Source organism: Strix aluco, chromosome 3, assembly GCF_031877795.1.
Source record: "Strix aluco isolate bStrAlu1 chromosome 3, bStrAlu1.hap1, whole genome shotgun sequence".
Lineage (NCBI taxonomy): Eukaryota > Metazoa > Chordata > Aves > Strigiformes > Strigidae > Strix > Strix aluco.
In genome coordinates, this window is record NC_133933.1 from 21,425,078 (window position 1) to 21,569,256 (window position 144,179).

At 40.3% G+C, this 144,179-nt stretch overlaps 2 protein-coding genes and 1 long non-coding RNA gene across 6 annotated transcripts; 1 reads left to right on the forward strand and 2 right to left on the reverse strand.

Annotated features, from left to right (window-relative positions):
* Window positions 1-5,582: 5,582 nt before the first annotated feature.
* LOC141920622 (uncharacterized) lies at window positions 5,583-10,014 on the reverse strand. Its single transcript, XR_012622406.1, has 2 exons — window positions 9,576-10,014; window positions 5,583-9,490 (listed from the first exon to the last, which is right to left on the reverse strand). It is a non-coding gene; the product is annotated as an uncharacterized LOC141920622 (long non-coding RNA).
* Window positions 10,015-10,400: 386 nt separating this feature from the next.
* Window positions 10,401-89,112, forward strand: FBXO11 (F-box protein 11). 3 transcript variants are annotated; one of them, XM_074817692.1, is made up of 23 exons: window positions 10,401-10,892; window positions 49,032-49,159; window positions 49,279-49,360; window positions 55,867-56,026; window positions 57,363-57,492; window positions 58,567-58,650; window positions 58,730-58,862; window positions 63,919-64,025; window positions 64,124-64,235; window positions 69,331-69,437; window positions 69,524-69,661; window positions 80,569-80,786; window positions 81,094-81,179; window positions 81,261-81,355; window positions 82,429-82,551; window positions 82,658-82,743; window positions 83,103-83,179; window positions 83,291-83,434; window positions 84,367-84,477; window positions 85,626-85,733; window positions 87,090-87,198; window positions 87,603-87,701; window positions 87,780-89,112. In XM_074817692.1, the coding sequence occupies exons 1-23, from the start codon at window positions 10,784-10,786 to the stop codon at window positions 87,907-87,909; spliced, it is 2,676 nt and encodes an 891-aa protein (XP_074673793.1). In that variant the 5' UTR covers window positions 10,401-10,783; the 3' UTR covers window positions 87,910-89,112. The 3 variants fall into 3 exon arrangements, with proteins under 3 accessions (XP_074673793.1, XP_074673795.1, XP_074673794.1); XM_074817694.1 differs by having other exon boundaries at window positions 55,885-56,026; XM_074817693.1 differs by having other exon boundaries at window positions 10,402-10,892; window positions 55,882-56,026.
* On the reverse strand, window positions 89,079-104,123 carry MSH6 (mutS homolog 6). Of its 2 annotated transcripts, none has more exons than XM_074817691.1 (10): window positions 103,810-104,123; window positions 102,395-102,597; window positions 99,491-99,666; window positions 95,421-97,962; window positions 93,788-94,053; window positions 93,065-93,182; window positions 90,817-90,906; window positions 90,064-90,218; window positions 89,728-89,927; window positions 89,079-89,248 (listed from the first exon to the last, which is right to left on the reverse strand). In XM_074817691.1, the coding sequence occupies exons 1-10, from the start codon at window positions 104,097-104,099 to the stop codon at window positions 89,167-89,169; spliced, it is 4,122 nt and encodes a 1,373-aa protein (XP_074673792.1). In that variant the 5' UTR covers window positions 104,100-104,123; the 3' UTR covers window positions 89,079-89,166. The 2 variants fall into 2 exon arrangements, with proteins under 2 accessions (XP_074673792.1, XP_074673791.1); XM_074817690.1 differs by having other exon boundaries at window positions 95,421-97,965.
* Between the last annotated feature and the right edge of the window lie 40,056 nt (window positions 104,124-144,179).

A 144,179-nucleotide genomic window follows, 5' to 3' on the forward strand; every position in this document is an offset into this window, starting at 1 on the left:
GTCATGTCACAGCACCACACCTAAGAGAAGATGAGCAGAGAAGTTCAATGGCTGGTTTCTCCTTGGCGAGAACAAAGTCCCCCCAAAACCAGAAGAACCTTCAGCTCTGAGCTCTCAAAGTCATCGATCAACTTCCTTCTCTGGTTTACAATAGTTGCTCTTCCAGGCCACAACATGAGTGCCATTTTTTTTTTACCTCTTTAAGGGGAGAGGCACAAGAAGGCTTGTGTTCGAGAGAAAGGTTTATTGACTGGGCTTTATTAACTTTTTGGCTGACAGAAATAATTACTAAGTTTAATAATAGTATGAATTTTAGGCAAAAGTCATTAGATTGCAGACGGATTAGTGATAAATATAATGCCAGCTGTATAACTTTCATACACTACAATAAGGGAAATATTGTTGGAATGAGGTCTGTATTTCAATTCAATTATATTTGGCAGGCCAATTACAACTGCTCCCTAACCATAATACAAATATTTCCTCTTTGAGTGTGCTATAGTAAAGGATATTTTCCCCCTTTTATCTCACAATACAAGTGATGAACAGGATGATTCCAATTAAAACCAACGCCAAACATTCCATTCCACAATCTTCATCTTTTTATGTTCCTTCACTGATGACTCTTCCACACCTCCAAAAAATTTGACTCATAAATCAGACTGCTACCTTCTTTCTCCCACACCTCACAGTTTGAGTATGGAAATATTATGTATACATAGTCCAACACAGTGTCTTGCAACAGAACATAGCTAGTTGTCAAGACACTCATGCAGGCTGTGGAAACTCTATGATTGTGATAGCTGAACCTCCCCTATCCACCCAAACATGTTCAGAGCTATGCAAAATCCCAGCACTGGCCTGCCACAGCCCAGCACTGCCCAACATTGACTACTGCAACTAATGTCATGTTGAAACAGAGTTCATATAAAGAAAATTTCGTTTGATCATTTTCCTTCTTCTCAGTTGTTTTCTGCATCACGTATCACTGAAAAAAAATGAAGTAAAATGCCCAACTCCATTTTTTGTTAATATGATGCTAGTCCACAATGAAAGTGGTTCACAGAAGTAACGGTGTCTACACAGATGCAAATATAAAAAAACCCAACTTGCATCAAAATGTGCCTGGTTTTGCCAAGCAATGTTACAAAACAAAGTAATCCATTTAATCACACAGAGTAATAAGATCACCAGTTTGATAAAAAAGGAAGACAAAGATCAGCTGTTAAGAAACGAAAATTACAAAACAAACAATAAAGGTGGAACATTTATAAACTTCTAGAGCGACAGCTAGTCTACCTATCTCAAACATGTACTTGTGGTGACTGTCAACAACCTGTACACATAAAACAGCATAGACACATCTCTTCCTTTTAGCCCATTCCTAATAGGAAAATTCTCTAAAATATTAGACTAGTCTTGTCTTCCTCAAGTTTTCCTTCTCATCTTAGCTGAGACTTGAAAATACATGATAATCTTGATTTTTCCATTTTCCTCTTCTGCTTTGCTGTAAAGAAAACCATAAAAACTTAAGCTGAGGAACAAGAAGGTGTAAGACTTCCAGTGACTCAGTAAATCCAAGTTTGTAGTACTGGACACAGACAAGTGGAGGAAAAACAGGCATTGATTAACATATTTAAACCAGTTGTTTTGTAAGCTGTCCTTACAGTGAATATGCATTTACCTACACTATATAAATTTCTTCAAGGCCTAGATCACACTGATGCTCATCACTTCTCAGTGGAGAGGATTTTACAGTGCTATTGATCTCATTTACGCACCCATTCTTCTGAATGGATGATCTCTTCTCCATCTCTGCTTGTCAGCATAAAACTGATGAGATCCCTAAGAGATAACTAAGACATTAGTTATAGGCAACTGAGAGAGAGAAGAGCTTTTTCCATATACAGCACAGTTATTTTTTATCAGTTAATTTGGGTGAATTCCTGTTTTTATGACCTTTGCATAATGAAAAGGTCACTTATCTTTTGGTATTTATGTTCACATGCTGGGTGACATATAGTCAAGACTAGAGAATACACACCTATAGGGCATATACCACAGACTCTGCTAAGAAAGCAACACAAGCACTCAGTTCCCTTCAACTGCAAAATCCTTGAGTCTTCCAGGGACGCAACCTACCACCCCACCACCCACCTTGGCAAGCATAAACACCCATCGTGTCCAGATTAGCTAGCTAGTGGCAAATAAACATGCAAGACTCATTACAAAGTTTGTCATCCTGAAAGTGAAATGGATCAATACTCCACACAAAACAGCCCTTGCTCAAGTCCTGGAGTCTCAAGACAGACAGAGATTAAAAGGCTGTGCTTCAACCAGCACTGCCATAGCGAAAGGCATCGAGAATGGTATGTCCAGAAAAGGTGACCTATTGAAGACAGAGACGACAGAGTTCAGATCTCACCAAAGAAAGAGGGTTACTGGGGAGACAAAAAGATCACAACCAAGCCTTTGACTGATGTGATAAAGATGGGAGAGGAAAACCTTCTAGATCTAGAATAATTTAGGATGACAGCTGAGCAAAGATTCAAAAGGAGATACCTGCAGCATGCTACCCTGAAAATCTATTATATTTTCTCAGTTATCCTTGGCAAAATACTTTCTGTTGTTGATTAGCTGATGCTGCTCAGGTGTAGGAATGTTTACATGTAAAATAGAGTACAAATAGAAGCAAAAATGCCCCCACCATGTGGAGAACTGGAAAAACCATGCAGCACTGGAGAAAGTAATCTGTAGGTATTGACCTGTAAGACACTCCTCGTCAACTTATCTGCCACTTACCCTCAGCAGTGGAAGTCCAAAGCTCCTTGAAGGCAACCACCACCATCACCACCATGTGGCAATGAAGAGAAATTAACTGCTTAAAGTCATTACATAGCTTAAAGTCTATACTCACTGTGTGATCCCAAGTTGGTCATCTTTTAAGTACATGCTGCCACCTGCTTAAATGGATAGCTCAATCAAGAAACATAATGTGATGCTTCAGCAGCAGCCCAAACAGATCCGACAGCAGAGCAGCTATGTCTGAGAGCATTTCAGTAAAACATCTAATTAAAGATGACTTTCACTCGAAGGCCCAGGAAAATGCTAAAGGCATGCTTCCAGGACCACAGTAAGCCAATCTGTATGCTTCCTTCACCCCATAGGGACCATCCTTTTCCATCACTTCTCTGCACCAACACTTGCACATGTGCCTGAAAAATAGCTGCGCTTTCAGCTGGATTAGTTTTCAGTCGGATTACCTCCTTGATCTTCCTAACTGTGCTGCTGCATAAACGTGAGTTGACAGAACACGGGACAGGGTAGGGGCAGCAAAAAGATGCCTGTGAAGAGCAGGATTGCTTCTTAATAGCAACAACAGTTTAGACCCCAACTGCAAAACACTCTTCAGGACATTCAAAAACTCCTGGGGAAATATCTTTCAGTCACAAGGATAACTAGATCTTTTCCCCCACTCATCAGATAAGCCACGATTGACAGATCCAACTGAGACTGCAAGATGGAGAAAAAGGACCTAGACTTTTCTCTTCTGGCTACCCAACCTAGAGAAGAAGCAAACTGGCAAGACAGACATGTATGACGTGCTACACCTTTTTTTTTTTTTCTGGTTGGGTTCATGGGAATTAATTTCACAACCTTTCTCTATTTGAAGAACTCCTCTGTAGAAAAGGATACGGTTTTGAAGAAGGACATTTAAAATAGCATTGGTCTACCAGGCAGCAAAGTGGAAAACTGTAATATTTCTCATATTCTCCTTTTTTGGCATGAAGAACTTGTTCCCACCAGTAAACAAAATCAGTTGTTGGTAGGGTAAAATTGTCAGATAATAGCAATAGCACCCACACCCACCTGCTCTCAAGATTTGAAGTGAAGGCAATTGTACCACATGTACCACGTGCAGCTGGTAAGACCACAGATCTTTTCAGTTTCTTGTCTCCAGGACTGATAGAACTATCACTTCTCACTGCTGATGCTCCTCTGTATGGAGATATCGAATCCCATATAAGCAGCACCCTTTGGATGCTCTATAATGCCGCCAACAGTTTGACACATTGAAACTGAAGACTGAGATTTCTGGTGCTCATTTCAGATTTAGCTGCTCACAATGAAGATGAAGCAGAGTATCTTTAACTGCTCCTGCCACTCTAGGCCTGTCCTGGATAAGCATCAGGGAGCATGAGTGCTTTTTGCTCAGAATCCCACTGAGAGATTTTTAGGGAAGAACTATCCCCCAAACCAACAACTTCCCTAAAGAAGCCATTTTTTTCTTTGGTAGGTCTAAACCTGGAAGCAGGCCTTCATACAACTCCAGCCTCTTGATATTAAATGATTGATATTCCCAGTTAGTGGTACTGGAGGTACTTCTTGTAAACCTTTCTTTTTTGGGGCCTGACTCAATTATATTGAAAGATTTGTACAGGCTGTATCCTCTCTGAGGCAATATAAATGACATTCTGGCCATTTTGGGGGCAGGAAACCCCAGCTCTAAAGCCAAAACTCATCATATGGACATATTGCTGATGCAACAAGCAAAACAAAAGTAGACTCCAAGAAATAAAAATTGAGTCCAAGACAAATTTGAAACCAGAAGCTAACAGCAAGGTCTGGGGAAATTTCTTAAATCTGAGCCACAGACTTGAGAGGAACTACAAGTATAAGGTGCAGCCCATGCTTTTTTATCTCTGTACATGCATGTTTGAAAAGGAGCAATGAGAAGCAAACGTTGAATGAATGACAACCACCAAATTAAATTATCTATCTCAGTGTTATATTGTGTCTAGAGAGATCATTCAGGAAAATCATGCTATTTTGACAGGTCACCCATAAAAATTATGTGATTTATACCCAATGTATTTTAATTAATTTTAGCAATGAAGCTTTGTATCAGTTCACACTATCTGAAACACCTAAATTCAGTACAACCCAGAGGACCAAGCTTGTTGACTTCAGTGGATTGCAGTGGCTGTCACAGGGAAAACAAGGCTGAAAATGTAGAGTGGATGCTTGAGACAGTTCCACCTTCACATGCAACAGATGTCATCCACTCTACCTCCACAACATAAACTCCTGTCATTGACTGTAGGCTCATCTGCACAGCAACATCTCTGCCCTCCTGACTTACAGCTGGGATTAAATGTATCATTTTCTCAAAATTTCATTGACACAAAGGTAGCTATTGACCCCATTTCTCACATGCTCCCATACACAGCCTGCATGAGCAAGCATGGTACCGAGCCCCACTGCAAGCCTGCTTCTGACTCTCAGGGGCCAATGGGTTAGGTCCTGTGTGACAGCCCCGCCAGAGGTCTGCACCAAAGCTCTGTGGTAGCAGCCCACAGGACCACCTCACGCCTCCCTCCTTGCTGTGACCCAACAATACAAAACTGGGTGCTTTTCCCATCAGCTGACATCCCTCAGATGGAAAGAGCTTCATACCCACTCTCCCTCCCCTGAAAATACTCCCAGAAAATACAGAAGGCAGGTCATGTGTATGTATCTATCTGGTTATGAAGTTTCTACCAGGACAGCCGATAAATGCTTTAAAACTCAGACACCATCCCTCCATGACTTTTTTCAGCAGTTACTTTTATTAAAAAAATTAATGAGAACTGAAGTACCATAAAGGCTTCCAGAGAACTTTTGTTAGGGCAGAATCAAAATTAACGTTAGATAAACACATTCCAAGTGTCAAGTGAGCTTATAGGAAACAACACACATTTTCCCACCCCAAGGTCTTTACTTTTTCTGCAGAAACCAGGTTGGTACAGCAACAGAAAACATCCCAGCCACAGATATTCACCCAGGAGGTAACCCACTAAGGTCAGCTAACATCAAGCTAGATTTTAGGAGACAGATTCCAGGTAAACAGAGGGGAGATTTAAGAGTCCTTTTCTGTAAGAGTGGGAAGATTTAGCTGCATTAGATGGGATGTAAAACACAAGTAAGAGGAACTGAGGGCCAGAGAAATTGCAATAAAATGGCATTAATATTTCTGAGCTGCAGAGCAAGCAGGTTCAACCAGTTCTAGGTACAGCTATTTCTGAAAGGCTCACTTCTTCCAAGCTTATGAGAAACAACCCTCTAGGTTTAAAGATTTTACAGTCAGTAGTCCACATTGGGTCAGTCCCAAATCTTCAATGCAGTATTTTTAGTCCAGGGATATATTAACAGCTTATGAGATGGTTAGAAATAATAGACAAAAGTCGTATGCTTCTGAAAGCAGTAATATGACACTGTGGAGAAAGCCTTAGATAAGGACTCCTGTACGCTGGGTTCTATTCCTGGCCCCGTTAATAGCCTGTAAATGCTCTTGGGCAAGTCATTTCAGCCCTTTTTGCTTCACTTTCATCTGAGAGGAGAGGGATACACATGTGGCTCCTTTGCAAAGCCACTTGAACCGATTAAAAAGCATGATAAAAACTGACTTCTTGTATTTCTTATTCAAATCCATGAGCTGTAGCTAAAGGCTCTGCAGTGGGCTTTGTATAACAAACTGCAGTAGTGCTCAAAATATTTCTTGTTCTCTCACAAATATTAGGGAAGCCAAAAGCTAGTGAGAATACTGTGCATTTTCCACTTAATTGCAAGCCAGTGATTCAGTGGTTTTTTTCTATGTGCAGTTTCTGAACAATTTTTAAATAGAGCTTTAGGCCATCATATACAAATTGAAGTTGTTCTTACTTATCTTTGGTGAACCCCTTAGAAGTAATCCACAGATCACCATTCATTGAAAACTATTATCCTAGACTTGTTTTGATCAGCTGTTAAAGCAATACTCACATCCTCAGGGCAAGTAAGGATCGTAACAACTTACATGAATCTGCCCCACATTCAAAGTATTTCTAACAGTCTCTGAAGAAAGGCTTTTCAGGTTGCTAGTGGACGTGTACATTAAAGAGAATAAAATAGTGGCGATTCCTGCAGATCATCCTGGCCTGAATCAGCCTTGCTGACTCAACAGTTTACACTGCCCCACACCCATTTCCCAATCCTGCTTATTCTGTGGCCCCACAATCTCTAGCCTCTCATCTATTCTCTGCTGAGATTCCAGAAAAGGAATACTTAACCATTTCATTACCCTGATCAGATCTTCAAGTTGTTTCAACTGTCTTCTTCACTTTAGAGCAAGACAGCCGAATCAAAGTCACCCTCACAAACAAATAGGAAGCCCTGTATCAGTGTTTCCTTCACTACAACTTGCACTACTTCTCTCTATGAAGCTGCCTCCTTAGCTACAAAGCTCTACCTATTCTAAGTTAACACATAATTAACAAGTTACTGTTATTATCACTAAGCACTCTGTGCCATCCCTTCCTCCATGCAGGAAGGCGATGTCTTCAAAGCAGCAGCCAGCTCTTCATGTACATACAGAGAACCAAGTATCATTAACGTTTAAATACATATACATTTGAAATTCAGTGCAGCTTAGAAGATAGTCTCATATGATGAGCTAGCACTTGACAACTCTGCCCAAATTGCTTATGCTGTAAATGCTTCAAGTAAACTCTTCACCCAGGTCTTATGCCTTTCTGTTCATAATGTGAAGGTGTTCATGGGTCACCAAAAGGTGATTTGCGGCCAACACAACCAGTCTAGCAAGCATTTATATTGTAGACAATTATGCAAAAAAATCACAGTATAGTTTAGTTCCACTTTCCATTCTCTCTCTTCCCAATTTAAATAAAGAAAAAGCTGTCTTGACAAAGGCAAAATTATCTTGCCAGTATAAACTGCACCCACATTCAGGAATGTTTTATTAGCACATCATACAGGATGGCTTAAAGCATCACCACAGTGGTCAATACAATGAAGACTGAATATAAGTTTGGGCTTTCAGAGTCATTTTCATCCCAGAACAGCGTTTATCCTCTCAGAGGCTATACAGCAGCAACGGAGGCACAGGATAGCCAAGTATAACGTTTTAAATATTGACTTACAAAGCCGAAATTATGATGATCAAGTCCCAGTTGTCACAAATCAGATAGGATATACGTAATTTTGTTATGAGAAGAGATACAGAGTTCTCCTCAAAGCTGTTTTGATGAGTTTTCCACCTTTCTAATGTCTGGCTTTCTAAAACGTCGCCAAAAATATAGACAAGAGCACTGTAACTATTTCACTACTCCATGCCTTGTAAGCTATCCACGAATGCTTACAGGTATCCCCCTTTTTTGCACCAGTAATTTATTTAGTAACTTCAAGTTTGTCTTACTCGGCATATGAGGTTCTCATCGTATCAGCTCCTGAGCATTTTTCACGAACTTCTGCACAACCTTCCAGGTTGCCCTCACTGCATTTTGGCCAAGTCAGTGAGACTACATCTTGGACCTGCTTACACAGACTCACATTTTTCCCATTTACGGTAAGTTTTGCCAGACTCCCACCATGTTCCTAACACAAGTTACCACGTTAAGAAGCTTAGTTACAAAAAGTGTTTTTTAGGCCAAGAAATCATTTACTTTCAAACTAGTGGGAGTTCAAGTCCTTTTAAGAAATACTAAAGCCTGCTGATTCAAGTTTTCAATAAAATTTTATTCTATTATCAGAAGCTTTAGATTCTTACATGCTTTAGGTGAAAATTAGTTTGTCATCCATCTTGACCCTTGAACAGGTTTTCAAAGATTTAGACAGGTTACTAAAAGTTTGGAATACACCAATACCGAGCAGTTTCAGGTAACCTTGCGACACTAATAATTCATTTGTTAGATCCTGGTGAAGAGAGCACAACTAGAACAGTTGCACAGAAATTCAATTAAAACATTATTTTAAAGATCATAGGTTTTTAATGATACGCTCAGCACAGTTCTTGGGTGTGGTCTTCCCATTCAAGAGTTAAAGCACAGTTTCACCGTGCTGTTATCAGAATAAAAAATATTTTTATGATATGTACATGCAATTACATAGCTCTACAGAATGTTTAGTACACTGGTAATTGTCATGATAAAAACTGGCCCCAAACAGTGAAGTTTATTCTCTTTCCCTGTGAAGGTCTTTTCACAAGAACTTTATTACTTCTTCCCCTACTATTAGAGAAGGTGTTAAAAATTATTTTCTTGGGTATGGAAAACAATCCTCTGCTGTTTCTCCTGTCATTCCTCAAGGCAACAAAATGCTAAGTCTATGAAATGCTCCTGTAAGACTTCTCATACATTTATTTCTGGTCTGATATGAACTTAAAAGTACAATTTTACTGTCATTTACTTTAGAAGCACAAGTATAAATGTTTTTAAAGCTTTTTTTTAAAGCTGTCATTTCCTAAAGTTATACTTTTATTTGCCTGCTTTGAACAAGCTCCTGCCTAAAGTGTTTTTAATGACAATTATTTATTTACATTTTATACCAGGTAACATACTTCTGCTTTTCAGGCGCAGACACAGGCCCTGGTTCTCGCAGACTCCAAGAGCTTAGTTTAAGTAGGACTACACAGAAACCCACCTTTGAAGCATTAGAAGCAGACTCCTGAGCGACCCTGCAAAGAGAAGATATCTTACTGCTTGGATTTTGCTACCCATTTTATTAAGTGATTTCTGAAAAGGAAAAAAACCACAACTAACTTCAATCATTTTTTTTCTGCTCTCAGGCCACCAGCCGCGCACCAACGTGACAACTGCAATAAAGCAGGAGAAGCCTCATACACTGCCTGAACTGCCAGCCCAAGAGAAAGAGCATACTGTTGTATTACCAAGAGGCAACGCAGACGCGAGTGTGCACACTGACCAAGGAATAACAGGCTTCCTGAGCGAAAAAGTTGTTAGCCACCAGTCAGGAAGTAAGCAGCCAGGACGTGGAACCGACCGAGACGGCAGCGCCGGCCGAGCCCACGCCCAGGGCAGGGTTACCGCGGCACGCCGTACACACAACAAGGCGCTCTCGCCTCCCTCGCTCCCCTGTCACACACGGCCTCAGCGCGGAGCTGCGGGGCTCGGCCCCCCCCGCGCTCCCCCTCCTGCTGGCCGCCCGCGGGCAGGCTCCGCCGAGGCCCGGCGGCACCCGCGCTGCCCTCACAGAGCCCGCTCCCGCCGCCCGCCCCCTCCCCGGCCCACCGGCCGATCCGCGGGGACGGGGCGGCGCGGCCCTACCAGGCCCAGACCCCGCGCCTGCGGCCGCCCCTCCTCACGCCGCCGCCGGGCCTGGGCCTCAGCGTCGGGCCCCAGCCCCGCCATGGCCGCTCGCAGCGCCCCGCGCGGCCGCCCCCCCACGCCCGCCGCCCCGACCCTTTATATCGCGCTCGCCACCCCACCCCGCGCCGCGCCGCTCGCCCGCCCGCCCCTCCCCACCCCGCACCCCATAGAAGCGGCGCGGGGATTGGCCGCCCGGCCGCCGGCCGGCTGTGTGGGAGGCGGCGATTGGCGGAGCGCGGCCGCCAGCGCCTGCCTCCCCGCGAGTGTGTGTCTCTGGCAGTGTCAATGGCTCCTCCTGCCACGGAGCAGCGACGGGCTTGAGACGGGCAGGACCGCGGGGCTCCTTTAAGAGAGGGATTTTCGGGGGGGCCGGGGAGGGGGGCCGCGGCGCGAACGTCCCCCACAGCCAGCGCTCGGGAGAGCCAGCGGCCGGCGGCTCCTCTGCCTCTCGAGCGAGCCGGCGAGGAGGCGGCAGCGGCGGCGGGACCCCCGCCTGGAGACCCCCCCCCCTCCTTCCCTGCTGCCCGCTGCTGCGAGGCGGCCGCCCCGGGGCTCCCTCCCTCCTTCCCCCCCTCCCCGACGAGGCACCGGTTGCCGGAGGATTCCCCCCCTCCCCTCCCGCCACCCACACGAGTCGGCAAATGAACTCGGTCCGAGCCGCCAACAGGAGACCCAGGCGAGTGTCCAGGCCGCGCCCGGTGCAGCAGCAGCAGGAGAGGAACAACGCCGCCGCCGCCGCCGGGGATCGGGGTAAGCCAGGCGCCGCCGCGCCGAGCGGGGCCCTGCGCGGGGTTGGCCGGCGGCGCCGGGCCCCGCCGCGCCCGGCCGGGCACCGGCAGGAAAAGCCCAGGCTGCTTCACCCCTGGCTCCCGCTCAGGCCGCGCTTTGTTTGGCTTGGGCTCTGCCCCGACTCGGGGCCGCTGGGCCCAGACGCCGAGCGGGAGGGAGGCGGGGGCTCGGCCCCTTCCCCGGCCGCGCTCCCACGCCCGGTGGGGAGGGGGGGGCCGATCGCCGCCGGCCCTTCGGGACGGAACGCGGAGAATCGCCCCCCCCCACCCCTTTCCCCTCCCGAGCCCCCCCGCCCCGTCCCCGGGGGCTGCGGGAGGGCGAGCCGCCTTCGCCCGGGGGAGCCGGTGCCTCCCCGCGGGTAGCGGCGGGCTGGGCCCCCGGGCCGGCGGAGGGGAGAGGTGACGCGGGGAGCCGCGGGGCGAGCGGCGCCCGGGGGGGCTGTGGGGTACGGGGGGGGCGGGGGGGGGGCGCCGGTGCCGGGCAACTCGCGCCGACACCTTCCCCGCCGCCGTCGGCGAAATGGTGTCCGGGGGCGGCGGCCCGGGTCTCGCCGAGCCTCCGCGGCCCGCCGCGCCGCGCAATGTTTGCTGCGCAGTTCGGTGCCCGGGCTTCGGTTACAGCGCCCGGCGGGGGGGCGCGGGCCGCGGCCGATCGGCCATTTATTTACCTCAGCCACACCGCCCCCCTCACCCCCCGCCCGCCCCCGCCGCGGCACCCGCGGCCCCGAGCCGGCCGGAACGGAACGGGGGCTCCGGCCCCCCGCGCCTCGGCCCGGCCCGGCGGGTCCGCCCGCGCCGGGGGGGCCGGGGCCTAGCGTAAAAATGTTGACAATTTGGAGCTAATGGGGGAGAGCACCATTGTCTGAGGGGATGAGGAAGCGGCGAGGTGGGATTCCTCCCCTCATGGAGCCCGGAGCGGGGTCGCTAGTGCTGGGGTACGGGGGGGGCGGCGCGGGCGAGGGGGTGGCGGTCCCTCAGCCCTGGGCACTGTCGCCCCCGTGGTGGCTCTTGGGGGTGCGAGTGTGCGTGTGCTCCGTATGTGCAGGGTTGGTGGTTTTTTTTTTTTTTGAAGGCGAGATGGGGGTGGGATTGGAGGAGACATTTTGCATGTCTTATCTGGTGGATTGGATTTTAATTTTTTATGCATTGGCTGTCACAACTCTGGCATGATAAAGGAGACTGATCTGTGGTGCAGTTTTAGATGTACAAATGTCTTTTTAAAATAAAAAAAAGCCTTCATTGTCATCTGAATGTCTTTTGTTTGAGTATCTAGGATATCACATGGAGAACAAGGTATTTAACTACGGAGATGCATCGTGATAAATATTTTAGTGCGTTTTATGCAATCAAAACATTTTAAGCAAATGAAGTAAAGAAAATTTAATCTGAGGAAGTATTTTTAATTCTCCATTCCTCCCCCCTCCCCTCCCTCCCCTTCCTTCCCCCGCCCCCCCTCGCACACATTGGTCAGAGCAAAGAATGTTACCCAGACCAGATTGCTGTGTATATAACCAGAGGATGTGATGTCTTATGCCCAATTATGGGTCTTGTGTAAACCTTCCAAAATCTTAAGTAATTATATAATTAAAATGACTTCTCTGGTATACTGACATTTAAAAAAAACAACAAAAAGAACTTCCTGCTCTCAATGACATGCGCTGAGGATTTTCATCATCGATGTTCCATATGCAGAATATAGAATTCTTTCAACCCCCCAGTTTACTTTTTCTTTTAAACAGATGAAAATATAACTTCTAAAAGGCATCCTGAAAGGTGTGCTTATAGATTAAATGCTGTGATTATACAATTTTACCTTGGACTGCCTGTCTCAAACTGTTCATATGTTATTAATTTGCTAAAGATACAGGCAGCAACTTTTTCTGTTAAAATATGAGGCTGAAATTTATTTGTATTACTCTCACTTTCATGGAACTCTACATTCACCTAATTTTATTTTTTTTTTCCATTGTTCATTGCTGTTCACCACTCAGTGGTGATAAAATAGTAAAAAAAAATCAAGTTCCACTGTTAGCTGAAATTACTGTTCCATCTGGATCATTGCTAGCTTTTTCCTTGCATTTTTGAAGGTCAGTTGCACTAGGTCTGACTTGCCCAAAAATGGATCAATAGCGTTAGGGTGTTTTGCTATTAGTGTTATATCTACATTTGGGGTGTCCCTAGTGCTGTTCCCATTCCTATCTCAGAACTTGCAAGGTCTGGTCCATTATCTCTGGAAGCTAATGCCAGTTTTACCTGTGACTTTGATCACTTTGTGCAGGGCTGTTACTGTAAAGGATGATGAATAATGCTACTAAATTATGAGCCAATATACTAGGGTTAGACTATACCACACAAGTCAGTGGTGACTTTTTTCACCTTTATTCCCAAGCAATGTAGGTCATCTTTAAAAGGCTGTACAAAAGCAGCAGTGTAAGTTATTAGGAAAGTGTTTCTATTAAAGTCAGATTTAAATTTGCTTTAAAAAACCTGTTATTAGATAATGTGAGTGCAGCTGTGATTAAATGAAAATTATTCTTTGTTGTTATTAATTTCTTTCCTCCATATTACAGCACAGTACTTATGAGTACAAATATCATGGAACAGAGTTGATAATGTAGCACATAGTTAATCTTTGGAACTTCTTGTTGTTTCGTATCATTAAAGTAGATTGCTTAGTAAAATGTGTACTAGGTCTTGAGCTTTATTTATTATTTAATGCTCCGTAAGTAGACAGTGTTTTGCAACTGTGTAACAGCTGTTACATTTTCACCACTGGGTAAAAATCGAGTTATGACTCCTGTTATTAATAAATAGATCACTAGGGAAAAAAAAATGGTTTTCTAAAAATCCTCCATCAAAGATTCCTTATAACAGTTTAAAAATCACGCAAAGCTGTGTTTTATACTGTGAAGCAATTCTTACTTTAATGTATGTTATACATGTAGTATGAGTAGATCTAATGAATGCATGATCATGCTATCTGTATTATACATTGATAAACAATGGTTGTGTACCTGTATTCTGATTAGTGGGGAAGGGAGATCATAAATGATTGCAGATAAAAGAATTTTTCTCCCCCAAACTCACTGTGTTGTACAGCCAAGATAAGATGTCATCAGGATATACTTCCCAAGATGTTTTGCCTTATGTTCTGCTGTTCACACCTCCCTCCATCTAAATTAGCCACTCTGGCTACACTATGCTACTTCTGTTTCACCTTCTCCCTCCTGATCACCAGTGGGGTTGCCAGTGGTTTATTCTTTTGTTTTGGAATTCTGCATGAAATTTACAGAATAGATGGGTCCTTTCATTTTCTTTAGGACAATGGTCTACCCAAAAGGAAATCTGGACTGGGTGATGTCTGTGTTTAAATATTCCTGTGTTTGCTTATAGTGCTTTTTTTTTTTTTTCCCTCAAGGGTATAGGTTTGGCTACAGTTTTACAAAGAAGACAAGGTTAGACAGTTCAAGAAAAAAAATAATCTTGTCCAGAATGCAGCTAAAACTGTCAACCTCAAAGCTATCATTTCTTGTTTCTGTTCTTCTCAAAATAATAACTACATTAGTGCATATGTGCTTCTTTATACCATCAGCACATTACTGGATGTGGTACTAATGAGGTTCTGAGCTTTATGTCCAGTATTAAGTGCTTTTAGGACTGGATCCTGTGTACTGTTAAGTACCAAATGTGTGTAGCACCATGGCAGCTGCGTCTGCCACAATCCTGCGCGTTCCTTTTACGTGGTAGCAGTGTCCATGTGACAAGGCAGTGAGCTGGCTCCGGAGCTGCCTGCGCCAAACGCTAACTGCTTTTTTTTTTTTTTTTTTTTCTCCCCAGGTTGATTTTTGGCACAAGTGCTGGTATGAGGGAAGGGATAACACTGAATGCCTGTAGGTGTGGTGGGACTGTGGCAGCTCTGGTTTAGATTGAGTTAAGCTGGGTCAATACTTTTGGAGTTGGGGCATATTTAAAACATGCAGCCTGTAAACTAACCTTGCGGGTTTGCTTCCTCCCCTCCCCCCAATTTATTTTCCAAAGAAAACAAGACTTATACACTCATACAGTCTCTCTGTGTGTCACTCTGCAACTTCTGAACTTGTTAGCTCATTTCAACCAGATTTGACAAAGGGGTGCGAAGTTCTTAAGTTTTGTGGAAATTATTGGCTGGGCAGAGGAAGAAGACAATGAGGGAAAGACATTTATAACTTATCCTCTCTACCCATGCCAAGAAGCAGCAACCAGCTGGCCTGTCAGCACACAAGGTAATTGAATTAGTCATTTGTCTGTATAGGGGACATTAGGGCTTGACGTACTGGGAGAGAGAGGTTAGGCTGTGTAAGACACAAACATGTAGAAACTAAGCTCCAGTAGATCTCTTGCTCACAAAGCCTATGTTTTGTAATGTTGAGATAAATATCTCAGGAAAGGTAGGGAGTCTTTGGCCCTGTTTCAAGTGCATGTGTGTAAGCATGTGCATGATTTTTTTTTTTTAAATATATCCACCAAAAGGCTTACATTGGAGTGTGCTGGGCTACTGTAACAGTAACTGAATTAAATGACTCTTATTCTGAAGCAAATGCCCAGACTTGCATCAAAATAACTAAATTGGTTTCAGTTTTTGTAGGATCATCCCTTATGGCAAGAAGTCAAGAAGTCAGGCATCAGTTGCTCCAGGTGGAAAGAAATGTAGTTCAGGCTTTTCCATATTCCTTAAAAGAGAGTCCTAGACTGGGAAGAGATACATTTACATATGGATATGTAATCCTTGTTTCTGCAATGAAGAGTTTCCAAAGTCTACCTTACAGATAAAAGTTTGGTACTTCAAGTACAACTTCTGTTTCCCAAAGCCTGATTCTGCATCACGACTACAAAGGAGTGTCTGGGTACCTCTGTTGTCCTTCATGTAGGACAAGGACCTAAATTTATGCTAGATTTCTGTCTGATTTGTAGAGATCAAAATCAAGTGTATTTATCCTTAGTATACACAAATGTTCGTTGCCCATAGTTTTGGTATATTTTGGTCATTCATAAGACTATTAATATCTGTTCTAGTTTCCCAGAAATACCAAAACTTTTTTTATTTAATTTCTGTGTTACAAAAACTTTGAGCCCAATGGTTTAAGTAAAGATGTGGTGAAGTGTCCTACATTGGTCTGATATCTTTCTGCTTTGGGGGAAGATTGTGCTCAGTGCCTCCCTCTTGCTCTGGTGCTTTCTGGGAGAATCACAGTTATGGAATAGACCAAAGCTGACCAACATGTGTCAGGCTTTTACTGCAGGTGTGCAGGGCATTAAGCATAATAAACATTACGTGCACTGGATGTGGAGGATTTAATGTATATGCATAGAATTGGAGCACTGTGAATGCTTTGTCAGCCCAGCAGCTGCCTGGGTATGTGAGGCTTGCAGCTTGCTTTACATAGGCAGTTTCCTCACCAGCATGGTAAATCTGGTGTGCCTAGCAAGTGCTGAATTTGCAGTGCCTGTGCAGAGTGACTGCGGTGCGCGTGTGTTTTTTCGGCACATTAAGCACACTTACTCTGCACATGCACAGTGGCATCATCGGGGAGGCCAGGTGGCAGCCGGCGGGGGCTGCTACTGCAGTGAGGAGGACAACTCGTTTGGCTCCCCCTCCCTCCGGTCTGGGCCGCTTCTGTAAGCGGGGTGAGTAGGCACCAGGTGTATTGTAATGTGGGTCACCTGTGGCAGCCCTTGAACTTCCTCTTACAGCTTGTGGCTGTGAACTGCGGTCTGTTAGGAAGAGGAGGTAGCATGCTTCTCTAAGATAGATAAATTGTGCTGATTAAGTATCTTTAGTCTTACATATTATAACACATGGTATAGGAAAAGAAAATCAGAACTGCGCTATGTGTGGACAGTAAAAGCAAAGGGGAGAGAAAAACATGACTGAGCTAACAAGAATTGAGAAAATGAAAGGTTTGTTCAGTTGACTTTGTCATTACCTAATCCTCTCATGTTTTCTGGTTGTTAAGTACTTCTGTTTGTTTCTTGCTTATGTGGTGTTTCTCTGTTCAGGGCTTGAATAGGAGGGGAAACATACGTGGTGATTTTTGTTATTGTTCATGGTACTAAGCTATAGTATCTGAATGTAGCCTAGGATTTTAGTCTGAGTCCTTCCGTTCTTGATGAAATGAGTAGTGGTGGGGAGGAGGGGGGGAAGAAAGCAAACTAAAATGTACAATGAAATTACAGAACACCTATCAAAATTCTGCTTTTATAATATATTGCTACTTTTAAAAAAGACCCTTAAATTCTTGTAAAAGAGGAGAGCAAGATCTAGGTGTGGGTTCTAAAATAAAGACGACATTCTAGAGGAATCTCCTATCAGTTAAATTGTACTTCCTATCAGAAAGTTTAGTGGACTTTTTTTGAGAATCTCTGAATCTGGAATACTTCTTAAAATGTAACTTGCACAGTAGTTATTGTGGTTCTTCTCAATAACTAAGTTTTGCTGGTTATTCTGCTGCCTGTTCTTAAAACGTTGTTCTTCATCCACATGTAGAAGCTTGGAGGACACAGACAAGCAACAAATGAACACTTGTAAAACACACAGTTCTTTCAGCAGGCTTTTAGGGACTATTTTTTGTGCTCTCCTCTGAGTTATTTCCTTTAGTTGCATTCTGACAAGATAATGAAGTAATTTTAGAGCCTGGTTGCTAGAGGAAGAGGTCATCCCATTATTCCTGCTTCTAGCCCCACGTTCTTAGCCCCTGCCTTGCATTGGTACTTGTAGCTCCCTGAACCAGATCACCACGGAAACTTTAAAACACCCTGAATAATTAGTTACCTGCGGGTTTGGCTCTTTGAGCTAACGAACTGCAGAATTTGAGTGTGTAAGAGAAACGGTTGTCAGGTACGCAGTTGGGAGGGGAAGGAAGTGGGGCAGCCCCTCGTCCTCACAGGTAACTGTCAGATCAGTTTAGCTGCCATGTGAGACTGGAGTCTCGCAGAGTGACTGACGATGGTCCTGTCTGTTTGAGAGGAGCTGTTGAAATGCTGCTGTGGCTCTGTTCTAAGATATGTGCTATGATACATACAATGAAGCCTACTGTTTGTTGTAACAGAAAACGGCAGTTTCCACTCCTCTGCCAGGTTCGTCAGGTCCCTCCTGATATCTTAAATGTGAGAGTTCAGGCACTGTTTTGTTCTAGGAGCTTGAACTGCTGCATAGTTGCTTTCTGCCTAGAAATGTTGTTGCTGAGGCTCCTACATTTGTTTCTGATAAGCAGCTCTATTTTCTTGATTCTACTTAGTTTATTCAGAAGAAGTGCTTAGAAGTGTCGTTCCAATACATACCGGATATTACTGGTATTTCAATATCAAAATAATAGTTATGTTTATCGTCTTGTGCAACTGGTTCTGTGTTCCAAAAAACTGATTCAGCTGTATAGCCCTTCCATGTGAGTGCCAGTCTAGTGTTGATAAAACATGCAAAGTTTTTCCTCAGTTTTTCTGTCCTGCTTGATGTCATTGAGCTTGGTAGGTATCTGGATTAGAGTTGTTGGTTTGATGATGGTTTTTGCAATTATTAGTGAAAGCTGATTTTTAAAATGAACTAAACCTCTTATCAGATATTGGTCTTGTGTTGGGAAAATACTGAGGGTGAACAGTAAGAGTACATGGGGGTTATTCTAGCTGTAGGCCACTGGAAGAATAGTCCTCCTTATGTTCCAGAGAGATCTTTATTTCCTAGCTCCTGAACTATGCACAGAGAAACAGGTACTCCTGGGAATGAGGTTGGGAAGCAAAAGCTTGAGTTTTGACCTACTGTGAATTGCCATTACAAGGCAAAATTAACAACTGTACTTGGAATTACTACACTTGTTTGAAATAACCACTGTCCAGACCAGCAGAAGAGCTGAATTTGCAGTCTCATGGTCATCATGCTGTGTGCATGCTTTTATACCAAAGGACTGGTTAGCATGAATAGGTCATGTTACAGTAACTATTTCCTTTTGGTAATCCCAGTTTGTAGTGTTTGGAAACAGCCTGTTTGCCTTAAGGGTTCTGATTTGTGGGTTCTCTTCTTTTGGCTTTTTTCAGCTTGCACATCTAGAAGGGAAGGTTCGAGGGTTTAGCCTGTTGCTTTCTGAATAGGGGTGAGTTGTAGCTCTACAGCCAGTCTAAATTTCAAGCTATCTTTGTATTTGGACAGGTTATTGTAGGATGACAGGTTACCATATGTCAGCTGATCTGTGGTATCTGATTCACAGTAATTGTTCATGTGCATGCTCTTAGCCTGTGGCAAATGGAAGGTAATTTGAGTTAGCTTGACCCTCTTTCATTACACTCTTTCAAGGCACTCCCTTCTCCACATGGATTGTTAGACCTGCTGGAGTGCCTTGGCTAAAACAATAATGCAGTTTCTGTCCCCAAGCTAGTTTGGGTGTATCTATACAACAGTAAGATGAGGACTTTGACACCATTTCCTGTATTGTTGCTGTTTTGAGACAATACGTTGCTGAAGGAGTGAATACTACAAAGATGCTACCCTGAAAATTAGTTGGATGTTATAATTACCAGGTGCATTTTTCTTTAGCAAAACTTACAAAAGCTTTATTAGTGCATTTTAAAACACCATAAATAAGTCATTAATTTCATAGTATCTTGGTATACTTCTTTCATGTTTTTAAAGAAGTAGGTTTTACCTTGAGATCTTTCAGAAGATGCTTCATAATTCAAATCATTCTAACACTGCAGTAATGCTTTTGGATGTTCTGATTCAAAGCCCACTGAAATCCTGGCCAGCTGAAAGATTCCCATTGACCACAAAAGGCACTTGAATTTGATCTGAGATGACATGAAAGGTAAAACAATTTGTTTTCTTTTTAGTGCTTAGTTCTTAATTGAAGTTTGATTTTGCAACAGTAACTACATAGCTATCCAGACTGGTTCATCAATAATTATTAAAAATCTAAAATACTACTTAAATGCATATGGAAAAAGACTTTTCAGTAGTCTGATATGCCACCCTGTCTTGCTGTCTTACTGAATTTCTAAGGCTTCCAAAGAGAAACTCAGAACTGCCTCTTGAATGTACCTCATTTCCCTTTCTCCCACAGATGAATCTGGTTAGTTAATTACTGCACAACTGATCTTATGTGTATGCGGCAAAAAAAGCTTCTGCCCCATTTTTCGTTCTTATTTGACCAATGAGAGTGTTTTAGGATGTATTGGATAAGGTTTACAGTTCCCAGGCTGCTTGTACTTGGGAAAGTGAGTGTAAAAGCGTGATGGTTTTCTTTACTTGGAATTCAGTCTTCTTAAGGCATAGGCCTTGGTGCAGACTTGCTGGAGTCCTCTGAGAAACAAATAGTTGTGAAAGTTTGTCAACGTACCTTTAGAGAAAACTTTATGCTGCAGAAGCATAGGAAAACTTCTGATTTTAATCATTTTTCTAAGAGCTGAGGACAAAATGGATGCTTTTTGTCTAAATAAGCGTTTCCTGACTATTGGGAAAGCAAGAGACCAGAAAGATGACCCAAATACTGTTGGGTCATCAGTTTAAATTGCATGTAGTAGCTGTTCAAATTAATGTTTGCTATTTCCTTAAGTTGTTGCTGTCTTGAAGGAGGAAGGACAGCAACTTTTAGACAGTTGTTACATTAGTCTTTGGCAAAATGTGACACTTCACCTTTCTCTGAAGATGGTAAGATCTGTGACACTTTTTTTGGCAGAAAGGTTCTGCCCCTTCACTTTCTTCAACAGTCATTGAAGCTCAGTTGTTCAAAATAAACCTGAGTTTATGCTGGAATTTCACTTGCTCCCTTTTTACCTGTATTGACTGCAGCTGTTGAAGATGTGATTGTGGATAGTGTCAGGAGATAGCTGAGCTCCACCTTTTATGACCTTGAAAGCTGCAAGACTGAAGGTCTAGGGTGGTTGCAGTATATGAAAATAAGCAGCGGGTTTTCCATCACAGAAGAACCATTTCATTCAGATCCATTTGGAGCTTCCTCTCTGGCTCTCTTTGCAAAATTATATAGTAATCGAGCCTCTAAGGCATGTGCTTCAGATCATTGTTGAGAGAACCTCCTTCAACACAAGTTGTGAAGTTGTTTGGCTAGCTAAGCATCAGTGGGAAAGCAAGGAGATAAATGCTTTGGGCTGCTGTTGCTGTCTGGATGATTACAAGAAGAATGGATGTGATCATGATAATGGGTAATAAATATCTGAATGACTTCAGGTGGTGTTTGGTAAAGAGTTTAGACCCTTTCATATCTTGCCAAATTTCTTAGCAGCAGCTGCTCATTGATCAGCACCTTGTGATCAATAATCTGCTGATACACTTGACAGTATCGGTATGGATGCTTGCCATTGTCAGATTTTAGCTTGATTTAAAAGGTTTAAGTAACTGAAAAAGGCATACCTGAGTAGGTTCAGTGGGTGTCTAATGAAGCTCTGGTCTGAAAATAAAGTCGCCATAGAACATGTTGATGTGATGCTGGATTTCCCATTCTGTCTAAGTAACATTTGAACATCTGAGCTTGTTAACGTTAAAAGTGTTAACAGGAAATAATGTCTTCTGACAGCTCTGTCTTATCTAAACCTATTTTTTAAATGCCAGAGAAGAAAAGGTGAAATTATTCTGATTTTCAGTTATAGACAAAATAACCTTAATATGTAATTGTAAAGGAAAATAGATTGGTCGTGCTAATGTTGAAATAAGCACTTTATCTTTTAGGGGCTTCTTGCTTTAGTATAGCCGTTAGCTATAGTTTACATAATTGAGCCGAAAATAAAAAGTGAATATAAAGGAAGTGTTAACTTATTTGTAAAAATGTGGATAATGTGGGAAGAAGAATGGAGAATTAATTTTAAAATTTTATTTGAAATTTTCAATATTGAGATTATGTGGTAGTCGAAGATCAGTTTTCACATTCACTTCATGAATTTTTTCAGCCTATGTTTTTCTGGGTAACTTTTTTAAGAAACTGAAGATTTGAGTGTATACGCTGCTGTGGGTTGCTCTCATGCTGATTAATACAGTGGAAGTTAAAAATAGGTAGTATATGGAAAAAATAATGATTTTTAATTCTCTGTTTGAAAGGCTTACCAAGCAATACCTGCCTTCCACTGATGCTGTAAGAGTAGATTTGTTACCATGTTCTTGGGTAAATCCCAACAGACTGACTGCATAGTTTTTCGTTTTTATTTCAGTCGTCTTAATGACCAAGATCACCAAGAGCGCTGTGAGCTGCCAATGTATTTTTTTCTGTGTAAGATTTAGAAGTGTTATACAATAGTGTGAAATTAAGAACAGTAGCTGAAACACTGAGCGTGCTGAAATCCTAGCGAGTTGGGCACGGTGATTTTCAGACTAAATATAATTTGGGTGCCACCCCAGTGTTTCTTCCTTAGCAGCAAGGTTGCATCTCCAGCATTCCTCTGGACCACTACTATTAGCAAACGGATAGAGTCTGTTGAAGTAGTACTGTAATGGTCGGGGAAGGCAGAAATCTTCAATTGTTTCTGTCACTTGAGTGGTGGAAATAATTACCACTTTAATAATGAGCAAGTTTTAAATAGTAAGAAAAACTAAGTGGTCTGTTTTAGTATCTTTGTGATGTTTTGATGCAGATCTAGTCACTAAAATTATGTGTATGTACTGTGTGTTAAACATTCACTGTGATTTTTTTTTTTTTTAATTATTTGTGTGTAGGGTCCTGTTGGCAGAAAGGTTCTATTTTTCAGTAATATAAATACTGTGTGTGCATTATGGTGGCTGGGGGAACTGCTTGAGCCTGGTTAAGTCGTCTTTTGTAAGATTTCTGGGGTATATATTTTGTCTTTCCCCAGAATTCTGTAGTACTGCAGAAGTGGCCGAATATATTACAGAAAATTAATTTTAATTCCTCCAGTTTGTGAAATCGAAATATAGTTTGAGGAAGGGGCAAAGAGTGGTAGATCAGAATATCAAGATTTGAGACTTGGTATCCACAAATCCTGCTTGTGTTGGTTTTGTTGATCAGTTAAAAAAACCCACCAATATGCTTCTTTTTTATTAATACAGGTAAGTGATACATTTCCTCCCAAGGCATGTCTCTTCCTTCCCTCCATCATGTATGTGGAGGCAAAATTCTTAAGTATCCCTTTCTGCAAACCCAGCTGGCAAACTCTCCCCACGTAGATAAAATTTCTGTTAGTGAGAGTCTCTGTAAAAAAACTTCATGATCTTAGGGGTTTAAATTAAATAAGAAATTACTTCTTGTAGTGACATTTTTTCTTTCAAGAATAGACTCATATGTATGTGTGCATATTTTTTTTTTTTTAAAGTGAAAGGAGTAATTCAGTGGTTCCTTGTTTCCTCTTTCAGTATTTCTAGTAACAGTGATGCAGTGGGTGGAGTGAGGCTAAGGAGCAGTTTCTGGTCAAGAAGGTTCCTGACTTACTGATCTCTTCACGGAAATCCTTATTTTTGTATATGCAAAGAGTTTACGTGGTAAAGAGTTGTTCAAGCATTGACTGATGTAAAAAAATATTAATCAGGGCACTCAACTTTAAACCTTCCATTCTGCCTGATTGTTTTGTGTTGGGGTTGCAGTAAATCTGGGGAAATGTCTCTTATCCCACCGCTTCTTAGAGATTCTAGTGATGGCCTAGAATAATTTCAGGTACTGCTAAAGGATCCCTTTTGTTTACTAGTTTGGATATTTGTATTGCAATACTCTTGTGTCTTGTAGGCTTTCAGTTGTGTCTGTAGATGTCTCATTGCACACTTGAGATGTGGTGAAGTACCATTGTTCGGGCTTAAGCACTGGGAAATGAAAGTGTAAAGAAATGACATAACTTGCCTGAAGTCACCAGGCAAGTCTGTAGATACAGTTTCACCATTGGTTTAAGCAATGTAATTGCAGATGGCCACCAAAAGGGGTTATCTTGGTGGTGCTTTGCTTCTTCCTTCCTTTGCTTTTTGTGACAGTGCACCTGTACAATTACTGGCCATTGTGTGAGGGAGCTGGTGGAAAAAGGTCTGTACTCTCTGGCAGTATTATATTCTTAAATTGGTTTAACTTTATCGTGGAACCACATCTGTGACAAAGCACAGAATTGGACATGATGCCCTTGGTTTCCTGTGGTTGGTAGTCTAGTTTTGAACTATACAGTCTCTCTTGGTACAATACCTGTCTTCTTCCTGGACTTATCCTGGGACTAGCTGAGCACTAAAATAAAAACTGGGTGGTTGAACTGGGAGTTGTTGCTCTCGGTTGTCATTTGTCCTGTGATCCCAGCTGATTCCTGTTCAAGGCAAAGATCACTGAATGGCTCAAAATATGGTTGTGGTGGTGCTTTAATCTTTCAGGGCAGCATATTAAGGTAAATGGGAATTGCAGTTGGCTGGCTTAATTATGCTAGGCTGAAAACTGGAGCTGCTCTTGAATTGCCACGTGAGCTGCCCGGCCATCTGTCATTGGGGCAACAACTTGTATTCTAAGGGGCAGCTGGCAGGGTTGAGGCTTACTTCAGCTGGCAGACTTTTTTTTTTTTTTAATTTGCCACTGCGTGTCAGTCAGAGCTCTTATTTGTGGGTAAGGAGAAGAGTAGGGGTTGCCTTAATTGTTTGTGCAATTAACTTAAAAAATCCCAAGAGGAACAGTGGGCATTTCTGTGAGAATAAATTACATTTGTGTAACTTGTGTTCTGTGTCCTTACAGACTATTTCTTGTGGTTTTGAGATACAACAATAATGTGACAGTTGTGAAGCCATAGGTGTGCCTGTGGGTATACTGAACCATACATATGGCACAAGAAAATTATACATTCTTACTAAAATGCAGTGTTATGTTGTGAAATCACAAATACTGAAGGAAATAGGTTGAGAGACAACTTACAGAAAGGATCGTGTGGAAGATTCAAACGTTTAGATTTTGGACTAGTTCCTTGGAAACTTTATCTTACAGGCTTATGAGTAAGGACATGGGAACTCTTAATGGTATTGATACGGACACATTGCTGTGAGCAGAGAAAAAAACACTAATAACATCAATTTATCTGAGGAAGACTACGTGGATTTATGAGAAGTAATTGTTGGAGAAAACACTGCAGTTGGCAGTCAAACAATATATGGCTTTTAATTTGAAATGCTTTGGATATTTTTGTCGGATGAGGGGGTACTGTTCCCTCTCTTCTTGTTTGGTTGGAGTTTTTGTTTTTTCAAGACCAGGAATGAGTTGATAGTTTACTGATTTTGGGAAGTCTCAGGGAGCCCAGGATAGTATTTTACATTGGCTCTTGCAGAAGTCTAACTGCTATTGCTTGTTCATCCCATACAGCCAGCTGATATGCTGGGGGTAGAGGGTAGGAAACAGCATAACTTTAATAATGGATTCTTAGTCCTCAATCATAATCTGGACTGGTGCAGATGACACTCTGCTCTAATTTAAACCAGATGCTGGCTGCTCTAAAAGGATCTTTATAAAAAGATGATGATAGCTGGCATACGGGTACTCGGTCTACTTCTCCCCACTTTTCTAGGATGTCCAGTAGACCAGAGACTGTTAAAGGGAATATATGCAACATGCATTTATTGACTTTGTGCTGGCAAGAGACATTAGTTTGGCCTCAGAATCTGTCTGTGTTGATTGTGCCTTTCCAATGTTTAGAAAGAATTGATAGGGGCCCCAGGCTGTTAAGGTTGGAGTCTTATGAACATGCAGTAGGACATGCCTGAAGCATCTCCTCATTGCTATATGTAGCTCAGAGAACTGTCTGGAATTAAAATTTTCTGTAGAGCTGTCCTACTAAATTATGTCACTTGCTAGGTGAAAGCAAATTTTTGATGGGAAACTTTTTATTGCTTTCAGGTGTGGTGGAGGCATTTGTCTTTAATTGCTTCAAATTTCCAGGAAATAATATTTAGTTCTCTGTACTTTTCAATCTGAAAAATGTAGTTGATATTAAAAAATAAAATTAATAATGACTTGGAATAAAAAGTTATAATTGTAAGTAGCAGGAAGGGCACTGACAGACTATTGTACTTGTTTATACTGGCAAAACAAAGTTCAGTGGCACTTTCAAAACTACTTCCAGTGCAATTATTTCTGATAAAGGATTTGCCTAATATTGTCTGTATTTTGAGATACTCAAGTCCATAACTTAGTTGCTTTGATTTTGATATTTACTCTGGCACCATGTGTCATAATAGGTGCATTAGAGACACTTTGTGTTGGCAACCATGGTGTCTGTCTTGTCTGAGGCTGTTCCACTGTGGGGGTGGGGGAGGCGGAGAGGTGGGGGAGTCCTGGTGTTGTTTTTTTGGTGGTTTTTAACTCGTGTTTTGATAGACATTGGTCTCCTGTCTCCAGTGACATTTGTGGGGAGAATGTGGTGGTGGTGGTATGACTTTTTCCTCTCCTTCCTTTTATCTCAAGTCTCTTCTTGGGAATCCAGAACTCTTCTGTATTTACAGTGGGCAATTAGTTCACAGTAAGGTTTGGCTTTATAGAAGATGAAAATTCATTTTGAACTGCTCTTCACACGAGGTGTCTGCAGCTCTGCATTTGTCCACTATGGGCACCAAACCAGATCTTTCTTGGCACTGGGGGCCATTGGCAATTGTTTTGCTGTGTTGGTTCTAGAAGTTTTCCCTTTGTATTATTTTCTTTCCTTCCCAACACTGTCATAGCTGAAGGTTTGCAGATCTTCAGCCACAACCCATTACTTTTCATTAAAGGAAAGCTGCTCTCCTTTCCCATTTGTCTTCTAAAGAACACAAAAGATATTTTTAACAGGCTTTTTTTCTTTTGCCTAAAAATCTAAGCTGAAGTAGCCAAACTGGATTTTGTTTTTGAACTGCAGGTGACTTTTATTTTACTCTTTAAGTTTGAGGGCACTAGCTCTCAAATGTGAAATGTGATATATTTTTCAAAACCTGTTACATTATCTCACAGCTCTTTACTTTGTCGCAGGAATGCTGACATTTTCTGACTAATAGATGGCACCACGTATAGTGTAAATGGTTCTCACCCTTGGAATATAGAAGAGTTTGCTTCAGTGAAAGATGGTTTTAGTCTTTTACCTAACTGCTGCTCTTAAAGTCTTGTTAGCATAATACTGTTTTGTGTATGCTTAATTATATGTATTCAACAGTTTACTGCCTAGCAGTAAATTTAGTCTTCTAAATATGACTTTTAATCTCCCAGTCTAGGTTGTTATAAATGTTTAATGTGTCATTTTTTTCATTCTGGTAACTGCATTTGACTAGTGCACTTGATCCAGAAAGTATCTAACATGTTATTGCTGTATGCTTTACTTACTACCAGATGGGAGCCCCAATATATGTGAATTGCTTCTCTATGTTTAAATTAAAGTAATAGGTGTATATTGCTTAAAGGAGTTGTCAGCCTTTGGCCTGTATGGAAAGCCTAGAGTTGCTTGTGGACTGTTTCCCATACATGGTGCCTATGTATGTACTTTTCTGTTGAGTACTATGGACTGCTATATTGCTTACATCTCAATAAAAATACCGGTATGACATACAGCTGTTACCTAGCACCAGCAGAGCTCCTTCTTTGTGGGCGGGAGGGTTGATGTTAGGAAAAAAATATGAAGAGTGGTTTCTTCAGCTGAAACTACAGGAGAAGATACTAGAAAATAGAAATTTATAAGTTTGTGTTGAGTAATTCCTCTCCTTCCATCCCCCTTTCAGGAGCATTTGAGGGTGTACTGAACAAAGAAACAAAGAGAAGTGATTTTTTTTTTTTCTTCTTTACAATTGCAATAGGTGTATAGGTCCAGTATAATTTTTTTTTTACTATAACCTAAAGTCTGAATTGTTACTGTTTGGGTTTTTTATTGTTTTTTTCTTTTTTGTTTTCAACTTCATCTGCTATTAGTCTTGCACAAAAATTTAGATCTCGCTTGTTCCTCAGTAGGAGAGGAAATGTCACAGCACTCATATTTGATGATGGATTCCCTTGACTGCTGGGTTGCTTACTTGGTTGGTGTTCCTCCTGTTTCATATTCCCCTCATGCTATTGTATTTGGGTTTGTGGTCTTTATTGTTACAGCTGTCTTCTTTTTCATGTACCGTACATGCACACTCAGGTAATAAGTGGTGGATGAGGGTATGTGGAAACTCAAAACTTTGAATACTCCATGCAAGTGAGGCAGGTGATTTCCACCCCCCCCACCTTGAGTTACGGTCTCTTCCCAGCTGTGTCTACAGAGACTAGTCAGCAACTGAAAGGAGGGAGAGTTTTATAATTTTGCAATTAAGGATGGTAGGAGTAGAGGAGAATCAAGTGCAGGTAAGTGTCCTGACTCAGGTCAGATGTCTTGTCCTGCAGCCTCTTTTAGTCCTTAAAACTGAACGACCAAATGTAGGAATCCCAACCTCACTTGGAGAAGTCTGCTTTGTGGTAAAAAAGTGGAAGTAACTCAGTGGTTGGGTGCATCCTAGTAGGGGACAAATACAATTTGATGAAGATGAAAAGGCAAAAGAGATCTTAGTGGTTTATGTTGTTGTTACTGGTGGGTGGGTGAAGGCTAAATGTGTCAATGTTCTGCAAGAAGGAGTCAGAGGGAGAAAATCTTAAAAATGGGTGGATGTGTTAATTTCTTTGCCTAAATGATTATAAAAGCAAATCATATTTAAAGAGGTAGCATGTACTGGACAATTGTGCTGTGAAGGCTTCACTATCTTATTTGTGCTTTATGCCCTAAATTTTTTGAAATATTTGGGAACCAGCCACAGCTGCTGTGGCTGGTCACTTTGTGTACATATTTGTACATTTGGAATGCTCCTTTACTGCCTTCTGTGGTGCTTCTGCAGCTGAAATTTGTAGCCTAAAACACTGAAACTTTAAATTTTACCGACACTTTGCATCATCTAATCTTATCTGTATTAATAAATTTGTACTGGTATATTATTTAAAGATTGGATGGAAAAAATACTTCAGATTTCTAAAACAAAGGACAAGTTGCTTCTGATAGCTTTCTGTTAGGGTATGTGAGGAGAAAGTAAGCAAAAGATGAAGAAAACATGGAAGAGGCAAGATGGTGGTAAAACTTTTTGGTTTTCATGTTGCAAAAAAATGAAGAGCCTTCTGGAAAGGGATTTATGGTTATTGGTAAATTAATACCAGCCATCCCTCCTTAACAGAAGTAGAAAGTTCTTAGAAGAGATATTTGTTCCTACTAATATATTAGTTTTTGAAGTTGGAAACAAAAACCCCAGTAATCAACTAAACCCCAGCAAGCGAACCCACACAGCATATTTATAGCATCTGGATATAGGATGGATATTGATATTTGTGGAGGAAAAAGAGTAAAGATTGCTGTGGAAAACTTCTGGACTATCTTCAGAATAGTGAGACATCATGCTTCCTGAAAGTTAATATTTTAAAGAATTATTCTTAAAATCTGTATTCTGTGTAAAATAGTAATAAAAATTATGTGTGAACAAATTAATTCAATAAATATACTGGCATTTTTAATATAAAATGTTTATTTGTTCAATCTATAGAATACAAACACTTTGGTTTTTAAATTAGTCATAGTTCGAGAATAAACATTTCAAGAATTCAATCTGACAGTTGTTTAGAATACATCTTAAGACAATTTTTGTGGCTATGTTGAGAGTGAATATAACAAAGATGGCTAGTATTCCGTGTGCTCAACCAAAGTACAGGGAGAAAAATGGCAAAGCTCAATGTACTTGTAAAAATAAAAATGTATTAGAACACTTAGAATATCCCGGTTTTGCTAATGGAGAAACAAACAATGAACAGAGATCTAAGGATGATGTTCTGGATGGGGTATAATTAATGGTTGGCAAATATTGTATATTTTAGCTCAGTGGAGGAAAACATCCATTTATTTAGTAGACTGGATTTAACTGTGTGTTTGTGACCCTTGTGGCATACTTTGAGTGCACAAAATGTATTTTATTTGCTAAAAATGCTTTGAATACTCGTGATTTAAGAACAACTCATGAAGGATTCTTTTCTTTTGAATATTTAGCGATACTGAATCTGCTTGTGGCTATGCTTGCACTTCAAATACAACATAACGGACTAGATGAATGTAATTGTGTAATGGGGGCATTTTAATGCTTCCAAATGGACGGTGTCCTGTACATTCTGCATGCGTGGGATTTGAAACTGTCTGTGATCTGTTGTACTGAGGTTGCACTCTATCGTAGGATAGTGAGAGCATAGGCATTGGTCTGCCGAGAAGGTGGGTGTGGCATGTGGAATGGCTGTGTAAAAGACAGTATCATCAGTCTGTAGATGGCTTTGCATGCAGGGCTTTCCTCTGGGAAGAGTTAGACACTGTAGAGAGGCTGTCATTGAGCTAAACATGGGCAATAAAAACCTCTGGTCTCTAGAAGCGATGGTTAGTGCTGGATTGGGGCTGAATTGTTGGCATTGACCAGTGTTCCCTGAAGCATTGCAGTTCTCCAGGATCAAATTATGCAGGAAAGGTAAAAGGACAGGAGCAGAATGAAGCAGGCTCTGACTCTTCCTAGTATTTAATATTTTTTTTTTCTTTTTTATTATCTGGTATCTGTACACATATGGATAGCTCTTACTTTGTGACAGACATCTTGAACTTTCCTCCACCAAAGACAGAACCCCTGAAAGTCCCTTGAGAGTCCGAGATACGAAGTGTAATACTTTTCTTCTGGAAATGTTTCTGGAAATATATTTTTTTATACTTTGAAAACATATCTGAGAGGTGTCTGTTAATGGAAATAAATCTCTTTTGTTTACTTGTTCACTTCTGGTTATAACTGGACACTTCAAACTACTGTAATACTTTCCCAGAATAGCCGCTGTAGACAGTGCAGTGCATCTGTCTGCTACTAGTGTCCGTGGTGCCTATCAACTGGAAATAAAGATTCATTCCATCATAGTTCAGGCTCTGACCTGTTTCTCATCTTGTGCCAGTATTAGAAATCCTCACAGCACTGACATGAAATAATTCACTGACTGTTAAGTATTACACTTCAAAGATAGCAGCCTGATTTGATGTCAGGCTTCATAGTTTTTCAATCATGGTTTGACTGATGCACCAAAATTTCTTTGTGCTCCTTACTTGTTAGTCGTCAATGGTGGCATATGCTCTGACATCTGGGGGGGGAATATTGTCAGCCAGCTACTGTACAGTGTCAGGGTTCTTCAAGGTGTAATCTGTACTTCAGAGTAGCCTGCCTTCTAGCCTTGCTGGCTAGAAGCCTTAGGTTTCATGGGGTATGAATAAAGCCCGCTTGTCCAGCCCTTGTTTGGGAGCATAGAGAAGCCTAGGGCTGTGTATTTTCTTCACAAGTTTAACTGCTGCCCAAAGACCTTTTGGGGGTGGTATGTTTCTGAAAGGCATGCTTGTATGGCATCAGGATGCTGCTGTTATCTTTGAGGTGGAGGGAAAAAGTGGCCATTCTATCAAAATTTCAGTTGCACAGTAACGAGCATGACTGTATACTTTGCAAGTTCAGTAAAGAAAAATGTGAGATAAATGTGGTTAATGACATTAAGGTCTTTTGGTACTGAATTGATCTCCTAAGCCTTAGAACAGGGTAAAGTAATTCCAATCAAACATTAGAAACTGTAGTTCACTAGATACTCCTTTATTGTCACCAGCAGTTTTCAATGGTGTTTAAATTCAAAGAAGTTCACAGAAATTACTAATGCTACCCCTGCTGTATAGCAGTGATGTCTGAAAGAAGCAGCAGTTGAAAGAATATAAGCAGCAATGTCTTTTAAACCCTTCCTGCCTACTTTTGGAAGACATTAATCATTTATGTGCTCATGAATCAGGTAGAGTATCTTGAGATAGCAGCAACTAGTTCTAGATTGGCTCCATCAGTTTCAAACAAGTCTGAGGGCAGCATTCTTAAACTATGTGGCCTTCATCTGAGATGATCAACCAGGAGAAAAGATGTCCGTAAAGAAGCCAGCAGGGACAGAGATGTGAACGTTGTTCACATAACCCCAGAACACTGCACAGTAGATATGCAGGTATAAGCCTGTGTGAAAACAAACTCAACATGATTACTTTTTGTGTCTTACTTTCTCCTGTTCTAGTCTTGCTTGCAACCATGTCCACGAACTCTTCAGGGTAAGTTTGGGTTTTTCCCCCTGCTTTAAGTGTTTGAAGTGACTAACTTGGCTGTGTCTCCAGGTGCTGCTGCAAATTAATAACAGTGGAACAACTGAGTAGTTTACAGGTGTGTCAGATTGATAGGTTCAGAACAGGTGAAGCTGTGACAGGATGACTTGATGAAGGAAACTGAAACTAAGATGATGATTACAAAGACTGACAGAAAATAGGGCCAGGAAAATAAATTCAATTTGCTGATGTTATATAACCATCTGAGTGCTGCCTGTAGATTCATTAGTTTGAGAACATACTTTGTAAGGGAGAGTGATTGTGTGTGGCTTCACTTCTAGCAAATTGACTGTAATTTAGAGTGAAGGTGTAGGAGTTTGAATATATTATTACTCTAGTTTTCTAGCTGGTGTGATCTTGTCTAGCAGGTGAGTTTTTCAGTGTGTTCAGCCAGCATGTATTCTAGTATACTTCAGTTACAGTTGCACAGATCCTTGAAACCATGAATTGGCACAGTAGCACTTCTTGATTTTTTTTTTTTAATTTTTTTTTAAACACTGAGAGCCTGAAACAATAACATGGAAGAAGAATGAATGATCTCTTTTTGTACCAGGAGGATACTTAGAGTTGTACAAAGATGGTGTACAATAGTAGTGTATGTATTTAATTCCAGATGAGAGATACGAGGTGCCGGGGGTGGAGGGGAAGAAGACATTATTTTGAAGATCACCTCTGAGTACGTGGTACTTACAAGTCAGGTACATCATCTATCCCAGCACAAACAGAAATGACTGGAAGAGCCACAAGATAGGGACAGGAAGAGAGCGAAGGGAGCAGAGCTTGTACTTCAGCATGCACAGCCCAGGGGTATGTGGCTGGTGGGCCTGTGAGCCTCTGCTCAGGTCGCTGTGCCCAAGAGGGCTTCAGTTCTGAACAGACATGGGAGGTTATCACAGCTCTGTTCCCACCCTAGCATTTAATTTTGAAATCTTAGTTCTCTTAAGATCTGTTGGATGTCTTGGCTTTTGTCTTGCTTTCTTTCTCAACTCTAGCAGTAAGAGATAAATCTTTTCCTATACCTCTGTAATCAAAGCTTTTATTTTTGTTACAACCAAGTTTGAGCAGTGCAGATGAGATCAGAGTCAGGCAGCAGTTTCTTTATTTCTGCATGGCTATCCTTATGCCCGCCTTCTAGGGTAAACACAAATATCTCTTTACTTTTTGGAAAAGTCTTTAATGTGGAAAGGTGAGGAGGAGAGTGGCTTGAGTCCTCCTGCTTAAAACTTCTGCAGATCACCTTTCAGATTGACCTCTTCTCTATCTTTTTCTGTAGATATAATTGAAAGTAATGTTTTGATCAGTTACTCATCAGCATGCAACTTTGTAGAATGGTTGCTACTACCCTAAAATGGCTTTGTTACAAATACCTCATCAGTTGCTAGCCTTTTAGCTGTTTGTTAGTAAATAAACATAGTGTGTTTGTAAAGGCTTGGTGATGTCTCAATTGCCTGATCAAGTATGTAGAAGTACCCTATGATATCTTACAATCAAACTTCTGCTCAAAATGCTTGGTAATGGTGTTTTTTCCCCTCAAACCTCTGGACCAGGAAGATCATGAAACATAGCTGAGTCTAACAGTTGGAAAGAAATGAGGTAATGCATATGTTATGGAAATCTAAGAGAAGGGGGGAGTTTCTGTAACAGCAGAACACTAGCGTGTTATATTTTAGTACTTTTAATCAAATCTTTAAATTACTGTGCTGAGGATATTTTAATTTAACCTAAAATATTCTTCTTATTCCTTCATAATAGGTTTCTTGCTGACAAAATACATTTTGATGCAGATTCTTCGATTGCTTAACATAGTAACACTTGCTAGTGTAGAAAATATCCGTGTTTATGTAGCAGTGTAAGCTATGTAAAGCTGTGTAGTTTTACATGTGTATGGTTGAAAATACTATGGTCTGTCTTCCTATCCTAGTGTCACAATGTCTGGGATTTTTGGATGTGTGGAGTACTCAGCAGAGTGAAAATGGGCTGAGATTTTAGAGATGCTAATGTACTACAAATTTATGTTTTATAACAAAGCATTCCTTGGGTAAAAGCAGTTGGATTGGGAGCTTCAGTGGACTGGTGAGGCCATGTAATAGGAAATGTAGAGGCTATGTTCAGCATGAGTGGGAGAGCTGTTACTTAATGAGAGTCAAGCAATTATTCTCTGATGGCACCTTCTGCCTTTGCTGATTACTTGGGGAGTCTGGGCTCCTAACTTAGGTCGTCCTTCAAAAATGGATGGAACAGCCGTTTGAGCTGATCTTTTATTTATTGTCTTGTTTTAGCTCAAGCCATATTAGCAAAGCCATGGCTGCCCTGGAAAGGGCCCACAGAGTTTGGAGACTCCACAAACAGGCAACCTGTGCCAGTGCTCAGTCACCCTCACAGTTTAAAAAAAACCCCAGAAAACAACAAAACAAGCAAACAAAAAACCAAACAAAACCCCCAAACTATTCCGCCCCCCAAAACCCGACCAACCAAAAAAAAAATCTCAACAAAAAACCTCTCCTTATGTTCAGACAATTTTTTTTTTATAATGTCCTTCAAGCATTCAAATGCTTTCTCAACTTATTTGTGTAGATCTGTAAGCTAAATGAACTTTGGCAGTGCTTTGGGCCAAAGAAATCTTTGTTTTTATTTTAAACAATATTTGAGCAGTTTGTCCTCCAGAAGAGATAATTATCTATAAGATTATTTGTCGCATAGAACTTATCTGAAGGTTTGTTAGGCATCTGTCTTGTTTGTAATATGATGTTCCTTCTTAATGTTAATACTCTTTATTCCTGCAGCCTTTTAAGGATATAGTCAGATGACCTAAAAACCACAATAAATTAATACTGTGAAGTGGGAGCCCTCCTCGACCAAAATATTGCAACTGACCTAGTCTGTTGTATTAAGCAAAATTAGTTTAGCCAAATGAGCAGCGTTTATCTTTTCTGGTGGATCTGTGTGTTTGCAACTGTTCCAGGGCTGCAGACCTGTGGCTCTTCTCTTACAATGTATTTTTGTGTGTGTATGTGTATCTATATATATCTATATCTATCAAAATTGTCTGTGGAAGAGTGCCTCAACAGCTATGCCTATGCACACAGCTCTATTTCTGTTCTGGATGTATTTGTTTAACTTTTCAACACTAAGAAGTACTAAAAGGAACAGGATCAAACTGTGTAGGCTTGTTGGGAATATGGGGCTAGAGGGGGAAGTCAGCACTAGTCATGGGATGGAGGGGAACCTCCCCATGGGGCAGCTGCCATGGGAAATCTTGACATCTTCTAATACTCTCAGTCTTTTTCCATTATTTCTTTTTTATTATTCCTTCTCTGGAAAAAAATAATTGGGAAATGTAGGTAAAATAATCGGAAAGGAAGTTTAATGATTCAGGTTTTTTCTGCATGTGTTTTGTCCACTTCTCCAGAGTGTCTTGGTTTCTAAGTACCCTGCTTTGTGTATATGCCTGAGAGAAAATAGATGAGGCAGACGGATAGTGATGGAACTATTCAGACATGAAAGGAAAGGTTGCATATTAAGACAGTCAGTTTTCTAGATAATCTTTAATTTTTTGGCATGGTGATTAAGAACACTTTTTCCTCTTCAAGCTTCTTTAGGTCCCCATGGTCTTCTAGCATAAGAGTTATTTTTGATGGCTGTTTCACTCTGTATTTTAATGGCTTACAAGGCAGGATTACTGTGTATAGTGAAGGGCTTTGAGAGTCTAGAAGGGGCTGGGTTATTGGATTCTTTCTCCAACCATACCATTTCCCCATGGCTTTTTGTTGCCTATGTTCAAATGGCTTTTACAGTTAATACACAGTATTTTAAAATAGGTTTTTTTAATAGTAACTTACCATACTGAGGCGTGACAAATTATAGGGAGTTTATAGGAAGTGTGTTGGGTCAGGACTTCAAAAAGGATGTGAAATAAATGACAAAGAGCCATTCTATCTGGTCCTAAAATGGGTGAATATCCAGGACTATGGAAACTAAACAAAATGGGAGTTAGGGTGCATGAGAAGGAGGACCTGTTTAAGAAAAGGAAAACTTCAGGATACTGCTGTAGGAATACAGAAAGACTGGGTGTAAAAGGCAGTGGAGGGAGGAAAAACAATCCTGTTGAAAACTTTCAGCACTCACTTCTGTGTATTTTAGACACTATGTAAAATTAGTAGTTCCTCCCTGTTTTGTGGCTTAATGCTTGCTCTCAGGTAACCAAGCCTGATCACTGCTTGATTGAACGTTATTGTCTCTTAATGTTGTTAAGAATAAACTTGAAATGGAAATAGCAAGCATCTCCTTTATTTGGGGGAAAAACAAAAAAATCTAAGAGGCTTGTGTTTTTAGATGGTGTTTCCATATTGTTTCGTATAACAGAGCTTTAGCCAATTTGGGACCATGAGAAAAACAGTTGAGAGATGCTGAGAAAAGAAGTGAGATTTTTATTTTAAATTAAATTGTCAGTAGTTGAAAATAGTTCATCAAGATACAGGGCATCATCTGCAGAGTTTTAAACTTGAGAGCATTCACTGCAAACATGTCTCAATTTGGAAACTCTTAAATTAAGCTGCCATTATGTTTTACTTCAGAATTTCTCAGGAAAAAATGTATCTGCAATTAGTGTAATTAGTTGCCAAAAGACATAATTAACAGCCAAATACACTGATTTTTGCCCTCTACCCACCCACCCACACCTTGGCAGTTGCAGATGCTGGTGTTTTAGTCCCTGAAGTTTTATCAAAAACTGAGTTCCTGTGTCAAAATCAGTTGTATTATGTATTAAAAATGTATTTTTTTCTGAAGTTCAAATACACTTAAATATATATATATAAACCCATGTGTAAGAGCTACTCACAATGTGAGATGACTGTGTTAATAGAAAATACTAATGAAAATTTAATAGCTACTTAGAAAAAGCTTTTAGAAGTTTATTGATGCAGCATTTCATGCATGATACTGTTTTTAATGGTAAAAATGTGTGATCAGTCTGCATCTGACAGCGTGTTTCCATTGCAGCAGCTGAAAACAGGGGAAAGTTAAAACTAGATGAGTGTTGTAGAGTGGTTGGTTATGAAGTGGGCTACATAACTAATGTGTATAGAATTTACACAGAGTGTTTAGTTTTAAAAGAAGTGTGTGTCTTTAAAAATAAACATGGTTTTAAAAAAGTTCTGCTTAGGAGAGAAAACAAACAACAAAGGTAGAAATGTGGATTAATATACCAAAACCATGCCATTCGGTTTTTTAATAAAAAATCAGGATGTGATTTTTTTTTATTTATTTTTTTTTTTTTTCCCCCTCCAGATGTCCAAGAGCAGTAACTGCTGGATTGGGGTGCTTAGGAGATCCTTACTCTACAGGGCAAGGAAGAACAGAGTGTTCTCCCTGTGCTGCAATTTCCTTGAACATACAATAAAAAAACCTTGTTTCCAGCTTTCCTGATGTTTGTTTTGCAATACATGTTGGCAATGGAAAACAGACAGCCATGTTATTCCAATTTGTATTTATATAATAATATTGTAAAACTTGATAGAAACCCCATTTCATCTTGTCTTCCAGAGTAGAAAGTTTGAATATGGATAGTTGTTCTCCATATAAGGTTTATTTTTCTTTCTCAAAGGAGCTTGGGTTTAGGTAGGCTGTTGGCCCTTAGTACTACAGTATTTGGTGTCGATAGAAATTTTTTTATTTTTACTGTAGCTCTTAACAAATTTAGATTTGAATCAGAAGTTGCCTACTGCACTGGTGTTTTATAGTTTGATGACAGTTTTCTTAACTCATCTTAATAACATGTATGATGGCAAATAAGTAATGAGTAACAAAGCATTTTCTTCCCGCGCCCTGATGATGGTTTTACTGTAGTTCCACGCACTGTTTTCTCACAGTCACTTCCCTGAAGCTAAACAGAGCCATGCTTTCCTGCTCATCAGGCACTTCGGAGTTTGTAATTCAAGTAATAGAATAATAAGAACAGTCATTTAGAAAAGTCAGAGTAAGTAATGATTAGAAAAGTCTGACTTGGTGCATGCAAACCTTGCCACAGTTAGTCTTGTAAAATTCAGCCTTATTACAAAGTATATTAGATACAACATAATTTTGAATGATCCAAGGGTAGTAAGTGCTTGCTTTCTTTTTTTTTTGTGTGTGTGTTTCTGGCATGATTACCATTGAATAGCCTTGCTGAAAGTTAAGTTAAAAATAGCTATATACTGTAATATGAAGTCTGTCTTTTTGGTGAATAATAGAACAATAATTTGGGGGGATTTAATAATTTATTATTTTAATCTCCAGACTGTAGTGTATTTAAGTTTTCAGTATACTGTTGCTGGTCATGTTGTTCATATGAGTATCATTTCATGTTTGTGCGGGTGGGGGTGCTTTTTGGTAATTTTTTTTTTATTATTTTAGCTGTAATATTTGAAATACTTGTGTAAGTGTGGATTGTAATATTTGGGCAGGAGGATAAAGTAGCATGTATGTTTAATCTCATTGTAATAGTAAATTAGGGGAAATAGCCAAAAGATGTAGCGGAATTCATATTTTACCTTTCTCAGTTCACACAGTTATCTTTTTGTAGGGACATACTCTTGGATATCCAAAACTGAGATTATTATTAGCTCAGGGTGTTTTTTCCTCCTAGCTATCTGTCAAAATTAAAGGTCCAGCTTTTTGCCTCTGGACTGTCTGGTGTTGCTCTGCTGCTTGTTAGACTAATGGTTGGTGTAAATTGCCACCACAGCTGAACATCACTTGGAAACTTTGCCTGGTATGGTATGTACTTGCCCATCTATACGAGTAGGGATTTCTCCAGAAAGCTGTGCTTTGTAGTCCGTGGCTCATATTATCCTGAAGGCTATGTCAAGGTGTTATCTGGGATCTGTAAAAAGTCAAGAATCAAACTAAGATTTTTCTTGGTCTACCTCTTGTTTTCCTAGCTACATTAAATCATATAAAGTGCTTAAGTTGATGGTTCCTGGTTCTTCAGTATTATTTTTTTTCTTCCTCAGATGTAACATAATAGTAGGATACTGAAAGGGAAGAATGACAGCCAAACCCAGTAAACATTAAAGTACTATTAATGTACTTTTTCCTCCTCTTGCTCCTTTCTTGGAGGAAATAATACTGACTGTACCCCCCTCAGCCCCCAGCACATGAAAGAACTGTCTCATCTTTCATCTTGGTTGCCTTTTTTTCCTTAGTTTTTTTTTTTTTTGCCACTGCAAGAAAGATCCATGACTGCCTTTCCTTGTCATGGTAGGCATTTCAGAAACTTTTAATTCTGAAGAACCTTAGGAAATTCCTAGTTTAGTATATCAAAGCTGCTCCTTGACATAACTAGGTTCCAGCTGGGCCAATGTATTGATAGATGTCAGTCACTTCTCATGTAGAGTCCATATAAGGCAGATGGCTTTGCATGGCAAGTATTTCCAAATCTGCTGCTACTCTTAGTAGCAGGAGATATATATATATTAATTTTTTTTCTGCCTGTGTTACAACAGTGCTCTGCAGATGTGGTTTATGGCAGAGATCTGTGGGAGGCTTTCATTTCCTGGAAATTTGGTGAAATGATTGTGCCCTGAGATTATGTTTTACAGGAGTTATACTTGAATAGTTGTAATAGTGTTTAGTCATAATGAGACTTGTACTGATGTGGATTGTTTTATTACACATAAACTTTCCTGTCCTTTCAAAGGGAGCCATGTTTCTCTGAGCAAGGTTTCTCTTGGCTTCCCATGCATCACAGAAAATCTCTGCAAATGGATCAGTTATGGGCTGTAGAAAATGTGAAATGTAAATTGTAGATGCATTAAGTATAATATCTGCATTCTCACAGAATTACTCATTCCTATACTGTGGGTTTCCCCCCCTTTTTTTCAAAGATACCAGAAACTCAAATGGAGGAAAAATTAATAGTGTCATCCTCATTCTTTAGTTACAGCAGTGCTAAAGGCAGTTACTCATGCAATGTGATTAGGCTGGAAATAATTGCCACCGGAAGTAGTAAAACCAGGAATTTACAAACTTCTAATTCATTCTTTTTGGAGTTCATGGGTATCAAGAATATCCAGACTTACTCTTAATTAAAGAACGTAAGCTTTCTGCTTCATAGTTCAGCTACTTTCTGCTTATTAGAAATAATCTATCCTCACAAATATATTTATTTTACATATATTAGCTATGACATTTTTCTCAGAAAAATGTTATCTAGCCTGAGCCAGGCTGTCAGACAAGATGGAAATACTGGTTTGCCTTAATGGCCATTTCATAAAACTAATTTACTTAGTTGTCCCAGCTGACCCCAGCCAGCGTCTGCCCTCTTCCCAATACATAAATTTTGGAGGATAGTTTTCATCCTATCAGTGTCCAGCTGTTTTACTAACAGCATAGTTCAGGGAAGCAAGTTCTCAGTTGGGTTTGGTTTTGCTTTTTAAGTGCTGGTGACTTCTTGGGTCAATAATTCCTCTGTGCCACCAAACTGCACATGTTCTGGTCACTTTGATGTTGCTGTTGGAGAATCTATCATCTGTCTGAGATACCATTTCTTAGTAAGGTGAGATTTTTGTAGAGAGGAAGAGGAAGAAGGGGGTTGTGTTTGGTTTTTCATTTGGTGTTATTTTCTGTCACAGTAGCTCCAAGGGTGTGGTCACAGCGTTTCATTCTCACCTCTGTTCAGGCACCTTGAAGTACTGCCTGAAATTAAAGTCAGTGGTTGATCAGAAACCTCTGTCTGGTCAGTCATGATGCAGAATAAAATGGGAATACTTGAACCTGTTTCAGTGTGTTTTTTACTATTATCACTGGCTATGCTTTTTCAATGAGGTGAAAGTTGCTGTATTTCAGTTGAAGAGGGAGATGACCTTTGAGACTGGTAACTTGACTGCTCTAACAAATGAAGCGCTATGACTAGGTAGAAATTTTAATGAAATTGGTCCTAGTTGGAAACTCAAGTCAGTAGTCAGAATGGGAAAAAAAAAAACCCACAAACCAAGTTGTAATACTAAAGTCTATTTTCTTTAGTCTCACTGAGAAATGTAATGAGGAAAGGTTCTTAAGCACTACATAGGAAAGGCTCTTAAACACTGTGTATTATTCCTGAAGCTTTAAAATCTACTTGGTCAGCTTTTTCACTGTAGCATCAAGGAACCATGCAGCAAGCTTTGAAAGTATTGCTTTATTAATGAGGAATGCACCCAAAAAGGGATCCTTGTCCCTTCTCAATGAAAGCTTGTCAGAGCAGGAGTCAAGCTGCCTATTAAGCAGGAAGGGAAGTTCTTTTAATAAAATACTTGCAAAGCAGCCACCTGGAGATTTGTTTATTAGTTTGCTAAATGTTATAGATGATGCTGTAATAGTTATCAGTTTGGGAAAACAGTATCATTTAAAAAAAAAAATCTATCCTAGTTTGTTGGTACTATTGATTTGAAACATGCTAGTGCTGATTATTAGAGTTGCTTGTTCTAAGAAAAATACTTTCTTTCCTCTATAAAGTGAGTTACCTAACAGGTACCTCAAGTATGCAGGTACTTGCACAGTTACTCTGTATGTCTCATAAACATGTGCATGTTAATGTATTTTTTTTAGAAATGCAGTCTTTAACCTGGTGTTAAATATCTCTTTTGGGGGAGTTAGTTGTGGAAAGAAACGAGAATTTTTCATCAAATACTAGTTATCACTTTCTGCTTCTGGCAAGGAAAATATTCTTCATAGTACCTGGAGAGGTTTTTAACTAGTGTTCACACGTAGTTTTTGTGCTAGATGGTTTTAGACTATGAACTCCCTAGCGAAAAAGGTTGAGACATGAGTAACTGTGATGGTTGATGATTTTTAAAGAAATATAGCTGGGGACAAGTTTTGGGCTTGCAGCCAGTTTATCTTTCCCAGTTGTCTCCTTTTGCTTTTTCTCCTTTGTACCAGCTCTAAGAACTTAAGTTTTTGCTTTGTGTATATAAGCTGTATTTTAGTATGCAGCATTTTGAAGGTGCTAGTTGACCTAACAGACGTTTTCTCTCCCATCTGATTTGAATGACCTATGTAAGGATTGCTGTAGTGGGCTTCACAATGTGCTGAGGAGGAGAAAAGATCAGATTCTTAGATAAAAGTTAGGTTCCATTAGATCCTAATAACACAAAAAAATAATCTAGGCCTTAAACTCTCTATGTAGATGAAATAGTTACTTTTCTCCTTGTAGAAAATACATTTAAATGTGTTGTAAAACTAACGCGAGCTTTTGAGCAAATACAGATAGAGTTGAGCGTCTGATCTATTCTTATTCTTTTTAGGCCATCATGACTGCATGACCTATTTCCAAAGAGTAATAGTCTATCTCATTTGGGTATTGATGTTTAAAAGCTTAAAATGTAAATTTCAAAAAGGTGTTGTTTGATTCTTGGGGTGGAGAGTGGGGTGGTGTGTGTTTTTATTTTGCTCTAAACAAGTACTGAGACTTTTAGCCTGAAGTATAATTTTTTTTTTCCCCCCCTCTCAATTTAAGAAATAATTTCCACACAGGACAAATTTTAGTTATTCCACATACTTTTTGTTTATCAAACTGTTACAAAATTACAATAAGCTTGCATATTGTTATATGTCTCTAGTTTATTATCAGTAAGAAATTGTATGTATATTTAAAATATTCTAGTAGTCAGCAATGGTTATTGTGTCTAGTTGTTGCTTCCCAGAAGGCAGAATCTCTTTATTCCATATGGTGTTCAGTAAGTCTGATCTTTCTGTAGTCTTTAAGAAAGTGTACATTTTTAATGTTAGGTCTGTCCCCTTTCCAACCTGAAAGCCTGCTACTCTGAGTAGAGATCTGTCTCTGAATCTTTTTCTTGTTGGGTCTCTTCCAGTTCCAGACAGCACTGACTCCTGTCAGAGATTAATCTTTCTTGTTGACCAGTGCCATCAGAATCTTATAAAAATACCACCTTTTAGATTTTATCTTTATGTGAGTCAGGCTGCTTTGGATATTGCTTGGAAATTTCTTTCCATAATGGTAATTAAAATATATTACATTGTTTATTAAAGTATCTTTTGTGTTAGTAGCAGATGAGTTTGCAGCTACTTAATATCAGTTTTTTTAACATTAAACATAAAATGAAGTTGCTGTATACACACCTCCTGTTTCTTTTGTAGGGTTTTTTGAGGGTTTGTTTTTTGTTGGTGTTTTTTTTTTAAGTCAACTTTGGAGAAGTGGAAGTTGACAGTGAAAGACCAACAAAATGCTCTTGCCTTTAGGACATGTAGGATCTGGGCTCAGTGAACTTTGCATGTCATCTTTTTGAGTTGTTTAGTTTTGTTTGTTTTGATTTTGTTTGGGTGGGGTTTTTTGTGGTGGTATTTCTAGCCAGTGGCTCTTTCTTTGGAGAGATATTGATATAACTCTCAAAAGAAAATGGTCTCCATTTCAAAAGCAAACCTGCCATCCATAATTTAAACTAACCCTTAAATGCTGCCCTGAATCAATGGGGAAGCTTCTACTGGTGTGAAAAACTTTTGCTCTGAGATACGGAGTAGAATCTACAATGGTAGAGATACAGCACCAAAACGTGAAAGATACTGAGAGTATCTGCTTTTAAGTGTCAGCCACTTGTTGGGAGTGTTTGCAAGGACACAGGATGAGTGTCAGTCACACTGATACATACATTTATTTAACAGCTCACTCCCAGAGATTTGGTGCTTAAAGAAAAATGGTGGGTGGGTGTGTTCTTGTGGTTTTTTGGGTTGACAATTTGTTACGGAGATGTTAATGTTTTTGCAGTTATTGTATGTGCAAATACAGAATTCCTGCCTTGTATTTCTGTTCTGTAAGTTATTTTGCCTTTATTGCGCTCTCTTTTGTGTGTACCTTCCTTTTCTACTCCTTTAAACTTGTCATCTTCTCTGTTGCAATTTTAACCTAATCTAGCAGTGAGGTAATTGGAGCTGTCATCTCACAGGTTGGCAGTATGCCTTACCCATGTTTTGCCAAATATATGGCAAGATTTGCTCTCCCTAAAGCAACTGAGATGTATCAGTTCACAGTTGCATTTCTCAGATTTTCTTCTGAGGATGGACAGTGTTGAGATTTTTTTTTTTGTCTTAGTTTATTATTTCATTCCAGAATTGCACCAGTTCTACTTAAGACATTGTATAATGAACTCTTGTTAGTGTTGAAATCTGTTTGATAGGCAAGATGAGTCATTGCTTCATTCAAATAGGTTCAGTATGGGTTCACTTTATTTTTCAGAGGTGTTCTTCTAGGACCTACTCGCGATTTGATATGGATTCCTCTATTTTAAAACTGGTTGGTTATGTTTCTCACCATTTTCATCCCCCAGTCTGCAGGAACAATTTTATTGCTGTTCTTTTTGGGAATACCTGCCACCCCCAGCATTTTGCCTCTTGACTACAAATACTTTGTTTTGCTTTGTTCCCCCCACCCCGTTTTGGGAAGATACAGAAAAATGGCACAAAAAAGTGAAATTGCAGTGTTACATTAATCTGCAGGATTTAATCACTTAGTTTTATGAACTTCCTCCCTTGAAACACCTACCCTTTTTTCTTTTTTTGCTGGTAAGAGTCTATTCTGGGGGATTAAATACTTCTTTAAAGCTTTTATCAGCTTTATTGTCTTCATAACAGTTCTTAAATTATTTAAGATGACTCTTGGAAATACTATCTGCACACATGTAAGGTAGAAGTGAAACCACATGCACATCTTTTTGTAAAGATGATGATGCAGGCATGATAAACCTTCTCTAGAAGTGTATCTGTAGTGTTGGGTTTTTTTCTAAAATAAACTATTTTGTCAGTCCTTTGTTTCATTATGGCGTTGTAAGTTACAGAAAAGTGACAAAGTTAACTGTGTACTCTTAATGCACACACTTCCCTAGTATTCATGGAAATGCAAAACAGTCTTGATTGATTATAGCAGTTGACAGAGTGGCAGATGAATTTTATTTTTCATTCTCTCATGGAAGTATTTGTGCTTACTGATCTTTTGTAGGTGTTAAAGCTTGTAGTGTTATGGTTCGGGTTTCATGGGCTGTTTTGAACAATCAGATAAGATACTTCTTAATTTAAATTTAGATTTTGACCTGTCAGTGTCACTAAGCTTTTAATTTTTAATAAACGATTTTATTTGAAATGATTTTATCTTGCTATACAATATAATTGGTGTAAAATATTCAGGTAAATGTATCTCTGAAAAACTGCGGATATATTGACTTGGTTAAAACTGTGACAGCAACTGGCAGTCATTTCAGCAGGTGTTTGTATGAGGATATTAACATTACACACACAGTCCCCACATCTGTTTATTGACTTTTATACTTCTACCATCAACAAATTCAATTATAATGCCTGTTATCTTATGTTATTAGATGCAGTAGCTGATACTGTTAGGCTTTAAAATAGGGTTTTTCAAAATATTTTGAAGACACTGAGGTTCTGTATTTTAAAACTTTTATTTCTCTGCTTTAAAGCAGGCATGTGTCACGTGAGTGTGTTTCAGGGGAAGATTTGCAAAATGCAGTTCTTGGAGTTCTCAGTCTGGATTGTGAGTGGTGTCATGTTGCTTGCTCAAGGAAGGGTAATGTGCAGTCTTCAGGAAATACTAGTTTGAGAAGTATTTATCTGAAAGGTACCACTGTAGCTGGTTTAGTCTATTCAAGGTTACAGTGGAGCATTTGGAAGGCTAAAAACAAGCACTGAGCTACTTCTGTAATAGATCACTTAAGACTTTCAGGTTTCCTGACATCATTTCACTTGACAGTAACTACAGAGGCCACATTTGGAAAAATATTGTTACTGTTCCAGAAATGCTAGAAATCTGTGCAGAAGCTGGTCATCCCCTCAGAATGAGAGAGAAGTCATCTTAACTCACCTGACTCTCCTTGTCCTTCTATAGCCAGCAAACTACCTGTGCGCAATTAGCAGGTTCAAGGCAGGGCCAGGCTGGAGGCTCTTGGCTCCTGAAGCACTCTCCTCCCCATGAGCTGCTCTCGCAATACCTGAGCTGTTGTCATGATTTGTTCCATGTGTATGGCCTCATGGACTGGTGCCTCCAGGCAAGCATGTGCTCTGGGCACCCTTCCGCTTCCCACGTGCTGCATGGATTCATGCTTCCCCTGGTGCCCTTATCTTACTTGCCACTCGGATGGAAAAAAGAAAGATTTTAATTCTGCTGATACCTGCTGTGACTCTGAGTGAATGTGTGCATATCCCTTAATGTCATCTGTGCTAGAAAAGTGATCGACGAGCGGGACTCCTGCCATCCTCCTAAATCCACTGCAAGAAAATTAATACATTTCTTTTCTGCTTAGCCAGGCCTTCAGTGCTTCAGCCAAACTGACCTTTACTTCCATTTTCCCCCACAGGCTTCTACCTTCTCCTTCCAGCAGTAGTATGTTTTGTCCTTAGTGGCCTACATGGGTTTACTTCTAAGGACCTGATTGGGTTTGTCTCTGGCCTTTTCATCACCTACTGAGGGATCAAAAGTCTGTGCTTTGATTTTTATCTTTCTTTTTTTCCTGTTGTCTTTGCTTATTATGCTTTTGCATGTGGCAGTTTTCTACTATTGTACTGACCATCCAGAGCAGGGGAAAAATCCTGGTTGTTCTGACAGTTATTTTGTCTTCAATGCGAAATAAGGGAACGGGCTTAAGACAAGACATGCAAAATCCCTGGGTAGCATGCTTCTGAGTGATATTAATGACAGAAATTATAATTTCAGTATCAGATCTTAAATAGAAATAAGGGGTGCAAAGTAGATACATGCTGCAGTGTTTGAGTACATTTGGGTGTTTTGCTGTGAGAGTGCCTTGCTGCTGCTGCTGGCTGCCCGAACTCCTGGCGGGCCCCGCTTCAGACCCACAGCTCTTCTGCCCTGGCCTGTGAGGGAAGGCTGGAGACTCCCCTGTGGCAGCTTCCCTTTCCCACCTGCTGATATCTTGTTAAATTGGTAGGGTATTTTCTGATCAGAGATGAAAAGAAACAGGTACAGTTAGGTGACTGAATAGTGAGTATGCAATGAGTCTGCTCTGGGGTCAGCAACCTCCCACAGGTGTGCGATGGCAACACCGGGCCAGACAGACACTCCTTCACCGGAAAATGCACTGCAGTTCATCCATCAGTGTCCCTCAGGTTTGTTTGCATAATGCATAAATACTTTGCCTTCATAGGTAGAGAAGTGCTCAGATGCTAGAGAGGTGTGTCATGTAAGTAGCGGATGGGGAGAGAGCAAGCTAGCTTCTGGCTCTGTTGTTTTAAAAAGGGGTGGGTTTTTTGGTAGAAGTTTCACAGTTCACTTCTGTCCTTAACCTGTGCTGTTGCTGCAAAAGGGGTGGTGGTTCTTCCCAGTCATGTGGTCATGTCCCCTGCTTGTGGCTGTGCTGAGCTGGACCAGCTGCTGGACTGGCCAACGGCTAATCATGGAGGTAGTTCTTGCAGGGTTAGTTTTCAGGTGGATTAAGGAGCTGATGACACTCTCCTAGATTGTCCTGAGCTGAGTGGGTGAAGTTGCACACATACCACCAGCTACCTTCATCTTTTTACTAGCTTCTGTCCTCTATTTAGATGTCCTGACAGTGTTGTGATCTGTTTGATACATGGCGAGGTTTGCAATTTATAAAATTTTGCTAAGGTAGAGGAAAAATTGAGACCAGAAAAGAGCAGGAGGACACTGAAATAGCTGCTTCTTCAGAATTTTGTTGGTTAGCTATTACTGATGTAGCAGCTTGGGCTATGATAGCATGCATAATCCTGTATAAATGCAGTGTTTTGTAATTTATGTCAAAATCAAACCAAAAAAACCTTTAGGAAAATCATGAGACTAAGATCTTGAAATGTAATGGAATTTTTAGAACTTTTAAAATAGCTGTGTTTGTGTGTTTAATATTTGAAGGGTAGGGGGGTTTATGGCGGTAGTTTTGTTTCGTGGTTTGGTGTTTTTTGTTTTTTTGTGTGTGGGTTGTTAATTTTTTTTTTTTACATCGGTCTCTTTACCCTAATATATTCAGGAAAACTGCTTACTCTCTACAGTATTGCTTTTCTGGCTATCACTTGTACATCATGCTTTACCTGGTTTAAAAATGAAAAAAAAACAATTAAAATGAAAAGGAAGTCCAAAATTTATTTTCTCAGTTAAGCATCTGTAAAAAATACAGCTTTTACTTAAGTGGAGCTGGGCTTTAATTTATTTTCTAGATGGTTTTTGTTCTGGCCTTTTTTAAATTCTTGGAACTTTATTATGTGATGCCAGTTGTAGGGCTTGCAGTGATAAGTAATTATTCCTTACTTGTTTCAAGTATGTTCCATAAATATATGAACATGGAAAATTGAAACTAATGAATCAAAAAGTTCTAAAATTATACTCCTCACATTTTCTGTACTTTTTTTTTATAAGGGCAGGGAGAGAATATACTCTTTTCTAAGTATCACTTAAGCAAACAAAATGTATGTATTTAAAGCTACCTCCATTTTACAGAAGGATTTGTGTGCTGGCCTGGGCTATTCCTGAAATGTTTGGGGAAAATTCTGCCTTGAGTTTTGTACTAAATACCATGTTTACTAAAGGGTTTCTTGATAACATCAGGTTAATAATTGAAACTCCAGTGTTCCTCCTTATGCCAATAGTGTTGGGTGAAAAAATTGAGGTAATGAGATGATGGAATTAGCACAGTGAATTATATGGTTGCAGAGAAACCAAAAGCCTAGTGTTTTATTTTTTGTTGGTTTTTTAAGCAGCTTTTGGTATAACTGCTGGGTACATACGAAGAATGTAAGTTAATTCATGTGTACTTTCTCATGTAGCTTTTATGTATGCTGTGTATATTCTGACTTTTCACTAAAAGTTCTCTGTGCTCTAGAGTTTCCTCCCCACCGTCCTGACTAGATGTACTTCTCTGAAAATGTCTGTAGCATTTTTCTGGTATAAAACAAAACTACAATTCTAATTAGCAAATTTCCTTTTTTTTTTTTTTTTTTTTTTTGTTTTTGTTGACAGATGATGATGTACCTGCAGATATGGTTGCAGAAGAATCAGGTCCTGGTGCACAAAATAGTCCATACCAACTTCGCAGAAAAACTCTTCTACCTAAAAGAACAGCTTGCCCTACAAAGAGCAGTATGGAGGTAACTTTTGTTTGTTTTTAATTGTAAAGTAAATTTTACTGTTTCAAGAACAGGAAGCTAATTAGTACTTTTCATAAGTTACCTGATGACTGAACTACTTCTTATTTATTTCATTAAAGGGTGCCTCCACTTCCGCTACTGAAAACTTTGGTCACCGAGCTAAACGTGCTAGAGTATCTGGAAAATCCCAGGATTTATCAGGTACTAACTTTTTGTACAAAAAAAGTAGGTGGGGGAGTAGTAGTTGAGACATTTTGATTTCACACCCATACACCATCCCCTAACATTTTTCCTGTCAGTTCTCCAACTAAGAAACAGCATTGAAAGAACTACAAACTTGTTCTGAACTTCAAATTTTAGAAGCGTGCTTTTAATCTGATCCTTTAGTCTGCCTGTGTTGCTGCAGGCGTGTTGGTTCGGTTATTTGTTGTTGGTTTTGTTTGTGTGTTTTATTCTCCTCCAAGTGCTGTGTAGTTGTATCCAAGCTACTGTTAGAAGCAGTAATGCTGCAATGGTGCAGCACTCTGACTAGGCTTATTTACCATTTCTCATATTGATGTATTGTTCCAGTGTAGTTTTTAGAGATAGTTTTGGTATATCATTATAGCACCTCATTTTGGAGAGAGGAAGAGAGTTTGTGTGTGTTTATAAATAAAAAAAAATAGATGTACATACACGTATGTGGTGTATGTGCATATTTCACACACATACAGTATAAGTACATGGTATAATAAACACATACATGCAATACACTTATTACATTGTGTGTATATATATGCCTGGTTTTTATTTGTGCACACACATGCATTTTATATAGGCAGACATATCCTACTTGTAGAAAAAAGAACATCATTTTTCAGTCTCTCTGCTGCTACCCCTTTTTGTCTCCTGACGCACTCTTTAGTTCCAGGAGATCTGTTGTCACTTTTCCCTGGAAAATCAACACCAATGGTTGCCAGCTCCCACTGATGTGGTTTCTGATGCTTTTCTTGGGTTTTTTTTAGTCCATGTCTCCCTTAACATTGTGAATTAAAACTGAGCAGCTGGCACAAGGCTTTGGTCCATTTTCATTGCTTTTGTTGAAATCTGCTCTTTCTGGCTTCTCACCTTCTCCATAGTGTAGATTTTCTTTCAAGCCCTCCGTCTCTTTTACCCTCTTTTTTTATTCTCTTTCCCTGCCTCCCACCTTGATTAACTCTTCTAATTTCAGAAACTGTTTAAGAATCGTTTTAACCCCAGATTTATATCACTGAAATAGCCAGAACCAATTGAACATCAATCTGTGTCATTCTGCTTCCAGTTTCATTTCCTGATTTGATATCTGAAGCCTTATGCAAAGTCGTCTTGTCATAGAATTGGTTTCTTTTGGCAGTTCTTAGTTTTTCTTCAAGGTCATTCACTTTTGATATGTTCTTCATTATGCTTTTACTCACCTCCTTGCTTTAGTGAAGGTATGTAACTTTACTTGAGTCCTGTGGTACACATTACAGCATGAATGACACTAATTTTCAAAGGAATGCTCCGCGCTTTTGCTGTGCATTCCTTTTGTTACATTCTTGAGCTCATGTGGGGAAAGTACGGGGATTGTGGAGGCTTCTCCAGTGTGGAATTACCAGAGGAATTCTAAACAATGATTTTATAATTGTACTTTTAAGATTGTATTCAAACCAGTTGCAATCTAACAAGGGAGTGTCCTTCTCAACCCATTTTCTATTAATCTCTTTCCCAGTGTGGATGATGGTTATTTTTTATTTTTCCCCATTGAGTTTTTGAGATATTCCTCTAAATTTGTGCAGGTATTGATTGCAGTGAGATTCTTTTTGTTAGCACAGATAATGATAGCTGTTCTGACTGAGTTGTAAGCATGAGACTTTCTGAATGGTCATCAGTGGCGATTGCATATTGTCATTTGGAACATACAGCTGTTTATTTTAGAACTGTAGATGAAGGTGTGGGACTAGAAACATAGGACAATGTTGTGGTGGAGAACCATTCCTTCTTGTATGGCCTCTGAGTTGAGGAAAATCTGGCAGAGATAAAAGGAGAAATACCAGTCAATTAGAGTTTCCAACTGGAGTGGAGCCAGTAGTTGGAAAACCAGAAGACTATTCCTGATTTTAATACTGATTTCAGAATTAGTGCTGCTGAGAGAGAGTTGCTATTTCAAATTGTAAGGGGGGAAAAAAAAAAATCGCTCGGATACTGTCAAGAAGAACACATTAGAATTTTGAAATATTGACATGTATGTTTCTATTGCTTGCAAGCCTGTCCTCCAGTGGTCTCTGCAGTAGACAAGGAGTTCTTCAATCCTGAGACAGAAAGATTCATGAATATACAAGAATCTTGAGAAAACAACACATTATAGAAAATAAATAATTTTTCATTTAAACTCTTAAGTAGAATACAAAAAAATGAAGAAACCAAAAATTGAGATAAGAAAAAGGTATGATGGAGCTGTGCGGTTTACATCACAAATGACTGGTGAACCTACAAATTCAGCATTTGTTTGTCAACTGTCAAACACTTACAGCTTTTAGATCTTATTGATACAAATATTTTGATCATACGCTAATACGGTATTTCTTGATTTTTCAGAAACATTTAAATTCAGTATATTCTGACTGTTTGCTTATGTACCTCAGCTGTAAACGTATGCTTCCAATTACTGGGATCTTTCATGGTCTTCAGTACCACTTGTCTCATCATGTCACTTTAATCCAGGGTTTTAATAATTTGTCATACTCTTCCTTTTTTGTTTATTACTGCATAGGTTTTTCTTCTCTTGCTTTAAGATCACTGCATTTGCATATCTGTTTTGTACTGGGCAGTTCTTGCTGATTTCTAACCATCTTTGGAAGACTTCAGAGACAAGTAATTCCTTCCTTTTCACTGAACTACAGAGTTGCAGTAGATACTGAGACTCTAGGTTACTGGATCTCTCCTTGATTGTTCTGTACGTTAGGTACATGCACAGCTCATAGTTCACAGAATTTACTGCCTTTTAAAATGTATTTCTGACTTTTCCTATTGATTTATAAGATATTTTTCCAAGAACACTACATGTCATGTTTTCTGACGTGTTTCTACTTCTTAATAAGAAAATATTTGTACTAAATGCCTCCTTATGGAACAAAAGCTATTTTCTCCACTAAAATGGACAAAAAAGGTATCCATGCAAGACATAATTTACAATTCTGGATTCATGGGATGGCATTCTTGGTCTTTGTACAAAGAAGGTAATTCACTTTCAGGCAGCTTTCCCTGCCCTTTTGTCTTGGTATTACTGTACTAGTTTCTATCTACTAAATGATCAGAACTGAAACTGAATTAGCTTCACACATATCCTGTGGAAATAGAATGACATAACCAGCTGTGTTTCTAATTTTCAGTTGTCTAGTATATTAACACTTTATTAAAATCGTAAATAGTTCAACTGTCAACTTATGTTAGGGCAAAGAAAAATTGGTGATGACCTCCTGCACTTTGTTTTTATTTTTATTCTTGTCTATTTTTAACACTATTTGGAAAACTGTCCTCTTTTTTTTATTATTGTTATTAGTATGCATTTCATACTTAACCCTTATTCTGTCAATAGGCATAAAACTGTCAGGAGTAGCAGCACACAAATGTTTCTGATTTGGTGGCCATACAGACCTTTAAAACTCTTTTGGCTTATTTTTGTACACTGGGAGGGAGAACATATTGAATGCATCTTTGCTTTGACAGATTACTAAAAGATACCCAAAATTTGAAGTGTGAATTTATAAAACAAAAGCATGGCCTTCTCTCTTGGACCCAGAGGATATTTAAGTCTTCACATTAAGAAGCGAATTAGCTTTTTCAAATTATACTGAAGAATTCCACCTAGTAATCACTATATTGGTGATTTGAGTGGAGAAATTTTAAATCAACCCCTTCTTAATTGAGCAGAAGGGCAATTTCAATTGAATCTCTCACTTATACAGGATTTTGAATAAAGGTGGGTGAGTATAGCAAACACCTGTAAAATCATCATCTTCATTTTGCAAGCAGTGCCTAAACATCCAAGTAAATACAACTTGAAAAATTGCAGGGGGTGGTTGTTTTTTTTATTGCAAAAAGTTTTCTGACACTTTCAAAGTTGGTCCCTGCCCCTTGCAGTAAGGAAATGCATCTGGATTTCAATTTTTATTTTGTGATAGGGCCTACGGAGGAAAATGGGAGTAATGGGCAACTGTTGAGCAATGGGAGGCACTACACTAGTGAACTTCACTCTTCAGTAAAAAATTAATCGAGGTCCTAACATACATAAACTTAAAGGAGAAAAAATTCTGCAGGTTGTTTAGGGAAGTAACTGATTGTCCTGGGAGGAAGATCAAATTGTATACCTCAGGAATTTGTGTGTTAAAAGGAGAAGACAGGTCATGGAAGGCTTGTGAGGATTTACTGCCTTGCATTCAAAACATGGCATTTCAGCTTGTAAGACAGTAGGAGACTATCTCCACATCTAACTGGAAAGCTACCAGAAAAAGATTAATTCAGAAGCAATGTCCAATTATCCTTTAATGCATTTCAAGGGTAACTAGGACTGTAGAACGAATTGCTGCTGCCTGTTTGATAGAGGAAAGAACCTTTTTATCTCCAGTGGAAAAGGACCTTTTTAAAAACCAGCATTGATCATGCATGTAACATTTTTCGGTGATGCCCAGCCATGCTCACCTTGTGGACTGCTGGTATATGCTCCCTAAGTGTCACTTGAGCATAAAGTCTTTCTGGACTACTTGCTTTTTACTAAATGTAAGTTAGTTTTGCGAACTTACCAACTTCAGCCTAGCTCATGAGGGGTTTGTTTTGTTTTGGTTTTTTTGAATGAAAGTAACTTTTTAATCTGGCATTAATAATGCTGCTGCTGAAGGGAACTGTCTTGGCCACCTTCTGGATGTTCATTCCTGTCTCTTTGTGCCCATGCTAGCATTTCTGTAGCTTGCGATAAACTACAACAAGGAGCTGATCCATAAAGTAGTTTGGATGAGGATGAGTAAGGATGAGGAAAAAAAATTCTGGCTTATTCTGCCCATGGTTGGTACTACCAACCTAAAGGATACTTTGGGAGCGAATAGCTATGAGCATGTGGAATGGTGAGACTCATCCCTTTTGTACAGCATAGCTTTTTGTTGGATTAAAGTGGCATGTACCTATAGCTTATTGACTGTAAGTTGTGTTACTGTTGAGAGCAGCCATCAGTCAATTGGATAAATGCCCTCCTAGCATCTTAGAGGAAAGCAGTATTTGTGAATCACCAAGGTGACATTCATAGAATGGTGCAACAAGGAACAGGTTCAGGGAAAGTCACTGCAAAGTCAGTAATATTTCAGAATTTCTACTAACTGGTCTAACCGCCATGAAAAAAAGCTTTAATCGGTTCTGTTATAGTACACAGGTTCTGGTGATGTGGTCTGTAGACCACAGTTTAGCATCTTCATAAAAGCCACAGTTCTAGTCCTTACAGTTCATGTCTTCTCTCTCTTCTAGCTGGAAACAATACAGTTATTTGTGCTGCTTTGCCCTGGGAAGCCTTGGGGCTTATATTTTTTTCTTTGTATGGAATCTTGTATGGAAGCTATTATTCAGAATGTTATTCCCTCAAATTTAGTAGGTCATCTTTCTGAGGTTCACTTTAGTAGTCTTCCTGTAGTAGCCAAAATCACAGTCCTATTGCTCCCTGTGTTCAGAGGTTCTAGGAAAAAGTTAATAATGCAGGGGGCGTTACATGGATGTAACTGCATTATGAATGTAGCAGGAGCCTTTAATGCCTTGCATACAAATCCTCTGAACTTTAGAAGCTGTTCTGTATGGTTCTGCCTGAGAAAGGATCCTAAAGACAATACCCAAATAAGTGACCTGTGCAAACAGAGCTCCCCTGCTGTGAGGATAACTGCCACAGAAGGGTCTCATGAGAACACAAACTACAGGTGGGGGTTTCCTATATGAACTGTCATATGTAGAGTGTGCATGTGCCCAAGAGCAGGCGTTTAACAAAGTGCATTTGCATCTCCCCACAATGATACAGGGATGCCACTTTCTCAAACTTCTCAAGAAATACAACATCTATCAAGGCCAACACTTCCTCTGGCTTAGATGTTTCATTTTAAAAAAGCATAAATGGGAGTAAGGGGAAGGAGACAACTGGAATTATTGCTGGCCCCTGGCTTCCTGCATCCCAGATGTCCTTCTCCCTAATGTGTTCATTGTGAGAGAACAAGGAAGTTTCACTAGTAGTTTTTCCAGGCAGTGGCTACTTCTGAGTAAATTCTTTTGCATTTGAAAACATTTATAGAGATTTTGACTTAGGGGCTGGAGGATTCTTATTATATGGATAATGTGGGTTAATTGAACCACAATGAAAGTAAAAGCAGTGAGGAGCCAGTATATCTAGAACATGCACAGTAGCCTACTTAACATCTGCAGTTGTATGCAGATTGATTCCTCCAATAGAAAAGGTGAACTAAAAAGTTTTGAAAGAGGACTTGAAGTCTGTAACTTCTGCCTGACTCCAGAGTCAACCATTTACCTCTTCTTGCTTTTACATTTAGATTAAATGTACTTTTTAAAACAAAAAAGCGACTTTGAGATCACTGGCATTTTAAATGGGGATCTTTCAAATGGCAAGTTGTGATCTATTCTGGTCAGAATTTGGGCTGGTTAAATATGTCAATAATCTTATATAGATTACTGTTTAATAGCAGCACCTGCAGAACAATATCTTCAGGAGAAGTTGCCAGATGAAGTGGTTCTAAAGATCTTCTCCTACCTGCTGGAGCAGGATCTCTGTAGAGCAGCTTGTGTGTGTAAACGCTTCAGTGAGCTGGCTAATGATCCAATTTTGTGGTAAGTGAGAAGCTATTCCTCGTTATCTTGAGATATATTAGATGTGCTGCATGAGATGCCAGTACAATAGAAAAAATTGAAATGTTGGTTGCAATTAGTTGAATTAAAGCCAATTGTATTTTAATGACTGGTTCACTTAAGCATTATTTGTTACTTATGAATATCTGATTACATGTGTTTAAAAAACTTTTGATTCTCTAGTAGTGTAGACACTAGTTAAATAATGGCTATTTAAAAAAAAAAAAATCAGTGAGGTATTCCTTCGGTAGCCACTCCTTTCCTTCTTCCCCTCTTTAACCTTTTTCAGGCTTCTGTTGGGATTGTGTTAATTGACGCAAAAGAAACAACACATTTCCTAATGTTAGATGCAAGTTTTGTACAGTGTTACTTAGATTATTTTTGTTGTTGTTTGGTTTGATTTTTGTTTGTTTTGTTTAATGGTTGGATACTCAGGCTGCTTTCCCCTATGTGAATCTACCCTACTCCGGGTTATTGAGAGCTTGGATAAATGGGATCTAAATTTATAGGGTTTTTTATAAGGGGAAAAGTAACGTGTTTCTTAGGATTTTTTTTTTTTTAAATAAAGATTAAGACTAAAAGAAAAAGAATAAAAATTCAGTATAACATCACAAAAATGCACTTTTTTTCCCCCTGTCCTAAAGACAGTTTTGGGGATGCCTTGTCATATGAATTACAACTTCTGAGATTCAGTGGCATCCTCTAAGTCTGGACTTAATATCAGCAAGCTCAGACACTGCAATTATTTGTATTCTGGCACTAATCAAAAGAATCTAATTGTTGTGTGCTTTGTGTGCTATCTTTTTTTTTAAGTCACTGTAATCTGTCCACTGATGAACTCTTTTTGAAATACACTGCATCATTTGTTCTCTGTGAATGTATTTTTTTCAGCCTTTTTCTTCGCAAGGTGAGGAAGAGGTGGTGGCACACTCTTTCTTAATTTTTGTTATTCTTATGCTACTAGCTTTCAGAAGTGTTAAAGCAATGCTGTAGTTAATATACAATTAGACTCTGATTTCACAAACAGTGTAACTAACTGATTAAATTTCTTCATGGAAATTACATGTTGAGAACTCTTTTGCTTGGATCATGAAACACATGTCAAAATTTTTCTTAGAAAAACCAGAAGTCAGTCCAACAGAAAAATTGTTTTGGAAGGTTTTAAAGTGGTTGGTACTGATCTTGGTCAAATTCACTGTCGCAGACTGGCAAATGCTGTTGGAAAAACCCCAGTTTTTAACATTTGGTGTGTTATGTTAAAATGGAAGAGTAATCAGAAATACATTAATTTTCTTTTCTGCTTGACACGTCTGCTCAGGAAAAGATTGTATATGGAAGTATTTGAGTACACTCGTCCAATGATGCATCCTGAACCTGGTAAATTTTATCAGATTAATCCAGAAGAATATGAACATCCAAATCCCTGGAAAGAAAGCTTTCAGCAACTGGTAACAGTAGTATTCATTTATATTCCAATTTAAAGATGGTTTATAAAAGTAAAAACCCCAACTTCTGAAATGTGGCTGACAATAGTAATTATTTTGGTTTTAGACTTTTTAAATAAGATGATGGGACTGAGGAGGTGGGGAGAGATCCTTGTATTGTGTTATGCAGTAGGGGGATATCTGAAGTTGTGTTCTGTTTTGGGGCAGACTTTAGGGAGGCATATCATGGTAAAGTGGAGTGCTTGAGTTACATCTTGGGTTTTCCTCATGTTTTGCATCACTTAAAATTCTGTGGCAGAGATTGTCATGGTCTGTAGCTTGCAAATAAACTTGAAATATATTGTTATATATTATTAAACCAGTGTGCATGCTGGTTATCAGATTTGTATGCATCTTCCTCTAGTAAACTAAACAGTCTATTGATAAAATCACTTGGGCATAAATAGTGATTTACAGCTGATGTGCCTGGAGCTAAACAAGTTACCTTTTAAGGCATGGGATTGAACCTCTGATCCAAAGTGTCAGAGGTATTGTAAGAATGGCTGGGCATGATATTTGAAAAAACATAAGTAAGGGAAGTAAATATCAAGGTGAATGTTTATACAATGCTGTGTGTAACTGGTTAATGAAATCCTGAAGCTTGTTGAGGACAAATACTAGACCTGGCTTCTTTGTTCAGTACTCAATCAAAAGTGAAGGTATAGGATTCTTTTTTCCTCATCATATAAATGCAGCTTATTTTGTGGCAAGCCTGCTAAAATACCAAAAGATGGAAATAAGAACATCCGCTGTGGCGTGGACAAGGTACACAAAGCTTTTCAGTCATTTTAGAGGTTTCTGGCTGTGTAAGTTGGTTAGCCTCTTGGTTTAGTTGATCACTGTCTTAGGCTCAAACTTTTTTGGTGTTGCCATTTCAAATTGGGTGTCTAATATGGGAGGTCAGAATACAATAGCTAGTTCCTGGAACAAACTGATATCAGTAAATGGATTGTTAATTAGGGGATTAGTAGATCTCTTGTCTGTGCCTTCAGATCCACTTACCCGCAAGCTTATCATAAACTATTTTCCTTGTTTCAGTACAAAGGAGCACATGTAAAGCCAGGTTTTGCTGAACACTTCTACAGTAATCCTGCAAGATACAAAGGAAGAGAAAATATGTTGGTATGTTTCTAAAGCAGTTCTTGGGAATATTTATATATCTTCATGTGGATATTTCTAAACTTGTCCCTTTTTTTTCTAGTATTATGATACCATTGAGGATGCTCTTGGTGGAGTTCAGGAAGCTCATTTTGATGGACTTATCTTTGTTCACTCTGGTATATATACTGATGAATGGATATATATAGAATCTCCAATCACCATGATCGGTGCAGGTATTTAAACTGAGAACATATTTGTCTCAAAGTGTGACTTGTGTTAATTACCACCTTAATTACAAAGATATTCTGGTGTATTATATATTCACTATAAATGCCCATCTTTCTTCATCAGCCTAGTAAATATGTATTTTCTGTACAAGTGTCACTAACTAAAAAGTAGATGATGCTTCAGACTGAAGTACCACTGTCTGCTTGTTAGTTCTTGGAATAATTTATTTATCTTTTTATTTCATTAGGAGGAAAATCGTATTTGTCAGAAAGTATACTCAGTTACATCACTGCAGTTGAAATTTTCAGGTGGTTCTTACGAAATTTGTTTATATATAACCTATCTCCAGAGTAGAATCCAGCAGTGGGAGCAAGCCCAAATTAGTATCTGTCCCATTTTCTTCCGCATTGTAATTCCATCTCAAGGAAGGAAATGAGAGCATCCAGCAGAAAGATTCTGAGATTGGAGGTTTTTTCTCTGTTCATCTCCCAACTGTTCCTCTAAAGGAGAACCTTTATGGAGAAGGAAATAAGACTTTCAGAATAGGAAAGGTTTAGGAAGTTAGTATAAGAGAATACACCTGGCTTCAGATTGTGGTGCTTGTGGAGTTGTTTGCTTTTCCTGTCCCTGCTGTGAGCATGTTAATCCCCAGTAGCACAATAGCATGGTAAGAATTTAGACTGTCTTAATGTCTGGTAGAGATCTTGGTTAGGTCTCAGACCTCTTGCTCCTGTGATGACCTAGAAGTGAATTGCCTGCTGCCTGCTTTTTCTGAGATACTATCTGTCTGGGTTGGTTTTTTTGGTTGGTTGGGGTTTTTTTGGGTGTGGGTTTGTTTTTGTTTGCTTACTTGTTTGTTTGGTTTGGGTTTTTGTGGTTTTGGTTTTTGTTTGTTTTTTTTTTGTTTTTTGGGTTTTTTTTTTTTTTAAAGTCCCTCTCTTCAGGTATCTATCTGTTCTGCATACCAACTGTGGTGTTCTTCAGTGAGCCTATTGTGGCACTTCTTGCCTGGGTTTTGCAGCTGTGGCAGTGAGAATGGTTTTGAGCTATGCAGTCACATTGTTCCGGTGTTAGTTTTAAAACTTGTCCCTGCAGATCTGCAAGATGCAGCTGCGTATGTTAGTTTGTCAGTTCATGACTACATTTCTGAAGCTAACATCCTGAACATCCCCACTTACAGTCCTTTGGTTTGTGCTGTGGAGAGGTTTTGGAGCATAAACTGGATTCCTTTTGGATGAGACTAAGAGACATGTTCCTGGAATACTCTTACTGTACTCTAGTAGTTGGTGTACATTCAGTCAGAGGGACCAGGCTAGGACTAGTCCAAAGTCACTGTCTCCTCTACCCATGTTCTGCAGCTCATGTGGTGTGGATGTCTGATCCTCAGCAGTACTTCACTCTGTAGTATGACTCCTGTTAGCTGCAGTGCTTGCTACTGCAGCTGTGGCCTTAGACAAATAACGAAATACCCCCGGCTTCTGTTTCAGACGGGGGATGACAGTAATAGATGCCAGTACAAATAGGGCAAGTCATATTTGAGAAGCGTTTAAAATCCAGAAGGAATTGGATCAGCACTGTCCTAAGATACAAAATTTCTCAGTTACTTTGTGGAACTTGAAATGACATCTTTGATATCTGGTTAAATTTCTGCATGTTCTCTGGCTCCTTTTAAGTCTTGAAAGGCCGTCTGCTTTCCCGTTCACTGGAATTAACTGTTTTTCTGAATAACTTAGGTTATCTTAACTGCAGTTCTTTAAAAGCAAGGGATCTGCATTATGTATTTTTGTAACATAATAACTGTCTTGGGGAACAAAACCTCCAAGAGAAATCCAGAAATGCTGGATGTATTTATATTTCAGTTTCTGGCACTGCTGACTCTTCACTTCCTCAGACTTTCTCCACTGAATGGTCAGTGACATTGTAGAGGGAGTCAATTTTCATTTGTCTGGAAAAGAAAACAAATTAAAGTGAACCACTAAGCCTTGGAGAACCACCTCTTCTCTGTTCAGTCTGGCATGCTTTTCAGAATGGTAGGATTAAGGCAGCACCAAATCTTTCCACAGTTCTACTCATATTTCTTTAATAGTTTCTTCTCGCAACTTCTGAAGAAGCACAACATTATTAGAAAGGCAGCTTTACATACCTCAAACTTTCAGGAAGCTTCTGCTGTTTCATAAGCAAAATAGTCTTACAGAATAATGCCTGGTAATCTGGGTTTGTTGTTCTGTTTAATTTGGAGGTTATTTCTTTCTTTCCTTAAATCTAGGGGAAGAAGGTTCAGAAGGAAGCCTTTTGAGGTATTACTAGTACTGTGGTTTATCTGAACCGACAAGTAAGAAGCAAGAGTAGAAGTTGTGTAAGGAGATCGATGCATCTGGTTCAGTGGACAGAAATACATATGAATTTCTTAAAAGAATTCTATTTTCCAGGGTTGAGGAGGGCGTGTCAGATTACTGCAGGAATACAAGCCTTCCATGGAGTGCTCTTCTCATTCAAGATATGAAGTCTCTTGTCTTAATAGCTGAGTCTCAACAGTTGTACAGTCATGTGTCCTGATCTCAGAATCTTCACTGAATATTTGTTTTTTTCTGTATTTTAGGAGATACAGCTTTCACTTTTTCCTCTTTATTTTCCATTTGACTTAAATAATGTGCACATGAGCGAAAGAGGGATTTTCCAAACAAGAAAACAAATATAATAATAATAAGGATTATAGTAATTTTAAGGGTAGAAAAATCTGAATTGGTAAAGACTGTCATAATTAGGTGTTTTTTTTTACTTTCGAGTGCGAGAGAACTTTCAGGTACCCAAGCTGCTCTCTAAACACCCGTTTTGCATCTTTGCATTGAAAACTGTGTTTTAGACTAGTTTAGAGCTGTGTTCTTTGCTGTAGATTTTCCAGACTGCAAGATCTAAAAGGGCCTCTGCATTTTTTTGCCTGATATGTTTGAACAGGGTCACAATTATTTCCTGCAGAATGTAGTTAATTTTCTATTAATGCACTGAAAAGTGAAATTGTCTTATTCCTTTTGAGGAATAAAACAATTCTGAGGCAACATTCAGTTAATTTTTAATTCTTTAGGCAGTCCCTTATCGTAGGCTTTCTGTTAAATTATTTCTAAATGGTCTCATCTTAGTTCTTAAACTGAGCGTGAATTCTGATCCCATGGAACATGACTTCCTTAGACTTCAGCAAATAGACTTCTTGGGAGCTATGTTTTGCTTGATTACAAAATTAGTGGCCCTTTTTCCTTCCTTACATTGGTTTCTCTCTTCTAAAGTGGTCTAAAACAAAAGCTGAAATGTAGGTATTTCTCTGAATAATTATTTTGCAAAGATTAAATAGGAAGTTGCAGGGAATTTTTTTAATGCATTTAGAATGAAACCGGTGCTTGAGCAAGTCTCCTTCCCTCTTCAGCCTTTTTCTGGGGGGGATCTAAGTGCAGTGGTCTTACTAATCGGCATGTTCCATAATGGGCATTCTGGGACCTCCCAGACTTAGAGGCCTGAAAGTAACTCATGTGCTGAGATGAAGGAGGTGTCTGTAGAGAGCATCATCCAAGTGCATGACAAACATCTCCAAGCACAATTCCACAAACCTCTCTGCTTTGAGTTTTTCAGAGCACCCAATGTGAAGTGCAATTTTTCCTTACCCCCCTAAGAGGGAACACAATTCTGATATTAATTTACAGCCCTCATTTCCTGTTAAGGGCTCCATTTACTTTCTGGTTTTGGTTCACCTGCAACACTCTGGTGCCATGCTTTCTTACATGCTGAACTTCATATACTGTTGTGTTTATGCCAGTGCATTTGCACCATGGTGAGTATGTAGAAATGTTACCAGGCCACAGAAGAATGCTTTGTATGTCACAAGTCCTCATTAGTATCTAATACTGAGTGAACAGTGGTATGAAGAAGAGCTAGGCTACCTTAAAATATTTGCAGTTCTGCAGTAATGAAAGCAGAGATCTGGCTTCTAGATAGTGAGAACAAGCTGGATAATGATGTAAATGTTGCTTCATTCTGACTGGCACCTTTCTGCCTGAGTGATAAAGAACAGGACATACCACTTGTCTGTACTAGTGTCAACAGACAACAGAAAAAGATCTGTGCATGAGAAATGCTACGCGTAGGCTCTTCAATAAAATACAGAATTTAGGGCAAATACCTGGTCACGTTTGCGTGTCTCAAGTTGGAAATGGTTTGAAATTACTATCAGATAAGTTATCTGCTATAATATGTGAAACTTACATGTTTACATTTTGTGTATTGAGGAAGGCTTCTTCTGGCTTGCATGTTTAATGTGCAGTTTTGAATCAAACTATCTTGCTTGTGAATGAGTATCATTGAATTTATACCAAAGACTGTTGTTAACTTGTGCTCCCTCTGCTGGTGGTTGCCATACCAATGTAAACATTCCTTCCTTTGGATTAAGGATAAAGAATGGAGCAGAACCTTGCTGCTAACACAGGAAATCAGTTTGCAGATTATAGGAACTTGCAAATGAACCGTTTTGAAACCTTCTGTACATAGTTTCATAAGTATAGTTCAATCTAGTTTTAGAACCTTTTCTTCTAAAGAATAATGAAGACAAATTCAAAACTCTGAATCTTAGATTTGAGAAGTGTGGAAAGGTCACTCGTAGGTCATGAGCAGATTACTAAGTAGTTGTTTAAATTGGTTCAAATTAGTGATGAAATGTATGTATTTAGCTTTAATAAAAGTTTTAGAATACCAAAATAAATTGTGCTTAGTAACAGAATTACAGCGCCTCTAGACTGGTGTCCAAACTGTTAATTCAGGTCGTAATAAGTAATAGTCAAAAACTAGCTCTGTACAAGATAAGATTTTTCTTGTGGAACTAGATTGTTAAATAAGTGCAAGATTGTCTTAAAGACCAGATTCTTCACTGTCTTTGAAACGTTAAGATTCTTCTGACAATGAAGACTATTTATGTGCCAAGAATAGTGTTCTTTTTCCTTTGTTGCTTTGAAAAGTCTTTTGAGAATTTTTTTTTTTTCAGTGGCATAAACTAAGACTTAATAAATGTCTTCTTCACAGCACCTGGAAAAGTAGCAGATAAAGTTATAATAGAAAACACTAGAGATTCCACCTTTGTTTTTATGGAGGGTTCTGAAGATGCCTATGTTGGATATATGACAATCAGGGTAAGAATCTCAAACTTCAGCAGAGCTTTTAATAATTGCATTTTAATGCTTGAGCAATTAAATAAATACTACATTTCTGTGTTGTCTTTCTTTTTCAGTTCAACCCTGATGACAAATCTGCTCAGCACCACAATGCACACCACTGCTTAGAGATTACCGTGAACTGCAGTCCAATTATAGATCACTGTATTATTCGAAGTACTTGTACGGGTTAGTGGGCTTTTTATTGTTCAAAATTAATGCTGTGTTTAAAGTGACTAAACTAACCAGGGCACATGGAAGCAGTACACAGATTGATTATGATCACTATTGGCATATTTGATTTTTTGATGCAAGTGTTACTATGGGTCTGCAAGCCTTATTTGCCTTGAAATGGCAGTATTAGAGTGACTTCTTTGTGTCCAAGACTTTTGTGATAATGTATACTTGGTCTTCTATTTGAATCAGTTTGGACTCTCTGGGCAGTTAGTTTAAAACCTGAAAAGTGATAGTTTTATATAAACTTGCCTGGTTTTGATATATATAGTGTTGTAGCTGTCAGGAGAGGGCATTTGAAGGGGACACACATGGGGCTTTTACGTTAGGTTCATTGTAATATGCAGTATTGGGATTGATGGAATTAAACCAGTTGTGGGCTGTAACTGCTAAGCTAAACTCACTTTCCTGTCAGGTGGAATTATTTGACATACTCAAAGTATGAGTTCCTAGCTATACAGGCAGAAGAAATGCATAGTGTGGAAAGTCAGGCTCATTTCACAATCAGAAATAACAAGGAATTTATACCGCCTGATTTGGGAAACACTGGTAATCTAGATTCAGGAAAGGAAGGGTCAGAGACAGTGTAAGTGAGAGGCTGGATGGCAGTTCAGATGTTGGCAGGAAGCCATAACAGATCATGATCACTAGACACAAGGCATGTCAAGTTTAACATGTTTGAGTACAACCAAACACAACCAGTGGAGTTTAGAGTGTCAGAAAGAAGAGGTACGGGAGAATTAAGATAATGAGTCTTTTCATGGAAATAGCAATATGAACTTTATATACCTAAGTTCAGGTAGTGAAATGGAATGGATCTACACAGCAGGCTGTGCGTAAAGGTTGCTCAGCTCAACCTAAAGGAAACAAGATCTTCAACTAGATACGAAAACTATACTTTTCTGGTACAAACTATGGAGGAAGGAATTCTGCAGGGCACTGTAATAAGAATGGTGGAAGGATTCCTTCTCTGTGCCTTGTAGAGGAAGGTACGCTTTTTCCTGGAGGTTTCAGGCTATAAAACACTACTTCACTTTCGGTCAAGGCAGCTCTACGCTCTTCGCATCACCATCTGTTTTATTGGAGACATATCAGCTAATGTGTGGAAGTGTTAAAAATGAAAAAAGAGGAACAAAGGACAGCTAGCTGCTCTCAGTATCTTTATTTCTTTGTTTAATGCTAAATACTGATTGATACTAGTTGAAGTATACAAAGAAAATTTGTTCTGGAAGTTCCTATGTACCAATATTGGGGACCCTGGACCACATTCAGCTTGGTTATAGAAGTAGTTCAAAGAGCTGCATGGCTTCATACTGAAAGATGTGTTTATAGATAAACTAGTAGGTCTTGATGTTTTTGTGAAAATCGCTTATCAAAATTAAGCTTTGATAATATTTTCATGACCACTTTTTGTTATAGAAGACTGTTTCTGAGAATTTTGGACTTTTGCCCTCTTCAGTACTCTGGATGTTTGAATGCTTGCTGCATTGAATTGTTGCTTCTCTTTTCAAAAGTTTTCTGGTCAGTTTTGGAGGGTGTGTGTAGGCTGTACTATCATCACTTATTGATTATTAATTTTTATTGACTTTCTAATCCTACCAAGCCTTGCTGTAACCTACTCAGGAAGTACTGGGGGGGTGTGTAAAAAGGGAGGAAGAATGGCAGTCTGCCAGAAAAGACATTTACTGCTTCCAAGTTAATGACATCTCTGAAACATTGATCCATAAACGTTCAAAATATCTTTCCTAGGACATGCTTGATACCCTTTCTGTAGATCTCCTAATTGCATTAAAGCATATTTCTACATTATGTCATATGTAAAGTTCTTAATGTATGTCATATGTAAAGATGGGAGCTATGTAAGTGTGAGTGATTTTTTAAGCTGGAAGTCTTCCTGCCAGTCCAAAGCATCTTTGAAATATTTTAAAATAAAGTTTAAATGGCAAGATCCTGAGTCTAGAGGTTCTATTGCATCCATTGTAGAGGAAACCTGTGTTAGTCCTCATCTTGATGGATAAAAGAAGTGGTGGATGGCAATATGCCTTTTCTTAAGTATTGCTTAAGTGTGTGCAATCATTATATTCTGAGTAAACAAAATAAAGCCTAAACCGGTAATACATGTGCTTGGTACTCTAAAAGGACCAGTTTCACACAATCAATAATGAAAGTCCAGTGAAGTGAGTCAGAACAAAAATTGCTTTCCTTTAAGCAAAATGTGATAGGGGTATGCTTTTGGAACATTGCACTGGGTTCCCAAAAATCCAGTTTCTTGGTGTCACCAAAACAGGTAGAAGAAAGGGGAGTGAAAACAATTATGGAATACAAGAAGTGAGAAGTTATTAGCAAATAATATAAATAGGAAGCTAGGAATTGCAGGAAACTGTGGGAACCCTGTCCCCCAAAACACAAAAGCCCCAACAAAATATCCCCCCCCCCCCCCGCCCCCCCAAGAACTTGATAAACAAGATCATATAAGATCTGCCTAGAAGAGACAGTGCTTGTGACTTAACTTGGGGAACAAAGGGAGGTTTTTAGCAGTGATGCTGATCCATCACAGAATGGAAGAATTTGAATGGCAAAGTGTTGTGTAATTTTTGTTCCATATTTAATGAGAATAGGCAGGAATGATAAATGTGCTCATACCCTAGAGGGATAATGAAATATGTTCCACTCGACAGTAACCGTGGATGAGGTTAAACAGCTGTAAAAATAGACATTCTAAAATCATGCAGGAGTTTAAAAAGAACTGGCCAAGAAATCTTCTGGGCTCCTATTAAGTATCAACAGTAACTTTAAACCTGGGTGAGATAGTGTATGTCCCAGGGGAGGGTGAGGGGGAGGAGGGTGGCATGAGGAGGCTAAACAGGATGAAGTATGGCAAATAGTACTGCCTATTGATCCTGGGTAGAATAATGAGATAGTAAATGTGGGGGTTTGGTCAATCAAGAATTTAAAATTTATGATTGAAGCAAATTAATGTGTATTTACAGAAAGCTATAATGGTTGCATCACACTGTTAGCATTTTTGATGACTGACTAAAAGAAGGTAGCAGTCCTGATATAGTTGCATAGACCCTTGAAAAATATTTGACTTCAATGTATAGTGCCTTTAAAACATTAGAATTTTACAGAATTAGCAGAGCACATGTTAAATAGATGAAAAATAACTTTCAGGGTAATTATAGATGTCTTTTTTTGTGGCTATTTCAAATATGATTTCTTGACTTTAAGCCACTTTATCAATGACTTGCAGAGAAGAAATAAAATGCGTATTGATGAGACTTGTAGATGATGAAGACTTAGGCTAATATAAATAACTAGGAGGATGGGTTGCTATGCCCTTTTGGAAGGTGGGCTCTCAAACAACATTCACATTAGTGTGAACAAGTGTGAAATTCTACACACAACTCGCTTTGGTTCCTAGTTTCAAGTGATAAACCTCTCTCCCAGGCATCTGGATTCCTGGGAAAAGCTTAAAGAGTCATTGGGGGTAAACAGGTAAATATGAGCTCTTGTGTAGAGTGGCCAGAAGAACTGATGTGATCCTTAGTTATACCTGTGGGAATACTGAGCGGAAGTGGAGACTGTATTACGTCTCTGCTTGGTCCTGCTTCAGAATAAAGTACTCTTTCCTGGTTGGTGTCCATAGCAACCTATTGAAAATTTAGAAACAGTTCCACAAAAAGTCCTAAAAGATAAAGCACAAAAACTCAGTTGTAATGAAAAACATACTGACTGCAATTCGTTACTTTATCAAGGATAAGGCTGAAGGGGTAAATTGCTTGCACTAAATACGTGCATGCATTGGGTATGGCATACGCTGGTATAAAGAGAACCAGTAACTGGGTGCTAAAGTTGGAGGAATTCAGATGAGTAATTAAAGTGTAAATTAACAGGGTAACAATTCTGTAACCAGCTAACAAGCTTTATGGTGGTTTTTCAGTTCTTGGAAATATTCAGATGAAAATTAAATGTGTTTCTAAAAGATATGTGCTGAAGTTCCTTCTACTAGAATTGAAGCAGGAATTAATTCAGGGAATTATTATAGCCTGTATAATTCATAAGGTCAGACTAGACAATCAAAATAAATTTTGTTTTAAATCCTAAAGAAAAGCTCTGTAAATGAGTCTGTGAATTATTAAAGTACAGTCTTTGTCATACTATGCTAGAAGGTAATATGAAAACTTACTAATAGAGCATGTACTGGCTTGCTTACTTAGTGCTGTTTAATTGTGGGGAGCGTGTGTGTTATGTAGGCCAGATACCCTGAGATGAGGTCTTACCTTTCTGAAATCACTGTGTATCTTCCGTTGATTTTTAGTGGCTGCGGAATTTCATGTTTTCATATTTCATGGAGTTCAGGGAATTGAGCTGATCTGATGACGTCCTGAGCAGTTTGAGTCCTAGTTGCCTGAAAAGAGTTTGTTTTCTGGGTAATGTCATGGTAGCTGAAATCATCCAAGGAGCTGCAGCAAGGAGCTTTGTAATTGAGCTGGGAAGAGACCTGTTGGTTTCTGATGTGTAGTTCTGTACTTCAGATTGCTGCTTGTCTCCTGCTCATCTGCAGTTAGACAGTGTGTCTTTGTGTGCTACAAAATTATTATTTGTTTGGGCTCTTTGAAGTACTGGGCTATGAAAGTTTAAAGGGAAGTAAAATAAGGCAGTAATTAGCATAGAATTTTATTGTATTTCTGTTGTCCTTTGTCTGTTGTGAACAGTCAGTATACAGTGGGCCTACCATAGGGAAACAAATGAGTGAGAACTTTCATAAGCATGAATTATTATATAAACTATTGTCTATTCTGGCAATCATACGCAGCTGTGTAACCTTGGTAGAGTGATTTTAAAGCAACTCCTACCTCGGTTTTTTGCCTCTGCAAAATGATGACATTAGTGTTTTTCTGCCTGTGGCTTGCAATGCTTTGGCACTGTGCACGCGGAATCTTTTTTAAATATCAGTTCACACTAACTTTTCTTGCAAAAGCACTGCCAGACTATTTATAAATACACTATGCTTTGAAGCTATGGTAACTGTACTGTTTTCTTCCAGTTGGCTCTGCAGTATGTGTTAGTGGCCAGGGAGCTTGTCCTACTATTAAACACTGTAACATCAGCGACTGTGAAAATGTTGGACTTTATATTACAGACCATGCACAGGTATTTTTTGATATCAATTTCTTTACTGTGATAAAAGTTGTTTACTGGTTTTGATTGCCATCTTAATTGACATTTTTATTTCCCAGGGAATATATGAGGACAATGAGATCTCCAATAATGCATTAGCAGGGATTTGGGTTAAAAACCATGGAAATCCCATTATCAGACGGAATCACATTCATCATGGACGTGATGTTGGTGTTTTCACTTTTGACCATGGCATGGTAATGTATATGTTTTCTTTTGAAGAAAGAAATATAGATGTTGTGTAGCTAAAGGCTTCACATCTTGCCTGTCATTGGAGAAATGTTTAAAAAACCATGCTTTTACACTTTAAAAACAATTTTAGCTAAAAGACGTTTAAGTAAGCTTTTTGCAGTTGATTGACAGCCTGTTACATTGAATTATGTTGCAGTGACAAAATACCTCTTGAAATAGGATGTAAATGGTAGGGCTTACATTTACACCATTGCTTCATTCTTCTTGCTTTGAAACAGAACAAAAAATAAGGTGCTGGAAGATCTTAAAATGAGATAAAATTCTCTGTGGAGACTTAGTCTTATTTTAACGTTAAATCTCTGAAACAGAGTATGTCCGACTTCTCTAGGAAGAAGACTTTTCTAGCATGGAGTTAGTTGTGGAATTCTAACACATAATTTTGTTTTAGAATTCAGGCCTTCTTTCATAAAAAACTTTGTTTCTGTGGGATGAAGGTGATAACTTCCATGTACTTGTAAAGTAGCGAGTAATGAGTTTGCATAGCCCTTGAAATAAACAGAATGGATTTTTGCAACTGAAATAGATGATGATTATTTGCTGATATGTTTTAGCAAAATAATCTGCATGTCTTCCAAACAGTGCCAAATTGTTGTTTTTTCTGCTTGAATGACAATGTCCCAGTTCCCGCCCTCCCAGCTGGTAAAATGAGCATTTTTCTTATAGTCACTCATAAAATGGCAGATCTTTAAGGATGCAATCCATAGAGTGCAAGAGCTCTTGATCCCCAGGTGTAAGAAATCAGGAAAGGAAGGCAAGAGACTGGCATGGATGGGTCGAGACGGGCTGGTCAAACTAAAGGGCGAGAAGGAAATGCACAGGCAGTGGAAGCACGGACAGGTGCCCTGGGAAGAGTATAGGGACGCTGCCCGGTTGTGTAGGGACAGGGTGAGGAAGGCCAAGTCGCGGATGGAGATGAACTTGGAAAGGGATGCAAAGAACAAGAAGGACTTCTGCAGGTATGTCAGCCAGAAAAGGAAGGTCAAAGGAAGTGTAGCGGCCCCTGGTGAGCAAGCCTGGCAAACTGATAATAATGGACAAGGAGAAGGCTGAGGTACTCAACAACATTTTTGCCTCAGTCTTCACTGTCAGTCTCTCTTCCCACACCTCTCGAGTGGATGGACTGCCAGACAGGGACTGGGAGAGCCAAGTCCCTCCCACTTGTAAGAGAAGATCAGGTTCATGACCACCTGAGGAACCTGAACATACACAAGTCTATGGGACCTGACGAGATGCATCCCAGAGTCCCGAGGGAGTTGGCTGATGTAGTTGCCAACCCACTCTCCATGATATTTGAAAAGCTATGGCAATAAGGTAAAGTTCCTGATGACTGGAAAAAAATGGAAACATTGCACTGATTTTTACAAAGGGTAGAAAGGAGGACCCTGGGAACTACTGACCTGTCAGCCTCACCTCTGTGCCTGGGAAGATCATGGAACACCTCCTAGAAGCTGTGCTAAGGCACATGGAGGACAGGGAGGTGATTCAAGACAGCCAGTGTGGCTTCACCAAGGGCAAGTCCTGCCTGACCAACCTAGTGGCCTTCTGTGATGGAGTGACTACATTAGTGGACAAGGGAAGAGCTATGGATGTCATCTGTCTGGACTTCTGTTAAGGCCTTTGACATGGTCCCCCACAACATCCTTTTCTCTAAATTGGAGAGATACAGATTTGATGGGTGGTCTGTTCGGGGAATTGGTTGGATGGTCGCATCCAGAGGGTAGTGGTCAACAGGTTGGTGTCCAAATGGAGATCGGTGACAAGTGGTGTCACTCAGGGGTCTGTATTGGGACCAGAACTGTTTAGTATCTTCATCAATGACTTCGACAGTGGGACTGAGTGCACCCTCAGTAAGTTTGTGGACAACACCAAGCTGGGTGATGTGGTTGACATGCCTGAGGGACGGGATGCTATCCAGAGAGACCTGATAAGCTCGAGAAGTGGGCCTCTGTGAACCTCATGAAGTTCAACAAGGCCAGGTGGGTCAGGGCAACCCCAGGTATCAATACAGGCTGGAGGATGATGGCATTGAGAGCAGCCCTGCTGAGAAGGACTTGGGGGTCCTGTTGGATGAAAAGCTGGATATGAGCTGACAGTGTGTGCTTGCAGTTCAGAAGGCCAACCATATCCTGGGCTGCGTCAAGAGAAGTGTAGCCAGCAGGTCAAGGGAGGTGATTCTCCCTCTACTCTGCTCTGGTGAGACCTCACCTGGAGTACTGGAGTCCTCAGCACAGGAAAGACATGGACCTGTTGGAGCAGGTCCAGAGGAGGGCCACACAAACAATCAGAGAAGTGGAACCACCTCTCCTATGAGGGCAGGCTGAGAGAATTGGGATGGTTCAGCCTGGAGAAGAGAAGGCTCCAGGGAGACCTTACTGTGGCCTTTCAGTTGTAAAGGGGGCCTATAAGAAAAATGGGGACAAACTTTTTAGCAGGGCCTGTTGTGATAGGACAAGGGGTAATGGCTTTAAACTAAAAGAGGGTAGGTTCAGGCTAGATATAAGGAAGACATTTTTTACAATGAGGATGGTGAAACACTGGAACAGGTCACCCGGAGAGGTGGTAGATGCCCCATCCCTGGAAATGAATAAGTTTGGGTTGGATGGGGCTCTGAGCAGTTGACGGTGTCCCTGCTTTATTGCAGGGGGCTTGAACTGGATGATCTTTAAAGGTCCGTCCCAGCCCAAACTATTCTATGATTCTATGAAAATTACACATATAAAAAGTACAAACTGTGATCAGAAAGGAGAACTAAATGTTAAACTAAGTAAGGGATGCTGAAGTTAATACTGCTCACTGTCAGATCAAGTATAATGTTCAAAATCCACATGATTTTCAGATTCCCTTTTGCCTTCACAAGGATACCACAGAATTTGATTATCTTGCTGTAGGTGTTGGGTACTGCAGGACATGGATTGCCTGTAGCTTTGGTGATAGAGAGTAATAAGCTGTATAGTCAGTTGCTTTGAGGGTTGCGTTTTTAAAGGTGCTGTAGCTAAATGGGAACCTTTTCTCTAGTGCTGTGCTGCTGCTGTAATGAAAACCTCACTGTAACAATCTTGATTTCAGAATGCTGCTGAAGAATGAGGTCAGCCAAACCAGTGCACTTTTCACGTACTCTGGGATACTAGCACATATTCTCCTCCATACACTTTGTTTCTAGCCTTACTACCTGACACACTTCTTGCCTAGCTATGGCTAAATATATGCTAGGCCTGTTCTTTGGCAGGAAGATCATGATTAGACCTGCTAGGTTATATCCACGGATATTTTTCTTAAGTAAATGTCTTTTATCATCTAAGTAGTAGTTTTTCTGGTAGATCTGACTTAGTCCCTGAGAAAGATGAGTCCATAGCTTGTAGACTGGACCCCTGTTTTCCAATGTAAATTTTCTTACTTTATCTTCTGACCTTTGGATCCACTGTTTCTTCTATATCTCTCATGTATTTCAACTTGCTGTCACCACTACCCCGCACCCCCCCTTTAGTATGTTCAGAGACCTAACTACAGTAGACATCAATTTTTAACTTGGACTCATTTGATGCTTGCTCCAAGGAAACTATAGTCCACCATTTTGAAGTAATCTTACTCCTAAATAAAATGTTTGTTAATTCAGGTACTAAAATGCTTTAGCTTTCCTACTGAACTTCTACATGAGGATTTTCTGTGTGTTGTTTGTTGGGGAACTGTTGGCTAGGTCTCAGATGCCTATTGAATAAAATAATAATCATGTGTAATAAGACATTTCTTGGGGGAAATAAATTTCCATAATTTTGATGAATGATTAATGCAGCTATAGCTAATACATAACGTAGCAAGCTTTCAGAAAAAAAGCCAATGTAGTTTTATCATGGGTAAGAGGAAGAAGAGGAGCAGCTGGTTTTTGAAGATCGATATTTTCATCCCTGTCTGGGTGTTCTTAGGCTCAGTAAATTGTGGATCTTTTTTCCCTTTGTTAGGGTATCTTCTCTTGTAAGTACTTGTTCTATTGCTTTAGTTCTAACCCAAATCTGGTCAGGTTCTTGATGAGTGGTAGCAGTCTGGAAATAGTATTAAAAGAAAATCCACTGTGGATAGAAACTAGTGAGGCCTTTCTCCTTTCCAGCCAAGTTGCTGGGGAGGTAGAGGTAAAGGAGCAATGCAGTACTAGTTGCAGTTGTTTGATTTGCAGTTTTCTGGTCTCAGTGGAGGGTAAACAGGTCACGGAGTGCTGTTATTTTTGCTGCTGGCATAAAATCTTGCCAGTGGAAGGTCAAATGTGGTGGGATTCTGCTCTGTTAGGTGTCTCTTCTCCACTCCCTTAGTTACATTTGAAGGAGCGTATTTGTTCTGTGTCAGGCAAGATTATAGCAGCCCAGAAGAATGCCCTTCTAGCAGCCTTCTTGGCAGATTTCTTTACATCATTTTATATTCTCTAGACACGTAGTTGTTTGGCCGTTTTGCAAAGAGTGGTGGTAAACTTGAGATGTTATGTCTTTGTTTTATATTATCCCACTGTTTCAACACTGCCGCTGCCTCATTTAAGCTGTATTAACGTGTTGTATAAGCATTCCTAATCCACTTCAGTGGATACATACATCCATACATCCCTCCCAGGCTCAGAAACATGTAATGAAGTGATTTCAGCTATAGAAAAGCTGATAAAGAAGAGTGCTTCAGTAACTCCTGGAGGGGAGATATCTGTACATAGGCTTGAGGGTTAATTGGGAAGTCTGGCTAGGAGTCGCTTCTTGTTTAAGTACTGAAGTATAAATATTAACTATGAGAATTGAAATATTAAAAAAATCTAAAAGCCAGACTGAATTCACTTGATTCATTTGAAATAAAAGTGTATTTGATCTATTTTCTTACCGGCGGAATGCCTGTTCCAATGCTGGGATCAGTGTGATATCACTAGCAAAATGGAATAGAAATAACTTTTTCTTTTTTGTTTAAAGGAAACACTAGCACATTAAAGAGAACATGTGAATAATATTTATCTCAGCTGCAAATATTATTGCAATCTTTCTCAGTCATAAACTCCTTTGAAAGATTACCCCCCCCTTCCATCTCAAAGTCTGGTTTTGGCAGTGTCCTCTGTTCTGTATCAGCTAGTGATAAGTGTTGATGAAATTACATCATTGGTAATATTTACATACTCTTTAAGTGACATGGTATCTTTCAGATACAAATCTTACATACCTAAACAAATTAATGGATTTTCTATGTTCACTTCTCTTGCTTCCCTTCAGTTATTTTTGGGTGTGGGTTTTTTTTTCTCATTGCTTGTGAGCATGAAGTGGGATAAGTACATTCCAGGGCTGAATTCCTACCCTACATGTTCTTTTCCCGTGGGTTTCTGTGCTGCAGTGCTGGCTCTGAAAGGTTCAAGAGTGCTTTGTATTTCAGTTTCATGCTCTCAGACTGTTCTTTGTGTTTTGATACTTGTAGAAACTTAACCTCTTATTTTTAAACTGGCAATATTCTGACATTTGCCTCAGTGCTTGTGCCAAATGTTTAACAAGCAGGCATTAAAAATGCAGCATGGCATTGGCAGCCCTCAGTGCCTTACAGTGACCTTTCTTGCCAGTTGCCCGAGCGAGTTACCAGACATTCGTCATAAATTGTACTTAGTAGTTGTATGCAAACAACAGAGTTCTGATTTACTGTAAGAATAAGCATAACTTTATAGTTCAAAGGTGAGATCTAGGCAAAACAGTCTTCATTGCTCCCAAATGAGAAATGTAGCACTATCGCTTGTTTTTTTGATGAAAGAAAAGTATAGTAACATGTGTCTTAAGTTGGGTGATTGTGACTACTTGGCAGCTCAGTCTTTTAAATACCACAAATCAGATAATTTTGAAGAAGTGTGTATATAAAGTCCAAAATGTATAAATGAAGCTTATGCCAGTTTCTATACAGATTGCATAAAAGCTTGATTGGCCTTTTGCTGCAATAGCAAATTTTTCATATGCACTAAAAATAAAGGGTTTGTTTTGAGTCTTGAGTGTGGTTTTCTTTATGCTGCATTTGGATTTTTATAAAATCTACCAACTCTCAAATAAAGACCATTCCAGGCTTTGGGAGGCAGGTTTTTATAAACATATTTTTTATACTGTCAGTCACACTTTACTGCTATTTAAGTTGATACAGTGTCAGATACTCTTTAGCAGTTCATTTCTTTATGTGGGTTTTTTTTTTTCTTACCTTCTTCTGTTTGGTCTTCTGTTTTGGTTTTTTTTTTTTTACCCTGTTGGGAATAGGAGGTGTTAAAGCCTGCATAATTATCTTTTTTTTAATACCTGTATTGTTCAAAAATAAAATGAAATACCTCTGTGTTTCTGCGATGTTGTGATCTTTGAGACAGAAAGCCCTTTTAGAAATACATGGGGGAAAAATTCCTCTGAGAAGCAAAGCAGTGAACAGAATCCCATCGGTTACAAGTTTTAACCCTAATGCGTTTCAAAGCAGTATTTGTTAGACTAGATAAAATGCAGAAAGCAAAAAAATAAAACAAGTTCACTTTCTGAGTTAGCCTTGATTAGTAGTCTGAGCTTGTCCAGCAGTGCAGGACCCTTCTTCTGTCATCACATCAACTTTTTCTGTATAGTAAGTAGTGTGTGGAAACATCATTACCATTACTGTGGTTTTTGTTCATGATTAGTTTCTCTGCTTGGATCTTGACAGGCTGCAGCGATGTGTTCTCGCCCACACTTTCTGTTACTGTAGCTGTTGTCTTTTGCCCATAGCTAATGATTTGCCTGGTATTTTAAATAAATTTGGTGTACAGAGCTACTTTTTAACATATAGGATTTTTCAAGCAGCAGGATACTGCTAAGGTGTTTTGAGTCTCCTTACCCTTGGTATTTTTGTGTAAGATTGTAACAGGTTTTTTCCACATGCATCCCTTATTCCTTCTTACTAATCAGAGGCCTCTTTTTCATACTATGCAATCCTGGCACTGCCAGGGGCTGCGTCCTCTGGGTTCTTTCCCTGCTAGTTGATGAGTTACAACCAGAAACCATCACAAAATACAAGTAAAATACACAGCACGCTTGGAAATCATTCTTAAAAGAAGGATGCAATATAATGCTTGCAATCCCTCTGTGCAGAGGAGTATTATTGACCTTCCTGACCCTAATAGCCACCTGGCAGAGTCTTCATAAAGGATCTGGGCTTGAGCTGCCTGACAGCTGGACAGAGCTTAAGACCTGCAGGTTGGGCAGTCTGTGTGTGCTGTTGGAAGTGGTAAGAAGGGAACAGGCTGTTTCTAATGGTGTTAATGGTTATACCTGCAGCTGGAAGTAAGCTTTGGGTTTTCAAACAGTATTAGTGAGCCCGATGGATAATAGATCACTTAACTCCGTACTTAGAAACACAATTTCCTTGTTAACAAAATATTTGTTAACTTTCCAAGAAGAAGATGTTGTCTGAACCCACTTGTGATTTCTTGGGATCCAGAAGTTCACTTTTTTTTTAAAGGGAAGACACCTTTGAGAGGATATAGTTCAAAGACACAATAATGCCTTTTGAAGGGGAGCGGCTGTGGTGGCTGCAAAAGATACCGGGGATTGCCTGGGGGCTTCTTAAAGACTGAGATAAGTTTAGCCCTTCTCCCTAGGGGTGGAAGAACTAGTTGGTTTCAACAGAGAAAGACATAAGAAATAGGCAGTCTGGAAATGAGGTGGTTGCTCAGGACTGGAAGAGCATGCATTTCTGACAAACAGCAATTCTGTTGGTTTAACTGAACTCAGTTTAATAATTATGCACACAGGTGGTGTTCAGATGTGGCTTCCACAAGTGCAGAAATACGCTGGGTTTAACTCCATCAGCTCCAAGTCAGTAGTTTGGCTTAAGCTGACTCTGAGGTGGAGTGAACTTTGTAATGTAGTTTCTCTGTATGAATATTGAATGTTACAGAATCTTACCTAGCAGAAAGCCTTGACTTTCTGACCCAGCAGTCAGCCTTATAAAGGAATTTGAGATGTAGATTTTTTTAAAAAAAAATTCACTTCCTTTTGAGGAACACTTCCTTCACAGAGGCTTACAGCAAATTCTCAGTTTTTTGTGAATCAGTGGTCCTACTTTTTTTGAGAAGGTAGAAGAGCAATCATTTTGAAGGCTCCATTTTCTACTTCTTGAAGAAATGACACTTGTACTCTGCTGTCAAGTGTTGTTATGGTATTCTAGGACATAGTGGGCAGAGTATAATTAATCTACAGGTACTTCTTCTGTTCCTCTCTGAAGCTGCATATTATATAGATATACTGGGACACAAGCAGAAGTGAAGGAGCCTTCTCTTTCACTTCAGTTCCAAGCAAATTTAAAAGTTACATAGTATATGGTACTGTTTTCAAAAATCAAAAGTATTTGTACCAAAACTTACTATTAAATAACAGTGCTTGCTGAAGCTTGCAGAGATATTGCTGACCACATGATAAAGGCTCTGCTTGTTTGCAGTTTCTACACGGCATCTGAAATGACTGTGGTGAAGCACATCTGAAATACCTCTTTTCCTTCATCATGTTGCTGTAGTCACAACGTATTTGGCGCTCAAAGGGAAGATAATGTGTGAAGTAGTTAAAAAATACCAGACCATGTATAGTAATTTTTAATTGAAATTATGTATTCCATTAAGAGGATTAAGCTTTAGTTTATACCAAATTGTCATCTTTCTTAAGTTTCTCTGAGGGCTTCCTTTTAAGTGAAAATGAGGGAAAAAAGTGGTTCCATTTGGGATGAGAAGTCCCAAAGACTGCCTGTTGGCATGAAGGTGTATTTCTGAGGAGATCTCCTTTAGCTTCCCCATCTGTTAGTGCATAGCTTGCTTGAGAACTCAAACATCTTGACTCACTCTGAAGAAATCTAATCCTAAATCCTTGGGGGGAAAAAAAATCTGAATATTTACAGAAAGTAGGCTTTTTCTATTTGACTTTATTTGTCACCCAGAGGGGCCTGGGCAGCCCAGCTGTGCACACTGTGATAGTACTTTTTTGGAGAATGTTTAATCAGTGCAGTGCCTTTCCTGGATGCAATCCTCAAAGTAGGGAGAAGTGCATGCTGTCTTGATTTCCTCATTGAACTGCATGTGTTTCTGCTTTTTTTTGTAATCAAAATATGTTTGATGAAGTCCCTTAGCAATTCACAGCACATAAGTAATACAACAGTGAAACAGAGTGCTTTTCTACCCAGGTTGGCAGTAACGTGGGTAATTTCCGTGTGGTAGGTAGTGGAAACTCAAAGACTGAGGTGCTCATGATAGCAGGTCATGCGAATACAAACACTGGAATCCAGTTACACTGAGCAGTAGGAGGAATTGTGCTTTTTAGTAGCTTGCAAATGAAACAAGTCTCACAATTAGTGAGACTAAGTAACTGAAGTGGCTACAAGAAAAACTATTTGGATGAGGTGCCTATGAGGGTGACAAAGATCAGTGAAAGTCTGGCCCCTTTCCTTTTGGGTCAAATGTTTTACCTATATACATGTTACCAGTTCATTAAACAGCTAAACCTTTGCATGATGAGGACTGATACTGCTAAAACTATAGCTGGAATCATATAGCTTGTTTGTTATAGATGGTTTTGCAGAGCATGGAGACAGACAGGCATCTAGGAGAAAAGAAAGAACTAAGATTGGTTCACATTCTCTTTTGACCATGTGTCTTGGATGTAAGGGACAGTGCAATTTTGGTTGTTTGTCAGCAGCAGAGTACTGCTCTGAATGTCATGTGCTCTGTTTTCAGTCTTCCCTCTGCAGCTGCCCGCTGCAGATAGTCCGGGTTAGAGCTGTCAAGAGCTTGCATCCAAGCTGTTCACAAATTAAAACACATCACTTGGTGATTGTCTACCATCTCCAATAAGAGATGCTTCCTCTCTTTCAGTTGTTTAGTTTCTGTTCTTTTAGTTGGGCAAAATGGGCATATAATACTATTAAAGTTCACCTCAAAGAATAGATTGAATTTTAGTATCAAAATGTTCTAAAACTGCATCAGAAAAATGCTCTGAAAGGACTGATGCAGTTACTTTACATGGCCCTGGAATGAACTAGACTTGGAGAAATCATTAGGCAGAAAACAACTATTTTGCCAGATGAATTCTGAGATGGACCAGTTTGTGCTGCTACAGGAGTGCTTGTTGGTGCAGCAGAAGGAGCATGCCTGGGATGGCTTTGTGGAATGTCATTCCCCCCCCGCCCCCCCCCCCCAGCTATGCTGTTTATAAAGCATTTGTTTAAATACAGTTTGTAGGCCTACTGCTACTATTGCAGTGCCTAAATGGAAGTGTACACCCTTTAAAAAAGGGGAGGGGGGAAAAAGTTTACCAGTTGGCTGCTCAGACCAATCCAGCCCTGAAAAAAATCAGTCATCTCCCACATCCTTATGTATTTATTCTGACCAGTTAGTTCAAAGAAATCTAGGACGCTTCTTCCTAAATAAATCATACTCTTACCAAATATGAATGGTTCTGGGTCTGAAAATAAGTAGGTAGGTTTCTCCATGGCACTGTCCTTTTTGTATTGGACCTGTGGGCTTTATGGCCTTTGAAAGGAGTCTGATCCTCAGGAGCTGCTAAGGAAACTTGATACCCAGTCCTCTTTGAGGTGCTATATCTAGAATTGCCATTTTTTCTTGGTATTCCATGGGCAGTAACAAATAGCAATGCAAACACAGTGTCTTTGAAACAGTGTTTTATTTTGGGTGAAAAAAAAGGATATAGTGGCAGTTGCTGTTTTGATTAATTATATGAGTACTCACATATTGTCAATTTTGATACTGCTTCCTTTTAAATGAGGATTGTATTTAGAGGGAGGGAGGGTAGGGAACAGCCCTCACTTTAAAAAAGACTTTTACAGGAAGCTGCATGTTTTGTGTCTTAAGGGTTATTTTGAAAGCTGCAACATACACAGAAACAGGATAGCAGGTTTTGAAGTGAAAGCGTATGCCAATCCTACGGTAGTTCGGTGTGAAATCCATCACGGCCAGACTGGAGGAATCTACGTTCATGAAAAAGGAAGAGGACAATTCATAGAGAACAAAATCTATGCAAACAATTTTGCAGGTGTTTGGATTACCTCAAACAGTGACCCAACAATAAGGTATCGTTTTCCTCATTGATATTTTACTACTTAGAAGAAGAGATTTGTTGGGGATGGGAAAAATGCAATTTTATTTCATTTATTTATAATTAACTGTAAATACAATGTAACAATGAAATTGCTGTCTGTATTTGGTTGAATTGCATTTTTAACTTGACGTGTACTTGGAAGTATGTGTTTCTCAAAGTGACAACATAAATTCTCTGGTTTAAATCTGAATATCATACAGTCCTAGACACTACGTACATGTATAGTATGGTGCAGTGTATTATAATCATTTCACAATGTGGATACTTTTGTTTCTCAGGGGCAACGCAATTTTTAATGGGAATCAAGGTGGTGTTTATATCTTTGGTGATGGAAGAGGCCTTATTGAAGGAAATGACATTTATGGTAATCTAACTTTCTTATTGCATCTTGAATTCTGAGAGAAGTGAGTATGTAAGTTGTATTAAATAACATTTTTGTTAACAGGTAATGCATTAGCAGGAATACAGATTCGGACAAACAGCTGTCCCATAGTTCGACACAACAAGATTCACGATGGGCAGCATGGTGGAATTTACGTAGTAAGTATTACCTACAACAGGCATACAAACTTGTTCTCTGTTCATATAAACAGAAAAGGATACTCAATGTAAAGTGTTTGATTGTACTTACAGTGACTGAATTTCTTACATTATAGACTAGGTTAATTGTAATAGACTGAAGCTGGTGCTGATATTTAAAAGATGAAGGCTTTTATGAATGTCACTAAATTACTTCTATTACAGAGTAAAAAATTTAAAATGGGATAGATGACAGAATTTCACCATTTCTTGGTTAAAAGCTTTTTAAAGGCTTAGTTTTCATAGTAGTTTGTCATTTTTCTTAAAAAAAAATTAGAAATATGTTTAGCTTTTTTGGAGTGTAATGTGTTTACTGCTAACCTCAGAAAAAATTTTTCTTTTTGCCTTCAGGATGATATACATTGCAATTGCTGTACAGTCGTGTATTGTAAAAGTGAGAAATAACACACAATTTCCAGCGTGTGCAAGGGCTCTGCTAACTGAACTGAAAGAGCTGTCAGGTTCCCTTAAGCGATATCCGATTTTGAGAAATATTTGTGTATCTTTCTGCCAGAAGTTACCTAAGATTCAGCTAATGCTGCGAGTGTGCAGCTTCATCTGTTCATTCTATAAATCTAACCAGAACAGCTTACCCTGACCAAGGATACTGTTGCTTTACTTTTATGCACAAACACATGGTAAAGATAGTTACCCTAAGGGGACATGCCAATTTTTTGTCAGTCTAGTGGACAGGGCTGGTGTTGGTTTAAGTGCCAGGTGCCACCGCTTTCATCTGATTGCATGGCACTGGGGAGGTACCTCTTCTACCAACAGCTAGCAGAGATGTGCAAATACTACTGCAAAGCCTTGAAACATAATGATGTACATGCAGTGTTTTTCGTTTCATGGCAAACATGCAAAATCATGATGTCCTGTTATTTAAAAGTAAAATAAAAAGCGAAAATACATACTCAGATAGAAAAGAATTACTTTGCTATGGTAAAGAAGCCGTGTTGGGGAGGGATGGGTACAGCCAGAGAAACAGTACTGGCAGTTAGCAGGTTTTCTCAACTCTTAAATTGTCTTGTATTTAGCATGAAAAAGGACAAGGTGTGATTGAGGAAAACGAAGTTTACAGCAATACTTTGGCTGGAGTCTGGGTGACAACAGGGAGCACTCCAGTCTTGAGGAGAAACAGAATACACAGTGGGAAACAAGTGAGTTTTTACTCTGTGGTCACAAGGAGGCCATAGAGAAGAAAGTTCTTCTGTGTTTTTATACTTCATTACTTTGGAACTAATAATTTAATTCTTGATATGTTAGGTTGGAGTTTATTTTTATGACAATGGACATGGCGTGTTAGAAGACAATGACATCTATAACCACATGTACTCAGGGGTTCAGATAAGGTAAAATGTATCTTATGTCAAAACAGACGTAGCTTGTTTTGTGCTCTTTTGTGTCTTTTTGACTGTTCTTGTCACTTTGTTTCTAAAAATAACTTTTTTTGAAATTCAGTATGTCTGAATATCCTCTGCATCAACCTACAAGAAAGTTGTTACTAATACAACCTGGATATTGACTAGAATATGTGGCCCCTGAAGTCAGTAAAGCCAAAATATGTTTGCATGTTTGGAAATAAATGTGTCTTAGTAAGATTTTTAAGCAGTGAGATCTATGGGGTGCTTCTGTAGAGGTGTTTTAAACATTTGGCCTTGAGAGATAGTAAACTCTTTTAAATGAATTCTTTGTTTATATTTCTCTCTAGAACTGGAAGCAACCCCAAAATTAGACGCAACAAGATCTGGGGTGGTCAGAATGGTGGTATTCTTGTCTATAATTCTGGTAGGTTTGTTTCTCAAGTTTATCCGGAGTTGTTTATGTTCTGCAATATTATCTCTTCCCGTTTATTATCCTTTTTGATTTTATTTTTTTCCACCCTTCCTTCAATTTTAGGGCTTGGATTTATAGAAGACAATGAAATTTTTGATAATGCAATGGCTGGTGTATGGATTAAAACAGACAGTAATCCTACACTAAGAAGAAATAAAATCCATGATGGAAGAGATGGAGGCATCTGTATATTTAATGGGGGAAGAGGTAGTTTTTTCCCTTACTGGCATATACTGAATATTCTGGATAAGAGTTTAATTTCAGATTAAGCAGTGTTCTTTTGAAAGTGCTCTTTAGAAAACTAGCTCTTGTCTTCTGAAGTAATAAAATAGTTATAACGAACATAGACTGATGCTTTTTAGCCTTAATTACATCAGTAATACTGAAATCTGTGGGAGGCAGAGAGGTAATTAATCTCATCCAAGACAACTGTTAGATTGCTGCTTAGGACAGTCCTTTTATCCCATCTGCTTTTGTTAAGCTTTGCCATTTGACTGAAAGACGGTATTGAATTCAAGTCACGTAGCCAGTATCATGCATCTGAACAGTTCAGGTTCTGCCAGTGTCAAAGATTTGGGGGGGAAAAAAAAAAAGACAGATCCTTAAGGAGTCTCTTGTATACTTGTAGATTTAGAAGTGGTCCTTCTCTGAAATCACCTGACTGTTGTGTGTCCTGTTATCGGCTTCTGATATTTTGTAGATAATCACTTGCTGTGAATGAGCTTTAATTTTAAGTTAAGCATTTTAAAGTAATCCTGTCCTGCACTAACAAAAATGCAAGTTAAGCTTTGCTTTGGCAAGCTGCTCATTGTAGAAGACAAGAACAGAAAGATGTCAGAAAAATTGAAGAAAAATTGGAAAGTGAAAAGACTTAGTGTTTCCTCAAAAATAAGAGTTTTCTGTACTGGTGCATACGATCCCAAATTCTATTCTGTACACTGAAAAAATACACTTACATGATCATACATGGAGAATTACGTTAAACTTGTGTCATTAATTTCAGTGCTGTTGGTGGGTATTCCCCAAATGAATGGAATTAGCAGGATGATGGTACATGGGATATTTTGAAAATATTTCACAGCATGATTACAGGTAATGAAAAGTTAACAAGCTCGGATGTCATGTTTGGTCTGTCATAGGTCTTCTGGAAGAGAATGATATCTTCAGGAATGCTCAAGCCGGTGTTCTTATCAGCACCAATAGCCACCCTGTGCTAAGGAAAAATCGAATATTCGATGGCTTTGCTGCAGGTTTGTGGTGTTCAAATCAAATTTTGAAGAGTTAGAGCTTAGAATAAGCTCTTCACAAACCTAACACAGTTTCTTTACCCCACAGTATTTAGACATTTTAACAGAGATTATCCTTCTGTGTATTCTAGAATAATCATTTGAGAATTCAGAACTGTAGTCAGGATATCTTTACAGCAGTCTCTGGAATTACTAGCATGTTGAGAAACAACACGTGTTCTGCCTTCTCATTTTTTTGTGAAATACTTTTTCATTATTTTGTTTTAGAAGTAATTGATGAAGTTGTCTAAGGCATATTGATCTGCTGGATGCTGGTTTGAATATTTTATCACTGCTTTGAAACATAGGAAACAGAGCAAATATACCTTAAAGAGATTTGAATTCCATCTCAAGTTCAACTTTCTCACTCCACAAGCTTGAAAAATTATTAAAATTAGCATTTCTTACTTCAAAAGAGATGAAGAATGTTTAATAGTGATTTTTGTGCAATTTACTGTTTAATGATCACAGTTCCATACGTCTTGCATTCCATTTCAACTAAAATTGCATTCTTGAGTTTTCTCCCATCTTTCTTTCAGAAGAAGCAAGTTTTCTGAGAAGAGCCTCTAAAGGTGTTGTTTCAGTGTGGTGGGGGGGAAGGATAGGTTGCTGTCAAGAGCAGTCCTGGACAAATGACTTGGAAGACACGGGTTACTGATAAAAGCTAAGATGTAAAGAAATGAATTTTAGGTGCCCATCTTGAGAACTTTTTTTAAAAGCTATTTTTAAAAGGGTAAGGTATGTGCACAAGAACTTTCAAATATACGTGAAGATGACAGCTTTAAGCACCCAAAAATCATATCCCCCTTGAAAATACATGATCATAGTACCATTTTATTATCAGATAAACTAATAGTGTATTGTTACTGCCAGAAACCATGCATGCCAGCTGTAGCTCTTTGAAAGGATTCAGCAGAAGTATTTGAACCTCAGTTTTATAGCAAATTACAGTGCAATTTCTAGCTATGTCATTTTCCTTTTTTCCCCTGAGTTTATGATGGTTTAAAAAATGAACAAACTATAGATCATTGAGAGAGGTACAAATGCACAATCACTAAGGATTTAACTTTCCCACTTTCTTTTCTCTCCTTTGTTCCCCTGACCCAATAAAGGTATTGAAATAACAAATCATGCAACTGCGACATTAGAAGGCAATCAGATTTTCAACAACCGCTTTGGAGGTTTATTTCTAGCATCTGGTGTCAATGTCACAATGAAAGGTGAGCCCGAGTCCTCATTGGTTGTGTTTGTTCACTTGGCATTTTTTTATTTGGTGCTGGGTTTTGGGTTTATCGTACCATTTTTTTCCATTTTTGGCTCAGATTTGGTACCACCTTAAGCTGAGTTGTGACTCAGAGTTACAAACAGTGTTACAAAAACTAAGAGTTTCAACTGAAGGTAATAAGCCAAGCTAAGGTATCTTAGATTTTTAGACAGCCAGACGTTTTCAAAGGTAATTTATGGTTTTCCTGTCATACTAAAACTCTGTTATTAGCTCTTCTGTCTCAAAATTGTTTCTGAACTGGTTACTGGTCTTTGGCCCACCTCAAATTCCAATCAATTCTAAGTTAGTATAATGCAAAGTCTTTTGTCATAGATCTGAAAACAAGTGTCAGTAAAGAAACATGCCTAACCTGGCTTTTAGGATCTACAAGCATGAATAGTCACAATCCCGAATCACTTTTGTCAGAAGATAGAAACAATTTACGTACATAAAATTTCCATGTATAGTGGGGAAGTGTGTGTGAGACAAGATCCTCTTGGAGGAGAGTGGAGCGATGGTTTGAATGCCAGCCAGCTCCAGCAGGTTACTCTAGACGAAAAAGGTTCAGTTTGCAGAATTTTTACCTGCTTGGCTGTACTTGTTAGGCCTTTTCCTGTATATTCTTTACACCACTTAAAACACAAGCTCTGGCTCCCTGCTTCACAGCTTACTGACGGCATCAGTCAGTGCTGTGGCGCTACTGGGAGCCCACCAAATGAGTTTTGAGGTGTCCTTTGGGACTTGACAGAAGATGTAGTAGCTGAGTAACAGAGAGGATTATCAAATCCGCCATGCCTCGGACACATCTTTCAAATGCTGGAGGTGGTCAGACCTAATTCCCACTTCTGTTGTGTTGACAAGTGCCTTATTCTTAAACTCCCCCAGGGGAAAGGCTATGCTTTTCTGCTTTCTAAGGGATGTGCAAAAGTCCTTCTGGTAGACAAGAGGCTTTCAGACATCTGGGTTTCAGACTTCTCAACAGAAAACTTAAGCCTGATAGAAAGGCTTGTTTCTCTAACCATTTGTTCACAGAGAATATTTAAATGAAGATTTATCAGGTATTTCATGAAGCGCATGCAAAGGGGAACAGTTTTTCTGATCCAAGGAGTGCACTGCACTTTCTGGGCATCCGGCATTGAGGATTTGATACGCTTAAATGCCAAAACTAAAATGCAGGAGTAGAACTAACTTCATAACGGGTTTAGCCCTTCAAAAGGCTGGGGGTGGGAGGGGGCTCCACTTTAACACCTCAAGAAAAAAAAGGCATAGATCCAGGTGTGATTAGTTCTTGGCTTTTTTTTCTTCCCAACAGACAACAAAATAATGAACAATCAAGATGCCATAGAAAAAGCTGTCAGTAGAGGCCAGTGTTTATATAAGATATCAAGTTACACCAGCTATCCGATGCACGACTTCTACAGGTAACAGGTTCTTTTCTGTCACCTCCATACAGTTGAAAACACAATTTCTCCTTTAGCAAGACCCCTAAAACAGTTGCGGTATGTCTGTTAACACACAAATGTGTGCTCTTCCTCACTTGCAACAGAAGAGGATTAAACAAGTTCCCTGGGTCTTGAATTTTCTGGGGGCTCAAGGAAAACGTATCGCTACTGTGAACCTGAGCCTAAAGGGTTATACAGCAGAACTGCTTTTTTGAAACAAGCAACCAAAAGTATGCCATGAAATCCAAGTTCACGTAAAACTCCCAAGTTTGAGAGTCCTATGCACGTCCTTTCTTTAGTGCTGTTCTGCCCCCACGCCCTCCCCAGCCCTTTACTCAGCTCCTCCGTTTGATTCCCGCCTAACGCGACGCGTTTCACTGCAGATGTCACACCTGCAACACCACGGACCGCAATGCCATCTGTGTGAACTGCATTAAGAAGTGCCATCAAGGACATGACGTAGAATTCATTAGACATGATAGGTATGTTTCCAACAAGTCTGTTGAGCGACTGTGATAACGCAAGTCAAGTAGAAACTAAAGAGCTCTCTCTCTTTGTAGGTTTTTCTGTGACTGTGGTGCTGGAACACTGTCTAATCCCTGTACGCTTGCTGGAGAGCCTACACATGATACAGATACACTATATGACTCTGCTCCACCTATAGAATCTAATACATTGCAGCACAACTGAATTCCTTTCAGAAAGAAAGTCCTGCCATTCTAATATCATAACTGTTAAAACTTTTTTTTTGGAGGAAGTTATACTTGCCCATTTCTGCAGAAAGAGACTGTATTAAAGCGGATGTGTGAGGTGTTGACACTATGGAGCTCAACCTACCAAAAAAGAAAGTGGCAATATGTTGACTCAGGATAACAGAACTGGGCGTTTTAGCATTACTGTGTAAACAAAGACTTTGAAGGGACAGAAGTGAAGAAAAATAAGCTGCAATTTTGTACAGATACCAACTTCTGAAAGCTGGTGTTTTTACAAGTAGCATTGAAACGCAGTCCAATTTGCAGTAGTACTATTCTGTAGACAAGCAGCATTCTTTGTTGCTGCCTTTATGGACATGGGTACCAATTGCTTTTGTAACATGGTAAAAAATGTGAGCTAGCACTTCTGCATTTCTTTTGATTTTTTTAACATTTATTCAGATTGAGAAATATGATTTTAATGCTTTAATCTCATGTAGTTTGTTTCTAATTTCAAGCAAAAAAATCTTATTGTACTTGAATGTGTCCTGTTTTGTTAGCACACCTAGACTTGCTGTAACTGTACTCATGTCCCAGTATGTACGTTCTTTCTATGAAAGAGAAAACACTAATCTTAAATTATATCCAGCAATTTTTCTGGTGTCCTCTGAAGTTAGAATAATCTCCTTCCCTGCCCCAGCAATAGTCTGTACTCAAACCACCCTAACAAAAAAAGCGAGTGTTTTAATGAGACTTCCTAGACTATAATGCACTATAAAACAAAGTACCCATGTAACTAAGTTTTGTGAAAGAAATTTTACTATGTTTTAAAGTACACAGTAGAAAGTCTCCTCAAAACAGTCTTGTATTTTACTCTGTTCATAGTTTTTTTTGAACAGTCCGGACATTACTTACATAACCTGCTGGAAATCACAGCAATTTCCTGCTCTAATGAAGCTGAGACAAGTATATATACAGCCCTATACAGTTTCATAGCTTTTTTCCATTTATGTGTATTGGTGACAGTGGGTAATCAACAGCCTGAAAGTGTATGCATGTACCATAACATCTAGACTTAATATATTGTGGAGTACTCAATAACCATTATGTAGAGGGTAGGTAAGAATTAAAGGGTTTAATTTCCTAGGAAAGACAATGGAAAAATGGTCATTTTTAAAAAATAAAGTTTATTAGATCATAACGTTGTCTGATACCACCTTCTTGAGAAACCGCCAGCACAAAACCACTTGTGTTCTTAAAGGTGATTGATCATAGCGGTAAGTTTCTGCACAGCGTTTGCCTCCCTCGTTGCACCATCCACCACCAGGCACAGGTACCTAAGGGGAGGGAGGAAGGAAGGCAGCTTTACGGAACACGGACACCAAGGGGCAGAGCCTGAGCTTCCCGCTACTCACCCAGCTTTAGAAGCCGTGGGTGCCACTTCACGCCTGGTGCGAAGGCTGCCAGCAGAGGCAGCCGCGGGGGGCAACCAGGGCTACTGCCCCAGCCCCGGTGGGCACGGGGCTCATTCGGGCATTCCTGCGGCGTGGCTCAGCTCGCAGCCAGCCCAGCACCTCTGTGCGAAGGAAGCTCTTAGCCCTAGAGACTAGCACAGCAACCCAAGGCTTAAAATACTGCATTAGTCATCATATCTGCCCTCTTGCAGCCCTCCCTCACTGCTTCTGAAGTACGTTTCGTATTCGCAAAAATAGTTGCAACTGCCCCCTCTGCTGTGAGACTATGAGCAAAAGCCACTGCCCAAATTTCAAAATGGATGCCTACTAAGCAAGTTAAAAATGAAAAACCAGGGCCTTACCTAAATATTCTCAGTGAAATGGTCATTTTTTCAAACTCTTTTGCTTTTCTGTGCCCCTTCTGAATAACTTCCTCTGGAATATTAGCAAGTCTTGCTGCATTGAAGCCGTAGCTCTTTGGACACGCGCCTTCAATGAACTTATACAGGAATGTAATGGTTTCCTGGCTTGGATCTTCACTCTCATTTTCAACCATACATGCCTAGAAAGAGTAAGTTACAAGTCAGTGTATGTAATGCTACAGACTCATAAATGCATGAAACATCCCATCCTTTTCTCAGGACACCTCACGCAGCGTGAGATGTGCCAGCCACGAGGCAAAACCCTGTCACACCTACCATGTGGCCAAGCCGCACAGCCGCGGTGTGCGAGTAATCCTCCACCAGCGAGTGGTAGTGTGTGGAGAACAGAGTCCGACACTTGATTTTCTCTGCGAGTTCTCTCACAACTGCACTCGCTATAGCTGTTCCATCAAAAGTAGCTGTGCCTCTGCCTGGAAGAGAAAGGGAGAAGCTTTGGCATACTGGGAACCAAAAGTGGCAAAGTAAACTCAATCCATAGCTTACTCGCTGCTGAAGATAGGACACCCCCTTAATTGTTAAGATTAACAAACAGAAGCAAAGATGCTTTTCTAAAGACAAATGCGATGCATCAGTTTATATTGTTTGTTTTTTCTCCCTCCTCACTGTGTGGAAGATTACTCACTGCTGTTTGTCAGCGAGAGCCACCAGCATCAGTGTGAAAGGACCTGAGTATTTGCCCCGGAACAACTGCATTCTCTTCTGCACTGCAGAAAGAGACATTTCTGCTCTCTTGAGAATTGCTGCAAGTAATTATCAAAGGAAAGCAGGAAAACTCAGCTAGAAATAGGGTAATAACGATTGGGGGGTGGGATGTGGTGTATTAGTTCCCAGGACACCAAAGAGATACGTGTTTAGAGAGGATTACATAGGTACTGCCCAGTTCGACGTTAGGAGCATCACAATAAAGCTGCCCCTGCGCACTTAAGTTACCACTTAAGACAGCACAACCTTAGAGCTAGTCTTTAATCTTACATTTAATTTCCATCTATTTCAAAATAGACTAATTACCCAGTTCATCCACAAGAACAAGGGAATGCTCTGTTGCATGCTGGAGAATGCTGGAAGTCTCACTCAATTCAACAAAGAAGGTACTTTCACCTTTAAAAGAAATGACAAAAGAAAAGCCATGAAGTAGTCCAAGATCCTAAAACCACAACTGAACCCCCATTTAATCTACACTAGAGTCTTGGTGAAGCTAGAATGAAACTTGACAGCAAACCAAAGATGAACAAAACCATAAAGCTTTTGCCCCTCCATTTGCCAGAAAAAGCAGGTTTTGGTTCCTCAAGAGAACAGGCATGGGCACAAGTACAATTAAGTTTTAGGCTGCCTTATCTGTCGACTTTTAATAGCACTGGTCACATGTACCAGCTGGACAAAAGAAAGGCACAAAGGATACAAGATGGGGAGAATCTTTTGCCCCTTCTTGCTCTTAAATGCACAAGGCAGGCCTAAGGTATGTGGCTTTTCAGTGTGAAAAAGCAAGCAGAAAAATCTTAAAAAAGACTAAAAGACTAGACATGCTGCTTTGGTTGTTGATGTCATAAGGTAATGAATTATTCAGATAACTAAGGCTGTACTCATATGTACTCGAGTGAAATATGATGAAATACACTGCTGCTAAGGACTGAACATCTTAAGGAGTTCCAGCAACCCAAATAAGAGACCTGAAATTGTTTTTTAGCAGTTTACAAGCAGAAGTACACAACTATTCAGACCCTTGCAGACGATAAATCCACATGTGTAAAGTCCAGATTTGTTAGTTCTTTGTAGGGTCCATTCCAAATAATCACGTGCAGCAGCAATTAAAGTAATTTCAGAGCAGGCAAGTATTTACTTCCTGTACTCGGGCTGCATGAGCACTGCTGTGCCCTACCATAAGTTTTTCAACATCAGTTATTAAGCAGTGTTCAGCAATCCTGCTTTTACGCATTTTTTTAGAGAAATACCCAGGATTGAATATGTTTTTAACAATGTTTAGGAATAACCATTTATTGACTTTAGAAAATAAACCCCTAAAATTACATAGGCAATCTAAAAATGATACTACTTAAAATTTACTTCATAAAAGTCCTACTGACATCCATTACAAAGTGAGTGCCACGGAACAACTTCTGCTGCGCTTTCATTTCTACACAGTGTGGAAACTAATGCATCAAGAACAGATTTCAAAGCTAGTTCTGCTGTGCAGCATTCAGCCTCATGATGTGAAATGTTAAAACATTTGTGCACATATTTGGAAGAGAAAAGAATAGCTCTCATCTGATAGAAAAAAAAGTTGTAAATGCTAGACCACCTCTCTCTTGCAGAAAGGGCAGTTTATTTCTACCATAAGCACTTAAGTACTCTTCCATTCTAAAGATTTCTTTTTGTACTGAAATTAAACAAAATGGAAAATAGCTGGGTAAAGAAAGCCTTAATAAAATTCTCTAGCTGCAAAAAAAAGCCTTGATTTGGGGAAGAGTAAACATTTTTAATTAAGAACTCAGAATGATTCACTTCCAAATTCCTTATGTGCAACAAGTTCAGTAGGCTTAACTCCTTTCATATTCACTGACCCACATTTTTCAGCAGAAAGATCACAGAAAATCTGCACCCTCCTTAAATGAGCTGTGATACCACTCTTCTTACCACAAAAAATACTGTTTTTCTAGCCCCATGACACTTTGCCTACTACCACAGGCAGACTTTCCCATTCCAGTGGTCTCATCATCCCCTTCTGTCTTCCTCTCCATGGAAGACACAAAATACTGCAAGAATTGTCAACTACTTCCAAGATGGAAGCCTGCCTCTCTTCATCGTCTGACAACATCAGATTTCAGAGATAACGCAGACATTCTGATGGAAACAAGGGACCTCCCTGCAAGAAGGTACAAAACCAACTCCCTACAACAGCTACCTGAACATCACTGTCCTGTTCGAGAACACTCAGATACATGTGTAAGTAGAACACAATCAGCTGTACAATATCCAAAAAGGTATTCCTCTGACTGGGATCCAGCTGGAAGGCTGGATATTAAAATTCATTAAAAAGTGATCCTACATGTCAGTCAAAAATAATGGAGGGCAAGCATATCAAACAAGTGTAACCACAATATTGTTTCTACTCTGAACAATGAGAGACAACAAATTAGTTGCCCAGTTTTCCCTGCAAAATCAACAGCCCATCATCCCTTTCCAGCTTGCCACTCAAAGCAAGAAAAGAAACTCACTCAGTGGCAAAGGCACTTTGGACAGCTGGATTTCAGAAACTCACCTGACATAATTCTGTCTGAGGCACCAAGCCTCGTAAATACTCTGTCAATCGGTGTAAGCCTGCAGACTTCAGCAGGTACGTAGCATCCCAGTTGAGCCATTATAACCAGGAGACCAGCCTGCAGAACAAACATTAAAACATTTAAATTTTTACTATGTGCTTGGAGCTTCGGTTCCACACAGAGAACGAGGGAATGAAACTTTATTTCCCCTAAAACAAAGACTAGAGTACATAAAGCTTCCCACTGTTTTAACAGCTCCAGACTGCAGCATCATAATCTCAAGTAGGACTAAACTACTCTGAAAGCCTTCAAAATACAAGTTATCACAGCAAGCAGTGTTTATAAAGCAAACTCCCTGTTGCTTTCCCAGTTGCTGCTGTTCTCTATTTTCATCTCGTTCAACCTGCAGAAGCATCTTTTGCCAGATGACGCCAAGTCCTGGATAAGCCCACTTGAAAAACATAAAAGATCCTCTATGACTTTTTCCCCAACCACCTCTCCTAAGAGAAACAAAACTTACTCCTCACTAAAGGAAGTGAAAGTAGAAAGTCTACTATCTAAACATGGGCGTTTTCTACCAGATTCTATTTTGTCTTTACGGTGTAATCGCTGTATTGTGCTGCACACCCTGAAGACCACTGCTGGGACCTCCTCATGTAATCCCTTTATGCAAAACACAGAGGTACTCTGGCACATTCGGTCTTATGTAGATAGTTAATCACCTGTCTCATGAGCGTAGATTTGCCACCCATATTCGGGCCAGTTACTAACACACAGGAAGCTTCACTACTGCTATCTTCATCTTTGCTGCCTATCACGATGTCATTAGGAATAAAATCATCCCCAAAGAAAGTTTTTGTAATGCATGGATGGCGTGAATTTTTAAGTTCCAGGAAGGGAGGAGCACTATCCACAGGCAGTAGAATTACAGGTCGGCACAGTGGTCCATCACCATCTTGACTGTAGTTAGCAAGGGACATCAAGACATCTATAAAATTAAGAGAAATTCCAGTAAGTCACGCTTTCACCTTTCTTTATTCATTCACTGGAATGCTTTTTACTCATTGAATAGTAATTTTGTAAACACAATTTTCCATTTCCATTCCATTTTCCTGTTAACAGAAACACCCAAGAAGTACTCCAGAAGAACAAGTGAAAGGTGGGGATATTCACAATGGCTTTCCTCATTCATTCCAGATTTCTACTGATGTCAGTTTAAAAATCTTCCCCTCTAGTTTTTAGTTTAGAAGTCCTTAAAATCCACATAATTTCACTTCAAAAGCTATTTTTGTAATGTACACATATAAATTATTTTCGTGCATTGGTTTTTAATTTGGAACAAAATAAGTAAAGGAGGGAATCAGTTTCTGTGACAGTGAATTACTTTGTTCAGAATCATAATACTGCTTTAAAGTTTCCAGAATAAATTTATATAAATATTAAAATTTTGTTGGCCTAGCAGAAAGCAGCAGCACAACCCCCCTCAATTAGCCTAGTTCTAAGGTTCTAAAAGCTGATTACCTACAAAATGAGACCACGTTATGTGATTTTAGGGACTTTATGTACAACGCTGGCTCCCGCTGTACTGAAAATCAGTTCAGTACTTGCCCTAGTACTGTGGTGAAGCTAACGTGACAGCTCCCCAGCTCTCCCAGCCCACTCAGAGAATCCGTTCCTAGACAACACCCGCTGCCTGCCTGTCCTCCCTTTTCTGCCCCAGTGGCATTCAGAGAGTGCTTTCATTTTTCCCTGGAACAAAGACATCCCAGAGTGCCTCACGCTAGCAGCAAATTCACAGTACAAGAGTATGCCAGCCCTGAAAAGGGACTACAGGAGACTTCTACCCCAGAAATTTAAGGAAGATTTGGGGAAGTCTTCCTACTAGAGTTATCTTCTTCAAGACGATGACCACTTTTTTATTTTTAAAGGCTGCTGAAAAAGCAGCCTGCTCAGATGGAAGGGAGGTGACTAGCAGGTTACGATTTTTATACCTCCATCTGCATCACTGCCTTCATTTAATAAGAAGCTATTAATCCATACACGAGAATCCCAGCAGCAGTGAGACACACCAGGCTATGCTGAACTGTGAGAAACTCAGCTGCACACATACAATCACACAACAGGAATGAAGAAAGAGCTTGCAAACACCAAGACCCAGCAACTGTTCTTGCCATTTACTGACAGGAAGGAAACAGGTGATCACTGTTAATTATCAATGTTGTTATCACAATCAAGAGTTTTTAAACTACAAATTAAGAGCTGGCAACAAGCCTTTTTTGCTTACCCAGATCAGACTTCATTATTTACTGTACAAAAGTGTTTTTAGTCTATGTCAAAATGAAGAAAACCTCTTACCTAACACAGCAATGCACTCCACAGCTGTCTGCCAGTCTTTGCTATTTTTGTCGAAGTTGTAAAACAAACGCCTCATACAGTCTTTTAGTGCTGCATCTCTGCGCTCTTCAGCATTAACCATTGCAGCCAGCATCTTCTCAATCTCCTTGGTCCAGTAACGTTTATATCCCTTCCTGGATGACTTCAACTCGTATTCCTCAGGCAAATTACGTGATATTGCACTTTCCGGTATTTCCATTTGGTATCGGTTTTTGCCTGCCCCCCAGTACAGCACGGATTTGAATCCAAGCAGTTTGCGCTGCTTATCCAGGTACTTGTGAAGATCTTCCTCAACAGCTTTAATATCCTGTAGTGCTTTATCATAATCGGGGTCAAAACCCGCCTTTGGAGTAATCACTCCTGTCTTTCGAGCCTGGTTATGATCAAAAGCAGTATCCCATCTTTTAAGCTCTGCACTCAAGTCTGGGAAGCGGCCATCGGGATTTTTGGCTTTGCGGGTCACTAGCTGCTTAAGGACTTTAGATTTGAAGTCACTGGCAACTTCTTCCATGACATCAACAATTTCATTCATTACTTTAAACCCCTCCAGTGCAGACAAAAAGTCAGCAATTTTTTTTTTGCTGTATTTAACTTCTTCATAAAAGATGGCCCTGCTGTCAGGATGGTTCTGACTTTTAAGTGGCGACCCAATACTGTGAATTTTGCTGAGCAACCTTTCAAGGTCAGGAAGTTTCTTCAGGTGCTCACTAACTTCAGACATTTTATCTGGCACTGCCAGAAGATCTTCAACAGCATCTAAACGATCGTTGATGGATTTAGGATTACAAAGCGGGGCACAGAGCCACTGTTTCAGGAGTCGCTTCCCAAATGGCGTACAACAAGAATCAATCCTTTCCAACAAAGTGCCTTCTGTGGTTCTATTGGTTCCATTCTGCAGGACTTCCAAGTTCATCAGGGTGACTCCATCCAGCACCATCCGCTGGCCAGTTTTGGCAAAGAAACTACTTGAACTCGTAGTCTTTGCAGTATCAATATCCACAGGGACATACTCCTCGAAGTTTGCCAGCGATAACAGCTCCTGATCAATCAGACATTTTTTGAGATAGAAGACACATCCCCCAAGAGCTGACAAAGCTAATTCACTGTTTTCACCAGGAGTTAATCCCAGCGAGTCGCTCTCCGACGTCAGAGAGTTGATTACAGAGGGCAGAGAACATCCATTTTCAGAGTTCTGTTTCTCCTTGAAATATCCTTCTTCAAGAAGGACTTTTAGTGTTTTAGATGCATTCCAGAACTGGGAACCAGAGATCAGCCCTTCCTGAATGCAAGAAACAAGTGAGCCCTTTAGTATCTTCTGTGTGTCCACAGAGAGGTTCCCCTTCTCATACAGTACCTGCACAGGCATGTAATGTGCTACTAAAGTCCTAAACCTCGAACAGTGCCGGTCGTCTGAGAACTGGCCGACGTAAAACTTCCCCACTGACGTGTCAACAAAGCAGACCCCATAAACACGTTGTCCAGCAGAGTCTTCTTTTTCCTTAACGCACAGAAGGTATTTGTTATGGTTCTCGGAGGGATCACAGTCCAGAACGCTGTAAGTCTGAGTTCCTTTGGTGATGATTCTGCATATTTCTCGCCGCACGACCCTGTCGAATTTTGTTGGGTGAGCCATTGACTTGCAGCGCGTTTCCATCATTTCGGGAGTTTCCGTTTGCTCAACACGTGCTACCTTGTAGCCCTTCTGCACTAGAACATCAGAGAATCTGCCAAATGCAGTTTCTGGAAAACCTGAATGGGCCCAAGTACCTTTCATAAAGATCAGGCCCAGCTCATTTACGCCAGTGACTGCATCCATGTGATACAACTCATAGAATTTTCCAACTTTGTAGAAAATCACAGCATCAAAGTTTTGACTTTTCAGCTGCCACCACCTCCGCATTCCTGGTGTACACTTGTTGAGATAGTCCTCGGGTACATACAGAGTACACGGGTCATAATCAGGGTCACCCTGCCGTTTCCTGTGTGCATCTTTCTTTTTCCCTTCCTGCAGCCAATCAAGCTTTTCATGTTCCCATGCTGCGAAGCCACTGATGCCTCCACTGCAAGCATTTGCTTGAGATTCAAAACTTTCAGGTGCTGCAAATGATGTCAGCTTAGACTTGGCTTCTAAAGAAACCGTTGCTGCTCTTTTGGGCGTTTCAGAACATTCATTTTCTAAGCTACTCCTTTTAGCAGGCTTGTTTATCTCTCTTCTCTTTCGTTTAGAAGGGACTTTTATGGGACTTTCTGCAACACTCTCTGTGTCTGTCTCTGTGTCAGTAGATTCATTTTCATCCACCCCACTACTAGCTTCCTCACTGCTTGCTGCTTCTTTCACATCAGGCTTGAACTCTACGTCAGAGCCATCATGATCACTGTCAGAATCCAACACTCTTCTTCTCTTGGCTTTTATGGCACTTTCCCTGCTCATTACTCGCTTATTACTCTTCACATCCTCCTCACTATTGCAGTCATCACTGTTGCCTGAGGCACTTTCACTCATCTGCTGGAAAAATAGATTATTTTACCTATAGAAAATTCTGGCTACAAAGTAAAGTATCACTGCTGCAAAAAGCACAAAAATGTGCAACAATGCAGTAGCAATGATACTTCAAGCAAGAGGCAGTAGAGCCACAGCCAATTCCATTTACCTTCACAGATTTTAAATTTTTTTCTGGATAACGAACTACTACCGGCCAGTAGCATAATTTCTCCTCTTTGTATTCTTTACAGCCTCATTCATTACTTTGCATAAGTGATGCTGATGAACAAAACACTTAAAGTGGACAAAAGGCATTATGGTATATGAAATACAGCACAAAGGAGAAATACCTCCATAAGCTAACTCTCTAATTTTTTCCTACTGACCTATGTCAGAAATGTGACTGGGTTTTGCAGCCTTTCAGTACTAGCCTATATGAGTTTTGTCCATGTTTTTTTGTGGACAGTTTTGTTGTTTGGGTTGGTGGTTTTTTTGGGTTTTGGGGTTTTTTTGTTGGTTTTTTTGGGGGGGGGGTTTGAGTTAACTACCTATTTCCACTTACAAACATACTACCTTATAGTAACCTACAAGAAGATTGTGCACATCTAGGAGAAAGAAAAGAAACTCCATTATTTGCCTTTTCAGCCTGAAATTTTTAAGAATTCCAGCTCTAGTGCTGGAGAAAAACAGCAGTGGAAGGACTGTAGTGAGTACAAAGTGCCAGTGCCCACTGCACTGTTGCCACGAACATAACACAATGCCTGGAGTGGCACCTGACCCTCAGGGCAATGTCACACCGGAGAAAGAGTAGATGGGCCATGCTGAGAGAGGAGGTAAGTACAACCACAATCCCACTGACAGCTTCCTCATACCATTCCTTTCCAAAGAAATCTATTTCAATGCATATGGTGGTACTGTAATAATATTTGAATCATTCGCAATACAACATGAATACAATACAATAAAAGACCTCTTTTTAGTTACCCCACCAACAGATTGGTGTTAACAGTACAAGAATTTGTATTTTAGTGCTACTCTACAAGATGAAGGTAGGCTCCAAAAATCTGATTTAAAACCTTAAGATGAATACTCAGAAAGTTAGAAATGTCTATATTATGACAAATTAAAACCAGATTGAACTTAGGGGAACTTGGAATATGAATAGTAGACAGAGAAGATTAAAAGATGCACCAGAAAAAAAGTACTTTATGAGTGAGAAAGTGGGTCACCTGGGTTACCCAGGGAGTGATCGGTGAAGAGATTTAGAGAAGTTAAGTTAGTTTTGGGGTCAGTCCCTAGTACACAGAACACCAGAGAGATCTTAGACTTGTCTCTCCAACTAGAAAAGGTAAGATCAGCGTATGACCTGACAACACAGAAGCAGTACAAAAAGAGACATATGGATATATATGCATGCATGATTAAAAAAGCAGATAAACTGTGATTACTGTACCAGAGAACTGCAGGATATTCCATGCTTAGTTCCAAGAGAGAGCTTCTAGGTTCTAGCACTATTTCTGAAAATGAGGGCAAGTAAGAAAAATTTTACCTCCATTTCCTCCTCTTCCTCCTCCTCTGTGTCTGAAGGTTCACTGCATACTGCCAGTTCAAGCCGCTTAGTTTTATCTTTACTCATTGCATCATCTGCTAGCACCATGGCTCTTTTAATTTCAGGCTTTGTACTGTAAAACATACCTCCCTTCAGCGTCTCCCCATCTGATGAACCTGTAAAACCATGAATAATTTTTCAGAAACTGAAGTTAGTCTAGCATTTAGCCCGTCCTTTAAGTTAGTGTTCATACTTCACTTTTAAATGTATTCAAGACTAGTATAATTACCTAACATTGTGTTGTTACCAGTCATTCCCACAAAGTCTTAAATCCTGCAGCCCATCACTCATTCTGCCTGATAAACTACCCCTAGAGAAAGTCTAAACAGTCACAAATGTAATGCCTGCCTAGTACATAAACGCTTGAAGAATTGCTTCTATTTCTGTAACTCACTACCACATCTGAATACTTCTAAACTAAGCTCTAAACACCCTCACACTAACTATGGTTCCTATTGAAAAGCAGCGCTTTATACTAGCAGAGCAGCAGACCTGACTGAGACCACAAGGCTATTTTAGCAGTGATTGGTAAGTTCAACCTTGAAGTTATCTTCAAGTCATGGGCAGCCACCCATGACAAAGACCTCTTGGCTAAAGCTCTGCTGGCTGTTCAAACTGCTCCTGTAAGTGCAGCAAGGCGTCCAGACCCAACACCAACCGATTAGCCAGATTAGCTGATCATCAGTCACGCTGGCAATTTACCCTGACACTGCAGGGTATCAAGCAAAGCCTACTATTAATAACTGCACCATCCCTCATCCTCTTTCTTCCTTCCACTAACCGTACATAAACACAACACCAAAGTCAACCAACCTACACACCCATTTCTAGAAAGGGTCCCCAAAGATGCTGAGATTCATCCTAATGCCATGCTCAAGAAATGAATGGTATATATAACATATTATATATTCAACTCGGGGAAAGAAAGAAGGGGGACACAAGAGTATGCTATAGATGGGGAAGGGTGATTCCTTTTTCTGCTCTTGTACGTTTAGCTGGCTGCATACAACAGCAGGATCTGCTTGAATAGGTCCTTACACCGGCTCTTGTGAATCCCCTCACACATTGCTATTAACTGAAGCTTCAGCTCTAAGTCAATGGTGGACAAAAGACAGCTGATTTGTAGGAGGCCAACGATCTCAGAAATGAGCCAGAGTTCTTTCTCACACTCATTTCTTTCTGCTCGCAGTAGCAAAGCATGGATTACAAGTAGCTGCTCCTACAGCACAAATGCAACACTTTAACAAACCTGATCTCCATTTTAGTTTTGCAAATGCAGTGAGACAATCTAAAAATATTTTGCATTTAATATTGACAATTTAACAATGGCAGAAGAAGAATCTCATCATATAATTTCACTGCATACTCAAGTGTGCAACACCTGCATATTCACCTAACCAACTTGTAAGTAACTCCACTTCTTGCACACCCAACTGTTAGAAATCTAGCCTGTGATGTCTAATATTTATTCAGTTACAAACAACAACACAATGTAAGAAACTTCTCCATTTTCTTACCCCAAAACTCCAACACTCTTACTTTGTATACACAGATGCTTTTTGTCTGAATTCAAAAGCAAAGCATTTTAAATATTTTTACTCTGTTCTGCATTAACTACGTTTCTGGTAGATAGACCAGTGTTTCTGTGCTTAAACGTTTTGAACACTTCTTATTTATCTGCAATTTTCTTTTGATAAGCAGATCAATTCTCCTTACCTGCATTTGCTGCTAAGTGCAACTGCAAGCTGTTAAAATGTATTTGATTCTTTTAAAATACCTTCAGGAAAGATACATATAAACTATGGACCAATTCACTTGTGTTAAGTTATGCTAATGCTTATGGTAGTAACAATATCATTTTAATTTAAAACTTACTATGGCTTAAGTGCAGTACATTTAGGTATAAACAAGCCAAAAAAAGATGACCACGTGATCACATGAGATAGAACTCTTGACTTGTAAAAAGGAAGAAACTGTTTAAATTCATTTGTTTCACTGACATAAGCAAATCCTACAGTGTATCAAAAATGCTGTATTACACCCAAAGCACTTGTTTGATTAACAAGATGACAGTTTACAGCAACATGATTTACATGTGACAACTTACAGCCAATGACTTACAGTTTTTTTTATTATAAGACAAGGGGAAAACAGATCATGATTATTAATAAGGCAAGATTTATTATGCAAAATGTTGTTTTAATTCTCGATTACATCTATCATTAGTTATCTAAGTCATTTCCTTCAAGATGACAAACACCAACTCTGCTCTGTAACTACAAGCACTACCCTAACAAACACTCTGAATTCTCAAGTTATATACTTTATTAAAAAAACCCTGTACTGCATTGCTTAAAAGAAATAACACCACAGTAGAATTAATTTTAGTTACCTAACATCCTGAACTTAGTCTTTTGATTCTGGACAAACTGCAGTTCCCAAATAGCTGCTTAAAAATTTGGTTTGACATCCCTAATATTTTAAGGATTTGAGGGCTAAAAATTGAAGGTGGATTTATTTTTTAGATTTTTATATTGATGTGAGAAATAAAGGAAAAAAACTTTAAAATATAAGGAAGCTTTGTGTTCTATTCTAAACAACAGGGCTGTGTTTTATGTTTAAAGAACTGTACAGCCACAAACACACCTGTAACCCTCAAAAACTTGCTTTAACTTACAAAGTCCAAAACATGCTTTCCCACTCAATACTAATGTTGGTTTTGCTGCTCATTCTCTATGGAGAATACCATACCCTATACTCCATGCCTATTTTTCCAAAACAAGTTTTGGAAAAACTTTCCAAAAACTTATTTCCATTTCAGAAAGTTTTATTTATATCTCTTACCTTTATATGGCCTCAGATATTTAATACTGACCCAGCCCCTTGTAGGGCTGTCATCAAAAAACTGTACATGGACACGAGTGGATTTTCCTTTTCCTCTGACTATTGTTCCCTCAGTCGGATGGTTGTATATGAGACACGGCCACCAAGGATAACCTTCCATCTTGGCCCAGACCAAGTCACCAGGAGAATACTCACAGGGGACACTGCAAAGACAACAGATGCATCGTTTAAGGAACATGAACATTTAAAACAGCTCTCTTCATAAACGTAACTGCACACTGCTTCCAAGCAGCTTGCCCTCCAAAGGTCTTGGAAGGCTCCTAGGTGGCAGAACCTGGATTATACAGTCCTTCTATATCACCATCAGTACATTTCTTAAACGATCTTTTGGATTTGCTCCTCCAAGTTCTACTGGATCCCACAGAGACAGAGCTTTATAGTCACAGAAGACTGACTGAGGTCAGAAGGGACCTCTGGAAGTCATCTTGTCCAACCTCCCTGCTCAAGCTGGGCCATCTAGAGCCACCTGTAACCAGAGTCTTAGTGGATTTCTTAAGGGAGGAGGAGAGAGTAACCGGGTCCAACCAGACATTAACTAAAAAAAAAGGATTGCAGACTACATATTATGAATTGTCAACCTGCATAACCAAGTTTTCCTGTAGAGACTAATTCTCAACAGGGCATGAATAAAACATCAAAAAACCCTTAAGCTACAAAAAAATAAATGAATAAATAAAAACTCAGTCTCCACAGCAAAGCACCCGATGCAGCTTTTATTTGCTCTCTCCTTCTCCCCGGTGATTTCAACCCAGCCACTGCCACACTCTACCACTGATGATGACAGGGGTATTCCTGTAGGCCAGACAATCAGTGACAGGCAGCTAGCTGACATCTGACACAATTACCGACACGACACAGAGCAGAAAGGAAACTTAGGCACTAGTGAAAACATGTATTTCAAACCAGGAAAAACTAAAAATAAGCTCCCCTCTCCGCAGCCATCGGCGTTACCCCGCCCCCCCAGACCCCGGCTGGGGGAGAAGGCCGCCGGCCTGCAGCACCACACGCCGCTCAGGGGAGGTCACACACCTCCCCCCGCCCCCCTTCCGCGGCGCTTCCAAACCGGCCCCGGCCAGCACGGCGTGAGGCGCCCGGAGGCGCGGGGCTGGCTGCAGCTCCCCCCGCGACGGGAAGGCCCCGGCGGGCCCAGGCGGCGGCGGGCGGCCACCGTCTCCCGGGGGGAACGGCCGGCCGGGGAGATGGAGGGACACCGGCTCTTCCGCGCCCTGAGGGGTCCCGCTCTAACGCCGCCGGCGGTAGTACCCGCCCCCCTCCCGCGGCGGCCCGCGCGCGCTGCCCTTCCCGCCCCTCACGCAGGCCGCGCTCCCGCGGCCTTCTCTCCCCGCGCCGGTTACCTGGGGGCCTTGGCGGCCGCGCCGTCCCCTCCGCCCTTCTTGTCCCCTCCGCCCCTGTCCCCTCCGCCCTTGTCCCCCGCCTCCTGGCGCCGGGCCGCAGCTCTGCCCGCTGCGCCGTTGCTGGCCGCGCCGGCGGGGCTGGCGGCGGCCTCGCGGCCATTCTGCTCCCCCGGAGCGCGGCGGCGGATCCCCGCGCCGGCCTGCGGTGTGGCGGGTGCCGGTGCGGCCGCCCGGGGCGATGCCGGGGAGGCCTTGGGGAAGAAGCGGAGCAGGGTGCTCTGGCGAGACATGGCCTCGGCGGGAAGCGCGCCAAACCCGCCGCCAGCGCGCGCCAAGCCCGCCAACGCCCGCCCCGCCACTGGGCGTGGCCGCCCCGGCACCGCCCCCCGGCGCGCGCGCGCCAAACCCGCCGCGGGGCCGTAGGGGTGGCGCCGCCAAGCGCCTCGGCCCGTTCCGCCGGCAGCGCCCGCCCCGGCCCCCCGAACCCCGGCCCTCCCTCCCTGCCGGCGCCTCCGCGTTTGCCCCGCCGCTGGCAGAGCGGCCTGCTGCGCCGTGGTCTGCCAGGCAGGCGCGCCCCGAGCGCCGTAGCTCACAGGGAGGTCTGTCCTTATTAAGTACAGCCCTCCAAACCCCGCTCCTGGGCTGCAGCGAGGCCGCAGCGGTGGTTATGGTTAGTGCTGAGATGGGATGAGCTGGGGCCTTCCCACAAAAACATCCTCTGGGAAGGAGAAGCTGCGGCACCTGCGCTGAAGAACTGTCCTGCTTCTGCAGTAGGGGGGCAAGAGCACGGCGTGGTGGGAAGAGGAGCTGGGGCAGCTGCTGGCCCTGCTGCCGGGCTGCAGGGTGGTGCTTCTCAGCCTGCTCTACTGGCAGGTGCACAGTAGAGCTAAGAATCACAGAATCATCTAGGTTGGAAGGGACCTTGAAGATCATCTAGTCCAACCATCAACCCAACTTAACAGTTCCCAACTACACCATATCCCTCAGCGCTATGTTGACCCGACTCTTAAACACCTCCAGGGATGGGGACTCCACCACCTCCCTGGGCAGCCCATTCCAACGCCTAACAACCTGTTCTGTAAAGAAATGCTTCCTAATATCTAGTCTAAACCTTCCCTGGCACAACTTGAGGCCATTACCTCAAGAAATGGCAGCTAAAATAATAGGATTTCTTCCTCTGCGCTTCCTACATGTTGTTTTTTTCATATTCACAAGTAAGGCTATGTCCTTTAAAAGCAATTTCCTTATGCATTAGAATGCAAAACATTTCATGGTTCATAACTGGTCTGCTTAAGCTACAGTATTACAGGGCAAAAATAAGAACTTATTTTTATCAGCGTAAATTCAGAAGAAAATTAGTTACCGTCACTAGATGTCTGTTAGCATAGCTTTTTCTTTCACTAAAATTGCCGTTTAATATTGCAAGCCAAAACCCCTCCTACCGTTCAGGACAATTGTAACCAAATATGCTCCAGGCAGGCTCCCACCGCGAGTAAAGTGGAACTGCAAGGTGGGATTTGGCCACAAGAGGTCACGCAAACCCAAACGATACTGGAGGACTTCACCAGCTTGTTCCTTCTAAAAGAATTATTTCCGTTTAATTTCAGAGCATAATTTCCGTTTATCATCTGTTGCTTTCATAAACAATCTGATGTGTCCTCAGCTACACATCAAACTGAAGTAGAAAAACAACTGCACTTAGTTTCCTGGGAATTGTCCGGGGGGTTCCAAAACACATGGGCTGTGAAGGGCTTGGAAGTGGAACACGCTGCAGGAAAACTCCCTTGATGGGTATTGCTGTTCCTATCAAAAACACTCGCCAGGATTGGTACCTGCACAGGTGTTTGGGTAGCACATTTTTGTCAATTGTCTCCAGGAAACAAGCAACGCTATTTAAATTTGTAACAGTCTGGAAAATTACACTCTGATCATCCATCTGGCAGGTAGAAGCAGGGAGGTGGGCTGAGGCAGGGAGGGGAAGAACTTGGGAGAATGCTGAAAGCAGGCCCAGTCTTTAACGATGAAGCCTGTTTTGAGCAGGGTCCTGGTGGCTTCTCCCTGGAGATGACTGTTGTCAGTTCATATGAGGAATGGAGATGACAGAAAAACAGGTCAGCTGAATTTGGTGCCCCCCTGTGCCAACATGGTATGAGCACCACAGAAGTCACTTGGGTGTTGGGATCGGTTTTGGTAGCCCTGGGATTTCTCCAAGCTGGCAGGAGCACATATGAGTCAGTCCTGGTGCCTGTTGGAAGAGGGGCATGTTGCTGATTGTGGAGGTCTTAAGAAGTAGACCTCCACAGTTGTGCCCAATCAGTAACATGTTTAACATCTTTGTTGGTGACACAAACAGTGGGATTGAGCGCACCCTCAGCCAACGACACCAAGCTGTGTGGTGCGGTCGACACGCTGGAGGGAAGGGATGTGCCATCCAGAGGGACCTGGACAGGCTGGAGAGGTGGGCCTGGGCAAACCGCATGAAGTTCAGCAAGGCCAAGTGCAAGGTCCTGCACATGGGTCGGGGCAATCCCAAGCACAAATACAGGCTGGGCAAGGAGTGGATTGAGAGCAGCCCTGTGGAGAAGGACCTGGGGGTATTAGTGGATGGAAAACTGACTGTGAGCCAGCAACGTGCACTCGCAGCCCAGGAAGCCACTTGTATCCTGGGCTGCATCAAGAGAAGCGTGGCCAGCAGGTCGAGGGAGGTGATTGTCCTCCCCTACTCTGCTCTCATGAGACCCCACCTGCAGCGCTGTGTCCAGCTCTGGGGCCCCCAACATGAGAAGGACATAGACATGTTGGAGTGGATCCAGAGGAGACCACAAAGATGATCAGGGGCTGGAGCACCTCCCTTATGGGGACAGGCTGAGAGAGTTGGGTTTGTTCAGCCTGGAGAAGAGAAGGCTCTGGGGAGACCTTACAGCGGCCTTTTAATATATAAAGGGGGTCTACAGGAAAGCTGGGGAGGGACTCTTTATCAGGGAATGTAGGGATAGGATGAGGGGTAACAGTTTTAAACTGAAAGAAATTGAACTGATATAGATTAGATATTAGGAAGAAATTCTTTACTGAGAGGGTGGTGAGACACTGGAACAGGTTGCCCAGAGGGATTGTGGCTGCCCCCTCCCTGGCAGTGTTCAAGGCCAGGTTGGACGGGGCTTTGAGCAGCCTGGTCTAGTGGAAGGTGTCCCTGCCTGTGGCAGGGGGGTTGGAACTAGATGATCTTTAAGGTCCCTTCCAAACCATTCTGTGATTCTATGATAAGAGACCGTGGTCCTTGAAATTTACAGACCACATGGTCCAGAAGCTTGAGTGAGCGGCCTGGAGTATGCACCGCTGAGAAGTTTAACACTTTGTTTTGCAGCTTTTTAATTTGTCCAATGCAATGATACCAGTTCTCCAGGTCTGTGGTGTCCCCCTGTCTGTGTCTGGGCTTTCCTCCATTTATGGTGACAGTCACTTAAGAAATGCCACATCAGAAACATACCTGAGTCTGTGTTTTAGCAACTCTGGATCCAACGTCAGGTGCTCTCCCCAAGGTGAGGTAGCTCTGCACTTTGATATCCACAAAAATGTAGGAGTTAAACTTTGCAGTACTGGATCATTGTACATCCCCTTGTCTCTGGTGGGGTCAGGCTGGGGGAAGCACAGATCACACCAGTATTTATTAGATAGTATTTTATTATGCTGTTATTAATAGCAAGGGATTCACTGCACAATGCATTCACTTATTCCCTCACGCAGTTCACAAACATGCACACTAACAGGTACCCAGATGGAGCACGAGTTGGGAGACCAACCCCAGCTGTTTACTTAAAAGCAGAGGCATGTATTGATGTGCCAGGGGCTTTGAGGTGGGTGTTCAGGAAGTCCCTCCAGATGATCTGTTTCATCGTATACATATCTCTGTGTGTGTATTTTATATATTTAGCTAGATAGATAATCTTGTAGTTTTGCACATAGCAGCCTTCTTGGATGTAGCCTGGGTTGTACAACCCATGGTTGATCCTAGTGGATTTAGACAAATTCAGCAGAGTCTCAGTGTGCAGATTTGATCGGGTTTTGTGGGTTCAGCAGGACTGCTAGTCTGGAGCTTATCAGTTCCTGGCAGATTTTCACGTGCTACCGCTTGGCACGTGCTTTCAGCCTGCTGTTTTCTGGTACCTATTTCTCCATCCACACACATGCCCATAGAACCATTCACACAAACACACACAGAGGGGGCTTTTATGACATGGTCTTCAGCTTCTCTTTAGTAAAATATATAATTCTACGTGGTTTTCTACCACTCAGCAGGGTAGGTTATAGAATAATTAAAACATAAAAGTCTTTGAAGTTGTTTGGTAGGACTATAAAAGGTGACATTACTGAAAACATTATAAAGAGGTCTTTCCTTCCCCCTTTTTTTGAATATCCTCTTTTGAACAGAAAACCGCAGGGAATTGTTAAGTTGCTGTAGTGCAGACTTTACACCAAGCCCAGCTGAACACCGAAAAGTGCTGTATTTATCTTAATTCTTTTCCTCCCTCTCCCCCTGCCAGTGCATACGCAAATACACCCACACAGCCTTCAACTGTGCTTTTTAGCTCCCTAAGTGGTTCTGAACAATTTCCATTCTAGGAACATTGAAAATGGCAAGGATTTGACTTTTTTTTGAGATAATGTCTCAAAATTTTTGAAACCGAAACAACTTTGGATGTACCTTGCTTTACTAGATTATACAGTACCTTCTCTACAGCGGATACAGAAAAGGATGGTGGACTGTTGTTACTGGTGGAGCCAGATCCAAGAGCTAGCTTGCAGTGCAGAGACTCTCTGCTATACCTAGGCTTTCCTCTAGAGTTTGCAATTAATCATTTCTATCTTGTTAAATGCTGGAATAAGGAAAATGCTAACAACATAATTTTGAGGTCTTTATGGAAAAATGAAATAATGTAAATCAAGAAGGAACTATAACCACGACAGAAAAGTACACTTGGGGCCAGGTGCCTCATTGTTTGTCTTCTGTAGTGTTTGTTACCTCTGATTTTCTTTGGAAGAAACATTTGACAGGAGGAGGAGTCATTCCTCGGGTGAGGGATCTCGTTCTTGAAGTTTCCAGGTACAGCCAAGAGCAAACTGGTAAAGCTTAGAGAGCAGCAGGAGCAAGGGTGATCCTGACACAGGCAGTGCCCTCGCTGACCATGATGCAGACCCACAGCATCTGAATCCTAGAATCCTAGAATCACAGACTGGTTTGGGTTGGAAGGGACCTTTAAAGATCATCTAGTCTAACCCCCTGCCATGGGCAGGGACACCTTCCACCAGACCAGGTTGCTCAAAGCTCCATCTAACCTTGCACACTTCCAATGATGAAGCAATCAAAACTTCTCAGGGAAATCTGTTCCAATGTCTCACCACCCTCACAGTAAAAAATTTCTTCCCTATGTGCAATGTAGATGTGGCCTCTTTCAGTTTAAAACTGATGCCCCTTGGCCTGTCATTACAGGCCCTGATAAAAAGTCTCTCTCCATCTTATAAAGCCCCTTTATATATTGAAAGGCCATAATAAGGTCTCCCTGGAGTCTTGTCTTCTCCAAGCTGAACAACCTCAATTCTTTCAGCCTTTCTACATAGGAGACATGTTCCAGCCCTCTGACCATTTTCATGATCCTCCTCTGGACCTGCTCCAACAGGTCCATGTCTTTCCTGTGCTGAAGACTTCAGAGCTGGACACAGTACTCCAGGTGGGGTCTCCCGAGAGCAGAGGGGCAGAATCACCTTGACATGCTGGCCATACTTCTCTTGATGTAGCTCAGGATACAATTGACTTTCTGGGCTGCAAACACACATTGCTGGATCATGTCCAATTTTTTATCCACCAGTACCCCCAGGTCCTTCTCCACAGGGCTGCTCTCAATCCACTCCTCGCCCAGCCTGTATTTGTGCTTGGGATTACCCCGACTCATGTGCAGGACCTTGCACCTGGCCTTGCTGAACTTCATGAGGTTTGCACAGGCCCACCTCTCCAGCATGTCCAGGTCCCTCTGGATGGCACATCCCTTCCCTCCAGCGTGTCGACCGCACCACACAGCTTGGTGTCGTCAGTGAACTTGCTGAGGGTGCGCTCAATCCCACTGTCCATGTCACTGATGAAGATATTAAATAGTATTGGTCCCAGTCCAGACCCTTGAGGGACACTGCTCATTACTGGTTTCCACTGGGACATTGCATTGTGTGGGCAGAACAGGGTTCTGATAACCACAACAACGCAGACAAGGCGGCAGGCATGGATTGGATCCAGGGTCCATCCGGGAGGCCGGGCAGCAAGCAGGCACACCTGCAGTGAGCATCACTCAGGCAGGGGCTGGGTCCCCAGTACAAACAAAATGTTGCTAACAAACTTCTGAAAGCTCTTCAGGCAAAATTTGATAAACCATTAGCAAAAGAGCTCTATCTATAATAGTTAACGTCAAGAGCATTCCAGGAAATTTGGTGGGTGTATGAAGTACAAGGTATGTGCGCTACCCCTCTTATATGTCTGCTGAGCAGAGTAACAAATTTGTCTTCCAGAGCTAATAGAAAGCTCTTAAAGTGAGAAAAAAAACCCTGGCTGTTATAGGTAGGATTCTTTCATTTTGAACAAAACTGTAAGATTTTCTCATTCCAGTATTCTGCAGTTTTCCCACTGGGACAAATGTAACAATTTTCACTTCTCCCCTTTAGTATAAACACATTTTCTGAAATTTTTTAAATACCTTTTATTTTCATTTTTTGGCACAAGACGTGACTGTGGAGGAAGACCATGTCTTAACTTTTTTATAGGGCTGTTGCAAATACCCGGTAACTATCAAAACCAAGTGAAGTATCTCTGGTATTCAAATAATTTAATGGGGAGTGGAAAGAAGAGTCCACTGCTTCATTCAATTAAAGTGTGTCCTTTCTCAGAGATTGACTTGAGCTGCTTTTATACCCATAGAGGTGAGATGATCAGAAGTCACTTTAAGGCAGTGCTAAATGCTTTATGGGCCTTACCCTGGTGATAAAGGGCACCAGACCAATCTTAGATTGTGAGGTGGAAAAATTTACAGAAATAATTTCATCGTGCTAATATAGACAGGGCTGAAGACAATGTTGACCCTTCTCAGAAATTCCCCCAAAGGAGAATTTCAGCATGAGGTGTATGCTATAAATAAGATAAGCAGAGAAAGGTTAAGTTTTAAGAAAAATACGACCATGACAAAATGTTAATGAGTACTGAGGTCATTCTGACCTAAATATAATTGATCTGGTAGGCTGGTAAGAATCAGATATCCTAATATACTACTTTTGTGCAGGCTTTGAAAAATGAATATGTAAGGGTGTTGTAAAAGTGTGTTTAAAGGGCATTTTTTTCCCCAGTTTACTGTTTCTTGTTTCCTCCTCAGCATCCAGCATACTTAAAGGGCTAAGCATGAGTATGAAAATAAGTCAGAGACTGTTTATTCAGTAGCTCATTGTTCTGTAACTGGGTTGAGAAACCACCTTTATTTTAGTAACAGAAGATCATTAATTTCCTCTTTGCTTACTTTTTGCATGTCTGCAGACATGTAGCTTCCTTGTACCAGTTTTAGAGGAACTTGTATAGAGCAAGAAATGAAGCAAGAAATGCATATTTATTTAGGGTCCCTTTAATTACACGGTCTATGACTAAAACCTTTTTACTGTTTTTCTTACATGACAAAGCAGCAAAAAGAAGAGATGAAACTGTAAGTTTTTTGAATAAATTACATTTTAGGATGTTTTGTTTACACTGTGCCTTCTTTTAGATATAGGTCTGAAGTAAGATGAGAGCTACTGAAATGGCATGTAGCAGAACTACCAGAAACAAGAGTTCAAAAATCAAGAAAAGTCTAAACATAACCTGTGAAATTTATTTGCAACCAAAAGTGCAGGCAGATCCGTGCATAATAATAGAATGTCCTAAAAAATACAGAAAGAAAAAAAAAAGTAGGAAACAAAAGAAAAATGGGCCAGGGCTGAAGACAATCAAGCTCTTTTCCATGGTTCCATCCTGCTCCCACAGAGCAGGAACATTCATCTGCTGATTTTGTTGGGTTCAAGATGCTCCTGCTTTTTGTGTAGTAGCCACCCACAGTTATCCTGCTTCCTGCCTTCTGTTTTACTTTGCTTCTATTAATAGTATGAAAGCTTGATGGTTTTCCGATGATACCTTTTAATAATTTCAATTTGCAAAGAAGTAGTAACTCATAAATCCAGAAAAAAAAACCCAACTGTAATCAAACAGTCTGACCTACATAGCACAGGTCATTGGATTTCTTTAAATCAATCCCTGTTTAAATCAGATAATCTCTCGTGGAAAACAAACAGTTTTGATTTAAAGGTTTGCAAAGACAGATCATGACAATGGTCTCTTAATTAAATACCATGAGATATTTGTAGCTGTCAAGGCAGGGAACATAAATTTGATGATGATGGGTGGGAGAGACAAAGGGAAAGCAGCCTGGTGATGAAGAACAAGTATGGTCACTGCTTGGAGAATTAAATGTTTCAGTTCTGCATCCCTGCCAGATACTGCTCGGAGAGCCAAAGGAAGACTGGTTCCTACAATTAAAATGCACAGGGAAAAAAGAAGAGGCTTCTTGATTTCCTTCTTAAATCTATAACTTTGTTCCTTATGGGGAGCTAATCTCCTGCCAAGTGACATTGACACTAAATCTGGGAAATGTCTTCCAAAAGTTGTTTCCCTGATGAAGGTACAGACTGGGACAAGGATAAGGTGACATGGGCGAGGTGATCTGTTCTGCTATGACACGATGCTTTGGGTTTCACACTGGAGGATTGTTGTGCCCACTGAGCCCTGTCCGCACTGGATCCATCCCCTGACTCAGACCTCAGCTGACAGCTGGTTTTCATAGCAAGAGAGATGTACTTTAACTATGAACCTTTGCTGAATGAGTATGCTCTTGCTAGGAAATAATAACCAGTCAGCTTACCGGGAATAAATAGCTTATTAGAACTACTTCTCTGAGACCTTTTTTACAGACTTCTTAATGCATATGCTCTGAGGGGTCTCTTTCCTGAATTTCTGTTTTGTCAGCAGCTTTATGTTTATGTGGATTTATTTTTAAAATATGCATACACTGATTTTGTGACAGTCAACAGTTTATTGAAGTGAGTCTAGAAATTTTCCCCCTAACAGCTAGGTTAGTGCTTGTAAAGTAGCACAAAGGGCAAAAGATCTGAGGGACCCGGAACATGAATTCAAATCTTTAACAAGAGTTCATTTTCATGAAAATCCCTGCCTGTATGCTTGTGGCTGCACTAGAGAGCTGGCTCAATGCACATTTCTCTAACCTAGTAGTTTACACTGTAATATGCTTCAGTTTTAGAACACTGGTTTCTTAATGTAGCTTGCTTTTCACTATCACTGTATTTCAGCAGCCAGACTTGGGAGCCACAGAACATGAAGCTGCCAGGGAGATAGGGCTTGAGTTCTCTGAGATGGCAGTAACAACCTCTCCCTTAAACTCGGAGAAATAACTTGTGCTTGGCCCAAGGTAGAGCAGGGATCACTCCCTGGTATGTGTGGTGGAATATAAACCTGGGGAAACACCTCTCGATGGAGTTACCAGAGCTCTCATCCAGCTCACCCCCATGATGACAGAGACTGTGCCATGCTCTTCCCCTTCCCACATAGCAGTGGCTCTGTGTGTCACCTCATTTGCTCCTCTTCATACCATGTTTGCCATCCCTCACAAGTTCAGGACCCTCTATGTGGTTATCTTCTTTTTTTGCTGTGTGTACTGCATCTCTCTTCACATGCTGGGGACACAAGTTTTCCCATTCTTTTATTTTTTCTGTAAGCCTTCCTTTTCTCTACAGGCATCTCCAATCCCTGCCAAGAGCTCCACTTGGTGCTGTTTTTCTTCTCTTTCTCTTTGAGAAGGAAGCCATGCAGGGTGCTAATATTACATGCTCCACCAAGATGCTGTTCAAAACTGACATACGTAAGGGCAATGTTATGCTGTAAGGTGTTGATCTGTAGGCGGTTATCAATCTGTCCTCATTCCCCTCCTAGTTTTTACAAAGTTTTGACCACCATAACTGAACAGACACAGCAGCAAACCCTGCAGACAAATACCACCACATTTGGTTATAAAGTCCAGTTCGTTAGTTTTTTTATACTGCTTTAAAGTTAGGGCAAAATATTGTCAAGGCAGCAAATACTCCAACTGGTACTGGTCTTCTAGTGGGTACCTAATAGTTATCATTGAAATCAGTTGCTAGTATAATTGTTTTGGTACACAGTTTATTTGCTGATAAGTTTATTATAACCTGCAATCAATTTAGTAATCTCCTATCGTAGTTGATAGAAGAAAATAAAAATACCTTAAACATATCTGGATGGCATGCTATTTCGTGATACAATATGGCAACTAAGCAGGCTGGGGAACCAGTGAGGCAGTTTGCCTACAGTACAGAATTATTAGATATATTTGTGCAGCTGGCATCCACACCTTGGAGAGGCAGGGGATTTAAACCTAAATGCATTTCAGGTAAGGACAAAGGTATATCTTCACAAATTAGAGATAGTGCCAAATACACTAATTCTTTCTAGAGATCAGTCACTAAAAATTATTTTCTTTCTCAGGCAAGTTTCTATTTTAATTAAAAAACTCTTAAGATTTATTGATATCTAAAATAGGCCACTATATAAAGATGTCCTTCTTCATCCCTTCCTTTAATTGCCTGCTAAAGCCAACAATTTAATCATGAGCCAGTGACAATCATATTGCCATGGAACCACGCAGCCCTGCACTGCTGATTGTGGTAGGACTTGATGAAACCCTGGTGGTCTGCACTGAGCAAGAACATTATTTGAAGCTTCATTTCTAGGATCACTGCAGTATTTTCTTCTGTTTTCCTGTGGAGAATTTGGAAGAGATGTGCATAAGATTTTTTGCCAGGACGGAGCAAGTAGCCTGCTACATGGAGTTATGGAAAGGACATGCAGCCAGCCCTCGCCTGCTCATCATGAGACTGACATTCAGTCGCCCCTTTTGTGTGATCCAGAGCATATGCAGGCTGGCCCTAGATGGTCCCCCTCTTCAAATACTGGATGACCCTGGTGGTACTCTTCCTTATCCAAGGGCTTCCTACATTGCCTATGGGCTTCCTGCATTGCTCTGCAGAACCAAGTCCAACTAACCCTTATGTTAGAACATTGATGGGTGTTAAAAAATTATGGACACCACCTATATTCATTTTACAGGTAACACAGGTGTCAAAAACATATAAAGTAAATAGTTCTGATTTTAAAGTGACACTGAAAAAGTGCAGGGGTTTAGAGGTTTTTGCCAAATTGTAGTGGTATAATTATCCGTTTCTGAACAGAACTGCTGTAGCCATGAATGATAAGTATCTTGCCTATGTGACTTTATAACCTGTGAAATGTGAATTTCATCAGAAATGTGAGTTTATGTGCCTGTGCCAGACAGAAAATATCTATATTGCTCATTCTGTAGGCACTGGCATTTTCACAAATTTGACACTGAGCAGTTGAGAGGTTAGACTAGTTGCATGGCAAGTCTGCTATCAGTGCTGCCTGAACTTCAGAAGTCAAAGCTTCTAGCTGTGACATTCATTCATGCATAATTTAAGGTATAATCTCTATCACTAAATTTGACTTTTCCACCGGGTTACCAGGAGACAGGGTCTCATTTTACACGCTACCTTTTCATTACGGTTTTTTTCTCTCACATTTAATGGTCTTCTGTTTGACACATTCTCGTTTCTTTATAGTTCCAGGAAGGTAACTTCAGCAGGAAGACTCCCACATCATTGCTTGACTTGTCTATTAACCATGTGTCTTGAATATCCTGCGTTCATAGTAATAATACAGTGCAGCTTTTGTACTAATAGAAGTACACCTAAATAATTTTCACTTGTCTTGGAGCATCTGCTATCTCCTCCCACATTCTTCCTTAAATATTAACACAGGGTCTCTTAAACTAGCTCATCCAATTGGTGCACTTTTTAAACACATTTGTTTTTCTGTGAATGGAAAATGCACTTCATTAGTTTGAAACACTTTTGTATTGGAAAAATTATTAAATAGCTGAGGTATACAGTTTGTTAATTTTCTGGGCAAAGTTTCTGTTCACTGTCTTTTTCTCTCCCCTCAGGCGGTGGCTTACTTACCTCTCAGCCAATTACAGCTGGGCAGCACTCGCAACGGGGGCTCATAATTTTAGAAGAAACTCTTGGAAACAGATGGCCCCATATTTTTTTGGTGAGGACTGTTGAACTCCTTTAGTATCTAATTTAAGTAAAATCTGTGAGCTGACAGCAGGATAGGACTTATGCTGTATTGCCAGCTTCAGGCATTAAAAAATAACAAGTTTTCAAAATGTAATGAACTTTTAAATTTGCCTTGTGATTTTTCAAGCTCCAAGTGGTCTAATTTTCAAATATTTCTCTGGAAGAATGAAAGCCTTTCTTTCAAATAAAAACTTAAATTCTCATGTAATGCTGGGGATTTGGAAACTGGCATTTCACAAAAGGTATCATGTGTTGTGCATTTCATGGAAAAAAAAACCTGGGACTTGCACCTCTGCAGCTGACGGTACACAACAGGGCAGTTCTACACCCTCACTGGAGCACACCTGGGGTGTGTGCCCATGGGTACGGGCATGCACAAGCACATGCTGCTAAATTCAGAAAGCTGTCTTTCCCGAAGTGATCGTCTTTCCAGTAGTGTATGAAGGGTAGTCCATTTTCATGAACTGTCCACTGAGAAGGAGAAAGTACCTGGTAGTAGGCAGGGAGAGCCTAAGAGAGTAGCTGTACATCTTTTAATGGACCTAGCTGCAGTGGTCAAAAATGGCACAAGCCCTAGGTACTCACAGTCATCTACCAGCTGGACAGTACCTTCCGCATCTGCTTCAGATGGAGGCAACCATGTGAAAACTTCAGTGCCAATTAATTCCACTGCAAAGCTAGACATGTGCTCAAATCACAGATGTTCCCTGATTCTGAAAAAATAGAAAGGAATAACACTTATACAGCATTACTCTGCCGCTGTGAGACCAAGTAGTGACCTCCTGCACAAGCACCACAGTCATTCCAGGCGTCTGCAAAGTAGATGTAAATTTACATCTTGAGTTCAAATAAATCTGCTGAGAATAAGTGCAAATTGCCATTCAACCATTTCCCACATCAGTTCTAAATGCAGTCCCCAGTACTCAATAATGTGTTCCTACCTGATTAATGGAGAGCAGACCAGCGTTGTGTAGCACAGGGATGACAGGTCACACTATTGTCTTACCACACTGAGACAGGGCACATGCAGAAACCCAGATCTGCCTCATGGTCCCCAGCATACTTCCTCTTGTGGTTGTGTGGGTGGCAGAAGGTGGTTAACGCTTAGTTTTCATGGTGTTCATGCACTGCAATAACTGCAGCATCAGGACCAGGAACCAATTTCTTTTGAGGCTGCCAGTGCATTTTTTCTCCACTTCAGGGATTTTGTGACAATGGTCAATTCTATTGTCAGAAGAAACAACTCCTTTCCAAGCATTTTGCCTTATAAAGAAGTGGTGAGACAAAGATCAAAAAGGGAAAATAAGCCCAAAACAATAAGGGGAGAGAAACCCAAAAGGAGATAACAAGGATCAGGGGATAGGAGACAAAAAGAAAAGTAATTGTAAAAGAAGTGTAATCAGATGGAAGCAGGAAGAAAAGGAACCTTAAGGGACATGAGACTGTATCTGGAGCCATTCACCCCACCTCCTTAAGGCACCTCCCTGCCTTAAAAGGAGCTACAAGGCTCCAACTGCACCTGAATCTCTTTTGGTGGAGTGTTTTGTCTTTCTGCCAGCTCTACTACCTGAAATGAGGTATGTCTTTGTGACTTACTCTAGAGAATCATAAAGCTATTTCTTAGTGAGCCAAATCTAATAGTGTAATCGTTGAGGTTTGGTTCGTTCTTATTTAAAAGGACTGTTTCTTCTCATAGCCAAGCCAGAGAACCCTGACAGGGACCAGCAACACCATCTAGGATACTGCAGTAGAGGGAGCCACATCATCACCATCCATAATCGATAATGTAAGTACATTGCACTTGCTCCTCTGTGAACATGACAGTCAAGTGAACTCTCACTTACCTGGGTAGAAAATGATCTATAGAAAAAAACGTGTACTGAACGCTCAGGCCTCCTCCATCGCTACAAAGGACCACAGTTTATTTAACCAGTACCAAATCAGAGCTATCCCAGTAAGAAACATAATCAGAGGAAAGTCAGTACACAGAACCCCACCCAAAAGGGTTTGTTTTGTGAGGTGGTTGTGAGTCTCTTTGCCTCAGCTGACAGGGTTAGATACATTTTTTAATTATTTTCCAGCAATGTTGTGTTTACCTAAATATGCACATCTGCTGCAATGATGAAAGCTCTGAAGAAAAAGGAGTAATTGCAAGATTACATAACATGGTTTGTATTGGTTTAGTGATAGCTATTTTGCTGTTTATCTCTTATCTTCCAGTAATATGATGTTCTGCCTGTTAGGACACTGGATATCTCCATGTGTTTCATGTGGTAAGATAAACTGAAAGAAATAACCTAACTAGAAAAACGATTCCTAACTTCAGGTGCTAAAGCATCACCATGGGGCATTATTGTCTTTGAATGCAACGGTGACAGGTTAATACAATATTAATTATGGCTTTGTTACAACAGACAGAGCAAATAAAGTTTAACATAGTTAGCTGTTGAATTTTGACCCGATAGGATTTTCATGAAGAAAGGTCTGGTTTGGGGTTTTTTAATGTTTAGGAGATAGACGTCTGAAGGCATTTAAAGATCAAAGAATACAAACAGAAATGTCAAATGGTGCTTTCTCCTATCTGTATGTATGTGTTTCTTAAAGGGCTTCTGTTAAGGCTGCCCACTCACTTCTGGAAATAGGGTCAGGCTTACATGTCACTCACATGTCTTTAAATTGTACTTGAAGTGGTTTTATGAGAGTTTGTTTTTATTGCCTGGAAATAAGCATGCTTTAAAAACAGGTTGCAGAATGTTATTTCTTCAAGAGTTTCTGATTTTTATGTTGTTTTTATAATATTTTATGTCATTGCTCTTCAGTTTTCACTTTTGTTTAATGCGCAGGATGGACTGATTTGTTTCAATATCAAAGGGACAGAGGAAGTGTACTTTCCTAACATTAAAAGTATAGTTGAGTTCAGATTACTTCAACTTCCTGGGTTTTATGCTTGAAAGTTAGATACACTGGACCCAGGATGGTTAGTTTTCTTTCAAATGGAAAAGAAAATAATTTGGTTTTAGAATTGAAATGAAACCAACAGATTATAGCTGTATCCTAGGTGGTATATCAACTATGTAAACAAAAAGCTTAAGTCACTGGGAGTCACACTATTCAGGATACAGTGAGTTTGTTTATATTCTGATGACATTGTTATAACTTAAAAGTAGTTACTAGCTATATGTTGAACCTAACTTTTACAATAAATTACTGCTAGAAAGATGTTACAATTTTGAGATCCTTTATGTGATTTTATAAATTGTACTTTCTTCTACCACTGCATAATACATTGAGACTACAGAATCTGGTTAGCCTGACTGCTTGTTTTTTCCACTCTTTCAGAGCTTTTGTTAAGTTAAAACAAACAAAAAAAATACAGTAATATTGCAGATTTTGTAACCTTTGGGGTCATAGGTAAAATTGAACAAAGTTCTAATACGAGAGCACTTTTTAGGAAAATTCCAAGTTTACATAGTGTTGTAAAGAAACATGCAGGGGGGTCATCTCTGTTGTAGTTGGTAGTATTTTCAAACCCTGCCAGTAAGCACAGTCAGCAGCAGGTTCTTACAAATGTTTTTCATTTTTGCCGTGCTGAAATTTTCTTTCTCCCTGCTAACACATTTTGGCACCCTTAACTTTTTGTACCCACTTTCCCTAGTCTTATTGCTGTTGGTGAAAGGCAAGCCCATTAATATTTGTACTGTTCAACATATCTCCAAAATTCTGTGTGATAAACAAGAGCTCCCCTACCAACACTAAGGATCTTTTTTTAATGTATTTTTATTAAGTAAAAGTTAGATAATTATTCGTTTTGAATTGTAGAGCATGGTAACAGGAAAAAAAATGAAGCTAGGAGAAATTCTGTCTGACTGATAAATGATATTCCCTAGGTTTGCTAAGTAGCACATTAATGATGCATATGTGTTATTAAATTCTGAAGAATGCATCACTGGCATGTAAATGTCCCTGAGGCATGTGGTAAGATCACTAAGTACCTGCATTTGTCTTTTGAAAAAGTGATTCATACATAGTTGATCGTGATTTCATACCAGATTTACACCCTGTGCAAATCCTTCCCTTCTGACTGATGTTTTGCTCTGCATGTTGACAATAACCTTTTGTAACTTGGACACCTAAGAGGTTATAAGTAAAATTATCAAAAGAAGGATGTAATATATGAGGCATATTTAGACACTCTAGGTCTTTTCAGATACAAGGACAAGAAAAAAAGATATGGCACAAACCAATTCTGCTTTTGAGAGGATTGATATCCAGAAGAGAATTACCACAAATGACCAAGTTAGATTCTAGTTTAGTTCAGTTTAATAGTATGGAAACAACATGAGCGACATGTCAGTAAGTATGTGAGACGAGCAGTTTGAAAGTCTGACTTTATGCAGTTTACAGAGTAAGAAGTGTGAATTACTCTCAAACTAGACTTCTCTGTGCATTAATTACAACATTCTACTTCGATATTCAGTCACGTAATAGAACACATGACACTGTAGTACATATTTTGTTTACGATTGCAAATGGAGAGATTTATATATAAAGTTAGCTGAAAATTTTCATACAAAAATCCATTTGCTGATAATGCAATTTTGGATCAGCTGGAACTACTTGCAAATTCACACCAGAATTTGGCCCATAAGCTTCAGCCAACATATACAGAAAACCCCCTTAAACATGAAACACTTTGTTTCAATACAATATTTTATAATGAGGCATGCCACTTTTTCATTTTAAAATAATGCTTTATTTCAAAATTGTTAACTATTTAAGATGGCATGAAAGTATATGAAAATCTAATGAAATAATAATATTGGATTTCAAAACTACTTAGTTTGACCTAGCAGTCATTGTTACTTTCTATTTTGATGAGGATGAATCCCCAGACTTTTCTTTTGAGTAGACCTTAAACTATAAGCTTCTGAAAATCGCGTGTTTTTTCAGCTTCTTTATTTAGATGAAGAATATATTTCTTTCTGCGGATTTAATTTTAGAAAATGCTCTGAGCTACCGATATACAAAATGCAGCTTGAATTAGGCTCTATCAATCACTTACCTTCTGCTAGCAGATACATCACCTGAGAAGGGAAGCTGGACTATTACTTGCACAATGCAATTGAAGAATAAAAGCATATGACTTAAAGGTGTTTCTAATTCTGAAGACAAATAAGTGTGCTTAGTTCTCCTGTGATAACTCTTTTGTTGATGATTTACAAGGACAAGGAGGATTTAGTGAATTATAGAAAAGATTGCTAGTGGACGTAATACCCTTATTTTTTCAAAAAGCCTTTGACAAGACTCCTCATGAAAAGTTATTAAAGAAATTAAATTTTCATGGGATTGAAGAAAAGGCCCTTTCATGGTCTTAAATCTGATTACAGGATAAGAAGCAAAAGGAAAGGCAAAACTGTCACTTTTCAGGGGGGAGAAGGGTCAACAGTAATGTCTCAGGAACTGGATGCGAGGCTGGTTTCATTCAACATCATCAGTGACCTGGAGAGGGCGGCAGACAGCAAAATCCCCAAATTTGTGGAGATTAGCAGCCAAACGATGCGCTGATGATGGGGAACTGAGCGAGGGGTCAGAAAGATGGCAGATATGCTTCAGTGCAGATAAAAGTATATTTAGTATATCTAAGTCATGCCTACACGATGTTGAGCTCAAAACAGGCAGTTGCGAAAGGGCTCCTGCAGCCATCACTGCAGGTCACTGAAATCAGTGCACACCAGCAGCTGGAAAAGCAACAAAACACAATCAGGGCATCATCAGAAAGGGTCCTGGCAACAAAACAGATGTCATCACGGGGCCACCCCAAAGGACCACAGCAAACCCCCAGCTTGCGCCCTGTGTGCAGGCAGATCTGGTCCCGTGCACCTCAACATGGGCAGAGAGGCATTAGACACGGCAACGAAATTTTCCAGGGGTGAAGCCATTGCCTTGCATGGAAAGACGAGAAAGACTGGGACTGTTTGGTGTGAAGAGGAGAAGTCGGGGCGGTATATAACTGAGGTTTACAAAGTCACTGTGAGCTGAATGGGGAACTGTGGTTCACCAAGTCTGGCAGCGTGTGAGCTGAGACTCACTCAGTGAAACTTGTAGGACATGGGTTTGAAAGAGATGAAAAATGTACTGCTCTGCATAGCAAGGTCTGAACTTCTGGAACTTGCTGCCCTAGGACACTGTGGTTCTGATGCTCTCAGCAAGCTCACAAAAGGCACAGGCAAACCGTCTTCAGCTCCATCAGCAGACACTAAAGGGACATACCCTCTAACACCCCCAGTTCCACAGTTGTGGATACTGAAGGAAAGACCAGGCTCAGGTGCTCTCCTTACATGGCCTCTCCTATTGCCAGTGCTGGAGACAACGTGTTTGGGCTGGATGGTCCCAGCAGGGATGTTTTTCTATTCTTAGATGACTAATTTTCAGTCAAGTATGGGCTGGTCAATTCCTATGATACTAAAGGTAGCTTAGCAGAGCCACCACCCCAGCACAGGGTGGGTTCGGTACCAGACTAAGGGGTTTTACAAGTAGGGAGGAGAATAGAGTTGGTAATTGCTTACCTTCACAGGGTTCCCACAAAGAAGCTGGTCACAGTCTAAAATTTTCTCATGTTGCCTTTATTTTATAGGGGTGAGAACAAGGTTTTTACTGAGATGGTGTGTGAAAGTCAGGGAACGACAGTGAGTAGTTTGATCATGTTCATTTTCAGTATAAAGGGTGAATTTTCCTGTCACTTCTCAGAAGTCCCTTCTCGGAGACAGTGGCAGTCCCTTCTGTGGTGCTTTTTTAAAATACAGAATAAACTGAGAATTAGGAAAGACACACTCCTGTCTGAGTCACCAGCCCTGTCCAAATAATAGCTCAAAGCTGTATTGTGCTGGAAAGGCTCAGAACTGTCGAAGCCAATTTAAAAAGTACTGATTCCTTAATAAATAATGATGAGTAACTCCAGAGGAAAGGGATTGGGCTGGCACAAGACACCTTCCTTCTCGGTGTAAAAGCTGTACCACAATGTCAGATGCTTTGACTGCCTATGGGGTGCTAATGCTGCCTGTAGGAGATAAATGCCTGTGCATTGAGGGCACAATAATACGGAAAACTAAGCCGCAGAGTGTACGTGTGTAAGACATCCAAAACTAATCCACAGGCTTGTAGAAAAGGACAAAAAATACTAGGTTTTATGATGAGAAATACATGTCAAAGGCTTAGAAATCTAATATGCCTCGCTTTTTCACTGTAAACCTTTTTGTGAGATTTCTGGAACATGAAACCAGACACTGCTGCCAAATCTGCAGCCACAGGGGGCTCCCAAGTCTTTAAAAAAAAAGCTCTTTATTCCATTAACTTCTTTGGATTTACAGGATTACTCTGCTGAGGACTGGCTGGATGCTAAGCACCGTCCCACAATTCAACTGGCTGTTGAGAGAACAGTCACCAGTCGTTTTTCCCACTGAAACAGATATCTTGAGAATATCACAACTGTAAGACTTCCTACTCAAGCGATCTCTCAGTGTCTCACCCCAGCACCTCCATTCACACTCCTCTGTGCTGACTGACATGAGGGATTTCATGGTTTATCGATAAAGCTGTGAGATCCATGCTCAGGCAGACAAAAGCCAAGATTGCTTTGCAGAGTCGAGCTACACCTTAGGGTGGAAATATTGATCTGGCAAAAGGAGTAAGGTGTTTATTATATCTTTAAATGTAAAAAACCAAAAAACCTACACCTGAGTTGCACCTGGAGACTCATCAGTCTGTACTACCCATGCAGTACAGATCACTGTCAAAGACTCCTCTGGAACAGGTCCTCAGTTGTAATCAAACCACTGCATTTTGCAGTCTCTTCCTCTTCCATGTTGCCTCAAAGCTTGTATTGCTGGAGATCTTTGTTGCTCCACTGATACACAGTACAGATGGTTTATATATCTGAGCCAGATTCTGTCTCATTTCATTTTTTTCTCTTAACTCTTTCTTCCTCATTTCCTATTCCTCCAAACTGATGCACTTTCGCTCCCATTCTGTTTGCAGATTTTATGTATCACATTCTGCTCTTAGTTACAGTAGTAAAAATCTGGTGCTGTTGGACTGACACAAATTTAGCTGGTCAGAAGTGCTCTTCCAGCAGCTGAGCTGGGTTATTGGGGTTACTATCACCAGATAGACCCTTGGATGGATGCTACTGCCACTGCAGTAGTACTGACTTTGGAGTTGTTGGCAGGGTTGCACATTCAATGACTCCATAAAGTCAGATAAAATAACTCAAATCTGCATGTTCAGTTACGCCTGCAGATCTTGGAGAGGCAGTAACATCGAGGGGGAGGTAGTGATGAGTAGCTTCAACAGTAACCTCTTACCCAACTGAAGCCACAACAGCAAATCTGGCTATGGCCTACGCTGCTGTTTCCCTTTTTTCTACTTCTATTGTTTGTCAATTTATTTCCCTCATTACCTAAAAAAAAAAAGTTCTGAACATTTTTCTCTTTCTTTCAGCTTCTTTTCTTCAGAAATGTAGCCACAGAAATGGGGCTAATGAGAGAGAAGTAAAAATAAGTAGAAATGCATACACATACAGATATATTTCTGTTCCTATTTGTATTCCAGATGCTTTACCATGACTTCTTTCTTCAGTTCTATTTTTTTTTAACTTCCTGTTAAGGTTTTCTTTATTCTGCAAGCCAATAGTATACTAAAGGTTATATTAAGTTCACTGTGGGATAGAGACCTCAATCAGATAAATGTCATGGTTACTTATAGAAAATCAGAAATGTGCATATTTTTAGTCCCTTGAGAATATACTGTCAGATCACAAATATTCAAACTAACTACTGTTAGCTGATTAGCAGCCAAGCAATTAAAACAGCTTTGCCCAAAGAGGAAAAAAAAAACCCCAAACCCACTTAAAAGCCTTTATTAATTACAAAAATACTTAAATGATTTAACAGATTAAAATAGTAACAAATACCAAAAGGCCAGATGATGCCTCCAGTTATACCACATAAGTGAGTTTAAAAAGTGGAGATGAGCCAATTCTATAAACTGAGAGTAAAAAGCAGGCTGGTAACATTATGGCTCAAAGGGAAGAATGGGCTTCATCAATTCTACTTTTCTGCAGAGTCCCAGCTTTTTTCCGCTTCTAGCTGTAACTGCATAATTGTTCAACACCATCTCCTGACAGATTCAGCACTTTCCCTTATCCCCATGTGTACTTCCAGGGCTCTTTACATGGAAAAATAATAGTTTACCAAGCTATGCAACATTCATGAACTTTCAACATTACTTTGCATTACATCCACATATCACATCCTTTTATTAAATTACATTCCCAATACATGGTGGATGAAATAAGATAGTTCAGAGCCCATATGTATTGCCAACAAGCTTTCCATGGCTCTGTACTCAGTAGCCTTCTGCCATAGTTCTACTTAGCAGTGAAAATAGGAACCTTGTCTTTTTGTAAGAGAGGAAGCAAGAGCAGCAGGATAACCTGTAATATCTACATTAATTTGCAGGGCACAATGACTTAGTGAGTAGGCAGGGCTTACCCCAGTTATTTGTTCCTGCCTTTTCACTGCTCTTTGCAATGGTGGTTGTCACTAGCTTTGCTGAGACCATGAATTCAGGGATAAATACAAAATGAAGATGCATACTGGAGTTCACACTTTAGAGCACACTTCAGGCTCTCAAGCATATCACATTGCATCAGTCTCTTTAGAGCTCTTGTTTCAGGCCCTCAGGCAGATGACATTGCATCAATTTCATACTTTAAAGCTTTTCTTCTTCCTTTAAAGCTTTCTGTAAGGGCAAGAAACTTGCCATTTTTTTTTTTTATGAAAATGCAGATTCTGATGTAATCGTATGGCACTGTGAGCTGAAGCCCAAAATATCTGTATTATACTGCCTCGGCCATAAAATTACTGAAGGATTTACAGTATTCCCTAAATGTTCCTACAGAGGAACAGCACTACTAGTGCAAGAGCTAACATTATTGTAAGTCATTTAAACAGTACAGGGATTACAAGACTGGGTAAAGTCTCCCGTGTGTGTTGCACTGTGTCAGCTCAGATGCTTCTGAAGCATCTCAGTTCAAGGAACCCCAGACTGACAGCTGTGGGATGGTCCCCTCTTCCCATGGGACATTTCTTACGGAATCTGGTAGGCCATTGTCCTTTCATGGTCTGCTCTGTGACAACACTGAGAAGAAAAAAAAGAGTCATGCCATTATAGAAAACCCAAGCTTTCCTTTGCAGTCTACCGATGGAGAGTTTGGTTGCCTTGATGGTATTCTGAGCATGTCCACCACTGTCAGGAGTTCGAGCTGCCTGCTGCATTCAGTGAAGCAAGAGATCAAAGGTTTCTAGGAACGCAATATTCACTCTCCTTTTTTTTTTGCATGATGCTGACAACTGCTATCCCACATCAAGGAAGCACCCACCAAAAGTATATTTTTAATCTTTTTTAAGTGGAAGGAGTCTCTAGTTGTTTCAAATTCAAACCTGGTATTAATGAGTGCTGACAGTTTGACTTCATCAAAACTGGTGTTCAGATTCTTACACTATTATCTTTATTTTACATTGCATTACACAGAATAATTTCAGTTTAATTAATTCTGGGATGTGGGCTAAAGAACTTGTAAGGGGTAATATATGAACCACAACGTAGAACGTTCATCACCTAAAAAAAGAAATATCAATTGTCTGGGTGGGAAAAGTGATTTGGTTTAATATTTTACAGAACAGAACAGATCTGATTCTCTTAATACTTTACATTTATAGGATCATTTTTGAAATAATAATAATTTCCCTCTATAGTAAATCTCTGATACTTGTTTCTGTTTTGCTATCTGCTGAGAAGGAATTACTGGCTAGGTCTTTTAATAGTTTAATTCGTAATATGGTTCAAGCTGTGTTCTTTGTAAGGGTGCTGCACTACTTCTGCAAAAATAACTTGGAGACAGAGTTGGTAGCCAACCTATGTGTTGGACAAAGCAACTAAACATAATTAACACATAAAAATTACTCACCCAATGAGTCCAAACATGTTCTTTAGGGGTTGCGTTTTATACTCACAGGGAGGTTTTGGAGCTAGTATTTTTAGTCTTCAGGTAGCTTCCACTGGACAGAGAGAATCCCTCGGTTTGGATTTGCTGGGCCTGACTCATATTCCCCAAACAGAATTTGAATAGCATCAAATAAAGTAGGATTTGCCGATTGGATACAACAAGTTATATAATGAGAGTAAACCACAAAAAAAAAAAAAAAAAAAAAAAAAGAGTGAGCACCAGCAAATAACAAATTTGAAAATGCTCTCTGAGAGTTATTAATATGGATTGCTAGATCAAGAGAATATGATTGCATGCATCTGGATGCCTCTTAGTCCTTAATTGCATTTAATTAAATCAGTTGTTTGGGAGCTCACTATCCTTTCTCAGATTCTCAGATAATTGCTGTGTGAGTTCTAGTAAGTCTGAGTTCATAAGTAACTTCTTAGGGTTACCCTCACTCTTGCCGAAAGCTTCAAAACTGATAGAAATATTCTGGTAGATAATTTCTAGCAGTGGGAAGCTCTTCACTTTCTGAAACCTGTAAAATGGTCATGAATATCTGCTGTAATTTTGTGACTATCAGTGCTACATTGGCTTGTCTTGCCCAGCTGTGTCTTTTTCCAATCTGTAAATGGGCTGAGATTCAGGGTCAAAAAATTTCCCAGAGGAACTGAGAAAAAGCCCTCATTTTCTGAAGTATTAAGATCTACATTATGAAAACTGAGTAGGGAGCTATAACCATGGTTCCCCTCCCTCAGCCTTTGTTTATAACATTTCCAGTGTTAGAGCTGGAACTTGTGCAAGCAAAGCAGGAGAAAATCAATTTTGAGATACACTATGAGATGGTGCGAAGCCCTTCAGACACAGCACATAACATAAAATGATTTTGTTCTTTCAGGAGACAGCAAAACTACTTAGATCTGCAAATCCTGCACAACCACCCAGTTTTCTGCTCTTAGGAGGATGGTGGATACCCATGTCGTGACCTAGTGTGGAGTTGGGACACGGCTGGACCCAAGAGTTCTGCAGCTCTCTGGGATCTCGCAGTGGCAGATGGCTCACCTGAAAGGGTTACCATTCTTCTGAAGAGTTTTTATCTTGCTACAATAAATCTTGTGATTTCCAGGGAAATCTAGTTTAACTTCCCCCAATGAATTTCTTTCCCTGTAAACTGTCTCAGAGTAAAGCTACATTTTTTTCCCTGATTTTCAATGTTCTTGTATTTCTCATTCTGATTATGTCAGGTTTTTTCAGCACCGAGTGTTTTAAAAAAACAATAGTAATACTGTTGGTCTAAGAGAAGCACTGAGGGTGATAAGGAGAAAAAATATGTTTTATCAGATAAACATGGAAAACCAGATAATCTTTCAGGCAATTAAAAACTGGCTAAGTGTTTTAATGAACTAATACTTTTGGTTTCCCTTGAGAACCTAGGATGACATGAAACCAGCTGTGGTTTTGGTCACTCATTAATTTAAAGAGCATAAAGAGGCTTTGAGCAATCCTAACACATTAGACCCTGTCATCCCAAAGGTTCATTTTCCACTGCAGGATGATTATTATCCTTTTTACTCCCCAATGTTCACTTGCTTATTACCTGACATCCTTTCCCCACAGTTCTACCCTCTTTGCCTGATTTTCTTCCTCCTTTAGACTAAAAATAAGGACAGTCCTTATGTATGACTTGCCTCTGTTTCTTAAGGTTAGTCTGATTAAAGTGTACTTAATGTGTGCAATAAATTATTTTTACAAAACGTTAATTTAGCTTTATATTTTTCAAATCATGTTCATAAATGTGCCCATTTTGCTGCTTTATTTCTCTTGCCTTTATTTTCTCCTCACCTTTGAGGTCAGTGTGTTTTCTTAGAACAGCTTGGTCTCTCTTCCTATACATAATGTACCACTGCATTTCACCGGCTTCAAACCTTTACATTTAAAAATCATAATCATGAACTTTTGAAAATATGGAATTGCTTTCATCCAGAGAAATATCGCTGGAAACTGAAGATTTTTGTCTACAAAAGAGATGCAACACCAATTTAAATGTCTCGTGCACTCTCATATCCATTGTGCCTCAGCCCTGACCTTACAGATTGGAATTTGCAGTTAATGGACTGCATGATAACTTTTGATTTTCCCAAGATATCTAGAGGTGCCTATCTCATGGCCTGTGCCAGGAATCATCTCAACCTTTACAAGGGCTAATGGCTCACAGACACTTGACTTTCATCTCTAGGAATATGGTATTTTAAACTGCTGTCTTTCTTGTCCATTCAAATTCTTACCCCTATCAATTGAATCTATGTCCATTAATCCACAAAACACACAGGATGAAAAATGATTATTTTTACTTCTGCTTCTTTTGCAGAATCAAGTCCATTTGTCTTATGCTTGCAGGCTCTGGACAGTTTAATGAAGTGTTGACATGTACAAATGATAGGCAGAGGAGTGCAGCACTTCTGTTCACAGGGTTACCGTCTCCTCATTTCAGGTTGAGATCAGCACACTATAGCTAAGACTTTGAACTACTCCAGGCAAAATACAAGACTGTTTGAAGCAGACTGTTCAGAATTTTTGAGCACTAAGAAAAATCGAATATACTACAGGGGTTTTACACATTTTTACAATAGAAAATTGACTCCCTGTGGTGAAAAGCAGCAATGAGCATATGAGGCAAGAGATGTCTGCAGTACCTTACAGAAGAGTTAAAAAACATCAGTTAAAGTCCTGAGGTTTTCTCAGTCTGATTCCACTATTCAAGCCAGTTTGCAGCGATTTGCCATCCATAGTGTCATAACAGCTATAGTGAAAACATGTTCTAAAAATAAGGGACATACTTATCAAAATAAATAGCTGGATGGGCTAAATTATGCTGCTTCTTGTGGCTACAAATGCAACATATACCAGTCCAAAACTTGTGTAAACTACTTGCCACACAAAGGTACAGATGGGCTTGGGATCAATGTCAGAAAATCTAGACTTTGATTATACATAATTTTTTTTGACAAAGAAGTCCTACAAGAATTTGTTTATCAGATGCAATTTTATGTAAGAGTTTCAGTTTGCTACTGAATTTTGCTGAAGTGAAAGACTGACTCCCAGGAATTATTTGGGTGGCAGGTAACATGGGCTTATACTGAGAAGCAGAAGTTAGTGGGAGATCTCTTTTAGTAACCTTTTAGGAAGCTCTCCAAGGAAATTTTCTCCTCATAGAACTGCCCATAGGAAGCAGCTTGCTTTTAGCAGACTTGTGCACTGCCAGCAAAGTGCTTGTGCTGCGATCACAACACTTGAATTAAGCAAGAAGACAGATTTAAAGGTCTGAGTCATGTGAAGAGCCTTATGTCCCTGCACATTTCTTTCTTGCCACTTGTCTTCCCTGGGCCTCCTTTTCTCCAGACTAAACAACCCCAGTTCCCACAGCCACTCCTCAGAAGACTGGTTCTCTAGACCCTCCACCAGCTTCATTGCCCTTCTCTGGACACACTCCAGCACCTCAGTGTCTTTCTTGTAGTGAGGGACCTAAAACTGAACACAGTATTCGAGGTCTGTGCGGAGTACAGGGGGACTATCACTTCCCTAGTCCTGCTGGCTACACTATTTCTGACACAAGCCAGGATGCTATTGGCCTTCTTGGCCACCTGGGCACACTGCTGGCTCATATTCAGCCAGCTGTCGACCAACACCCCCAGGTCCTTTCCACCGGGCAGCTCCTCCAGCCACTCTTCCCCAAGCCTGTAGCGTAGCATGGGGTTGTTGTGACCCAAGTGCAGGACCTGGCACTGACCCTGTAAACTATCTTTCCAGAGAAACCTTATGCATCACAGACACTGAGAAAATACTTAAAATGAGAAAGTGGACTAAAAAGATAAAGTGGAGTTTAATTTTATCAGCCTTCTCCCTCATGAGTTTCTGGGGTGGAAGCTGAGTTCAGTGTGATGCACCTACCAGTTGTCTCACTCCTAATCTGCATGTATTTGCTTTAACACTTGATCATTTCCTTGATGGAAAGAATTGTTATACTTTCTCATTCCCCATTTTTTTTTTCCAGGACTGAACAGGATTCAGTATTGAATCTACCAATACAGATTTATTACTTGGACCCACAGAGGATGATTTCAGTGAATGCCTGCTGTGGGGCCTCCTGTTCTTTTACGGATATGTGGCCAAAGAGCGCTGAGTGAAGCAGGTTTTTGTCTTACTTCTCTCCTGCTAACTGCCAAATATATTTTTAGCAATATGTCTCTCTGGCCCTGCCAACCTCATTCTTAGTGAGATCCTAATATATGCTGGCTATTGCTCTGGGACCATGGTTTCTGCTTTCAGGCTGATTTTGCTTGTCTGCTAGAGCTTGACTACAGGGAAATGCATCATGCTGTCTCAATGGCAGGTTGACAGTTTTTCAAGCACTTCTTGAACCTCATTCAGACAGAGCTTACCAGTGGGACAGCTTACACTGCTCCTGTCAGCAAGGGGAACCTGATGTGTTTCTTGCACCCTGGGCCGGATCCCTCCTGGGCATTCATGTCCTGCACAGTGAAGTCCTACTGCTTTCCTGTGGGTGAACAAATAGCAGGGTCATAGCCAGGGCAGAGCAAGAAAGGTAGGCACTCTGCACCCATGTGAGGGGTATCAAGAGGAGGCAAATACACGAAACTTCTGCAATTCCTGCTGCGGCTGCTGCCTACACAGCAGGCTGATCAGGCAGTAATGGCAGCGAAAAGGAAGGAAGGCTGGAGGCCAGAAAGAGAGAGGGGAGGAAGAGAAGAAAGTGAAAGATGTAGAAATGCCACATCTTCTTCCCCACACTCTGCACCTGTGCCCAAATATCATCCATCCTCCCATGTTCCCACTATAAGTAAAAGTAGGGTGAATGCGGTGCATCCAGACTGCACAGCCCAAACGTGGCTTTGATTTTTCCCTTCCTTCCACCACGTACTCAAGCTCATTCCCAGGCTGGGCCAAGGGACACAATTGGCTGGGTCAGGCAACCTGAGGCAAAGCGGATGTCCCTGGGGTAGCTCTGTGTTTTCATTCCAGCTCTTTCATGACACCTGGATGTTCTGTTGGGTTCAAGAAATGCAGGAGGTGGTAAATGATCATTATTAGAATATAAGTATATAGTTTATATATAGTCTAGCTTAGCTACTCTATAGTTTAGCATATAGAAGTGGCCATTACTGGCAGCTCAGATCAACTTTGTGTTATGCGGGTCTGTTGGCAGTTATGGGATCAGAAAATACCAGAGGAACAAGACAGAGAACTGAGGCTTCCATAGACAGAAGAGTCGGAAAAACAACTTGAGCACGAAGCAGCCGACAAACATACATTTTAGTTAAACTGAGATGTTACAATCATAATCCAAATGCCTTGTATAGCTTGAGCTATTTCCTAGCCTTGAGTTGGATAATGAAAGAGAGGGCTGGTACTCTGACTGTACCCCTCTGACCCTGAACAGTGCTCATGCAGAACTTTCTGCCCACAAATTTCCAAACTCTTCTTGAAATACAGTCATGGAACTTAGATAAGGCAAAACAGTGTCAAAATAGGTAGTATCCTTGTTAGCATTTCTGTGACATAATCTTTACTCTTGATTTTATGTATCTACATTTCTTCTTTTATATTTGCTTTTATTTCCTTTCCATAGTCATAGAATCATAATTTGAATACAGCAGTTCAGCACACAACTGCCAGTGTCACATCTGTATCTCGTTATTCTTTTTACCCATTCTGCTGCATGATTAGACACCAGAGTACAAATTTTTAACCTGTTGCCATGAGAACCTTATCTTTGGGGATAATTCCCTGAACTCTTGATTTTCCAGCTCGTACCTGGAATTCCATACCAAGATTGGTGGAGGGCTCTGATGGCTCCTGAGCTAACGCAGACAAAGAAGGAGGCCAAGTGGGGAGGAACATATGGGCTTCAGGGAGTGGAGAAGTACCCGGTCCATCAGCCTATTTAACACTTGCAGGCTTAGGACAGAGTTTGTTTCATTAATTTTTTTTTTTTCTGCTAGGCTTTCAGTGCATTAAGTGCTGCTTTCCTGTGCCAAAGAGACTCTTTCCGTTAGGATGCTTCATATCTTGAACTATAAGACAAGTCAGAAGTGCCTTACTGACCTTTCCCCAGCCAGGGCTGCAGTACGCTTCCTCTGTTTTCTCATCAAATCCATGCTAGAGGAAGCTTCATTCAGAGCTGAATGAAATGTGTGCATCCTTTGTGGTCCTTAGCTAATATCTAAATGATTAAACTATACCTTGTAGTTTCCTGGGATTTGGTGGATCTCACAAAGTCCTCAGCAACTGTAAATTCCCACTGGGGGGTCAGTAGCTGCCATGAACTAGGAGGCTTTAAATCTCTCTGAGTGGATCTTCCTAATTTTAGATTTGCATATTAAACAAAGATCCAGGAGCAGGCTGCGGTAAAGATGACCTGTAGAAAGAGTATGGAATCCTCTCTAATAATCTATAGTCCTTATATTTGTGGACTGGGTTCTCCTTGCCAAAAATTCCCATAGTTTTAGTGCTATGACAGTGGCTCCTGGACTGTGTACGGAGATGTGTTAACTACATTTTCTGTATCATCCATCATGTGCTGCTGCTAGCTCTGTTGTTTTTGCCTGCCAGTACAGATGTTCCCTGAGCTTATCAGGAAAGTACTTACTACTTCTTCACTGCTTTCTGCTTGCTTGTGTCAGCCCCCTCTTGTATTACATTCTACCTTTAGTCTTTTATTAGTTGTACTGTGACGGCTGTTTTGACAATCTGCAAGATTTGGATTTGCTTCCATTTTACAATGTCATATTTTCCTGGATGACAATTCCTGAAAATCCATGGACAGGTTACTTGCATGGAGAGGGAGGTCCAGGAAGGGTATTGTGGACATCCCATGCCTTGTGATAAAGTGAGTGTCTGAAAAGTCTTAGCAAAAGCTTTTAGTTCACTCTTTTCATCATACTTATGGGAGGGAAATAAATAAGGTTCCTGGCTTATAGAAGCATACCCTTTAGCTGAAACTGTCTCAGCATGGGATCAAATATCCCAACTCTCCATTCAGATCTTGTATCTTCTCCTTGACTGAGCTCAGCCCTATTGGGAGGCAATGTACCTCCTCCCAATATTAATCTGCTTCTTCACTGCATGGCACAGATTGCTGAGAAATTGTGCTCTCTGCCTGCACGTGCCATCACCGCTGGAGCTGATCGTGGACTTAGGAGGGGTGGAAATATTATTTGCAAGCCATTTAACTCACTGCTTACAGCCTCCCATTTGTCAAAGGCAGCTAACAGCAAGTCCACACCATACAGTCAGAACAGGTGGTGGCTGAAGGTGCCCTCAGATAATACTTCTTTTTCTATGTCCAAAGCTTTTGTGGAGTTCACTTCTTCCCCAGCTTTCACTTTGATTGCTGTAATGTCACTTAGTTCACAGTTTGATGCCGCATCTGGAGAAACAAGCAAATCAAAGAGAATCAACAGAGCTCTGGAAAAACCCAGGTGGCCAAATTGGATGTTTGAGTCACATAAATGGTTAGGCAAAATACGTCAGAGTATCTCAAGTTGGAAGGGACCCATAAGGATCATCAAATCCAACTCCCAAAAAGGGGAGGGAGAAGAGGAGAAATGCATATAGTTTGGCATCTGTGACAGATTTCCATATGCAAAAATCAGGGTCCAGACTCACACCCACCAGCAGGCTGCCGAGTGCCAGATATTTGTCCTTGAGCACTGATTGAGCACCCCAGAGCTGAAGATTAAAGCTAGAGGTGTTTATGGGTGGTGCAGATCTTTCTGAAGCACTTGCTGGGACCCGATGTCAGCAAAGCCTCTGTGATCCTGTGCTTGAGGATACCATATCAGGTGCCTTTCAGCTCTTGGCTGACTTGGAGGGAAGGGTCCTACTGTAACAACCATTCGCTTTGTAGAGTCCTACCCCCGTGACACCATGCACTGTCCCTTCCTGGCTTGGATGCCAAACTGCCATTTCTTCTCTGTTTCTTTCCCTTTGCCTCCAGTTGAGTCCTATCCTTGTTTTTTGGCAGAAGCCTTGCAGCAAGGCAAGCATCAGGCATGTTTGTTTTGGCAGTACCACGCAGAGTTTGCACAGAGCCCGCTTTCTGCCTGCCTGCTTTGGGTTTTTTTTAATCAGGTCATGACAAACCGGCTAATCCAAAATCTTTCAAGGGCAAAGTGGTGGAGCAGGAGGTTATGACGTGCTGCAATTATTCCACAGCTGAGTGTAGTTAGGCCACAGAGTAACTACAGCTTTTGGTAATGTTTTGAAGATAATGACCTTTAGTGTTTTATTAGAATTTTGTACTTGAAGCAGGGAAGGAATTTATTTCATTTCACTATTGCTGTGTAAATGTTGTAATGCATGGTATTTTATAAACACTTCAGTAGGAAAGTTTATAGAAAAACAGGGTCATTTTTACAACCATTTTCCAGAACAGTAAAGAGTGTATTTTCAGTGACAAGTAACAAAAGCACTGAGCACAGACAACTGAGTTAGTTAAGAAGTCTCTCTTCATGTCAAATAAAAAATAAGTTGTTATCTCTAAAAGGTCTCTTGACTGCCAGTGGTGCTTATTTCAGCTTATTTCAGCTGATGGCAATAGCGGTTTTGTAAACATAGCTTAATTCTACCCAAATACTTGACTATGTAGGGCCAGGTCACAAGGAATGCAGAAAATTTTCTGCGTTCCTATGGCAGTCAATAAAATTAAGAGGTGTTTATCTCCTTTCAAAAACTGGACCTTGAACTCTCCCACATGCAAATTTGCTCCAATTCTTCTTTTCAGCTTGCGGATGGGTCATCTAGCCAGTAACTCTATTGGCTGGAAGAGTGCCAGCAACCAAGCAGTATAATTTGCCAATAATAAGACTTAAAAGGTCTCTTATAATGAGGCTAATCCTGGAAGCATCCTACTCTGATGGAAGCATCCTACTCTGATGGAAGCATGCTACACTTATCTCCCTGTATCAATTTGAAGATCAAAAGTGGTAGCCTAGGTGCAGAGTGCATAATGAGCGATGGCTTTAATTCCAGAAGTGCAGAGCTTGGAGCACTTTTTTGTTGCAGCTCTCTGACCTTTAGTGCAGGATCTCCAGCGTGAAGGCTGGAAGGGAGACACCCTGCCCTGGCTCGTGCTTCCTGTGTTAGAAATGGATGTCTGTAGTCGAGTTATTTTCTCTTGTAGCAACAGTGCTAAATGCATCTCTTCACCAATGATTTCTCTTGGACTGAAGATTTCAGTGCAAGAAAGAGGGGTGTTCCTGCAGTGCCCACTCATCTAATTGTTTGTAGGAGTCAGAAATGTTTTGTGTATCTTCTCCTTTATTTTCCAGCCCCCTCCTTTTACAGTGAGCTAATCCCTGTTCCAGGAGGCCATTTCATTCACTTTAATTACCTCTTGAGCAAAAGTTCTGCCCTGACATCCTGAAGGCATCATGGCTTGGGGAAATTTCTTAAATTTCTTCTCCTGAGCCCCCTCCCACAAGGTTCAGTTAGCTGTGCTCTGGATAGAGGGTGGCTAACTCTTACTTTATCCAACTGTAACATTTAAAACAACACATTCCAGAAGTGCATGGCTCAAGGAAAAGGAATTGAGGCCTAAAACCAGAGATGTAAACAACAAATAAAAATAAACAGGATTTGAAATGAAAGTCTTCCCTGCATGGATTTTCAATTCAGTTTTGCTGCAAGAGAAGCTACTGGGACAGACGTCTGTAATTAAGATAAATTGTCTGGGGAAAAAAAAAGATTCCAACAGTTTATGCCTGAATTTAAAAAAATGCTAAAAAAATGCCTGGGCAGAACTGGTTCCAACACTTCCTGTCTTTGAGGTTTTATAATCTGAATATTCTTTTTAATAGATAATTTAAGTTTACGTTCATGGAATCATAGAATCGTGGAATGGTTTGGGTTGGAAGGGACCTTAAAGACCATCTAGTTCCAACCCTGCCCTGCCATGGGCAGGGACACCTTCCACTAGATCAGGCTGAATGCATGTCCTTTTCTTAAAATGAGATTTGTGAGATGCCATTGATAATACCTTGAGCCACAGTTAGAGTTTGACGGTTACTCCCCAGTACAGATCTCTGTCCCTTAAAAAAATGGATTAAATAGTAGTGAGCATGGCTGGCTGCCTAGAGGAGTAAGGGAAAAGGAATAATATGAGCAAAGATGCAGGATGAAGGAGTTGGCATCTTTTTCATTTAGTTTGTTGGTGGATTGCTCCAAACAGAAATCCTTCAATGATATGGTTTTCTCTACACATTGCCTAGGGACTGCTTCTCAAAGCAAGAGTGATCTTTGACAGCGCCCTGTGGCACTGGTGAGATGGAAAGGAGCCAACTGGGAGAATGAACCATTTATGCCTGCCTCTGAAGAAGCTCCTACTTTTTCACTTTGACTGGGGATGTCCTAAATTCCTTTGGGCCCAGTTGAGTATTAGGTACATCACTTCAGGGAAAATGGCACTGGTGTATGAAACACAGAGCTCTGAAAAAAACACACATGATATTTCAGTCATTTTTGGTTTGGTTTCATTGTTTCTTTGCTTAACTGTATTCTTCAATAAATGGGACACAGCTATATCCAACCTCGTAGAAGTGGCTTCATAGCTGTATTTTTCCATACTGTAGCAGTTACATCATTTTCTCATGCAGCTAAAAGGTAGAGACACACAAGGCAGGCAACTGAGACAAATGCAGCTATTGTTTAAATGAGTTATTTTCATCCAGTGCACATGTTATAGTAACTGTGTTTTCCCACAACCACAATACACTAATCAGTGAACTGAGGAAGCTGGTAGTTTAATTTTAGGGCCAAAATCAAACGGATATATACAGCCCCAGGTCCCACCAGTGATGGTAGCAGAATTGGGCTATTTTTTTAGGTTTGCTTATAAATTTGGCATTTACTGAACTCTTCTGAGAAGTAAGTTTTGCAATGCAGGTTCATGATCTTTTTTTTGCAACAGACTTTCTGTGTGGTGTGGTAAAGAAGACAGACTGTTTCATACTTAAAAGGGAAAGGTTACTGATCCTCCCTTACAGGTGTCACCAAGACGCTTCATTTCTGACTTGCTTAGACAGTATTTTGAGGTTGTTTCTACCATATGCAAAACATTATGAATTCACTGAGATTAGTGTGTATTCAGAAAGAGATGCTTTTAAAGTTTTGCTAAGAGACGGAGAACACAACAGTTTTAGTAGGACTTCATTTACCATATCAACTGATGTTCAACTAAACAAAACCAGTGCTGGGAAGACTTCACTGATTTCTCTGAATTGTGCATATCAGTGACCTGACCTAGAATTTACAGACACTCTTCTTGTTTTGATGTCATGCTTTAGTTATAACTTTCACCATTTAAAAGACAAAGTTGATTCATTAATCATCAGAAACAAAGCAAGAAGCATGCATGTGCTGTAGCAAACTACAAATACTGAGATGCTCCTTGCCATAAAGAGTTTAGAGGCAAAGGAGGTGGATGATACAGAAAATAGAAGACACAAAATTATTTGAGTGTGCATTACATCATGATAGCTTGTGTAATTATGGAGATTAGCAGTGCTGCCTTCTCCGAATGACTGACAGCTCCCCCAGAGACCATTACTAACTGCTCATACATTTGCCAGATGTAACAAATGGTGTACAAATCATCTGTTCAAGCTGTTTGTTCCAATCCAACACCTGTTGGTGGCATATCCTGAAAACATCAAGCATCCTGTGTGATAGAAACCAGTTTTTATGTTGTCTTTGGTTTTATTCTTCCTTGATTTATGGGCACGAATGGGGGAAGAGACATTTAAACATCAAAACTCTATCAAAGAAGTAAGGTGAGATCAGAGTTCAATGCACTGAGTTCAGTGCAGTTCCTTTGTGTGCATCTTCGCTGCCATAGCCGCCTTCTCTCACAAACTCATTGCCTCTACTCTTCCCTCAGAGCCTGGCTTTATTCAGTGCTCAGTTTAATGTCAGTATTCTGTTCATACTCAGTGTATGATTTTCAGATGAGTAATTTCCTCTTGGTCTCCTCAGAGTATGTATTGTAACTGCAACCAGTGCTTTATAAGGCCTTCGTAAAACTCCTGTGAAGTCACAGGAACAGAATTGCCCTTCTATTAACAGTGGGTTAATTCAAAGTCCAGGTAAGGTAGGAAAGTAGCTGACAACCCAAGCTGCAATCAAGAGTTTTGTCATTTTGGATGTCCTGCCCAGCCTAGACACTACAGATGGGCATGGGGCAGTGATATCAGTGCTAGAGTTAATTAAAGAGATGGCTCAAACTCTTTACTTTTGCACAACCAGTATGACCAGAAAGAGCGTGCACACGTAAAACAATCAGCAAAATACACCCAGCACACTCCTTTCCTTGTTGACATCCCTGGCTAAAATGATTTAGACCACAGTCAAAGCAACCACGAATTGCATCATGCTTACACTGCTATTGTGATACCCTTCGCACTGCCAAGAAGCAAATTCAGAGCATGATTCTTTCCATCAGTGCAAAACTTTAATGTGCTCCCATTTCATCTAGCGCAGCGTTTATGCTAACTAAGCCTTTGGCCAGAACCAAATTTTTCCTTCTTGCACATAAAGGGAAAATGAAACAGCAAGAGGATTACAGTCTTGAATTCCCTAACAGTACCTTCTGGATAACTGCATCATGTCAGTGGTGTGGAATACCAGCTGTCTGAGGCTGCCAAGGTGTTTTGGGAATTATCCCACAAGGACATGCTAGAGAAACGGGCAGAAAATCTGGTGTTAAGGAGTATCCTCCACAAGGATTGATCTCCTGATGAATTAATGTGTCTTGCTTGATCTTTCAAGTTTCAGTGCTGTGCTATTGGATTTCAATCTTAAACACTTAAACAGAAATATTCTGATACAGTTTATTCTTTCAAAAAAGCCATTCCTGTCCTAACATTCCTTTTAAATCAAGATGCTAACAAAGTCTCTTTGTAGTAATTAATATAGCTGTCATATAGACAAGAGCTGACAATTGTTCTTTGCTATTTTCTATGATGGCACGAATCTGGTGTTAGTTTGCCTTAATCAATTACTCAAGATTTATGGTAGTTCAAGAGAAAGCAGGATGTTTTAATGGCTTTACGTATTATGAAGCAGTCTTGTAAAAAGTAAAGATTTTGTGGTAGAATTATTTGAAGTGAAAAACCAGAATCAGGCTTTTAGGCTCCACAGTTGGCACGTGTATGTCCTGCAGTAAAGGAATAAAGTCACCTTGCTCTTACCTACTGCTTTAAATAAAAGATAGGGAATTCTAACTCCTTTTTTAAAAACCTTGAAGTATAAGACTTCTGCTCTCTAAATCAGTATGTTCACTTAACATGCAATGAGCTAGACTTGAAAGGTCACAAGGCAGCACTGAATCATTATCTATTTAAGAGAATTAACGGATAAGGGGAAAAAAAGTCAAGTCTATTTTTAGCTTTGAAATTTATGGCCATGATAGCATCTGGCCAAATGAAAGTGATCTGATCAAAAAGCTGAAAGGCAAGAATATCTATCCTTCATGCACCTTTAAAAAGAGTACAAGCCAAGATGTTGGAACCATAGGGAAGAAGATAATCTTGCCTTCAACTAAAAGATTTACTAAAGCCCGTGGCAAAGAATTTAAATGTTAGCAGATCAATTTCTCTTGCAGAAATACAATTTCACTGATTCTCTTACATTTGTTATTAATTTACAGGCAAGACTCCATAGAACAGGGAATTTAAGATGGGAGCAAAGCAATTTATCTTTGTATAATAAGACCATGTAAAACTATACAGCCATTAAGAGCTTCTGTGTAGCCTCGGAGTTGTAAGATTAGGCCGCTTTAAGTAGCTAGAGATAGTCAAGTCTCTGAGACACTCCTATCCCACTTCCCCCAACCTGTAGGGAAGAAACTGCTTAAGCATTTTATAAAGAGTTATGTCTGTGTATAAGGCTGTATATCAGGATGCATTTTTAAGGAAAAATAATTCAAAGGAGGTTTGAGCATGGTGAGAACTGAGGTCACTTTGATATATTGTAAAATAAGTGACATAATACAAATTTATTTCCCAGGGCAGTTCTGTCCTCTGCACTTTTGCTCCCTCCCCTGGGTAGACAGTTTCATTATTTTACTAGAAGTTAATTTTCCCAAGCGACCCATGGCCACAAAAGTATATTGCCTTCCAGAAAGTTGGAAAACTAGGGTCAACACATGAATGCAAATGTTGATTTCAACTCTACTCAAAGGGAATTTCTGTGGCTTGTTGATGGTACTGTCTTGGAGACCTGCATTGTTAAGCAATAGCTGCCACACTATCAACTAGACAGAGCTTTTTGAAAGCCTTAAAAAGGGTATTTTTTCCCTTCATTGGTGCAGACTGTGAACCCCAGATTTGCTCAAAAAAAAGATTTTTAAATAAAATATCACTTGAAAAGATTTTGTTTGCCTAGCAGATGTCTCCTCATTGGCCTGCATCGTGGAAATGCCACGCACTGGCAGCAGCAGTGTGGAAGGGTCACCAGACAATTTCCTGTGTTCTTCACAGAAGCAGGTGAAGAAAATAATGAGCATGGTAATAAATGGGATCTGTTGGTCAGAAAAATTAAATTTGCAATGCTGGTAATCTTAAAGTTGTGGGAGAACAGGATTCATGGCTGTCTATTTTGGACCAAAATTATGCAAAATTTCTTTTTGTTTCTGCTGACATCCTTGCTATAATACCATGTTTAGCCTTTCAACGATGAGCACTCCAGCAATCCCAGACATTGATGATATTGTTTCTCTGACGTCATAGTGATTTATCTTATGTCTGGCTTGTCTCACCAGATTTCCCTTGTAGTGGAAGAATTTTTGCTGACTAGATCCCCAAAAAACTGAATCCTGGTGGACAAGTTTTCCATATTTATATTTCTTCCCATCATATACCAGACATAAATCATTCCCTTCCTTGACAGACACTTCAATTTACTTCTTTTTTTGACATAATTTTCACACCCAAGCAAACCTTCCCCAGTTAGTAGGCTGATTTTCATTGCACCACAGCAGTTACCGGTATTTTGCCAGATTGAGACTTTATGTCTTATAAGCACTTGGGCCTTCTGAAAGGCATTGGCTGCCCATCAGCTGTTATTTCTGTGACAGGCAATGCTTGTACGGCAACTGCAAGGCATTATTAACTTCTTGTTGCCAAGCTTCTTGCTAACTTTTGGTCTCCAGCGGCAGATGCTAAATGAATCTTTTTAGCCATAGTGCAGTTATGAAGAAATTGTGTCCTCAGTATGGATCTCATGCTTCCTTCAGGGTTCATTGTGTTCAAAGCACAGGAATAACAGGAACAAGGAGGTTAACATGCAAGTTTAGCTGAGCAATTCCCATTTCTCATTCCTGTTAGGGCTGATGTTGTTCCAGTTTCTGCCTCTGAGAGACACCCATAGAGATGCACGAGTGCAGTGTGGGTATTATCTAGGCACAAATGTTCCCTCTGTTGTACCTTTGTGCTCATTACATTTTGTGCTTAACTGTTTCTGCATGGTCCACAATGCACAACTGTAGAAATAATTTCTGAATACTCTGTTAAAAGAAGGTACAGTTAGGTTAACAAAAATTATTGAAAGGGTCACCATAGTTACATAGTGCTCTCTCTATGGGCAAGTATATGTATAGAATGAAGATAAAGGCTTGCATGCAACACACTGAGTGCTCTTCTATCTCACACTTTTGCTATAGAAAAAGAAAGTCATGCCGGATAAACGCATCTCTTTTTTTCAGGATCTGTGCCAATATGTCCATGTGACAATATCCTAACAAAAGAGTGAGTAGGAAGGCCACTTGTGAACAAGCTATATTGCTATAGCACAAGGACATTTGCTAGGGTAGCATATGCAGTTTTGTTTCCAGATTATAATTATGGTATTAATCTGTGATATAAATCTATATGACACCCTGGAAATGGAAAATGTTTAATTCCTGGTTGCATGGGCATCCAGGAGCCCTAAGGTTTGCTAGAGAGCCTGAAGGCTGTGGATTTAACAGTGCGGAAAAACCACTACATACATGTAGCATACACGCAAAATAAGAAAAGTAGCTTTCCCCTTTCAATGTAATGGGTCAACAAGAAAGCAAGTTAAGCAATGTGATGGTAATAGAGTTTTGAAAAAGCCTCTTTGAAAGGTAAAATTTTTAAGTGAAATATCTCATCTTAGTGAAGTCTTTAATTTAGCTTCTTTACACACATCCTCCCCCCTGCACTGATACAACAGAAAATTATTTTTACAATTGGAAAGCTTAAAAGTACCACTTCTAACAACGGCTTTCAGGAACAGGAGGGATGCCAATGTATTTTGAATACAAATTTAACATTGGGAATCTGACAGTTAGTGCTCAGTGGAAGAAATCTAATCCTTTCTTAGAGAAAGAGGTTTTCTCTCCCTCACATCCTAGAAAATGAAACCTTGCCTTGCTATTTATCCTTTCAGCAGTTATTATCAGGTGTTGAACTGTACTTGGTTCAGAGCTGTCACACCCATTTCAAAGACACAGTCTGTGTTCAGAGCCAAGTTTTTCTTTCTATGCACAAGACCGTTGCAACTGTCTAACCACCTTACTAACGCCATGAATTTAAGTCACTTCAGCTAATGATTCCTTAATTGCCTTAATTCTTTATTGCAAATTCAACATTCTTTTTTTCAACTACTATTGACATCATCTTTGAGAGAAAACCTAGGCAAGTGCTGCTCCAGTGCTCTCTCCTTTCCCATAAGTTTCGCTTGAGATGTGAGAAGCTGCTGCCCTAGTCACATCTCCCTCCATGCTTTCTATACACACACTCCTGTCCCCCATCTGCCTCTCTACTCCACTTGCTTCCCTTGCACTACCCTCCTGTTGTATACTATATTTCTGCCATGCCATATGTCCTCACATCTTTCCAGTCTGGATTTTGCCGTTTCCTTTTTTTCTTGGCTCCTTGAAGCTCCATGGCTATTCCCTTCACTCAGCAGCTCCCCGGTGCCC

What these genes read in the sequence shown, in the direction of transcription:
- FBXO11 (XM_074817692.1), top strand. Translation starts at nt 10,784, where the DNA reads ATGAACTCGGTCCGAGCCGCCAACAGGAGACCCAGGCGAGTGTCCAGG. An exon ending in GCTAATGATCCAATTTTGTG is followed by an intron (nt 56,027 to 57,362) that starts GTAAGTGAGAAG and finishes ACGTCTGCTCAG; the next exon opens with GAAAAGATTGTATATGGAAG. An exon ending in ATTCGATGGCTTTGCTGCAG is followed by an intron (nt 84,478 to 85,625) that starts GTTTGTGGTGTT and finishes GACCCAATAAAG; the next exon opens with GTATTGAAATAACAAATCAT.
- MSH6 (XM_074817690.1), bottom strand. Translation starts at nt 104,099, where the DNA reads ATGTCTCGCCAGAGCACCCTGCTCCGCTTCTTCCCCAAGGCCTCCCCG. An exon ending in AGGAAGAGGAGGAAATGGAG is followed by an intron (nt 97,966 to 99,490) that starts GTAAAATTTTTC and finishes CTATTTTTCCAG; the next exon opens with CAGATGAGTGAAAGTGCCTC. An exon ending in AATCTACGCTCATGAGACAG is followed by an intron (nt 93,183 to 93,787) that starts GTGATTAACTAT and finishes TTTGTTCTGCAG; the next exon opens with GCTGGTCTCCTGGTTATAAT.